A 114,796-nucleotide genomic window follows, 5' to 3' on the forward strand; every position below is an offset into this window, starting at 1 on the left:
CACCCCGGCCCCCTCTCCCCACATCGACAGACTTCTTCCGCTCTGCCAGTCTGCTGAATGTGAAATGGACTCTTTTCATTTGCATCTTTCACATGACCAGTGAGGTTGAAATTCATTTCATATTTTTGGCCATTTAGGTTTCCTCTTTTGTGATATCTTTAACCCATTTTTTAAAATTGGACTGTTTGTCTTTCTCTTGTTTGTCCACAACTTTCAACCTACTTCTGCCAGGTCCCAAAGCAATTCAGATTACAGCGTTTCTCTGCTCTAGACTTCCAATGGCTCTTCTAGAACACACACCACTTGTCACCTTGCTCAGTGGCCCTGGATGGCTGGTGAGCTGAAAATTAAGTTCAGCTCATTACACTCAGCTCCAAACTCCCTTTCCACTGCTTCCCTCCACTCACCTGCACTCCGGCCCAGTGCACGCAACTCGCTCCATCCCAGGCTCCTGCATGTACCATCTCCTTCGCCTGGAAGGCTCACCTCCCTAGTTCCACATTCTACCTAAATGCCACCTTTTCCATGATATTTATTCTCTCTTCTCAATTCAAAGTCAGAGTTGCCTCTAAACACCGGTGGTGACACTATACCTTTCCAGTGGCATTTATAATTTCCTGTTTTGTTAGTGTTTTAACAACACCTCACTTTACACACCACTTTTTGATTGCAAAAGTACCTGCTCCTTCATGCTATTTTAATCTTCATTCATAATCCGATTTTAACTGCATCTATGCAACAGCCGTGTGAGGTGGAGTAATATTATTACCTCCTTTGAACATATGAGAACCGTGGCCTAAAGGGGGACTAGTTCACCACCCAAGATCCCAACTGGCTCCAAGGCAGAGCTGGATTTGAAGGCAGGACTCCTCCAATTCCATGTCCAGTTCATTGCACCACACCTGCCATATTTATATATATGTGTTGTCGCTGCTTGTACAGATAACTGATGCCTCTGTGAGACTGTGGGCCCCACAGCTTCCAGTTCTAATCCCATCCTGGGGGGCACTCAATAAATATATAACGTTTTGCTAAAGTACAACAGTCACTTACTGCATACGCACTGGATGCCCAGGGCTTTGTATACATTAATTCTAACCTTCCCAACAACTCTATTTAGATGAGGAAACTGAGGCTGAGGAGTTGAAGTGATATACTCAGGTTCCACGGCCAGTAATCAGTGGAGCTGGCCTGTGAGACCCAGAAGTAAGTGCTTCCTTCCACAATCTCTGTCCTGCGCATCCTAAAGGCAGACCCGGCCAGCTAGAGAGATCATACCCCAAGGCCGGGAGGCAGGGGGCCCAGGGTGGGCAACTTGACAGTGATCAGGGAAAGCTGCGGTGGGGTGGGGGAGTGCTGTCCACTGGCCACTCCCATGGTGTGCACACTTCCTGCCTTGCGGGGGTGTTTGCAGAGTGTGATAGTAGCAGGTGAGAGGAGGGCTGAGGGATACGGAGGGGGGTAAAGAGTGAGGTGTTGTTGACAAGTCTTCTCACCGCCCCCACACACGAGTGAGTCCAGATGGGGACATGTCGGCTCTTTCTCCCCCGGGCAAGGGCCCTGTATGACTGGAGACATGCTCATTGCTATTATCTGCTATTTCCTTAACATCGATCTGCTATTCCTATGGCTGTGTGTGTTGTCGCTCACTGTGTGCCATTCATTTACCCGCTGCTTGTGCACGCGGTAGTATTTGCAGCTATGTCTTTGTGCTGTGTTTCCGTGCACCGTGTGCAATGTGTTGTTGGTGTACTTTGTTACTGTGCCTGTTTGTCTGTCTTACATGTAAATTCTGTTGCGTGTCTATGCTGTGTGCACTGTGCGTCTCTCCTTGTTTGTATGTCTCCCTTCTGTAGTGGTCTGTTGTGTGGTGTGACCTTGTGTGGGTGCAGCGCGCGCTGAGTACGTTCCTGTGTTAAGCTCTGTGTGTCGCTGTGCTGACCGCGCTGCCAGCGCAGGGCGCTGTGAGTTTGTTGTGTGAATCCCTGGGGGGACTCCGAGTCCCGCCTGCCCCGCGAGGCTGCACCTCCCCGCGGTGTCGCTGCAGCTGCAGCCCGCGCGCAGCGCGCAGGGCGCTTTCCTGGACAAGTGTGTGCCTGCTCCGCGCCGCTGCTGTGCGTGCCCGCGCCGTGCCCGCGCCCCGCGCTGCGGCCGTGTCGCGGCGCCCCCTCTGCGTCCGTGCACTCGCGCCGCGTGTCTGCGCCCGGCGCGCGGTGGCGGCGGAGGATGCGCGCCCGCGGCGGGCGGGAGCGGCCCGGGGGCGGGCGCGCGGGCGCGCGGGCGGGGGCGCTGCGGGGCCCCGCGGCCCGGGGCTCCAATGGCGAGGCCGGCGCGGCCCCTGCTAATTACATAAGCGGGACGTCAATAATTCGCGGGAAAACGCGAAAAAGATGGCGCCCCGCGCCCGGGGGGCCCCTTCCTGAGCGCCCCGGCCCCTCCTCCTCCTCCTCCTCCCCCCTCCTCCCCGCGGCGCCCCCGCCCCGCCCCGCCCCCGCCGAGACCCCGACCCTGGCCCCACGAGCGGACACTCAGCCGGGCAGCCGCGGCCCGCGCGCAGCCGTCTCCGCCGCCGATGCACCTAGTGGCCAGACTCCAAGTGGGACCGGCGGACACGCAGGCTCGCGGTAAGTCGAGCGCCGCAGGCTGCCTGCCGGGCCGGGGACTCCCAGCCGCACTCCCCACTCCCTGCACTCATCTCTCCGCCGCTTCCCAGAACTTCGGCTGCGCGGACGCCTCGGGGCGGGGGCGGGGCGGCTGGGCGTCCTGGGGAAGCCGGGCGCCTGGGGCCGGAGGGGCTGACCGGCGTCTGCAGCGGGACCCCTGCGCGGGTACCTGAGCCTTTGCGGGGAGTGGGTGACAGGTCCCCATGCCCTTGCCCCAAGTCTGTACTTTTCCTGCTCGGGGGAGGAGTGGGTGTGGTGGAGACCGGCGGGGGCGTTTGGGATTTTGCTCACGTCCGAAGTCAGGCTGCGGCAAAATGGGGAAGGGGAAGCTTGGCGTCGGAGCGACTGAAGAGAGGGTCGCTGACCCGAAGGGGGCACCCCTGCAGGCCTTTTTTCCTCTCCTCAACACCCTTTTTAAAAGTCAACGGCCGCCCTGGGAGAGGCCCCGGCGCATGAATCATCCTCGCTTCCTGCCCCCGCCTGGCCCCGCGCTCCGGGTGCCGCGGATTTGAACTGGACGCCGATGGGAACCCGCAAAGAGGCATTTCTTTGCAGATGGGTTTGAATTGGCCAATCACAGCCCACGGGGGCCCGCTCCGGGGGGATGGAGACGCGGGTGGGGGGGCCGCCCCCGACCCCCTCCCCCGCGCCCAGCCTGGGGGGCGCGGCGGCCGGGCGGCTCCCAGCGGCGCGGCGGGGAGGAAGTGTCAGTTTGTGAACCTGCGCGGCCCGGGCCGGGAGCCCGGCGGGGGGGGGGGGGGGGCTCGCGGAGTTGGGGAGTCAGGTGGCGGAGAAGGCAGGGATTCGGACCACAAACCTTGCTCGGTGCCTGCACGCTCTGCCCTGGAGAAAAGAGAGGGGTGGGGACATGGGGCGCAGACCGGGTGGCCTCGCCGCGGTCTGGAGAGCCGACCCCAGCAGTGCCCTGCCTGCCTGGGGCCCTGACATGCACACACACGCCGTTAGCGCCCTGTGCTCGCTGGCGTACTGCTGTAGACAGCCAGCATTCTCGCAGGAGCACACACACGCTCATTCAAACGGAAAACACACGGGACTCTCCCTGTCTACGGATAATCATAACACCAGGTGCCCAGCCCCATGGCAGAGAGGGAGGGCACCAGAGGAGCGGGTGCTGGGAACAGAGGGAGGCAGTGTTTGGCTTAGTGGAGAGTGTGTGGAGGGGCGTGGAGCCAGGTGAGCCCAGAAAGGGGAAGACAGACCTTGGGGAGGGCTTTGAATGCCCTTGTAGGCTTTGGGAGCTGCAGAAGGTTCCGGAAGAGAATAAGATGGGCATTGACCCTGTGGAAGAGTCTAGGGGGGAGGCAGGAAAGCAGGGAGTGGCCTATCTAGTCCTGGGCGTTGGTGGTATGTTCCCCACCCCAGGTGCCCAGTGTAGGTCAGCACAAGGCTCAGGAAACTGTTACTGAGTGACTCAATGGCCCAGGTAGGTGAGGTCCTAACTCACACCAGGACAGCGGGATGTCAGAAGTCACTGTGTGTAAAGTTGGTGGTTGTGGCAACTCATTGGCTGGAGAGGTCTAAGATGCTTGGGGGTGCTGGGGACCTCAGTAGTACCATTGACCGAAAGAGAGAAAACATTTTAATGCGTCTGGTTCAGGATAAAGCATAAACGCATTCTGTTAACAATTTCTTGTGGGCATTACTGTTTTGCCTTTAAATAAAGACTGTTTCATAAAGAAAAAAAAAAAGCATTGTATAGGCTGGTGAGAGACAGTCATGGAGAGGGTGGCATGGGGGTGACAACTACTCAGAGCAAATTTGCATCTGAGTAAAAGCATAAGTAAGTTTAAATGTCCCAGCATTGGTTTCTATTAAATCATCCCATAATTGAGAACAGAAAGGGAGGTTACAGAAGATACAACAGATGGCCAAATCTGTACCAGTTCACAAGCCACCCAGGCATTTTCCTTTCTGGTAAGTTTTCTCTGCCAGCTCTCAGGGTAGGAGTGGAGAGTGTAAGACTTCCCGCAGCTGCCCTGGAGAAGGCCCTCCACTCAGAGAGCATGCAGTATGTTTCCTTAAGGCAGCAATTTTCAACCCGTGTGCTGCAAGAACTTTTAAAACATGCAATACTTGACTATTTAGTCAAGAGCACTGACCTCTTTTCCCTTAGATTGTCAAATAAAAAAATGACAACAGGGGAAGGGGGAGGGGGAGGAGGGTATGGGGGGATGAATGGTGATGGAAGGAGGCTTAACTTGGGGTGGTGAACACACAATACAGTGTACAGATGTTGTGTTGTGGAATTGTGCACCTGAAGCCTGTATAATTTTGTTAACCAGTGTCACCCCAATAAATTTAATAAAAGAGAAAAAACGATGACAACAGCCAACGCAACAATAGCCTTCTGGTGTGAATGCCCTGTCTTGAACCATATTTTATATCATATAATAGAGTTACATCTTATTGATCACGACGCATAATAAGGTTGCGTCTGATTGGTTAGTTCTTGGTACCAGAAATCCTTATACAGTATATAAATATAGGCACCTGATTTTTTTTTTTTAATTCTCATCCGAGGATATGTTTCTGTTGATTTTCGAGAGAGAGGAAGGGAGAGAGAGAGGGAGAAACATTGATGTGAGAAAGGAACATCCCATTGGTTGCCTCCCTTAAGCACCCCGATCAGGAGTCAAACGCACAGCCGGGTATGTGCCCTGACCAGAAATCGAACCCAGACCTTTTGGTGTAGGGGACAATGCTCCAACCAACTGAGCCACACTGGCCAGGGCTAGGCACCTGATTTTTTAAAAAGTAACTTTGGAACAAAAAGGGTAGGTAATTACTATTATTATTATTATTTGTAAACCAATCAAAATTATACCTAATTTTTTGTCAGATCAGCAAAAAATATATTTTTGGTATGCCACAGAATGTTAGTAATTAGTGCCATGAGATGAAAAAGGCTGAAAATCTGGCTTAAGAAATAAAGTCTCAGGTTCCTAAGCCGGTGAGTGTGGTTCAGGCCCCTGGCCTGGAAGACTTTGCTCTGTGGTTGGCTGAGAGCTGCTTCTCTGCAGAAGGCAGTGTGTTCTCAGTGGGAAAGAGCAGGACTTAGGTTTAGCTCACCTGGTTGTGAGCCATGGCTCTGTCTTCAACCCCCTAGCCACTTCCCCTTGTCATACCTCAGTTTTCCTACCTGTAAAATGGAAAGAATAATGTCCCCCTTGCAGGGTTGTCATGAAGATCCAGTGAGATAATGAAAGTGTCTGGCACATACCACAGATTACATAAATGGTGGTCCCCTTCCTTCATCTGTTGCTGAAGCAGGGAGTAAAAAGCCTGTTCTCTTTCTCTTCCAGTAAGAGTGGAAACGGATGGAGAATCGAGCTCTGAACCCAGGGACTCGGGACTCCTATGGTGCCACCAGCCACCTCCCCAACAAGGGGACCCTGGCAAAAGCCAAGAACAACTTCAAAGACCTGATGTCCAAGCTGACGGAGGGCCAGTATGTGCTCTGCCGGTGGACAGATGGACTGTATTACCTTGGGAAGATCAAGAGGGTAACCCTTTTCTCCCTGGCCCCTGTTCCCAGGCCCAGCATCCCTCTGCTCTTCCTATGGCCTAGGCCTCAGAGTGGTGATGGAGGACGGGGGGTTACTGGGAAATTCCCATCTTGTCCCTCATGCTCAAAAGCTGAACATGGATGGAGTTTTTTCAGGTGCCATCCTTAGAGCTAACATCACCCAACGAGTTCTTTAGAGAAGTGCTCTGTGAGCCTACGAAACAAAATGGAATCGGGTTGGAGAGGATCACAGACGACCATCTGGCTTGTTCTGTCCTCAGCATTCCCACCAGTTGTCCCTCGGTCCCTGACTGTACAACTCCAGTGGCTGGGTGTGCACTGCCTCCAGGAGCTGCCATCTACCTTCCCCTCTGGCCCACCTCTACTTTCTGGAGCACAAGGAGGGGGTCACATCATCCCTGTGCCCTGCGGGGACACAAATGGGAGAGGATGACCATGTTCCGAGGCTCCTCCTCAGCTACTTTCTCACATTTCCCCTCCCTCTCTGTGCCCCAGGTCAGCATTTCAAAGCAGAGCTGCCTTGTGACTTTTGAAGATAATTCCAAATACTGGGTTCTGTGGAAGGACATACAGCATGGTGAGTATTCCTAAGGTTTCAGGTACCCCTGCACCACCCCACCCCCCATCCTCTCTCTTCCTCCACCTTTATTTATTTTCCTTCTCTCCTGTCTCTTACTCCTGGCATCTGACCTTGTCCATGAGCCCCTGAGCCCCACCTGAGATGCTGATCAGATTACCAGTTGTGTGTTTACATGGAAAGGCCCTTATGACATTTGTCATCCCCTTGTGTAGCCAGCCATTCCTCATGGGGGAGGCCAGCAGATGGAGAAAGTGGCTCGGGAGGTGCTGGGAGAAGGCGGGTCCCAGACCTGTGTCGGCCTCCTTGCTGCACTTCGTCTCCTGCTGCACAAAGCTCTGAGTCTCTCTGGATTTGGAACAGGGAGGGGCCCAGGCAATCAGAATTGCCACCTCTAGATGATCAGTGTCCCCTATCAACATGTGAAGAAAACTAGTGGAGGTAGCTCTAACCATGGGGGAAAGACCAAGAAAGCAGATGGGCCAGGCAGGGTGAAGATAGACATGCGCAGTGGAGCTGGACCAGCTTTCATGGTTGAAAGGGAGTTGGGTTGGGTACCATCCCTGCCCTCGGAGAGTTGACAGTCTTACAGAGATAGATGGCAAATCAGTGGCATTCTTGCCACCATTCTCCCTTCCCATGTACATGACAGACATCATTAATCAGTCACAACACTTGTATACTTTCAATATGGAGCTCCCAACAGACTTTTTGCCATTTATGCTCTAACAGGAGAATAGATGGGAGGGGGTAGGTTTTAGGGTCAGATATTCCTTGACAGAGGTCTAGCTCTGCCACTTACTAACTGCATATCCTTGGGCAAGGGACATAACCTCTCTGATCCTCAGTCTCTTCATCTGAAAAAAGGGGATGGTAAAAGTACTGGCCTCACAGAGTGGTTAAATGAGATAATCCACATAAAATGCTTAGCCCAGAATTATGGGGGTGGGCAGTTTCTAAAGACCTTGTTACCATAAGAGAGAATTTCAAGGAGCCTGCCAAGTAGGGGCCACAGAACCCAGCCAATTAGTAGAGCTTCTAACTTGCCTTTTTCTCCAAAATGTTATGGCTTATGCAGACTGATTCTTCTCCAAGCCCCTCTCACCTCATTTTATTATATAAAGATCCAAAGCAATAAGGACCTCCTCTGCTGGGTTACCCTCTTACTGAAAACACAGGGAGCCAGCTGGTGAGGAAAGACAGTTCACTTCAGCAGACCTTCAGTAGGAGGCCCACTGTGTGCCAGGCACCGTGGCGGTACCGCCCCACTCAGCTGGGCAGTCACTTGGCTCCCAGCCAGATACCTGCCCCTCACCAGCAGGATGGCAGCCCCTCTGGCTTCTCCCAAGGTGAGAGCACGAGGCTGAACACATCATAGTTATTGACCCATCACCTGATTAAGTCAGTGAGGACCTAAGGAGACCCACAGTGGGCACCACCTTCCTTGGGGCACATCCAGGAATGAGAGGCAAGAGAGCATTTACTCAACAGCCATGTCTTGAACACGTGTTATGTGCCACACACTGTATGAGCTCGAGGGGACACCTTGATGAACAGGTACCATTTCTGCTCTTACAAAACTTTCAGCCTGCTGGAGGCAATAAGACAGAAACATACGTCGACATGTATTTAATGTATTCACTCAGACCTTTCACACATAAACACGTTTCTCCTTCAAAAGAAACAAAAAAAGGGGGGGTGGAGATGGAGAGGGAACCAATAGTTTAAAAGCAACTAAACAAACTTAAAATTGTTATGACACTTATTTGAGATGATTGGACATGCGAATACTATCTGAAGTTGTTGATATAAAGGAATTATTTTCAATTTTTAGGTGCAATAAAGATGCTGAAGTTCTCAATTTTTTTAAAAGAGCATTTTAATCTTTCAGAGATACATACTGGACTTTATGGAAATGATTGGGTATCTGGGACTTGATGCAAGAAAATAGCGGGAAGTGGGTGGGAATATTGTCAAAACAAGATTGGCCATGAGTTCATAATTGTTAATGAGAACACAGTTAAATTATAGCATTCTATTGTTATCCCATAATAGAAATTTAAAAAATTACTTAACATAAAAAACTGCTTACTAAATCAAGTGAAATCAGGCAGGAGGAGGCAGCATGCTATGGTCAAAAGAACAAAGGATTCGATGTCAAACAGCTGGTTTCAATCCTATCTCTGTTGCTTACTAGCAGAGCAAAGGACTTAACGTCTCTGAGCCTCAATTTCCCCATCTTTAGAATTAGGTAATGACAGAAGGCACCTCAGAGTCGTTGGGGAGAGTCAGTGAGTTAGCATCTGGGGCCCAGTGCAAGGCCCAGCACACACAGGCTCAGCACCTGGATTATGATTTTAAAATTTCTAATTCAGGCCAGCCAGACCCCAGTGGGCCTCTCTTTCTTTCAGCTGGTGTTCCAGGGGAGGAGCCCAAGTGTAACATCTGCCTGGGGAAGACATCAGGGCCACTGAATGAGATCCTCATCTGTGGCAAGTGTGGCCTGGGTGAGTGTGATGGGCAGGCACCGTGAAGGCCCTGACCTGTGGTCCTACTCCGCGCACACACTGGCCCCTGACAGGCAGGGCCTCAGCTGGCTTCCTGTTTCTCTTGGAGCTCCAGAGTGACAGGGGCCAGTCTCTTGGGAGAGAGGTCCCAGGGAGGTGACCCTTGGGGAGAGCTGGGGCTTCTGAAAGGTGAGACAGTTATGAAATTTGGAGCCCCCCTGGTTGGAGAGGATAGGTGGGAGAGCTGGGACAGAGGCTGAAGTCAGACCTTGGTGCTGCCCAGCACTGTGGCCCAGGCTGTCTTTTGGTTGCCTGCTTGGACACCCACTTGGCTTGCCTTGGTGAGAGCATGGCCAGCCAGTCCTCTGGCAGCTGGCAGGCACACAGCTCCTAGGCCTTGCTGTAGCCCTCTCCAGCCCAGCTGCCTTTGGGCTGACTGGCCTTGGGCCATGGCTGTTACCCTATGGGCACCCACCACCCTCCTCTGCCTAGGTTACCACCAGCAGTGCCACATTCCCATAGCAGGCAGTGCCGACCGGCCCCTGCTCACACCTTGGTTCTGCCGACGCTGCATCTTCGCGCTGGCTGTGCGGGTGAGCCTCCCCCCCACTCCCCCCATCCTCCCATCCTTCAAGCCCGTCTCTCCCTTCTCCAGTCGCAAAGCCCAGCGACTCTCTGGGCTCAGGCCTGACTCCGGGTCACAGAGCCAAGGCTTTGGAGGCAGACCGCGCCTCCTGCCACTTACCAGCCATATGTCCTTGGCCAGGTTCTTTACCCTTTCTGAGCCTCGGTTTCCTCACCTGTAAAATGGGTATGGGTTTGGTGTCAGTAGGAGGCCCCAAATAAATGGAGCCTTACTATTAAAAGAGAAAACCATGTATGTGCCCACACTGACTAGTTATTGTTACCTTTATTGTGCTTATTACTATTAATGGAGATCCTCTGGGAAAGAGAGGATGGATTTGGGATTGCTGAGAAAAAGCTCCTTCTGTGTGGCTGTATTGGAATCTCTGCGGGTCCCCCTAGTGGGCATTTCCCTTGTGGCCCAACCCGGACCCCTCATCTCCCGCAGAAAGGCGGCGCGGTGAAGAAGGGCGCCATCGCCAGGACGCTGCAGGCGGTGAAGATGGTGCTGTCCTACCAGCCCGAGGAGCTGGAGTGGGACTCTCCCCACCGCACCAACCAGCAGCAGTGCTACTGCTACTGCGGCGGGCCCGGAGAGTGAGCCGCGGGGCGGGGCGGGGCGGGGCGGGGCGGGGCGGGGCGGGGCGGGGCGGGGCGGGGCGGGGCGGGGCGGGGCGGGGCGGGGCCTCCCCGGAGGGGAGGGGCGGGGCCCCTCGGGCGGCGGGGGCGGGGCGGGCCGGGCCGGACCTGGGCGAACCTGGGGCGTCAGGCGGCCGGGGCGGGGGCGGGGCGCCCAGGGAAGAGCCCTAATTTGAAGGATGCGGCCGGAGCGCGGGCTCCACGTGGCGGCGCGGGCTCTCGGGCCGCGGGGCGCCGAAGGTGGAGGGGCTGCGCCGGGGCGCCGTGGGAGAGTGTTAAGCACTGGTTACGGGCCTGGACACCAGCGTCCAGATCGTCGCAGCCCCTTCCAGCTGTGCAGACCCCTCGCCTCAGTTCTCTTAAGAGTTTCCCGTTACTCGGTGGGGTGAGCAGAGCCCGAGTTAGATAATTCACCTGGAGGCTTTCCCAGGGCCTGGCACTTGTTAAGCACCTAAACGTGAGCTGTTACTGGGGCTGAACACAAAGAACTTAAGACCTTTCCGTTGCCAGAGCCCATGAAACAGGCTGCTGGGGAGATATTAGGATCCATTTCCTTGAAGGTGCGCAGGGAGGGTGCCGGGTCCTAAGCTGGGGATGCTGTGGAGGGGCTTCTTGCCCTGGCTATAGGGCAAGGGTCCTTCCTGACTCTTTCTTGCGGCCGGGCCTCCATGTAGCCATGGCGACTGTGCCAGACCACCAAGTAAGAGATGGGATCTCTGCCCTCAGGAAATTCAGCCTCCAGGACGCCTTGAAGTCGTTATCTTAGCCCCAAGCTCTGTTGACATGAACTAGGGGTCTGGAGGCGGAGCTTTTAAAAGGCCTGCGTCCCTCAAGTGGGATTAATAACCTTGGCCCCATTGACTTCCCCGGGTGTTGGGAGGCCTATGGGATAACATATAGAGAAATGCTCTTCTTATAGAGACCTTTACAGCATTAAGGCGGTGGTTTTCAATGCTTACTGAGCAGAGTTTCCCAGGGTGATTGTTAAAAATGCGTCTCCCTGGGGCTCCCCCAAAGGTTGAGTAGGTCTGGAGTCAACTAAGCAATCTGCAGTTTAACCTAGACCCCAGGTGATTCTGATGCCAGTGGTCCATGGACCACACCTGAGGAACTGTGAACAAAGCATTGACTGTTACTAAGGAACTACCTTTTTGCTGTTAGTCTATATTCAGCAAGTAGTTGCTGAGTGGCCATGATAGGGTAGATACAGTACCAGGCGAGAAAAACCGTTGGTTACAGGAGCCATTATTCTCCTGGGCAAACTTTTCCTGTTGCTGGTGTTTGGGAAGAAGTGTGTGGGGCGCTGTCCACAACGAGGACTCCAGTGTGGCATGTGGAAGAGTGCTTTGAAGTCAGGGAGGCCAGGATTTGTGTCACCATCCCCCTCTTGCTTCCTGAGTGACCTTGAGCAAGCCATTTAACCTCTGACTCATCTGTAAAATGGGGATAGTGGTCCATCCCGAGAACAAATGAGACGGCATATGCCCTGTGTACAGGACCTCCCCTGTCACAGCCTAAGTGCTCAGTAACTCCGTTCTCTTCCCTTACCCCAGTGGAACGCAAGTTTATGTTGGGAAAGGTTACTGAGGCTCATGTCTGGCTGGGAGGGTGAACCCAGGTGACACTGGCTCCCCTTTCTCTCCAGATGGTACCTGAGGATGCTGCAATGTTACCAGTGCAGGCAGTGGTTCCATGAGGCCTGCACCCAGTGCCTCAATGAGCCCATGATGTTTGGAGACCGGTAGGTGCTAATCTGGTCTGGCTCAGCCTTGGGTGTGAGGTGGGGGGACAGGGCAGAGCAGTAGCAACTCCTTCAGACTGCCTGCCAGACTCTAATGAAGTGGGGGTCTATGGGGGAAGTAGAGGAACATTCTGGACCACATCCCCAGTTGCCATTGACTTGTGGGGGATTTTAGGCAAAGCCCTACCTTCCATGAGCCCCAGTCTCTTTAAGTGTCTTGGGAAGGGGGAGTGACACAGGCCCTGCCCCATCCCTGCCCAGGATTGTTGTAGGAGCCACTGGGTAACTGCATGACTTGAGCCAGCTTCTAACCAATGGGGCTAAGCTAATGGGAGGCTTATGTGCGTCAAACCAGATGTGTGCCGTGGTGAGTGTGTGTGTGTGTGCGTGTGTGTGGGGGGGAAAGAGCTTGACCACTGCAGCCCAGCCTAGCTCAACCCACTCTCTCTGAACTCAGTCACACCCCAGGGCAATGACACTGGGAAAAGGGGTTGAGGTAGGGGTTAGAAGGGGCAGGGGAGTATTTCTTGGTCTCTGTCCTGTCCTGCCCTGTCCTTTTCCTGGCCCCCATGCCCCCAGCCGTGGGAATGAGAACAAGCTGATTATGGGAAGGCAGGTGGGAGGTGAGGGGTGAGGGGTAGATTAGGGTTTGGATTAGCCCCACCCACCACAAGCCCCCTCTCCACCCACCCACAGGTTCTACCTATTCTTCTGCTCTGTGTGTAACCAGGGCCCAGAATACATTGAGAGGCTACCCCTTCGATGGTGAGAGGATGGGGCTTGGCCCCGGCACCCCCTGCCCCCTCCCAGCTCCTCCCCTCCCCGCTTCCTCCAGGAACAATTCCATTTCCAACCACCAGGTCCCAGCCTTGCCCCTGCCCTTCAGCCCTGACCCTGGCTGCTGCCTCACCCCACCCCCACCTCCTTGCCCCCTTGCCCAGGGTGGATGTGGTTCACCTGGCCCTCTACAACCTGGGGGTGCAGAGTAAGAAGAAGTACTTTGACTTTGAGGAGATTCTCGCCTTTGTCAACCACCACTGGGAGCTCCTGCAGCTTGGCAAGGTATGCAGGGCCATGGGACAGCAGAATGGCAGCAGCCCATACCACAGTGGGGTTACCACGGTCCAGAGAGGTTTTCCCAGGGTCACACAGTGTGGGCTAGGTTCCAGTTTTCTGAGCACTCACTCTTAAGCTTCTGGCTGAGATAAAGACCCAGAACCTTTGAGCTGCTGTATCCCTGAGTCCACACTTCTGAGCCTATGCCTTGCATGGGGCTTCCTGACCTAGATTTTGACAGAGGGCAGGTTAGGACCTCACAGACTCAGCTGCAGGGAGCAAGGGATCAAGTCTGGCTGGAGCAGAGCTTTAGACATGTTTGACCCACTCCAGATTGCCTGGCTAGGATGGAAAGTGAAGTGGGCCTGCCCCCTGCTGGTCACACTTTGAGTAGCAGAAGTGGGCACCAGGGGCCTGGGAGCCTGGGATCCATGGAGTGAAGTAACAAACCGGATCTTCTGGATGTCAGAGGTGGAGAGTGACTTGCTCAGGGCGTTTGGAGCTGAGCCAAAACTGGAGCAGGGGCCTCCCCAGCCACTTCCTCAGTTGAAACCATGTCCCCTTTTCCCCTTGACACCCTTAGAATCCTCTCCCACATGCAGTGAAGTGTCTTCTCTCCTGACCGCCCCAAATCCTTTGATGAGACTGGGATTAAAAAAAAAAGTAACCCTTATGCTTTGCAAAAGTTTTACATATAACATTTTCATTTACAGGGTTTGATAATTTATAAAGACATATGTATTATAAAGCCCTAAAAATTAGGTAGAGCTGGTATATATTTTTAAAACAACCTTTTCCCCCCTGATTTACAAAAATATCATACATGTTCCTGGTAGAACAATTTTAAAGTACCAGAAAGCATAAGGAAGTGTGCTTGTTAAAAAAGCCATCCATGTTCCCACATCACACAACCCAGAAACAGCTGCTCTGAAGGCATTTTCTTCCATCTTCTCTGTATATTTTTTATTTTTATGTGATTTAGATTATACAGTATTTTAAATAATCCTTTTCAGTTTCATTATAAGTACTTTTTCATATCATGAAAGAGAGTTTTCATAAACATTTTAAAGGCTGCAGTGATTTCCACCATAGTTTATTTGTTTCCTTCCTATCAGGCAGAAAGTTTCTTTCCCATCAGCCCAGCATTGGCAACAGTGCTACCAAAGCTGTACAAAGCTTTTGTACATAAAGCTTTGTCTGTATTTCATATTCTGTCCGTATGTTAGATTCCATGGAGCAGCATCACTGGGGCAAGGGCATGGACATCTTTTAAAGTTCTTGACACATTTAGAACAGGAGTTACTCTCCCTGGTTAGAGATGGGGGCTGAGCTCAGGTGAAAAGACTTGTCTGAGCTCAAGCAGTAGGTCACTGGTTCTCCCCTGGAGGACTCAGGAGACTGAGGGGAGGGAGGTGTTGGGCGGAGGCCGCCTCAGACGCCATATGCCAGGGTCTGACTGTCCTGCTCTCCCTTAGCTCACCAGCACCCCCGTGACTGACCGAGGACCGCATCTCCTCAACGCGCTGAACAGTTACAAAAGCCGGTGCGTGCTGGGAAGGGAGTGCCGTGGGACCCCCTCCAGGTGGGATTTCAATCTAAAGGTTCTTCCTGCCTCGTAGCCTTTGCTCAAACTGTGCTCCCTCCTGGGTCTCCTGCCCCTTCTCTTTGACTGGATAAATCCTACCTGTCCTTCAAGATCCAGGGAGCACCCAACCTCCTTTGTGACACTTCCCCTGACCCCTCCAGCAGCCTGACACATTCTTGTCTGGGGGCTGCACCCCTGTCCTCAGAGGGCCCCTCTTACCCTCGCCATCTAGATCTGGGCCAGGCACCAAGGGAATGATTCACCTTCTCTCACGTGGGCCCGTAGCTTCCCATCCAGACTTCTCTTTGAGTTCTTCACCGAACAGGCAGCTGACACGTCCCTCGCTGCCACCACAGGGAATGCCCAGGCTCCGCAGCACAGCATTTATGGCCCTTTATGAGACCCTTCTGCCACTGTCCCTTTGCCTTATTTATTCTGGAAGTCAGCCATTCTGAACCATTTGTTTCCCCACTCATGCTTTTGCTCACACACTTCCCTTGCATTCATTTGTTCCATCAACTATTTATGGAACTGCTGCTCTGTGTCAGCCTGTGTAGGCGGAGGACACAGTGGTCCCTGCTTCCATGCAACGTATCCAGACATCGCTAGGCAGACTTACCCACTCTCTCCCACCTTCTCATGGTTTGGGGCCCAGACACAGCCCTACTCTCGAGTCCATGAGGCTCCTGTCCTTCTGGGGACAGTCTCCTGAGGGTAGGGCTGTGCCCTCTGCAGCCTCATGGCAGCCCAGCTGGTGCTGGGAGGATGAGGGCAGTGCCTGGCGGTGCTTTCGGGCTCCTTGGGGAGAGCAGAGAACAGAATGGCGTTCCACTGGGAGCTAGAGGAGGCCTTCCTGTGGGAGGTGGCCTTGGGGCTGGTTGAGGCAGAGAAGAAAAGGGAGAGCAGCAGCAAGAGCCACGCACATGCAGCGGAGGACAGGGAGGAACCACCAGCCACATCCTCAGCCACCGCCTGGGACTCCTGACCCCACAGGCTTTGGGGACTCGGCTCCTCAGGCCTCTCTGAATTTTAGCTCTGGGTCCAGGGAGGCGCAGAGAGTAGTTTTAACGCTTGACTCTCCTCCCCAGGAGGATGGCCCGACAGACTCCAGAGCTCTCTCCTTCCCTGCCCACCCCCAGGTTCCTCTGTGGCAAGGAGATCAAGAAGAAGAAGTGCATCTTCCGCCTGCGCATCCGAGTCCCGCCCAACCCGCCAGGGAAGCTGCTGCCGGACAAGGGCCTTGTGCCCGCCGAGAACTGCGCCGCCTCTGAGCTGCGTAAGAGAGGAAAGAGCAAGCCTGGGTCAGTGCCCCCGACCCAGGGGCTAGGGCTGCAGCCGAACTCCGGATCTCTGCTCCCAGCCCCTGCCCCAGCCCGCAGCCCCAGCCCCCAGGCCATGTGATGGGCCCAGAGAGGATGCCAGCATCCAAGCAAGCAGGGAGGGCCTCCACCCAGCTAGTCCCACTGGAGGCCCCTGAGAGGCCAGTTAGTGGCTGAGCCAGGGCTGACCCCGCATGGTGACCCCTTCCGCCACAGCCTATTATTGCTTCGCTTGGGGGAAAGGCCAGATCGTGGGACCCAGTCTTACCCGATGAGGGCTTAGAGAAGTCAGAGTGTCAGGGGTCCCTGGTTTTCCTGGTGGAGCTGAGCCCCTGCCTCCTGGACGTGGGGGGCAGAGCATCCAGATGCGTGTGCCCGAAAGGGGCACCTTCTCTCTTCTCTGCCCATCATACCCCCTCATCCCCTCCCGTACCTGCTGCCCCAGAGGCCTCTCCTTCGTCCCCAAGTCTCCTTGTGAAGGAGCGCCCGTCCCACCCCCATGGCTGTGGCCCCTGCCCTGCCACTCCTCCCTCTGGGCCACCTCCTGCGCCTTCAGGCTCTGATGGGGTCACCCTCTCCCTTTTCTGTCTCCGCAGTTTGTTGCCTCATGAATTCCAGCAGCAGAAAAGGCGAGTTTATAGAAGAAAAAGATCAAAGTTTTTGCTGGAAGATGCTATTCCCAGTGTTAGTTCCTTGTTTTCTTACTCTCCACTTTCACATGCAGGGTCAGCACATATTAGGGGTTCCTGTGCAGAAAGTGAGCCCCCCAGGCCCAGGGGACTGTCCCACGTCCCATAAAGGAGAAGCCAGCTCCTATCACAGCTAAACGAGGAAGAGCCAGGCTCTGCAAGACCAGTCCTTTATCTCCCCAAGTTCTCCCCAGAACCTGAAGGGAGGGCAAGGGTAGGTAATATCCTTGGTCCCTCTGTCCAGGTGGGGAAACAGAGCCACAGAGGGGCGATGACTTTCCTGAGGTCACACCTCAGGCAGTGGCAGAGCCCAGCCTGCCCCGGGGCTCCAGGGCTCGCCCTCCCCCTTCACCTGCCCTCCTTTGGGCAGCAGTATTAGCAGTGCCTCCCACCCCCCCGGCTCTTCACAGTTTACAAGGCACTTTCATAACCATCATTCTACTCTGCTGTCTTGCTGACACCTCTCAGAGTGGAGCGTGCCAGGGGTCGCTGTCCACTTTTGCAGCTGAGACCCAGACATGGGAAGGTTGTGCAGTCGGCTAGAGACAGAGCCAGGACTAGAGCTGGGTGACCTGGCTCCCTGGTCAGGCAGGGCTGGGAATAAGAGGAAGCGAGGAGTCTTACCCTGGGTGGGGGCCCACCCTCAGAAGCCCGCTGCGCCAGCAGGCAGCCTGTAGGCCTCAGCCAGGAGATGACCTGAGGCTCACTGGCCTGCCCTCCCCTGCTCCTTCCTGTGTGTCCACAGAGCGACTTTACCTCGGCCTGGAGCACCAACCACCACCTGGCCAGCATATTTGACTTCACATTGGATGAAATTCAGAGTTTAAAAAGGTAACAGTGAGGGACCCAGCAGCGAGGTCTGCTCTGGAGACTGGGACGGCGCCAGTGGGGAGCCCACCTCCACTCCCCTGGCAGTGAGGGCAGGCTGATGGCACACTCACCCTCTCCTCCCTCTCAGTGCCAGCTCGGGCCAGACCTTCTTCTCAGACGTGGACTCCACAGACGCCGCCAGCACCTCTGGCTCCGCATCCACCAGCCTCTCCTATGACTCCAGGTAAGCTTGCTGGCAGCCTGGACTCATGTTCTGCATCCCCCCTCTCCCCAGCCCTCCACCTCCCACTTCTGTGACACGGGGCCCATTCTGTGCATCTGAGCATCTGAGTCTTGGGCTAAGGGACCTGGCCTTCTGCAGCAGGGAGTCTGGGTCTGAGACTCTCTGGTCTCAGTATGGACTTTCAGGTGGCTCCTCTTTGCTGCAGAAGACTGTGTGGCATTTCTCTTTGGGCAGTTCCAGCCCAGGGTAATTTGACCAGAGGTTCTTTTTCTGGGCTTCCTGGCGTCTGCATGCCAGGATGTTGCATGTCTGTCCCTCTGACTATAGGGTCCCGGCCCTAGTTCTGTCTCCCAGGTCTCTAAGGAAAAGAGCCATGGATTCATGGAACCCTGGTGGAGAGGAGAATGGCATCCTGCAGTGTGGGGTCTCGGAGAGGGACAGCGACCCTGGAGGCCACGCTGAGGGGCCAGCTCGCTTGGCAATAGCCAGTCCTCAGCGCCGTAGGGAGGGTGGTGCTTCTGAGCCCTGGGCTCCTTTAGCTCTATTTTGGAGTACTGGAGGCCCCAGCAAAAAAAAGAATTATGTGTCTTGGGAGTTTTTCTCTGACTAGGTGTCCTTCTCTGCTGTTGCCTCTGTATTTTCATTTATTTCTTGTTTTTTTTCCACTAGCTCTTTGGCTCTTTCTGTTTCAAGTATCTGAATGTGCACCTCTTCTTGTGGGCCCACTTCTCTACCACACCTGCCTCTTTCTGCCCACATGTGTGTGCACGTGTGCACGTCTGTCTTTCTCCAGTCCGGACTCTGGGGTATGGGGTACTCCAATCCATAACCGCCATCCCACCCCCTTTGACTCGTCTGACTACATACACACGAGCCCAGACGAGGCACAAGGCAGTGTGAGCAGGGCCTCTGCGTGGCATGACTTCAAGTGGCACAGAGGATGGTGCCCCTGGCCGTGTGCAGGGCTGAGGTCCTAAATACAGAGCTGGACGTGCCGAGGTCTGAATCCTGGCTCTGTCACTGCCCAGCCTGTGGCTTCTCCCCAGGCGCCTGTTTCCTTCCTCATGGGGCGGATCCACGCCTGGCCCAGCCCAGGGCCTGGTGCCCAGGAGAGTCTCAGGGGGAGGGGCTCGGGAGGGTTTTCCCCTCATTCCCCTTTCTCTCCCCCTCCTGACGCAGACGGACAGTGGGCAGCCGAAAGAGGAAGCTGGCGGCCACAGCATACACACCGCTGCGGGCAAAGCGTCGCGCAGCTGAGCTGGGTGGACGCTGCCCCTCAGACAGCAGTGCCGAGGGGGCTTCGGGCCCCGAGCGGGCGGACGAAGGCATCGACAGCCACACGTTTGAGAGCATCAGTGAAGATGACTCATCCCTGTCCCACCTCAAGTCATCCATCACTAACTACTTTGGCGCGGCTGGGCGGTTGGCCTGTGGGGAGAAGTACCAGGTGCTGGCTCGGAGGGTCACACCCGAGGGCAAGGTTCAGTACCTGGTGGAGTGGGAAGGGACCACCCCTTATTGACTAGCCCACAGGGGATGCCAGGAGCCCTGGAAAGCAAAGAAGAGACGCCAGAAGCCATAGGCTCCCCAGTTCTCTTCAGGGTGGGGTGGGGGAGGGAAGCAAGACAGAGCTGTTAAGTGCCTGGCGCAGGGCCCTTTCTGCCGGCCTTCCAGGCCAAGGTCTGCGCCTATCTGCTGTGCCTCAGGCCCATCACCCCCTTGCCTGTGCCTCTAAGGTCCCAGTGTCTCCACACACTCCACACTCCTTCAAACTGCTCACCTGTTCCTTTGAATGTGTGTCCCCCTGGCTCTGGGACCCTTTCTCCTGAAGGCTGAATCTGTCTTTGTCCCCAATTTTGTGTCACTTACCTCTCTCATCCCTTTTGGGCGTGTGTGTTTAGACACCTGACATGCGCATGCTGTCCCTCCACTTGCTGTCCCTCCCACCTGACTCATGGGGCAGCCAGTCCTCAAAGGGACCACATATAAGAACAGGAACCTCTGAAAAAGGTGGGCGACGGGAGTTTTTCTCTCCCACTTTCCTGCCCCCACACCCCCCAGCCTTGGAAAAGTTGGTGAGGGTAGAAGGCCTCTGAAAGCCTGTGTGGCACAGACCCCGGGACTCTCAGGACCTGAGGAGTGAAGAGGCTGGGTCTCTGCCTCAGCCGGTCCCAGCACCACAGCCCTATCAAGGCTCAGAGTGAAGGCTGGGGTGTTAGTTTCTGAGGTCCCAGCTTTCCTTCCCTTGGCCATACCCCTTCTTGGTTATTATGGAGCTAGGCCTGGCCTTGCTGGAATAGAGGTGGCTTTGAAAACCTGAGGGACAGGCAGAGGAAGTGGGAGGAAAGGAAGGCATGCCATGCTAAACCTCAGGCTGTTTCCTGTACCTCCCACCCCCAGACCACATACATGCAACCAAATACAGTCACTCACACAAGCTTCCATCCACGTGCTTTCACCCTCCAGACACAGACATTTGGCTCTGGCCTTGAGGTGTGTACACACACACACACACACACACACACAGTCACACTCCCTCCAGTGACAGCCTGGCTCCTGCCCTTGGCTTCCTCTTGGCCCTCTTGCAGGGACCATGTGCTACAACTAAATGTGAAAGTCCAGCGCCTGCCCCTTTTTCAGCCCGTGACCAGCCCTGACCCCATTGGGAAGCACAGGGGACTTACCCCTGGCTCCTCGGTCTTATCCCTTGTCCCACCCTGAACTGACAATCACTTTTTGGGACAGGCTGGCAAGTTTCATAGGGCCTCTGTCATTCAGTTCTTATAAAAGGGAAGCCCTTGTCAGTGGGAGTATAAATAGAATTCTTAGAACCAACATTAAAACTCGTACCCATCTGGAGGGAAACCAAAAATGGGAGAGGACCCCTCATTTTTGCTGCTTCCAGAGATACTAGAAACTGATTCACTTGATTGAAAAACAGAAAAAAGTGCCTTGACTCCGGATGGGGGGTGTACCAGATGGGAACCCGCCCTGCCAATTGCTGCTGGGGCCTCCTGCTTGGCTGGGCTTTGCAGGCTGCCAGCTGCTAGGCGAAGGTGGATGAATGGTGAGGGGATGGTTTTTTCCATTCTAGGCTGATCCCTCCCTACCAGTGAGCCTTCAGGGGGTCCCTGGGATAGTTCAGATGCCCCTTGCCTTAAGCCTCAACTCCTACAGTGCCTTTCCAGTGGGACCTCATTTCCTGTGCACAGCCCTCCCACTTCCCTTTGCTTCCTTGGCGTGGACCACACAGGGATGAAATAGGGATGGGCCCACGTCTCCCTCTTCTCGGCCCCACAGCTGCTGCCACTAAAGCCCCCACCGGGGCCAGGTGGAAGGGGAGCTGAGAAGGCAGCTCCCCCAGCCCAGCAAGGGTATGGGACCTGGGATATAATCTGTGGCGTCCTGCCTGGCTTCAGAGAGCACAGCAACCTTCTGAGCCTGCTCTCCAGGTTTCTGAGAAAACATAGGACGAGCAAGGCCTGTCACATGCATCTGCACCTTCTCTACTTGGGCTCCAGAGGGACTCTGGGCTTGAAGAGCCCACTTGGGAAGTCAGCATAAGGCCTGGCAAAGTCACCCTGACTCTGCACCCCAGCCTTTCATTCGTACCAGATCGTAGCTGCATTACTGCCAACTGACCTTATAATCTTGTGCACCTTCTAAAAGATTTATGGTTTTGAATTGCTGCTTTTAATAACATGTTATATTAAAGTTTTAATTAATGTGTCTGACTTACAATTTAAAAGCTCCCTTTGAAAAGTTACCCCTAGTGAACTATCAGCAGTTGGGTAGCAGGAGGAATTGGCTCTGGTTTCGGGCCTTGGTTCCCTGGAGACTGAGGAATGGCGGGACCTCACCCCTCCCTGGCCACCCTGCCACTCCTACCACTGCCTACGAATGCTCTCAGCAGTACCCTCACCCTTACCACCAAGAGGATGTGGAACCTTTTTTCTACTGTGAGTACCTGACCCATGGGGGCAAAAGACATTAGCTGAGGGCCACAGAGAAGTCATAAAGGGTGGGAAATGAACTTAGAAATTGACCCTGTTGAAATATGTAAGTACAGGCATTATCGAACAACCCTAGAAAGGAAGGGAGTTCTTGGCATGCCTCTGCTGGTTCTGACCCGTACCGCTTTGGTTTGAGTCCCTTCGTCCAGTTTTCTCATCCTTCACGTGGCAGAGCTAATCCCTGCTGGGTCCAGCTCCCTGGTGTTCAGAGGGAACCCTTCACATAGAAATGTGATGGATTATTACTTTAAATAAGCTCTACATTTGGGGCAGTGTGGAGACAGAAAAAAGTCAGCTATAGGGAGGTGAAAGCCAAGGATCTAACTGAATTCTGTAATTTCAAGGTAAAGCGTAGCCTGTCAATTCCTGTAAATGTTCACGTCTGCCCTTAAAAATCATCATTGACCATGGCTCCCACTTTTATCTACTATCCCTTCAGTTTCAACCTTTTAACTGCCCTTGGAACAAAACCACAGTTGGAACTGGGGCAGTGTAGGGGATGCCAGGGATTGTTCTTTGGGTTGAAATCTATGGACTGGAAAGGTGAATGGCATAAGGTGTCCAGAGACCTGGGTTCAGTTCAAGTACTACAGTGAGCAACTAGACAGACCCTCCCAGGGACAGACCCTCCCCAGGCTGGAGAGGACTTGGTTCTCTGTGGTCTGGGTTAGTGTTTACAATCTACAACAAATGTTAACCTTTGAATTTAGAAGCAAGAAATTAGAATTCTCAGAAATTCTCTAAATCATTAAGTTATTCTTAAAATACTTCATTCTTTATACTCTTTCCTTATTATAACTATCTGGTAAAATTTTGTTTAGCAAATAGGGATATTAAGCTTGGCTGTATTTACAAAGAACTGGAGCCTAGAGGGAATATTTCACACCATAAAATGCCAGAGAATATTATTGGACAGTATTCAAATAACGTAACATTCAAATATCCTAGCAAGGTTAATAGTATAAGAATCACATCTCAAAAAATGCCAAATTGAAAATTTATTTTGCTTTCAAAGCTTACAACTTGGAACATGGGTCACAGGATCTATGTAAAGTATTCTGTATATAAACTTATTTTATTTGCAAGAATAACTCCTGGTTTGCAGCAGACAGGGCTACAGTCAACACTTATGACACAACAATCACAAGCACAACTGATTAGACAGTAACCATTTGTCCTACACACTCCTGTCCTGGTTCTCCTAACCTTCAACTCTGCATGCTGGTGTTTCTTGCTCTTGTTTTTTATTTGATGACGATGGATTCCTTCAAACCAGTAATGTCTCTATTCTTTTAAGCTTTAGTATTCACGGATAATTTTAATACTTTTTCTCATTTCCTCAACTGATTTTTCTGGGGATTCCAGATTCAAAAACCATACATGTCCTGAGAAATGTTGGGAAGGCATTCCCACATGGAAACACTAGCTTAGGCCCTGGCCTCAGCTCCCAGAGCATCACTGGGGAGGACAGTGTGGCATAGGCCAAACCATGGGAGTTGGAGTCATGCAGACCCTAAAAATCACTGAACTCCTCTAACTCTGTCCTATTGTGAGGATACTATCACCAACCTCCGGATCTGTGAGAAGTAAACAATGCAATCAATATGTTTCTAAGTGTCAGACTAACTTAGCACGTAGATAGATGGTTGAAGAGCCAAGAACTCCTTCTTTAGAGTAGGCTATGGCAGCCTCTCTGGGTCTTTGGTCCACAAAAGGATATTATCCAACCTCTTTGAAAGAGGCAGTAAAGAGGATCAAGTTTAGAACCTGATTTGGGTTCAGAGCTTAGCTGCCACTTACTTTAAGTGTCTTAGGTGCTCTGATCTCTGGTTTCATCCACAAAATGAGGACATTGAATTATAAGGGTAAAATAATGTTAAGAACCTAGGACAGTGCCTGGCAGAGAGAGCTGGTGCTTTGCCCCTCTCCCCTTCCATTTCCTGTAATAGTCGCTGAGGTGAAAGGCCACCAAGAACCGGTTTTCAATGCACAGTCAGCACAGAAAATGACCCCACAAAGGCCACACATAGAAAACTCTCCTTTGGAATTAGTTCCACTTTAAGAAAGTTCAAGGAAAAAAGTTGGATTTTGCCCATTCCATAAGTTAGAAAGTAACTGGAATGTAGAAAAAGCTTCAGTTATTCAAATCCTTGAGACACCAACTTGGGAACTATTTGCCACATCCTGTGCAAGAGATCAAAAGGATTCAGGCATGCCCCTGACCTCGAGCAGCTCACAGTCTAGAAGTACAAGGCTGGCTGATGCACAAGTGTAACAGCGGCACCGGGACAGGAGAGAGTCTGTCTGACCGGGGAGCCAGGTTTGCAAAGGAGCCGTCCTGTTTCGCAAGCATTCATGCAGGAGGGCACTCCAGGCAGAGGGTATGCCCTGAACACAGGAATGACACCACACAGCTCGCTGAGCCATCCACTTGCAGGAGGAGAGGAGAGGGAGGTGAGGATGGAAAACTGAGTTAGGGCAAGGTTAGGAAGGGCCTTGAGAGCCAGACCAAGAGACTGGACTTTATACTGAAAGCTATATGGGCAGAACATTTGGGGTCCCCGTACATTTTCAGTAGAGTTGGCGTATCAGAAACATCTGTTGTAAAAGGGACATGATCATTCTCTGTGTTCTCCTCCTGAGTTGGCCTGCCACAATCCCCACTGGCTATCAAAAAAGCATTCTCTGGACCTCTGAAAAGGCCTTAGCCTGAAGTCCCTACAAGGTCCTCACAGAAGGGCCCTTGAAGATCCTGCCCATTTATATTTGGAGGAACTAAGGTTTAAGAAGACTAGCAAGTGTCAGAACTAGAGGACTCCCAATTTCAATGCTCAAGTAAAAAGGTTAGCAAGGTGGGCTCAGAACCTATGTCTCTATTAAGCAAGGCACCGGAACCTTCTGACATCCGTCATATTCAGGCTACGAAAGTGAAGACCTATTCCTACCCATGAGCTGTGTCTAAGTGCTAATATTTCCCCAGTCCTAGACCCACTCCTGAAGCCCATCCCCAGGCCCACCCTTAGCTAAGAGAAACAATCCTGCTTGTGTCCGAAATGGCACCATTCACAATCCATCCTTTTGAATAAAAAAATGTGCCAGTTCCTCTAGAAGGTGACCTTCATCCCACACACTTCTAGGTAAACAGGTCATCGGGTCTATTTCTCCTCCTGAGAACCAGGAGAGTAATTCGACCCTAGACACTCGAGGTAGGCCCAGTGACTGCTGGAGATGACAAACCTCACCCTCTCTGCCACCTCCCCTTGACCCTTACACACAACCGTCCTCACCCTCCCACCCCCTGGCCACCTTTAAGCATGAAGCACTCAGAGACAAGTTCCACTGGGTTCTTGCTTGGCCTGACTGGCCCAGCCCCCTCTGTGAGCCTCAGGAGCTTCAGACCTTCAGCCTCCACAAGTTAACTTAGCTCCTCTGTGCTGACAAAAACAGGGAATCCAGAGATGCTGGGAGGCAGGAAGAGGCCTCTTTCCCCAGAGTGCAGCTGATGAAGGCTAGAGGCAGCCAGCAGGATCCACAGAAAGCCGCCCCACTCAGCCCTCTTCCATGCCCTCCTCCAGCCACTTTAAATAGTGCACATCTCCTTGGTCCATGGGAAGACTGAAGATCTCTGGGATTTCAAAAGGATGCACCGACCTTTGGAAAGAGAGCGGAGTCCTGTGAGTGACTCCTTGAGCGTCCTCGAGTGTCTAAGATTAGAATCAGCCCGTGCAACCAAACCCAACAGGCTACCCTCACCAGAGGCCCTCTGCAATGTGCTGCAGCCCCCCTGCCCAGCTCCATAACCCACCCCCCCGGAGCCTATGTTTCCCACCTGCTACGAGGGGTGAGTTGGGCCAGATGGCTTTACAGTCTCACAGACATGGGTTCAAATTCTAAGCCTGCCCCTTACTAGCTATGTAACTGTGGACGAATCACCTAATTTCTCTAAAGACCCTACAAAAGAGGGAATGAAAATAGCACCTACATGACAGGATGGCAGAGGGTTAAATGAGACAAGTCCATCAGCACTCACCGGGTGCGCTGACTGGTACTGTGTGCATTCTGCATGTCAGCCACTGTCTTCATTACTATCCCACACTCATCACTGTGCCTTCCCTAAGCACCCCCACCACAATGCCTCTGTATTCTCTCCTCCACCTAGAAAGTTCCTGTTCCTGTTCATCAATCAAAAGCCTCTCTATCTATCCCTCAAGGCCAGACTTGGGGGGAGAGGGGAACGAATATGGCTACTTTCCTTAAAAATGCATTATTTACAACATTAATAGCTAATGGTTTTATTATTTTAATTTTTAAAAATTTCTCAGTTTTAATTTCTAACAGTAAACTTTGATATAACCCACATAAAAAACGCTCTTTTAGGTCCTCTATAATTTTTAAAAGTGTAAAAGGGATCCTGAGACCACAATTTTGAGAACTGCTGGTTTAAACTAACTTATCCGAGCGTCTCATTTTATATATGGAGAATCTGAGGGACAGGCACATGTCCAGGGTCATAGGGAAGGTCTGTGACTAGGTTTGCTGCTTTTCAAGCTCATTCACTTAGTCCCTAGAACGTTCCTGGCTGAGAAGAGACGTCAGCATTACCTGACATAGCTGGACAGCATGTGGACCTTGGAAGTCTTTGTCTTTATTAACTGTAAAAGAAAAAACAACAACGCTGTTTTAGGGCCTCAGCCCAGCTCTGCAGCTGCTCATTCATCTGGCTGTTTAGGAGACAGCATCCCCTCCAGGTCACCAGGCCCTGTCACTAGCTCACAAGTGAACCTAAGACATCTATGTGGGGCAAGACCCTCAATCAGCTGATCTTTGCTAATTTTTCAGTGGAACCTGGGAAAAAGGCCTTGGTTTCACTCTTCCCCCATCAAGGCTCACCCCTGCCCCATCCTCACTCACCAACAGGATCTCAGTGGCTTCTTCTATTAGTCCATTCCAAAAGTACCTGGAGAAGAGAGCAATACCAAAGTATGGTACTCACAAAACAAGCCCAGTGAAATGTCAAACCTGGCCCAGTTAGGTGACTTACTGAGGTGGAAACTTTAAAAATTTTCAAAACCCACATAAAAAAGCCTAGAACTGGCCAAGACACTACAGGATATGTAGTCCAACCATGCTAATGCATGCTTCTAGCATCTGCCTAAACATTCCTGGAGGTGACAGGCTCACCATCTCTTGAAGAAGTCCATCTACCTTAAAGGTCTGCACATGAGGTGGTTTTCCTTATGGTGCCAACATCTGCCACACAGTTGTTTTCCCCAAGTTCCATATGGAGAACCATCTCAGGAGAGCCCTGCAGAAACGCCTATGTTTTCTCTCCTCCAAACTGGGCACCTCCGCTCCTTCAACACTCATTCTATACTCATGGCTTCCAGGCCCCTCCCCATCCTTTGGAATGGCCCATGAAAGGATAAATAAGCAGCACAGGAAGCTTCAGGGAAGAAGGGAGCCTTACAAGGTATGGAAACAGGTCCAAAAATTAAAAGTCAGTGATTATGTTCAGAAAAGGGTATGAGAACAGCATCGTGTGAAGGGAAGGGAAAGAAATTTGGCCTGAGAATATCTACACTGACCAGGGAAGTCTAAGATGTCCTAGGCCGCTGGCCCTGTCTCACGGAGCTGTGGCAAAAGGATCAGTTATAGGCCATACGAAGGGAATGCTAGGCTGAGATTCTATTCCAGGTCCCAAGATTGCTTCCCAGGCTGGCTTTATGTGAATCACACCTAGACAACTTTAAAAACCCAGAGACCCAAGCTGCACCATCGGGGAGACTGACTGAGTAGACCTAGGTCAGGACTCTGAAGCACAGCCAAATTCGGGAGCCATAGCAACAGATGACGTGAGCCACTGACATTGTTGGCAAGTGTGGGGAGCCTTAACTGCATAACATTTTTCTGTTTGACCTTCAGAGTAGGTATTTTTCCTTCCCCACCTACCCTCCCCCCAGCCCACCCCATTCTCTCATTCTCTCTCTCTTTCCAGGAGGGAAGGAGGTGAGAAGCAGGCTGATCAGAGTAATTAAGGCACAAGACAAATCCTGCACAACTTGTAGTGTGATGCTACGCTATTCTGATGAGAGAAATGGGGCAGACCAGGCTTAACTAAAATAAAGGTGTCAATGAAATGAAAGACAGACAAGGCACCTAAACAGCCCGCCACACATGCCAAGCTCTGTTTTCCAAAGAATCTAAAAGCAATGGAAATTATTTTTTCTGATATCCCTAGTTGGCTTACTCAGGGATAGAATGCCCAGTCTGGCATCTTTAATAACAGCAAACTAATTGATTTAAACAAAGAATATACAAACAAGACTCACTGCTCCTAAACTGTAGGGTTTTTCCTCCTTTCTCTATACACAGCACATTTCTGCTTTTGTTCATGGATGACATAAGCTAATTGGTTGATTTCCTTTGAATACAAATCAACAGTGAAGTGTTGATTAATTAAACGCCTCACAATTCCCCATTAAGTCAGTACCCCTTCCACCAGCTAGGACCTGACCCTCCACTGGCCACAGCGAAACTCACAGTGAGGATGCCTTGGGCAGGATGTTCACAGAGGCAGCCAGCTTCTTATCCAGGATAGCCCTAGAGCAAAGAAGTGACAGTCACAGGGGCAAGTGTCCAGGACTTTAAGAGAAGGAACAGGGGACAGGTGTTCTTGGGAACTAGATAACCATTTAGAGCGCCCCTCCTCTGGGCAGCTTTAAGGACAGGCCCAGTCTGCCCAAGGAATGGGAATTAACTCTGGACAGAGAACAAAAAGACCTGGGTCCTATTCCTGGCCCTGCGGTAGGATGGCTGGGTGACCTTATGCAAGTCCTTTCTTCCAGAAGCAAGTATTCAAGCACATATCCAGATGGGCACGTCCTCCTCACTCAGCCTGACTCTCCTGCTGTACAGTGAGAAAAGGTTCAACCAGTAGCTTCCAACACGTCTGCCACCAAGAACTCCTTTCACTGCGCCACCTCTGCTTTTATCCCACAGACACGTATCGGCTGCCATTCGCTGCTTCTGATCGGTAGACACCCATGTGACCATACAACTCCAAGTAAAAGCAAAAAGAGCATCATAATTTGTGTTTGTCTTTGGCAAATATAGGCTCTTTTCACTTTTGTAAAGGTTTCTATCATAGCCCTAAGCACACAATCATCACCTTTGCAGATCTCTAGGTTTTTGGGGTTTTTTTGACAGACCACAGGTTGGAATTCCTGGTCTGATAATCTCAGATTCTGGTGCAGCTCCCTGGTGAACACAAAAAAAGGGGCTTGAACTAGTACAGGTGTCATAGAAACAGGAGCACCACCAAGTCACCAAGTCACTGATGCAAAGAAGTGTCCCCAAACATCCAAACCTCAGGCCCTCAGAATCAGACAGGTGCTGACAAACCTTTCTCAGGTCTCAGGCAGCCGAGGGAGCCGCTCTCTGTTCTCTGAAGTGCTTGGACTTTGCCAAAAAGACCTCATTTGAGCCCTGCTCACTGATCCCTCCTTCCTCCAGCTGCTGCCAAGAGAACCGACCTATTTTCTCTTCCCTTGAGTTCCAGGCTAAACACTGCTCTCTATTTTAAGGCTCCACTTTAATGTGGCGTTACCAGCACCTCATTCCCTTGCAAAGTTCCAGAAGCTAAGTAATCCCTGACTGTAAGGAGAGGCACATGACACAAATGTGTTAAGCAACTGCTGCAAGTCTCGCTCGCTCAATCATTTGCTGAGAAATTACATTTTATTGGTTCTGAAGGTGGCATGCAAACACAGGAAGTGAGTTAAACCTCTAGGGAAAAAAATCCACTGCCTCTTAGCCACATCACTAAAGACTCCACTTCAGACCTGCAGTTCAATTTCTTGCGCCGAACACACTACTTAGCCATGTCAGAACACAGTAAGGACGATGCTTTATGTACCAGCAACTATGAGGAAGCCCCAAAGAATAAAAGGCAGCCCTGAGACAGGCCAGGGAGAACAAAGGGGACTGGCCCACAAAGATATGGGTAACAGTCTGTATCTGGGGGCAAAGGGACCCAGAGCAGGCAGGAACCTGGAGGCAACCATCAGTGTGAATTGCTGGACTGCCACTGCAACAGCAGGTGGATGTCCCAAATCTCTACGGCCCAGGCAGCAACAGTGGGGTGTTTGTCTCCAGGAAGGAGCAGTAAGTGTAGGCACTTTAGGAAAAAAGGCAAAACAATGTCCTAGTAGCCGGTGACAGCCAAGGATAAAAGGCAGAATTCATGCCCAGAAGACCAGTTACTGGGGCACCCCAGTCTGCAGAATGACCCCCCAAACCACACACTAAAAACAGTGCTGCTATACCAATTCCTTAGTAGTTCCTACCCCTCTCCACCAGCATAGCTAAAAAGATGAGAGAGGTCACAATTAAGAATCACAAAGTATCTGAGGAAAGTCAATGCCAAAAGAGACAAAAATTCAAGAGACAAAAGAATTTATGTAAGAGGACCGGTTAGCAGAATATTCAAAACCAATAAAATAAGTATAGTTATGTATTCTTAAAAGTTGTTGAGAGATTTTAAAAGTTCTCACCCCCAAAAAAGGTAACTGGTGTGAAGAGATGGATGTGTTAACTAACCTTATTTTGCTATATATACATGTATATCAAATCATTTGTACACCTTGAACTTACACAATGTTGTATGTCAATCCTATTGCAATGAAACTGGAAAAAATTTTAAAATAAATATAATTAATATATACACAAAGATAAAGCAAGGTTATTGCACCCATAAAATAAAACCAGATCATAAGATCAGACATTTATGAAACATGAGCAGCTGGTTATAAAAGAACAATTAGAAATCCTGAAAAGGAAAACTATAATCGTTTAAACATGAAACTCAATAGAAGGGCTAAGTAGCAAAATAGATGCAAATGAAACACAAATAAGAGAGAAGGAAGGGCTCAGAAATTCTCCCACATGCAGAATAAAGGAACAGAAAAATATAAAAGTTCAGTCATTGAGAACAAATTCAACATCTAATAAGAGTTCTAAGAAAAAGACAAAGAGAGAATAGTTCATAAATTAATAGCGGAACATTAAGATAAACAAAAAACCGTAAGAATTATCAGAGAGAAAAAGTATTTCCTACAAAGGAATGAGACCCTGATAAACACCGGGCTTCTCATCAACAACTGTGGATGCAAGAAGATAATGGAGGCTGCTCTCCAAGCTGATATTGATCCATTCACCTGAACTAGCCTTTCAACCAGTTAGAATCCAGGCTTTGGAACTATTTTCCTCCCAACACCAAACCTCACAGATGTCAGCTGAAGTTGTTCCTTCACAGGACCCAGAGTGGCTGATCCAGAGGTCCAGAGAAAAGACAGCTCAGTCCACACCCTGGGTATACCAGAAGCATCAGGAGGGATTCCAATGCCCGGCTGCTAAGTACTATGGTTGTATCTCTGGAGTAATTACAGGTTCTTTTAGATAAGAGCTGTTTTCCAAAAGTAATGTTAACAAGGGAAAAATACCCATTCTGGTTGGAGGAACGATAGATGGAATCAAATGCAAGGTTAACCTGTGACTAACAATTTGGAGGCTGTGTGCTCCCAGAGACCAGATTCAATATTTGAAAACACTATAACCTAGTCTATCATCAACTTCGAGAATGCTGAGTTGTGGAGCAAAACGAAAGGGAGCAACGAGCCAAATCATTACCCTCCAGTCCCACTAACCCTCTTCAAAGCTGCATCTATAAAGAGAAATGGAAGGAGGGATTCAGATACCACAAACATTTATTGAGCACCTACTACATTCAAGTTACTGGGGTAAGGATTGTACATATGTCATATCATTTAATCCTCAGAATCCTGTGAGGTAGGTGACATTATCCTATTTTAAAACTAATGCTTAGAGAAGGAAAGTGACTTGCGCAAGTTAACACAGTAAGTTGTAGAGCCAAGATTCAAACTCTGCTCTGCTTACAAATCTGTGTTCTTTCTACCATACCAAAGCTGCTTCTAGAAATTTTATAAATATTTGGAATGGTCATCTCCTCCTCCTTACTTGTCATAGTGAACTACTCTGGGACTAAGCAAAGAGACTATCTCCAGAAAGAAAGACAGATGGGCCAGGAATTAGGAGACTTAGATTCTCAACAGGTATGATTCCACCGTTCTCTGAACACCCTGGGTAAGCCATACATCCCCCTGGGTCTCGTACTCCTTATAAGCCTCCACATGCACTCAACATTTTCAGGCCCAGCAGAAGGACCCGTTGGATCATTCAGCTGTGTAGGTCATCATTGGATGGACAGGGTTGTCAAAAGCAAGAGAAGGGCCCAAAAGTGGCCTCTCTGGAGCATCCTGGTAGCTCTGTGAGTCTCCTGGGGCAGCCCCTAAACCCCCTTACCATACCTGGCAATATCTCTGGCAATTTGCTCGTTGGGACAGTTGACAAAGACGATGGAGTAAGTGCCGGAGACATAACTGCCAGTGATGGCTGAATGGAGCTGCAGGCTAAGGGTCCTGAGCATGGGGTATGTCAGGAGAGAAGCTGTCAGGATCTAAATGGTGGGAAAAAGCACAAGTCAGCAGTGACATGACAATTCACTATTTGCCAGCTCAAGCAATATATATAATAATATAATAAATATAATATAAAATTTAATATAACAATATAATAAATAACATAAAATAAATATAATAATATTATAACTCTGTGGAGATTATAATGAATGATAAATTCTTCCATCTACTGATGTTTGAGGAGTTACTTCTACCTCTACTCATTTGTATATGTGCCAGGCACCAGGTAGGCTAGTGGAAAAGGTGGCCTAATTCTAAAACAATACAACCTATGCTACTAAACTGAGAGCTGAAGGGAGGGGCATGAGGAAGGCTCTACCTGAGAGAGCAAAAAAAGGCTTCGAAGAGAAGGTACCATCTAAATTAGATCTAAAATCATAGGATTACAAGAGGAGAGGGAGAAACGCTAAGCAAGTGGTAATATGTACAAACTCAAGAGGTATTTAGGAATAGATGAGATATACAGTCTACATGGGTCTTAGTCTGTGGGTATGAGCTCAAGAGGAAATAAAACTGGCTAGAACTATAAAGAAAAGGGTCCAGCTTAGGGGTTTGGAGTTTGTACTCAAGCGACAGGGTACTTTGGGAGGTTTTTAAGTAGCAGAGTTACTAATGTAGTGAAGCTGAGTAGGGTGCCGGGAAGCAGGATGCAGAATGACCAGAGACAGCTTACTTAGAAGGCCATTACAGTGACCCAGGGAAACCTTGAAGATCCTGGACTAAGGTGACAGCAGGGACAACACTGAGAGGAAAAGGCATTCAAAATAATATTTTTTTTCTTATTATTTTAATGATAAACAATTAAAATAGGAAGAAATGAAAAGAACTGGATAACATCTTCCACTCCAGGTTCTCTGCTTGGGGGATATAATGGAGTCACTAACAGGGACAGATGCAGCTTGCAAGGAATCCCACTGTGACTTAAGCCAGGCTGAACAAGAGCATGTTTCTCCTGCCTCCCAGCCCAGGGCTCCTTCCTTGCTCAAATAAACCTCTGTGCTCCCACTCCTTTTATGCTATCGCCTAAGTCCTGGCTCCTACTTCTTGGCAGGGCCTGAACAGCATTTTTATGTCTTCAGCTTCAGTTTGACTAGAGGCCTGTCTGGGCTGGGTTTCTCATTCCCTCCCACTACCTCCACCAAACCACCAATTCAACATACTAGTCTACTAGTGAACTAAACCAGTGACCATGCAAGAAAAAAAAAAGTTCTTTCGATAAAGCTTTTAGTGTGTGTGAGTATGTGCACACGGTAGAATTTAAATCCTAGCGCAGGACTGCTAAAGGCCAGTGGCCTTCGACAAGTTACCGCCTCTCCTTCTATCAACCTTATCTAGAAATTGGAGATTATGACACTTGTGCTGCCTACCTCAGAGTTGTCATGGGTTCAAACAAGATAGGAAAGATAATTTGTAATCACAAATTCAATAAAGGGACTGTGCTTTGCTCATCACTGTATCCTCAGCACAGTTCATGGCACACAGCAGGTTCTCAGTAAATACTTGCAGACTAGTGAATTAATACACCAGCAAGATGCTGTTAAGACTAAGCAGTCGTGTGAAGGAGCTAAGTCTTATTAGCAGAGAACTGGACATACTAGAATACTGTAAGGGGTCAACTACATGACTCTAAGGTGGCTTCCAGCACAGACTCTAAACAAAAGGAGCAATGGCCTGTCCCCCAACCAAAAAGGCCATTCCAAGGGAAGATCTGGGGCATTCCAGCCAGCAGGTTATCAGTGCAACAAAGCTAATAAGATTGAATATAAACTCACCTAAAATGTATTGAAACTCCTATGTGAACTCAGTCAAAATACTAAGCTCTTATATCTCTTGATGTTTGAGGAGTTAATTTCACCTCCATTCATGTGTATATATGGGCTGGGAACAGTGGACAGGGTAGTGGAAAAGGTAGCCTAATTCTAAAGCAATGTGACCTGTGCTACTGAAACTGAGAGCTGTGCTCTCAAGCATTATCTAAGATAACCCTTAATTTAATAGATAACTGAGGCAGAACATACAGAAACAGAACCAAGACTTGCACCCAAGACTCCTCCCTCCCATTCAGGCTCTTTGAACTGCAATGATCAGGGCTAGGAATTGATATAGTGGGACCAATTCAGTTTCACTTAATCCAGTGGTTCTTAAGGCAATTTTCTCCTCCCAGGGGACATCTGGCAATGTCTGGAGACATTTTTTATTGTCATGACTGGAGAAGAGATGCTATTGGCATCTATTGAGCAGAGGCCAGGATTGCTGCTAAATATCCTTCTGTTTTACCACTGATCACACTGAGATACAGATAGTTGTTTACATGTCTCCTCCATTGGGCATGTGCTCTTCAGTCTCATTTATTTCTGTATTCCCAGCACTTTACAACTCTGACAGGGAGTATGGGCTTGAGGAATGTTTGTGGACCATATCAACAAAGTATCAGAAGCATGAAAGGTCAACTTGGAACCAAGGATGTACTACAATATATTAGAAAGCGACAGTATATGAATGCAAATTGATGGAAAATACACATATCACAATATTTCCTAATAGAGACATTATAAGGGAAAAAGGATTTATTATAATTTTTTTTGGTTAATCCTCACTGGAGGGTATATATATATTTTAATATGTCTTTATTGATTTCAAAGAGAGGAAGGGGGAGGGAGAGAGAGAAACATCAATGATGAGTCATTGATCAGCTGCCTCCTGCACGCCCCCTACTGGGGATCGAGCCCGAAACCCGGGCATGTGCCCTGACCAGGAATCGAACCGTGATCTCCTGGATCCTAGGCTGATGCTCAACCCCTGAGCCATGCCGGCCGGGCAACCAGAGGATATTCTTTCCATTGATTTTTAGGGAGAGTGGAAGAGAGGGAGGGAGAGAGAAAAAAACACCAATGTGAGACACACATTGATTGGTTGCCTCCTGCATGTGCCCCAACTGGGGCTGGGGATTGAACCTGCAACCCAGGTACATGCCCTTGACCAGGAATTGAACATGACACTCTTTGGTGCGCAAGCTGACGTTCTAACCACTGAGCCACACCAGCCAGGCAGGGCAGGATTTATTATAAATTTTAAGTCTTTCAACATTTTCCTATTTGTCTTTTACTATATACCTTTTCTATTTACACATCCTTTTAAAATATTTTATGTATCCTTTCAAGTTATTTTGTATTTTATTCTGCCTTTTTTCTTTTTTGTCCTGGAGTATTTTCATAGCAAATATGTTTGACTTTACGGTCTGTGTTAAGGCAGAATGGGCCTCAAAAACCACCTAGTGGTTCTAAATTTATAATCCACCTAGTTTATAATCCACCTAAATTTATAATCCATCTAGTTTTAAGGAATCCATGAATATTCTGAATGAATGCAACATTGTTTATCTATACATTTTCCTTGTGTACAAATCCAGAACTTTCACACACACACACACACACACACACACACAAATCGAGAAAATCTACAGATCCAAAAAGAGTAAGAGCCACTGATATGTGCCAATTGTTATAGATGAGGAAATAAGGGCCAGAAAGAGGAAGAAATCACCCAAAAGTGATCATCAGAGCTAGGCTAACCCCCGGGCTTCTGACTCTCTCCACTTCCCCCTCAACCACCTCCACCACTAGAGATAACCTGTAAATAGTCACTTCCAACCTTAACATTTTAAGATATCTCTGAGACAAGAAAACAAAGACTCATAAAAACAATATGGTAAATGCAACAGAAAGAAAATCTATCATGTGACCTGTAGACAAAAACTCACCACCTGACACCCCTTCACTTTCCTGCCAGTGAAACAGCCCCGTCACCCGTCCTCACAGAGTGAAGGGGTGCTAGGACGCTTCGGGACCATACCCCAGCCTCCAGGACACCGAGCGGTGCCTCCGGGGACTTGACTGGCCATCCCCTACCTGCCTGCCCCCGCTCCAAATCCCAAGAGCAGGACGGGGAAGCGGGTCTGCCCTCAGTTCCCAGGCTGGAGGTTTAAGGCTGAGGGGTTGGTAACACCGTAGCGTGGGCACTCACCAGGAGGCATATAAGGACAGAGGGCCGAGGGCAGCCTGGCAGAGGGCACCGTGAGCCCGGCCTGTCCATGGCGTCGCCGGCGGTCCAGCGGCCCCGCCGCAGCGCGGGCGGCCTCGGGCGGAGTTGCCGGCAGGGGGCGGGGCCGGAGCCGGTGGCCTCGGCGGCCCTCCCCGCGCCCCCGCCCACCTGCTGCCTCCCCGCCGCCCGCCCCAGACCCGCCGCCCGCGCGAGGCCGTGCAGGGGGCCGTGACGAGGCATTTTCTCTGGGCAACCCTTTCCCTGGAAGCATACAACCCAAGCACTACACGCTGACCTATAACCCTTACAAAAATAAAAATGCTAAGTTTCCCTTCTCATCCCAACAACAAAAACATCTTAAAATCCCCAGAGATGTTCAGCTAAAAAGACGTTTCTTTGCATACAAGACCTTCAGAATGCAAAGCACACAGAGACTGAGACGCATACACGAAAGTGTTCCACTTTATACAGGCCCATCTCGCCAACGAAAACAAATGAGACTCTGCTGCTTTCCTGACCCCGTATCAGCCCCTCCCCCGGGGCTCCCTTCTAATCCCCCTGGGTTTAGAACACTCTCACTCCCACCTGCTCTCCCTACGAACTCTCTTTCCAGGCCAGCTGCTCTGTGCAGCCTTTCCCAGAGTTAATCCCACAGTCCTCCGTTCCCCTGGGGCACTTGGTGCACACGTCTGTTGCAACATTTAACATCAACTATGGGGAGCTGCAAACAGCAAGCTAATGACTGTTGCCCTTCAGGAATGCAGAGTCCACTGTTGTCAGGGGTTCCAATTTTTTAATTCAGTCTTTTAATGTGAAATGTCCTACCTTTTCAATAATGTCATTTCTGGGAGAAGGGATTGAGTGCACAAGGGCACAAGTAAACTTTTTATCTTAATTGTGGTGGCAGTTACACAAGTGTTAAAAAATTCAACAAACTACACACTTTAATTGGTGAATTGTATTGTATGTAACTAGTACCTTAAACAAAAAGGGGTTGGGGGTGCACTGGGAACCAATTCAGAACTGTTTAAACGGAACAGGTTAAACAGAACACATTCGTTAGCCAAATCTAGCCTATAGGCTACCAGTTCCTAGCCTCTGTGTTTATTTTAAATTACCTGTTCACCTGTCTTGTCTCATTCCTGGAACTATAACTTCTCAAAGGCATGATGCACTTCCTAGCAGTGTCTGACAAAGTAGTTAACAAATGAATTGTAGCCCTAGTCTTATCATTTACATCATTAGCTGTGCAGACTCAGGCAAGTTACCTAATCTCTGAGCTTTTGAGGGGGTGGTGGTTGGTAAAGGACCAGCTGATAGACCTTTATAGGTCTAAAGTGAGGATTAACAGAGCAGATTAATGTAAAAGTGCCTTGTAAAATATAAGACCATGTCAGCATTTCAAGAGCAAGTACTCTCATGGCAGCTACAAAGGTTAACTCAGAAAATCTCCCTTTGTGATTGAAGAACTTAGTATGTGGCGAAAAGTTACAGTAAATGAGGCCAAGTGGTCCTAAGAAAACCTTTATATATAAAGCCCACTAAAATAAATCAAAGACTGTGATCTTTTATACCTATTACCTTACTAAAAAGGGCCACTGGTTGACCACTTACCTTAGATCCTGAGATGATGTCCCCAAGTTTAGCACAGAATCCCACACAGTTTATGCTTAATAAATGTTTAACAGCTAAATGATATGGATGTGTGGCTGGTAATTATAAGGAAAGTCATGATGAAGGTGATGTTGGGGCAACAGGGGAAGGATGGCAAGAAATGAACTTCTGCCCTGGCCAGTGTGGCTCCATGGTTAGAGCTTCAGCCCTCACACCAAAGCATTTCGGGCTCAATTCCCAGTCAAGGGCACGTACCTGGGTTTTGGGTTCCCTCCCTGTCCCCAGCTGGGGCATGTGGGGGAATGTGGAGGCAACCAATGGGTCTTTCTCACATTGGTGTTTCCCTTTCTCTTTCCCATCCCCCTCCCTTCCATTCTCTCTGAAAAGCAATGGAAAAAACATCCCCTGGTGAGGATTAACAAAAAAGAAAGAAAAACAAGAAAAACAAGAAATGAACTGCTATTTGGAAGAACCCATCTCTGGATTCTCTTCTTCCTTTGACTCAGCACTTCTACTCTTTCCAAATTCAATTCCCAGGTTAGATTCCCAAAGCCCAATCCTGCAATTCTGGTTTTGGCAGATTCTTCAGATACAGTAAGATTCTTAGTGCCACTGCTTGAGAGCCCAGGGTCTTCCTCTGAAGGGTCCTTCTAATAGGATTAGGACTCTGCTCAGACTAAAAGTCAGACTCAGACTCCCCTTCAGACTCATTCAGTAACCATCTCCTTCATCCACACTACCTCTTTATTATGTCTTCCTTCTCTTCAGCTTTATTTTGAAGGTTCTTTTGCACCTCTTTATAGGTATACAACAATCTATCAAAATCTTTTTTAAAGGTCAAATTTCAATTTGGGAAAGATCCACATTAATTGCAGCATCATAGGTACCAGCCAGAGTGCAAGACAGCATTCATTTTCCTTAGGTTCATCTTTACCTCTGATTTGGGGGACTTGTCTTCTTCCTCACCTACAGACTCTTGTTATTGCCAAAACTTGAAACTTGAGTACCTCACTGATTTCATTTTCAGCTATATTGATGAATTTAAAGCCCATCCATTTTGCAGACTCTGATTTTTCCCCCCAATGTCTTCTAGGGAAATGTGCATAATCATTCACATTAGGACCTGACCAGACCATTGGGGGGGAGGCTCCACCAGGCTTTAGTAAGAGTGGCTGGTTTTATATCATCCATCACCTTTTCTCATTACCAAGGTGTCTGCAGTGTTGTTCTTATTGCCATGTTTCTTTCAAAAGCAAGGGTGTTTTTTCCCAATACAATCAGCAAAGTCGTCAAACGTATGCTTGGTGTAATATCTCCTGAATGATTCAATTATTCCATGATCCAAGGGCTGAAGACAGCTTGTGCCTTCCAGAGGGAGAAACACAGTATCACATTAGGATGAGCAAAGAATGAGTCTGGGTGATTGGGACCTCTGTCCAAAATTAGCAACACTCTGAATTCAAGATTTTTTTCTGTTAAGTAATTCCAGGCTTTGATGGATAAAACAATTATGAAACCAATCCAAAAAGAGGGCAGCAGCAGTTAGTTAATGATAGCCTGCAATGTGATTGCCAGGAAACAGAGTTTCTGTTCGTGTGTGTGTTTTTAATCTTTCTCCAAAAGACAAGTGGGATTAGGCTCTTTATAAAGCAGCAATAGTTTTATCTTTTTGTCACCTGAGGTATTGGCACAAAAATAAGGAAAATCCTGTTTTTAGCTTCCTCTAAGATTTCTGGATGGTCTTTTCCCATAAAAGTCCATTAAGGGTGCACTTCCAAAACAAAGTTCATGCCCTTGGCATGGAAGACCTGTGGAGGCACATAGCTTCTAGTTCTAATCAATTTCTGGAGCTGCATGGAGTACTTCTGTGCTGACCGAGCACTCAGTGGTTCTTCCTGCAACCCCCCCTCCCTCGAATTTCGCAAACTGTAGCGATTTTTAAACTTCCCAAGCCATCCCTTGTCTGCATGAAATTTATCTGGGTTGCCCTTCCCAGTGGTTTCCACCAGATGCTTGTAATGCGTTTGGAATGGTTGCAGAAGGCCTTTAGCGTCAGCCCCTCCCCCCCCCCCCCAAAAAATGGTCTGGTCAAGTCCTCGACCCAAAAGGTTAACTCAGTCTTCATCTTCTTAATGTTTACTGTTTACATCCCGGGAATGCACAGGACCTTAGAAGAGAGGACGTTAACTCCATGACAGCCTTCTTGTTTTTCTTAATGGTGCACAGGGTTGATTCACTGACGCCCTAAAAGAGCCCCACGTCGGTGTTATTCACGCCTTCTTTCAGCCTCTCGAGATTTTTCATCATGTCTTCCAGAGGCATGGCCCTCTGCCTCCTCTTGATACATGTCTGACCCGGGATGTGGGTGCCCATCTCCTCCGCTCCGCCGGGGGCAGCCTCGGCCGCTGTCCCGGAGGCCGCTCCCAAGACCGCTTAACCTTCGGTTGGTGCTCATTCTCCCTGCTCCGCTTGCCAGGCATTGGGCCAGCCTTCCCGCTCCGTGGGAAATACGCTGGCCGCCGGAAACGTACGCTTGCGTGACCCATTGAGCGGCGCCCAAGATGACGCCAGACCGCGACCCTACAACCACGAAGGACCTAAGGGACTGACGTCTCGCGAGGCTTGGCAGTCCCCGAACAAGCGTTCTCGCCAGCTCCGTCCCGTTAGCGCTGAGGCCGGACGGTTCGCAGTCAGGGCCGAAATCCAGCGGACAGAGTCAGCGTCCCTGAGATCTCGCGAGACTCGGAGAAGCACGCCGGGAAGCCGGAGGGCGGCCGGGCTCCTGCTGGAAAAGGCATGATGGCCGCCCAGGCTCTCGCGCTGCTGAGGGATGTGTCCCGGCTGGAAGCGCCCCTGGAAGAGCTGCGCGCGCTTCAGTCGGTGCTGCAGGCAGTGCCACTCAGCGAGCTCCGCGAGCACGCGGCGGAGCTGCGCCTTGGCCCACTTTTCTCCCTGCTCAATGAGAACCATCGGTGAGAGGACCGCGCAGGTCGAGCGGGATGGAGGGGGCGGAGAGACACCGCAAGTATGGAGACGGGGCGGGAAGGATGAAGGGAGAGCTTTACCCATTCGCAAATGAAGGTTAAGAAAGAAAACAGCTGAAATTTCAGGGAGGGAAGGACCCTAAGCTGAGAGGCAAGAGGCGTGGTTCAAGTCCAGCCTCTGAGCTGCGCCCTTGACCATCTCCTGGCCTCACTGTCTTCATCTTTGAAATAGGAATTGAGGGGGGACTCCACAATCATGTGTACAAGTGCTTGACTTTTTTTCTCCTCTAAAGAAGGGGTCCTATCCTTGGCAACTTGGCAAGATCCACCAACATTATTTTAATTTATTTTTAAAAATTTATTGTTGAAAGGATTACAGATATCCCTTTTTTTTCTCCATTGATCCCCTCCACCCAGCGTCCACCCCCTCCCCTCCCCAGGCCTTCTCCACACTATTGTCCCTGTCCATGGGTTATGCATATATGCATATAAGTTCTTTGATTAATCTCTTCCCCCACCTTCCTTCTGAAATTCCTCAGTCTGTTCCATGCGTCTATGTCTCTGGATCTATTTTGTTCATAAGTTTATTTTGTTCATTAGATTCCACATCCAAGTGAGGTCATGTGATTGTTTTTCTCTCCCTGGCTTATTTCACTTAGCATAGTATTCTCCAGGTCCTTCTATACTGTCCCAGAGGGCACGAGGTCCTTCTTCTTTACAGCTGTGTAGTAGTCCATGGTGTAAATGTGCCACAGCTTTTTTTATCCACTCATCTACTGATGGGCACGTGGGCTGTTTCCAGATCTTAGCTATTGTAAACTGTGCTGCTATGAACATAGGGGTGCATAAATTCTTTCTGATTGGTGTTTCCGGTTTCTTAGGATATAGTTTTAGAAATGGGATCACTGGGTCAAATGGCAGTTCCATATTTAGTTTTTGAGGAAACACCATACTGCTTTCCATAGTGGCTGCACCAGTCTGCATTCCCACCAGCAGTGTACTAGGGCTGCCTTTTCTCCACACCCTCACCAGCACTTTGTCATTTGATGATTGTTGATGGTGCCATTCTGACAGGTGTGAAGTGATACCTCATTGTGGTTTTAATTTGCCTCTCTCTGATGATTAGTGATGTTGAGCATTTTTTCATGTCTCTTAGCCATCTGTATGTCCTCTTTGGAGAAGTTTCCATTTAGGTCCTTTGCCCATTTTTTAATTGGGTTGTTTGTCTTCCTTGTGTTAAGTTGTATGAGTTCCTTATATATTTTGAAAATTAACCCCTTATCAGATGTATCATTGGCAAATATGTTCTCCCATACAGTGGGCTCTCTTTTCATTTTGTTGATGGTTTCCTTTGCTGCACAGAAGCTTTGTATTTTGATGCAGTCCCATTTGTTTATTACCTCCTTTGCCTCCTTTGCCCTAGATGTATCGGCAAACAGATTGCTACGAGAGATGTCTGAGATTTTGCTTCCCGTGTTTTCTTCAAGGATATTTATGATTTCACAACTTACATTTAAGTCTTTTATCCATTTTGAGTTTATCCTTGCGTATGCTGTGAGTTGGTGGTCTAGCTTTATTTTTTTGCATGTATCCATCCAGTTTTCCCAACACTATTTATTGAAGAGACTGTTTTTACTCCATTGTATGCTCTTACCTCCTTTGTCAAATAGTAATTGAGCGTAAAGGCTTGGTTGATTTCTGGGTTCTCTATTCTGTTCCATTGATCTATATGCCTGCTCTTGTGCCTGTACCAGGCTATTTTGATTACAGTGGCTTTGTAGTATAACTTGAAGATCCACCAACATTTTAGATTCACTTACCATTTGATCCAGTAATTCCTGTTATAGGAATTTAACATGCAGGTATACTTGCTCACAAAATGTATATACAGGGGTATTCTAACAGAAAAAGACATCAAAAAAACTAGAAACAATCTAAATATTCATTAAAAAGGAATTCTAAATAAATTTTGACACATTACCGTGTAACACTATGCAGCTATTAGAAAAGGTGAGCTAGATCTATATATATGGACATGGAAAAGTCTCTTATATGTGTTGAATGATGAATTATAGGAGTTTGTGATTCCACTATGAGTAATTTTGAAAAAGGATTATAATCTCCAGGCTGGTATAAATTGGGAATATCTGAAAGGTACAGCAGAAACTATTAATATGGAAATAGGACTTAGAAGGATAGGATGGCAACTTTCTCATTTCATGCACATCTGTAGTGTGTGACTACAAAACACTTTGTATTTCATAATTTAGAATTTATAAATATTTGTGATTCATAAATTTTCTTCTTGGAAATATTGTATGATCCCACTTATATGAGGTACCTAGAGTAGTGAGATTCACAGAGAGAAAGTAGAATGGTGGTTGGCAGGGGCTGAGGGAAAGGGAAAATGGAGAGTTAGTGTTTAATGGATACAGAGTTTCAGTTTTAATGGAAGGTGAAAAAATTCTGGAAATGGATACTGGTGATTATTGCACAGCATTGTGAATGTACTTAATGCCCAGAACTGTGCATTTAAAAATGGTTAAAATGGGAAATTTTATGGTATGTGCAATTGCAGTTTTTTTGTTTACTGATTTTGAGAGAGAGGGGGACGGGGAGAGATAGAGAGAAACATCAATTTGTTGTTCCACTTATTTATGCATTCCTTGGTTGATTCTTGTTTGTGACCTGACCAGACATCCAACCCTCAACCTTACTGTATCTGGACGATGCTCTAACCAACTGAGCTACCTGGTCAGAGTCGCAATTATTTTTTAAAAGGAAAAGAAACCCATTAGCAGTCCCTCCCCATTTCCTCTCTTATCCTCTCCCCCAGCTTCTGGCGGCCAGTGATCTGCTTTCTGTTGGATTTATCTATTCTGGACATTTCACGTAAATAGAATCATCATCCTTTTGTGTCTGGCTTCTTTCACTTAGCATAATATTTTCAAGGATCATGTAGTATGCATAAGTACTTCATTCCTTTTTAGGGTTGAATAATACTCCATTGTGTGGATGTACCACATTTATGCATTTAGTTGATGGGCATTTGGGCTGTTTCCACTGCTATGAACATGCATGTACAAATTTTTGTGTGAACATATGTTTTCAGTTATCTTAGGGATATGTTGATTTTTAAGGTTTTTGCTATTTATTGCTTAATCACTTTTTAGCAAAATCATGCTAATTTAATAGTATGCTCCCTATTAGCAGTGTATGAGTGCTCAGTTGCTTTTACTGCCTATTAAGAGACAAGGAAGTTATTCGTGAAACACCTTCTGCATCTGCATCTGGTAGTCATTCAAATTCCGATTAATTTACTTTAATAGCTCTTGAACCTTTTCCCTCTTCTCCATCCCTACTGCTACTTACTTCTTTCACTCTTTCATCACCTCACCATAAACTGTCTTCTAACTGAAAATTCTTTCTCTAGCACTGACACAGAGTGATTTCTGTAAGTCAGATCTCATCGTGTTACTTCTGCTTTAAAACCACTTCTTGCCCTGGCAGGTATGGCTAAGTGGTAGAGCCCCATAATGGTAGAGCCACATAATAGGTATTTAGTAAATGTTTATTAAACATTTAATGTTAAAGTAGAAGCTGGTGTTTTGAAGAGGAGACTGTGTGGAGATCCTCATTGAGCCAGGTGTCAGATACTAGATTCCTTTCTTCCTGACAGGACATGAACTAATGAGATCTATCTATGGTGTCTCTGTTAGGGAACAGACTACTTTGTGTGTATCCATTCTGGAGAGATTGCTCCAAGCTCTGGAACCAGTTCATGTGGCCCGGAACCTCAGGGTTGAACTGCAGAGAGGACTGACTCATCCCAATGATCCTGTAAAAATCCTCACTCTATCCCAGGTATGAAATTTTGCTATCCCGTAATAAGGGAACCAGAATTTAGTGACCACCTGCTCTGGGCTAGGCTCTGTGCAGGGCGATGAAGAAAACATGATTTTTCTCTGTCCCTAGGGAGTGTCTAGCCTATTCTAGTGTATGTAGCTAACTATGACCAAGGGGGTACAAGCTAAAGTAAGTTCTAAGTATCATTGGCATCATTCATTCATCACATACTGAGTTACTTTTACATGCCAGGCACTGTACCATATGCTGGTAGAGCTACCAAGATAGATAAAGCTTATTTCTTTCCTTAAAGGAGCCCCTAGTCTAGAGAAAAAGATTCCCATGTTAAGTCTTATAGTGGCATGAACAAAGTTCTATTGTAAAGGTCACTAAACCAACAAACTAAAACAGTAACTCTTAATCACCCTGATAATCAAAACATGCTACTATTTAGGTGCAGAACTGCTGCTGAGAACATTAGGAGGTGAGCTTTTAGTTTATGCAGTAGGTATTCAACTATGTTTTTCCTTTTCTCCTCTCAAGGGTTTATTCAACAAATTGGGTAAAGTATTGATTTATCATTTATATGCCAGATACTGTAGTATGTGCTTTACCTATTTAGTCTTCATTATTATCCTGCACTTAAATATTGTATTCCCATTTTACAGACAAGAAATTAGGCTCAGAGAAGTTATTTAATTAGCCCAGGGTTTGAGTGCAACTAAAAATGGATAGAACTAGGATTTGTATTGCTTTCACTCACTGAGGTGTCTAAACTCTTTACCCACTTTTCCTTTCAAAGGTGTGACTATGCCATATGTTTGTTTGGCTTTAATGAATTTGGGTCATTTAGAATTTTAATGACTTGTTTTATAGTTTTAATCAATAACTCTTAAAATAACTGCACACTAAGGTAATTTGACCATCATGTGTTTACCTGTTACCCTACCTTAGAAGAGTATTACTGATTTTTTTTTCTTTCAGGTTGGAAGAATTGTTGAAAATTCTGAAGCTGTTACTGAAATTCTAAATAATCCTGAATTATTAAAACAAATCATTTATTGTATTGGTGGAGAGAGTCTATCTGTAGCTAAAGCGGTGAGTCAGCTAAAACTATCAGCTTAAACATGCAGAGTTAGTAGTGTCCTGAAAGACAAAGAAAGGCTTTCTGGATTGAGAGGTAAAAGTTTAGAAGGGATGATTTGTGTAATTGAATTTGCAGTTTCATATAGATGGTATCCAATAAGTGGTGTCAAATAAGTACTAGTAAGCTCCTTCTATTTTCTAGAATGCACATACCTAAATTATCCATCATAGGGTTTACATGGGGTTACTTCCTAAGAAGCAAAACTTACACCATTATTTTCTATTGAGAATACTATGTATTTTTCCAATTATAAATAGTAATAGCTAAAACGGTGAATGCTTATTGGACAAGGTGCATTCCATACATTAATTTTCACATCAATCTTATGAAGTAGATATTAATTAATATTTTGTATTTTTATGACTTGAGATTTTTTTCCTTATAAGGCCATTAAATCTCTGTCAAGAATATCACTGACCCAAGCTGGACTGGAGGCTTTATTTGAAAACAATCTGCTGGATGATTTGAAAACTGTAATGAAAACAAATGACATCGTTCGATACAGGGTCTATGAGGTAAGATGAAAAGTACACTTTCTGATGCCTACAATTCAGAATGTAGTAAGGGCTACCTTGGAATACAAAAGGGCTCACTTAACATGTATTTATTGCGTATATAGTCTTGTGTCGAGCCCTATACAAGGTACTGAGGATATAGGGATGAACTCCCCACCTAGTGTGTGAGGCAATCATATAAAAATACATATACTGCTTTATTAAGTACTATAGTAGAGGTGATACCATTGAAACTAAATTTTGAAAAACAGCTGTAGTAGTAAGAAGGAATGGTTCCCATTTGCACCAGCTTCGCACTGAGCACTGTGCTAAATCCTCACAACTATTGCCTGGTTGTCACAGTAAACCCTATACATCATTATCCTCGCTGTTGATGGAGTAATTGACCCAAGGCCATGCAGTTAATATGCTGCATATCTAAAACAAATCCTCTGCAGTCTTATTCCCCGTTGAGAACACTTTCTTGTTTTGTGTGCCTTGGTACCGAGCTATCCTGATTTTTCTTCTGCCTCTCCAGCTGTTTCTTCTAAGTCTCCTGGCTCATTATCCTCTGTTGAGCTATTAATTGTTGGGGTTTGTGAAGGCAGAGTCCCAAGCCTCTTCTCCCTGTAATCTGTATTCATTTTTAGGCAATTTTATTCATACTGTGATTTCACTTTCCACTTAGGATTATGATGACTCTCAAATGTAAACCTCCAACCCAAACCTCTCTTTTGAGCTCAGGCCTTCATGTCCAACTGCTTACTCACTCTGTCCCCCTTGGACATATTCTAGGCCCCTGACATTCATGTTGAATTCAAACTCCTGATCTTTTCCATCCACCTCATGCCCTCAATAAAAAACAGCAACAAACTGGCCCTGTCTCATAGTCCATGTGATTGGGTATTAGACCTTGAGCTTCTTCTCTATGAGGCCTTGTTCTCCCAGCCACATATCTATTCAGTCATCATGTGTCAGTTTTTCTTAAACCCAAGCATTTCTTTGCCTTGAAATAGCATAGCCACCAGCACCCTAGTCTAAGCTACCAGTATCTCTCACCTGGACTACTGTATTTGCATCCAAACTGGTCTCTTACCCATCTTTGTCACCACTAGTCTATCTTTACATGCAGTCAAAATGATCTTTTAAAAATCCAAATCTGGCCCTGGCTGGTGTGGCTCAGTTGGTTGTAATATGGGCCCGTACACCAAAAGGTTGCGGATTCAATTCCTGGTCAGGGCACATAACAAGGTTGCAGATTTGATCCCCCGTTGGGGTGAGTATAGGAGTCAACCAATCGATGTTTCTCTTTCTCTAAGATCAATAAACATATCCTCAGGTGAGGATTTAAAAATAAATTCAAATCTAGTTCTGTCATTTCTCTGCTTGAAATCCTTCAGTATCCTCTGTCTCCTAGTAAGCCCTCAGAACTTACTTGACAAATGATTGAGTGACTGACAGAATGCATGCATGCATGTATGAATTTTATAGTCTGTTCATTGATGCTGTAAGGCTTTTGTACCTTGATGATGATTTCTTTTGTTAAAAAAGTACAGATACACCCAGATATAATGGAGTGTTCTGTGCCAGAATAATTTTTTTTTTTTCCCAGTCCTCGCTTAAAGATACGTTTTACTGATTTGAGAGAGAGAGAAAGCATTGATTGGTTGCCTCCCCTACGTGCCCCAACCAGGGATTGAACCTGCAATCTAGATATGTGCCCTGACTGGGAACAGAACCCACAACCTTTTTGGTGTACGAGATGATGTTTCAATCAACTGAGCTACCCGGCTGGGGCCCAAAGTAATTTCTTAGGTGTTCAATGAAATTTTCCTAGTTGTTAAGACAAATAATAGATTTTTTTAAAATCCATATACAGTACCTAGTCCTGCCTTTAACACAAAATGAGATTTAACAAGTTTGGAGCTGTTCTGACCTTTGGCTTTTCTGTCTTGTCTTTCAGCTAATTGTGGAGATCTCTTCTGTGTCACCAGAATCTCTAAACTACTGTACCACCAGTGGTTTGGTAACCCAGCTCCTCAGAGAGCTGACTGGGGAGGATGTGCTGGTCAGGTATGTTGGCTGAGTGAGTTTTTTTTCCTTTTTATTGATTTCGGAGAGAGGAAGGGAGAGGGAGAGAAAGAGAGAAACATCAATGATGAGAGTCATTGATCGGCTGCTGCTTTCTGCATGCCCCCTGCTAGGGATCATGCCCACAACCAGGCATGTGCCCTGACCAGTAATTGAGCCACGAGCTCCTAGATGCTAGGTCGATGCTCAACTGCTGAGCCACGCCAGCTGGGCAAGAGTTCTTAGAATGAAATCTCCTCCTTTGGAGGGCCAGGAAATAAGCTTGGGATTTCCCTAGTGTTGTCCAGGTTGCAATCTAATGACAAATGTATGTTCTGAAGAAGGGGCCTTTAGAAAATTGCTCAAGTGATATGGTGACAATATACTGGAACTTAGCAAAGTCCCATATGACAATACAGCTACTTTTGAATGATTGTGTTCCCTGTCCTTAGGCATATGTGTCTACTTTTAAAAATTTGCAATCACATGATAACTGCCATTTTGCATTCCTTAGTGTGCTACCATATACATTTTTTTGGCGTTGTTAAATAATAGCACTATGGCATGATAGGAAAACATGGACTTTTGAAAATGAGTGAGACTTGGGCTTGCATCTCTACTTATTAGCTGTTTGACCTTGGAAAATTGTAACCATTTTGCACCTCAAGTTTCCTCATCGAAATGGAACAATGACAAATCTATAAAGAAGATAATATGAGGTTTAAGCTCATTTACTATAGAGACCAATACAATGGCTGGCATAGGTCCTCAAATGTTAATTTCAAACCTTTCATTCCCAGCCCTCTACTCCCTAAGTCCCCTTTAATGTTTGTCAGATGCTTCCTTGTTGATATTTCACAATTTACTAATGCATCCTCACTGTTGAACATTTGGTGTGCCTCAAGTATTTTGCTGTTATAATAGCAATATAGTTATCTTTGTGTGCACGGGATTTTGATTTTCTTCCCTTAAATGATTTTCTGGTTGTCCTATGTTCTTTAAATGTGACTGAAATTGTTAAATTCATATGCATAGATCAGTCACCAGTTACACTGTTTCAAAATATTTCTAATAAGGAAATTCATTTTGTTAATTTTTTTAGCTATGTTTCAGATTTTGTGACATAAGATAAAACCCCTGCAAATAGTCACTTAAAATACTATGAAAATACTTTTTTAGTTAATTGGGAAAATTTGATCATGGTTGGGTATTAGAATTACTATTAATTTTTGAATAGGTGGTAAAGGCATTATAATTGTGTGAGAAAATATTCATGTTTACTAAAGCATGCAGGGGTAAATGATAAGATGACTAGAACTTGCTTTAAAATAATTCAGCAAAAAATAGAGAAAAAAGAGATGAAATAAGTAAAGCAAAGTCTTGATAACTATACAGTCAGGGTTATGGGTACCCAGGGCCTTACTGTTCTGTTCTCTTTACTTTTGTATATATTTGAGATTTCATGATAAGACAAAAGTTATTTTAAAAATCTCTTGGGAAGTAGGTATGTTATAGTAGAAACAATAAGTGGGCCGTTAGTCAGAATGTTAAGATTTAAATCTAAACTCTGCCTTGTAATAAAAATGTGATTGTGGACAAGTCACTGCAGTTTTCTTATCATGTACCCTCATCTGAAAAGGAGAGCCAGGATTATTGACCTTGCAGATTTCATGGGAAGAGTTAAACCTACATGAAAACAATTCATAAACCATGCTAATCATATGCAAAATCTTGGCATTTCAGAGCCACCTGTATAGAAATGGTGACATCACTGGCATATACTCATCATGGACGACAGTACCTTGCTCAAGAAGGAGTAATTGATCAGATATCTAATATAATTGTTGGGGCAGATTCAGACCCTTTCTCTAGCTTCTATTTGCCAGGTAAGAAATATTGATGCCTGTGAAAACAATGGTGCATGTTTTGTTTCTGAGTTATCTCTACCAGAGAAGGCCAGGGTTAATCTTTAGAGCTTGTTCCCTTGAGATGATACCCAGCCCATATCACCTTAATGAGGTAGAATCTATTGCTCTGGGAGCCGTGCACTGTTGATTCTGATTTTCTGCAAATACTGTTGTTTGGAGCATTAGGATAGTTTCCTTTGCATCTCAGCCAAAAGAAACATAAATAAAAATACTAGTAATGATATTTATAGTATATTCACAGATTTATCAAATCTCTGAGTTGTGATCTTTAGCTAATATAGGAACTACTCCAGCCATTCTGTTGAAGGATATGGTTGATTAGTTTTTCTTGAGCACTTCCAGAAAGTGGAGATTTATTCCTTCATTCGGTAGCATAGATTATTTCATTGAAGAAAATATGTTTTAAAATTTCTTTCTAATAATGACTTCCAGACTTACCTTCTTGTGCTTCGTATCCATTGGTCCTTGTTCTTTGTTTTCCCTTTTGCATGTAACGATGCTTCAGTATTAGAACCTAGCTCCATTAACACCCTGGGGACCACACATTTCAGGCCCTTCAGTATTTCCTTATGGTCTGTCTAATTTCCAGGCAATTCAGTACCATAACCTTTCTTCTTCTGGCCTGTAGTTTATTACTTTCTCTGTGAAAACATAGGACCTGCAACTTATGCTGTCTTCTTCGCCCTATTAAAATATATTTTTTGTAAATATCTCTAGGGTTTGTGAAGTTTTTTGGAAACCTGGCTATCATGGATAGTCCTCAACAGATCTGCGAGCGTTACCCTGTTTTTGTGGAAAAAGTCTTTGAAATGACAGAAAGTCAGGACCCCACCATGATTGGCGTAGCAGTGGATACGATTGGAATCCTGGGATCCAATGTTGAAGGAAAACAGGTCTTACAGAAGACAGGTTGATATGACTTGTTTTGGCTATCTTTAGAGATATCTTAATTTTTGATAAGGATTTGATATATAAGTTTAGTGGCTGGTACATTAGTTGCATTGTAGAAACTACTTTTATATATGGCAATCTTTTAATTACTATGACCTTGGACTCATCCCTAAAAAGTCTCATAATTATTAGTGATTTTTTTTTTAACTTGCCTGGACCAAACACTCCCCTCTACATCTTCCTTAAATAGTATTTGTGGTACAAAGCCCATGGGCTGGAGTCAGAAAGATCTAGGTTCATGTCCCAGTTGTAACACTGACTTAGCTTTTTGAATTTTATTTACTCACTTCACTACCATAAGCCTCATTTTCCTCACTTTTAGAAAAGGGTATAACAACTAGTTCTCAGGGTTGTGAATATTTACTGAAAAGACACATTTTTATATTTGTAATGTCAAGGAAGAAAAAACAAAAATTTGTTACAAGATGTTAAGAGTGATACTTCTGTGGAACATCCATGAGTATTTTGAAAGCACTATGAATTGGCCACAAAAAAATAATATGTAGCACTGTTAAAACCCTTGTGAAGTATATGTTCAAAATTAATATACTGTTGTGTATCACAACTAGTATCATTGTTATATGTACTTTTCTAAGTGATTTCAGAGAGAAAAAGGGAGAGGAAGAGATAGAAACATCAATGATGAGAGTAATTGACGGGCTGCCTCCTGCACGCCCCCCGCTGGGGATCGAGCCTGGGCATGTACTCTGACCAAGTATCGAACTGGGATCTCCTGGATCACAGGTCGATGCTCAGCCACTGAGCCACATCAGCTGGGCTGGGAAGTTATTTAATAAGTACAACTTTCAGTTTGAAATGATGAAGAAGTTCTGGAGATGGATGATGGTGATGGTTGCACAACAATGTGAATTGTACTTTTTTTAAAACAAGTTTTTATTGATTTCAGAGAGAGGAAGGGAGAGAGGGGGAGAGAGAGAAACATCAATGATGAGAGAGAGTTGATCGGCTGCCTCCTGCATGCCCCTAGCAGGGATCAAGCCTGCAACCCGGGCATGTGCCCTGACCAGGTATCAAATGGTGATCTCCTGGTCTTGGGTCGATGCTCAACCACTTAGCCATGCCGGCTGGGCCATTGTGAATGTACTTAATGCCATGGAGCTGTATGCTTAAAAATAGTTAAATGGTAAATTTTATGTTATTTGTATATTATGACAATAAAAACTATCTCTTCCTTCAAAGGAACTCGATTTGAACGATTACTCATGAAAATAGGATATCAAGCAAAGAATGCCTCAACAGAGCTCAAAATTAGATGTTTGGATGCAGTTTCATCTCTTCTTTATTTACCCGTAAGTAGAGTGGGAAATTAATGAAGGTTAGTGGGATATATTTGCGAGAATAAATTTGTATGAGTCAACATAATACTGGTTAACTTAATATAAATGTTGACCCAATAAATGCCATCTTTCTTATTCTTAGTAAAAGAGGATGACCCTCATTATATGACTGGTGACATTTTTCAAGTTAAAGTGGAATCAGAGTATTGGAACCGGAGCAGATCCTAGAGATTACTTAATTAACCTCATCTTAAAAAACTGGGACAGTCTGGGCTGGGTTTAGGGGAAAGTGCTCCAGACTTGGCAGAGATCACATAGCAAGTTAATGACAGAGTGCCTTCAGAAGCCAGGTTTCCTGGCTTCCAAGTATCTTGAGATTTTTCTTTTCTCTCCTGTAGCCTGAGCAGCAGACTGATGACCTCCTGAGGATGACAGAATCCTGGTTTTCTTCTTTATCTCGGGACCCACTGGAGCTCTTCCGTGGCATCAGTAATCAGCCCTTTCCTGAACTACACTGTGCTGCCTTGAAAGTGTTCACGGTAGGTGTCCTCTTCTTTTCCACAGGTCCTTCTGGGATTCTGCCTGTTAAACACTTGAGTACTTACAAGAGCCAGGCCTTCTGCCACATTCCAGGGATACGCCACGTGCGTTGTAGTTTCTGGCCTCTGCTGTTACTATAGACTAATGAGGGAGACAGATGTGTATACAGATTGTTTCAGTAAACGGTTTTAGATGCTGTGGCAGAGCACAAAGTGCTGTGGAATCACAGAGTTAATTCCAGATTCCTTATCTACCATCAAGCAAGCCTTTATTGACCTAGGCTGGTCTTCCTGAACCTTATTTCCGGCCATTCCCCCTTCTGGCATAATGCTCTAGTGATACCAAACTGCTTGCTTCGTGTCTCTGGGCCTTTGTATGCCCTCTGCTTTCAACACTCTTCCCTGACTTTGCTTGTTAACATTTTATTGATACTTCAAGGATAGCTCAGGTATCTCTTCAGTAAGCTTTGCTCAAACGCACAAAGTTAAGAAATGTTGACTCTCATACTTTGCATTTATTCATTCATTTTGCAAATATTGGTGGAGTTTAAGTGCTAGGAACACAATAGTGAACAAAATATAGAAAGACCTTTCTTTCATATAGCCCACTATCTGTTGAGGGACCCAGACAGTAAATATAATTGTATAGATAATTATATAACTATATAATTATTAGAGTTGTGGTAAGGATGATACTTCTTGAGTTCTGTTAATTACATTATATTGAAAGTGTTTATTGATCTGTTAAACAGTTTGTTGAAAATAGGAACCATATCTGACTTATCTTTGTAGCCCTGTACTTACCATGGTAGGTGGACTCACGAAAAGAGAGTAATGACTTTAGTAATCTTAATAATGGGATCTCAAGCGCATGTTTTCCCTACCCAGGCAAAGAACAAGGAGAGTGGAGGTAACAAGGGAGGTAAGACTTCCTGCAGGATGTGACACATGATCAGGGTCTTGAAAGATACAGTATTCCTGTCAGCTTCAAGAACATTGTCTTTAGACTGTTTCACCCTTGCCAAAAGTCACTGTGGTGGTCATTTTTGCTCCTGTTTTAGTATTCTCATTATTACATTATTTTCCCCCCCACTCTTCCACCTTTTGCTCTATTTAGTTGGCCACAGTTGTGAAAGTAATTTTTTATTTACTTGTTGGGACAGCTGTATTTATTTCAGCCCCCCCTTCGTCCTCAACTATTGCTAACTAAGCTCATGTTTCTCAAATTGCAAGATCTTGTTGAAGTGTAGATTCTGATTCAGTGGTTCTGGGATGGAGCCTGAGAATTTCAAACAAGCTGGTACTTCTGCTGCTGGTCTGCAGAACACATTTGGAGAGGAAGGAACTATGCTATTAACTTGATGTTCTTTGTTCTTCATTAAAATGTAGTAGTGAGGTTTTTTAAAACATTGTAAAAGGTTTTTTATTATTTTAAAATGATTGAGAAATAGACTTTTTTTTTTTGAAATATGTTTTTATTGATTTCAGAGAGAGGAAGGGACAGGGGGAGAGAGAAACATCAGTGATGAGAAACATCATCCATCAGCTGCCTCCTGCACGCCCCCTACTGGGGATCGAACCCAAAACCCGAGCATGTGCCTTGCCCGGGAATCGAACTGTGACCTTGTTCATGGGTCAGCGCTCAACTACTGAGCCACGGTGGCGGGACTACAAGTAAACATTTTAAAAATCACATAAAGTCATACATGTTTGGTATATTTCCTATTAGTATTTGTGTTAATATTGCTTGCTTGCTTGGTGAAATATTTCAAACATAGTTATACCTTGCTACCTCTGTCCAACCCCATTCCCTTTCCTGCTTCTCTGGATGTAATCACTGTCAAAGAATTCAGGGTTTACAAGCTCACTAATCATTTTATACTTTTACTATACATATACACATATATTTATATATACATACAAATTACAGTATTTTACATATTGTTAAACTTTGTAAATGGTATGCTGTTCCTATCATTCTGCAATTTGCTTTTTCTCCTCAGTGTTTTGTTATTAAGATTTATCTATTTTAAAGAGGCAGTTAGAAAGTCATTAGTATTTCACTGTATAGCCATGAATATATATAATTCTACTGTAAATGAAGATTTAGATAGTATCTACTGCAGATGGTGCTACAATGAACATTCTGGAGAATACCATCTTGCCCTGGCTGGGTAGCTCAATTGGTTGGAACATCATTTCATACACCAATAGGTTGTGGGTTGGATTCCTAGTCAGGGCACATACCTAAGTTGCAGGTTCAATCCCTGTTCGGGGCGCATACGAGAGGCAATTGATCAGTGTTTCTCTCTCCTTTCTCTCTCTAAAATCAATAAACATACCCTCTGTGAGGATTTAAAAAAGAAAGGAAAAGAAAATACCATCTTATGCACATGTGTGAGAGTTTCTTTCAGGTAGTCTTTTCTTCTCTAGTTTTGTTTTTATTTTCCCACTATTGTAATTATGCCATGTATATAATTTGTATCTATTTTTTTATATAACAGATTTATCTATTTTTTATAAAAATTCTTAATATTTAATTAAATTTTTTTATTGCTGTATACCGTAATTTACTTACCCATACCCTAACTATTAGAAATTTATTTTGTAACTGTCACACTGTGATGAATATTTCTGTATACAAATATTTTTTTTAATATTTAGATTATTTTCTTAAATCAGATTCCCAGGAGGAAATTTACTTGAGCAAAAGGTTAACATTTTTAAGGTTCATGTTGCCAAATTTCTTTCTAAGGATTGTGCCATCCCACTAACAAACTTAACTTCTTAAGGCTCAAAGGAATTATGTTCTCTCTGCCTTCCATTTCAGGCCATTGCAAACCAACCCTGGGCTCAGAAACTTATGTTTAACAGTCCAGGTTTTATAGAGTATGTGATGGACCGGTCCGTGGAGCATGACAAAGCTTCAAAGGATGCCAAATATGAACTGGTGAAAGCACTGGCCAATTCCAAGACAGTTGCAGAAATCTTTGGGAACCCAAATTATTTAAGGCTCAGAACTTACCTGAGTGAAGGTCCATACTATGTGAAACCTGTTTCCACAACAGCAGTGGAAGGAGCTGAATGATTTCTTCTAGAGTCTAGATCATTTTTGGACCAAAACTTCTATGGCATTTCACTCCCTCTATATTTTACAAAACAGAGACATCTATCCCCCCAGAATTATCAGAGTGCCAAACCTAATTTTATCACCAACATTTGATGTGTTTCTACACTGCCATACAATGTGAAACCAAGAGAGCAGGCAAACTTGGTCATAATTGATACATGTTTTTCATATTCGACTGCCATACTGATTGCAAGAAGATGGAAGTTTTGTTCTCCCAGAAAATTTTCGTGGACTGACACTCTTATTTTAAAATCTGCTTCAACCCTGGCTGGGTGGCTGGCTCAGTTGGTTGGAGCGTCATCCCGTACACCAAAAGGTTGCAGGTTTGATTCCATTCTGGGTGCGTGCGGGAGGCAACTGATCAATGTTTCTCTCTCTCTCCCTTCTCTCTAAAAATCAGTAAACATCCTACAAGGAGGATTTAAAGTAAGTTAAATAAATAAAGTAAAATCTGCTTCAACTGAAATAGAACCAAATTGTTTCTTTTCACCACCTCTTTATTTATTTTTCTGGTCTTTTTCCCCTTGTGATTCCACTTACAAAGTCTTGGATATATAAATATTCTTTGAAAAGCAAGTAATATAGGATCTTAAAATTATGTTTTCTTTACGAAGAATAAATACTTTTGAATAAGGTCTCTTCATTTTTTTGTTTTGTTACTATATTTCCTTTGAAAAATAAATATTTTTAAAATGTTTCTAGTATTCCTTGATGCTTTTTTGCTATTTATCAATGAATTTTACTCTGTTGTGGTTTTTGGGGAGGAGGACTGATAACATGCTAACTCAGAAAGTTCCCCAGACTCTCTTTATTTATTGGCGGGTCATTATTGTTGAGGGTTTTGCTTTTAAATTTTCAAATCCATCAAGTTGATATTGAGTTGATCAGAGAGAGAGAAACAAACTCCTAATAATCAGAGTCAGAACAGAGGGAATGCTTTTATAAACCAGTATGCCATCTCATTGATTAGCAAAGGATGCACTTTCTTTTCATTGTCAAAAATTGTTCCAGTCTGTTTTCCAGTGTCCTGCTCTCTAACGGGCAAAGCACTCTGTGCACCAATCACCAGTCGGGAAGTTTCTGCCTGAGGTTGTCAGAGTATGACAGTTCAGAATTAGAGAGAAGTTTCTTTTAAGCCATGGTGACATTGATAAGCCATCCCTACTCTGAAACAAAACGGCTCTCAAATGACTGGAATCCTCTTGTCTCCAGATTGAGCATCTCTTTTCTGCCATCTCTGGTATCCCTGAGTCTCCTTTTTCCATGTTTCCATAACTAATTAGGCTTCAGCCAGCTTTTCCTGTCCTGGAAGAAACATTCTCTTTAAGATGACTTCTGCTTAATCTCATTCATGATGTTGATTTTTATTTATTTAACATCAGAGTTCAGAAGATTGCCTCTCCTATGTATGGCTACATACTCACTCTGATTTTGTGCCTATAATTTTTCTTAAAGGATTAAATAAAAATTGCAAATTATTGTTTTACATTTCATAAATACTTATTTACTGCTTATGTACTTGGCATTAGGGAAGGTGTTAGACATCGTCCTAAGTGCTAAGTTTATCTCATTAATTTTTACATCTGTTTCACAGATGAAGCAGACTCAAAGAAGTAGCTTATTCCAAGATCACACAGGTAGCAAGTGGCTAATGGTGGAAAAAAATAAGTCAATAGAAAATTAGTATATAGTAAATACACTAAAAGAGGAAAACAGAAAACATCTACTCTAGACTTGAGGAAAGGTTTCCCAGAGAACGAAACATCTGAATCTTGAAGACCCAGTAGGAGAAAATCAAGTGAAGAACAGAGGAGCAGCATAGCAAGCAGAGGTACAGATATGAAAACAAGAGAACACATTTGAGGAACTACAAGGAATTCGATATGACCAAAGCCTAGGGGGAAATTGCAAAATTCTTTACTATGATTACTAACAGCAGTTACCATTTCTTAGCATTTACTTTATGTTAGGCACTCAATGTGCATCGTCTCATTTTATCTTCTCAACAGCCTTACAAGTTAAGTATCATTTTACAGACAAAGACTAAGCCTGATAAATTTAAAGTCCCTTATACAGGTTGCACAGCCCAGAGTTATGAGTATCGACCTAGGATCCACTAGATCGCAGTTCGATTCCCAGTCAGCTCACATGCCCAAGGTGCAGGCTGGATCCCCAGTAAGGGGCGTGTAGGAGGCAGCTGATCAGTGACTCATCACTGATGTTTCTATTTCCCTCTCTCCCTTCCTTTCTCTGAAATCAACAAAGACATATTTTAAAAATTTAAAAAAGCTTTTCGTGTATTAATTCATGTTGCTATCCTCCCACTTTTAGGAGTTAGGTACTGTTACTGCCCTGTTTACACCTGAGACAAAGAGTTGAAGACTTGCACAAGGTCACACAGCAAATAAGTGGAGCTGATATTTGGAACTAAGCTGTTTAACTCAGAACTCGTGCTCTTAAATGCTGCTTCTTCCTCTTACTGAGTACTTAACTATGGGCCAAATCTAATGCTAAACACTTGCCATATCTCACTTAGTCCATAATCCCTACAAGGCTGATTTCGTACACAAACAGGCCCAGTAAGGTTTAGTAACATATTCAAAAATTTAACCAACAAGTCTTATGGAGAGGTTTTCAAAGTATATTCCTGTGGGGACACCTAAAATCCCAAGAACCCAGGATGTAAACTACTGATTTTGTGCCCAGTTATTGTACAAGAGAAATCAGGAAGTGTGTATTATGAGTTGAATTGCATCCTTCAAAAAGATACATGGAAATTCTAACCCCTGGTACCTGTGAATGTGACTTTATTTCAAGATAGTTAAGTCATTGATTTGCTTGATTGCTGATGTAATCAAGTTAAGATGAGGTTATTAGGGTAGGCCCTAATCCAGTTAGTGGTATCCTTAGGAGAGGGAAATTTGGGCACAGACACAGCACAGAAGAAATATTATATGACGTGACAGACGCACAGAAGGGCATGTGAAGGTGGAGGCAGAGATGAAAGGAATGAGTCCGTAAGCTGAGGATTGCTGGCAACCACCAAAATGCTAGAAGAGACAAGAAAGGATTCTCCACTAAGGCTTGAGAGAGCATGTCCCTGCTGACACTTTGATTTCAGACTTCTAGTCCCCAGAACTTCAAGCAAGTACGTTTCTGTTGTTTCATGTCACCTTGTTTGCGGTATTTTGTTATGGCATCCCTAGGAAACTGGTATAGAGTATATATACATAACAAGAAATGTGAATGTGTTGCATCCCATCTGTAAAGCACTGTGTAATTAGTAATTGAAAATCGTTCCACAAAAAGAGACCTAAGTCTTTACACTAGTGAGGTTTAAGTTAATATACACTAGGCAGCTAAAACTTTAAATTAAATGTAATCCACCACTCAGATTACTAATGTAATGGAAAATGTTTCCTGTTTGCAGACGAGATGAACATTTGTTAAACAAATTCCTTATTTCTTCTTTTCTTTAATTCTGAGCATTCTCAAAAATTAGTTACCACTGCTATCACTGAGTCATGACAGTTCCATAGAATGTGATTTTTTTTTTTTTTTAATTCACTAGTTGTAAAGAGAAACAAGGCTTTTGATTGTAATTAAATTTAATGTTCTAACTTTTCTGGACAAGAGGGTTTATTTTGAAAAGAATCATGCTATACCAACTTAAATTCTTTAAAACGAGATTTCAATATGATGTATATCTGGGCACTAAAAACACTGCAACTTTCTGAGTACAATTAAAACTGCATGAAACACAAAGAAGGAGGATGCTTTCTGTAGCAAGGTAGGAGGTAATTTAAAAAGAACAAACCTATAAGAAAAACAAATGCTAATCACCAAAATACATGACATTGTTTTTTATGGTACCAATATGAAAACGTTTAAAGCTGTCAAGGTATGTCAGAAGCTTGCAGGAAATGAGTCCAGAGTAAGTCTCAAACAGTGTACATTCTTTCCCATCATTAATTTCCTTCCATGCCAAGGGCATTTCAGCATCTGTAGTTTCTAAAGATGTAAAGATGAACTTATAGCAACATCTGTTGTATCTGATATGTCTTCTCCCAGAAAACCTTGAACTGTGGATGGGTATAAGGCCCATAGACTTGGCACAAATTCCTACAAACACATCAGCAGGTGCCATAACGGGTACTTCTTTGAAAACTACATACATCATCCGAGCCACATCTTGGGACATAATAAAGGCCTCACCACTGCAGTAATCTGGGTAGTACTTTTCTGGGTACTCGCTAAGAGGGACAAATTCTTGGCTAGTAGGGTCTCTGTTGGGCATATCCTGATGGATAACTCTTCCTACATAGATATCTTCAAGGTGTTCTTTCAGATTAAGAAGATAATCTACCAAGCTTGGTAGGTTGACAAACATCTCTTCATCAACCTTGAGAATGAACAAGGCATTAGGGCAGAAAGTCACAGCCCACTGTGTCATTGTGATGATCTTCAGGGTTTGGTTCTCAGCACTGTCCAAAAAGATTCCTTCGATTATATCATTATTCTTATGGGACTCTTTGTCTATTTCTTGCTGGGTAGTTGCTAAAATAGGCATTCCCAAAGCAAACAGTGTGAGAATGGGGTGCCCTTGGACACTGGTCACATTACCCCAGGTTTTCCTGATGAGGTCCCGTCTTGTTTGATTTCCTGGGCTACTGAAGATAAGAGAGAGCAAAAATATGTTCTTCCCTTTACATGCCTCCGACTGGCTCAAGATATAATATTTGGAAAGATTACTTCTTAGGGGCTCCATGTTCAATTTTCTTGCCTTATCCTTAATTTCAAGAACTTTCATATCTACATAAGGCAAAGCATGCAGAAAGTATTCTTCCACAAAATCAGCCCCAAAAAACAAGACATGAAATAGGATAACATTAAACAGAATGAAACACCACTGGTGAGTCCGAAGTCTGCAGAATGTCACCTAAATAAGAAAAAGAACACATGTTCATTCAACCTTCATCTCCATTTCTGTTTTTTCCCCCATCGCACACTATATGTACCTCTGATTCCACTTAGCGATACACTATTCTAAGTGTTTATTATTTATTTTTGTTAATTTGTCTCCAGCTAGACCGTGGCCTTCTGGACAGCAGGCATGACGCCTCTCTCTTCTCCAGTGCTGCCGAGTTCACTGTTTGGCACAAAGTAGAAACTGAATAAAATGTTGGTTAGTTGTTCTCTTGCCAGTTTGGATGAAAGCCTGCTTACTATATACAAGGCCCTGTGTTAAACACTGGGGAAGCAAAGAAGAATCCCGAATAGACGTGGATATAAAATAACAAGTGGCATCATTGTGCTAAAAGCCTGTAGGAAAATACATGGTGTTCTTTCTGGAATGGAAGCCCTTGGGTCAGTTTCTTCTCTAATTACAAAGGTCAAGGGCTATTTTTCAATGACGTCATTGCTTTTGTTGGCCACTGCACAATGGCTACCAATCAAACATTTACATTCTTCCAGTATGACTTTTCCACTTAATCTAATACTGAATTCTGACATTGTCTGTTTGGACAATGCCCCTTAATCCATCTGGCATGTCTTTCAATATGGGCAGATTCCTGCTATCTGGTCAGCACCCCATTCAGGGATCTAGGACAGGCTCGTGCCAAGCTTCCGCCACTTCATCAGAGGAGATGGCAACTTTCCATCTAGGAGAGCATAGGCAGGATTGTAATATATTAGAGCCAGGGAACATTAAAGGAATTAAACCTCTGTTCATTGGAGCTTCCATCAACAAAGCCTCCCGTTATAATAGTTACCTCTTTTTGAACACTTGTCATGGACCAGGCACTGTGCTAAGCACTTTACATGCCTTAATCATCTAGCCATGGTAGTATCTCTTTCAGGTAGGTTTTCTTCAAAATTAAGCTGAGCATCCAGCTACTTAGTAATTTGCCCAAGATCATTCAATGCGTAAGGGGGTGGGATAGGGCCATGATTTGAACTCACATATGCCAAATTCCAAAGCTTACTCTTAACCACTACAGAATCCTGACTCCCATCTTTTACTTTTCCGTGTCTGTTAAATAGGAAAAAACAACCAAACAAACTCCTGAAATTATAATCTGAACTCCTTTCCATTTTCTCCATGATTATTTGTACATAGAAGAAACTCCAGTCACTTCAAAGTCTATTGTAATAGATAGCAAATGCTTCAAAATTATAAGAAACTTACCTGCATGTTGTCTGTGAGCAATTTCAGGGCTTTGGAAATGACTGAGTCCAGATGCCAAATTGTGTCCAAATGTATCTCAGGATCACACCAGTCAAACAGCAATTGAAGTAAAGTACTTTGTGCCTCAGACTTCAAGGGTAAGGTTTCTGGCCAATCAACCTGAGCTTTTGTCCCAGAATACCTGCTGGCCGTATAGGAAAGCCAGTGCTGATCATGTTACAGCTAGAGTGGATCCAGAACAAAGAGTTAAAAAAAAAAAAAAAGCAAACCTCTTCAAATGCTTCCCATCTTCTGTACATCTTGAAAGTGACCCCTTGTCTTTATGCCAGGTCCTAGTGAAGTATGCATGGGAGTTGAACGAACAGTTCACCCACATCACCTCTCCACAGCATCATAACACAAGGAGAAATGTCATGTAGTGTGAGTTGAGTGCATCTCAAGAAACTCAACAGTTTAAGTAGTTCCTGCCCCCATACACGCATGTGCTAGAAATGTATGAAACATCAAGGAATACATGTCATACGAGTGGGTGCAATTTTTCTCCCCAAAGAAACAAATGGTGAACTTTGGTGTATGTTTCATTGGGAAGGATTCTGAATTCCTAATGTAGGCTATGCAAGAACTTTATTAAATCAATTATATGTCACCTTGGGGATTCCAGGTACCTCTCCCAAGTAATCATCTCAAAATGGAAAACAACATGTCTATTTTAGCCTGAATTGAAGAGACTGAACATTTGATGTTTACCATTAGCTACTTTCCTAGAGCATATATGTGTAGGAATTATCCCAGACATCGTTTCTACCAGCAAGTTTATTTTCAGGAAAGAACAACATCCAGTATATTTTCGTGTTTCACAGAAAGCAGTTGTACTGAGCATTCTGTTCTTAGGCCAGGCTGTATTCCTCTTTTTTCTTGATTACCTTAGTACTGTCTTCCCTTTCATAGAGGTTGTCTGATATGTGTACCCATGTCTTCCTAAATTTTCTTATAATGTTGTCAACAGTGACTCTGTCTCTTAGAAGCCTGCAAAGACATCCTGTTGCCTACTAAATCAAATTTGCTCTCTTGAGACCTGACTTTCAGGACACCATACTTGGCTTCACCTCACACGGTCAATTTTTTATTTCCCATGTTTCAAGTACCCTAGATGGACTCAGGCTGTTTGGAGCTTTGGCTGTGCTCTACCACTAACTGGATATGTGATGGTCTTACTGTTTTATGTGTTATGCCTATATCATTGGACCAAGCTGTTTAATATAGTAGCCATAAGCCACATGTGGCTATTTAAATTTCAATTAGTCATTTTTTATTGCTTTGGAGAGAGGGAGATTTGTTGTTCCACTTGTTTATGCATTCATGGGTTGGTTCTTGTATGTGGCCTGACCAGAGATGGAACCTGTAACTATGGAATATTGGGACAACTCTCTAATCAACTGAGCTACCTGGCCAGGGCCTAAATTTCAATTAATTAAAATTAAATAAGATTAAAATTTTATTTCCTTAGTCAGATTAGGTAATTTTTAAAAAATATATCTTTTATTGATTTCAGAGAGAGGAAGGGAGAAGAAGAGAGAGCTAGAAACATCAATGATGAGAGAATCGTCATTGATCGGCTGCCTCCTGCACGCCCCCAACTCAGGATCCAGCTCCCAACCCAGGCATGTGCCTTGACCTGGAATCAAACCTCCATCTCCTGGATCCTAGGTCGATGCTCAACCATTGAACCATACCCCACTGGGCAGATTAGGTCATTTGTAAGTGTTTGATAGCCACAAGAGGTTACTGGCTGTCCTATTAGATATCACAGATAGGGAATATCATTGCCGAAAGTCCTATTGGACACTGCTGGTATAAGATGCATGTAAGTGTGTGTGTGTGTGTGTGTGTGTGTGTGCATGAGTTTTATGAGCCCTTATGGAGAGGCAAGGGTAACTTACAGTCTGAAGGGGGCCTGTGTTGAAAAGTCCTTTTGTCCTGGGTTTCTCCATCTCTAAAAATGGAGCTGGTAATAGTAACTACAACGTAGGGTTGTGGTGGGAACTGAGGCTATAACATGTAAAGTGGCTAGAAGAGGACCTGGCACATAGGAAACATGTGGTTTAATTCCTGACTCTAAAGATTATGTTTCATCTCCTTAGTCCTTAGAACGATCAGGTGAGGAGGGTACTTTAATTGCTATGCAGACAAGGAAAATAAAGCCAGAGAGGTTAAGTAACCAGGCCATGGGCACAGAGTGTAAGAGTGGGGGTTCAAATCTAATCATCTAATTCTCTTCTTTCCCTCACCAACCCCCTTACACTGGCTTAGTTTTTTTTTTCTTAGCGCTTGTTAAAATTTGCATCATGCCTTATTTACCTGTGTATCTCTTCCACTAGGAGATAAGCCCCCCCAGAAGGTCAGGGATTTTTGTGCTTTTTGTTCACTAACCCCATCCCCTTGAACAGTGTTTGGGACATAACAGGTGCTAAACTGTTTGACTTTGGACTCGTCTCTTAACTTCTCCTCTCTTTCCTCCATAAAGTGAGGATAGCAGAAAAAGTGCCGCAGAGTTAGAGCAAGATCAGACTGGGTAAGGAACATAAATGCGCTGGACACATTCCGGCATACAGCCTGGAGGTAAGCTCAGGTCCACGCTGCACAGCTGTCGAGAGGGCCGTACTGCGCATGCGCCGCAGCCTTCTTTTCCCTCGTCCTCCCCTCCGCCCCCCCGCCCGCCTGCTTACCCCCTCGAGGCGGGGGCCGGAAGTGCAGCCGGTCCCCCTGCGCGCCGCGGGCGGAGGGACGCACGGAGATGACGCAGGCAGTACCGGAAGCCGCTGCCCTGCGAGATTGCGGACCGTGAGCGGCGGCCGCTGGTCCAGGTCTGTTCTGAATGCGAGGCGGGGCCGGGTCGGGCTGGGGGTTCTCAGGTGCCGGCGCCGTTGTTGACCCGCCGCACCTCCGGCCGTTTATCTTTATTTCCCTGCAGACGCCATGGCTGCGGAGCGGACCCGGCCGCTGCGAGGATCTGGCGGCCCGAGCGCGCCTAGTCGGTGTGAAGCCCGCGCGAGGTCCCGGGCCCCGGGGCGCTCGCTCAGGTCAGTGCCGCGTGGAACACGGCTCCGGGAGCCGGGGACCTGGGAGCGACGAACGGGTTGAAAGGATCTGGAGTTGATGTTAGAGATGGGAAAATTGAACCTTGGAGTTACTGCCTCAGTTTCCTTAGCTGCGAAATGAGTTAACAGTGATGTCCCAGGGCTGCCCTGAGTTTGAGAGATGAAGTGTGGAGAGGTGGTGTATGAAGTACAAGCGCTGTGCTAATGTGAGAGACTGCGCCGTAGTTGTGGGTATGCCATGGAAACAGGTGTGTATGTGGGGTGCCGCTTGAAATAAAGGTAACGATGTTAATGCTAAATAATAATGGTTACTGGCATTCCTTGTGTGTCAGGTACGGTGCTAAACGCTTTCCATACACAATCCTATATATAAAAAAAAACCCACAGCCCTTGTAGGCAATGCTGTTCATGGTTACAAGTGGTTACAACTCAGTTTTACAAGTGAAGAAACTGTTGTTTTTGAGATGGGTGAAGTTGATTTGCTCAGGGTCACCCGGCAGCAAGTGAGAGTTGCAGAGCCCTTACTTTATTCTCTTTGTATTGTTTCAAGGCTTTTAGAAATTTTTAAACTAAAGACGGCTTTTAAATAGATAGTATATTCACATGGTTTTAAATTCAAAAAGGGGCCCCTTACCCCAATTCCTCGGCTCTTCAGTTTTCTATGGAGGCAACCGGTGTTACCAGGTTCTTGAATATTGAAAAGATATTCTGTGTATATGAAAGCCTCTGCAGTGTTTAACTGCTGATTATGCCTGATAAGAGAGGAAGAGGAAGCCGCCTCACTCAAAACAAATGTCTTGCTTTTGTTCCTGACCGGGCCAGGTTCTGGTGGAGGAGAGGAAAATGCATTTACTGCATTTTACCCAGAATGTCATCTCTAATATGACCTAGAGGTAGAGGTTTAGTTTTGTTTTGGGCGGGTGGGAACTGGGCACAGTGTTGGGCCTGCTGCTTCCTGTGGGGTCCTAGGAAAGTCAGTGTACTTCTTGGGCCATAAGTTTCCCCGTTTATTAGTTAAGGGCAGTAGTACAGATACCTTCCACAGGGTTGTGAAAATCAAATGAGGTATTAATGTCTGTGAGTACACGTGGTGAAGGATAGCTTCCATTTTACAGATGACAAAATTGAAGCTTAGAGTTAGTTAAACATCCCCATGATCACATAGGAAGTGGCAGAATCAGAGTAAAAGATTTGACTGACGAGAGCATTTCATTCACCTCATTCTTTCTTTGTATCCAGTTGTCTTTGACTGTTCCCAGTAACGGGAGGCTCTCCACTCTGGAGGCAGCTGTTCCATGATTAAAAAGCTCTGATGATTTAAAAGCTCCTCCTCATTTTGACTTGAAATCCCACTTCCTGAAGTTTTTCCCCTTGGGGCCTCATGCTGTCAGTACATAATCTGTATTCCTAGAGGCTCTCTAAAAGAGTTCAGTGTAGACCTGTGGCCTTAAGAAAGTTACCTCTAAAGTTAGTTGAGTTTTTAGAAAAGTAAAAACTGATGGGGTTTTGTTTTTGTTTTCGTGATGCAGACACTGTTTAATAATAAATAGAATGCCAATCAGTGTACAAGTATAGGGGATACCAAACGAAAACATGTTGTCTAGGGAAACATGACAGAATGGTGTTTTATAATCATGTGTTCTGCTGAGTTAATGGGTCTGCTTTATTAAAGATGCCTTTTTCACGACAATCAGAGATGAAGAACTGGAAAACAGCCACCCTTAAGGGGTTCCGTAGCTTAAAGGGCAATCTCTAATATAAGAGTTGGAAAAAAATTATTAGGAGTTAGGAGAATATATAAATTTCAGAAATGGCTGTTTTTTTTTCTTACCGTGCTCACTGGAAAGCTTGTTTCATAATCTTCTGTGGTGTCATGGGCACATGGCGTGCTGTAGGATGTCTCTTAGTTATTTGTGAATGATGGAAACCTGATAATGTTTTCATGGATATTACAAATTTGTCTAACAATTCAGCTTACATAAATGTAAGCATTTTTATGATGGATGTGTGGCATATTTTGTGTGTGTGTGAAGGTGTAGACATGTAGGTGTTAGAGGAAACCCTATTCCCCTTTTTTGCTGTAAAATACAATTCTTGGGCACACGTTTTGGTGTATGTTTTTTTTTTTTAATTCTCACCCAAGTGAGTGGAAGGGAGGGATGGAGGGGGAAGGAGAGAGAGAAACATTGATGTGAAAGAGAGACATCAATTGGTTGCCTACCACACTAGCTCCAACATGGGGCTGCGGATTGAACCTGCACCAAAGTACTTGCCCTTGACCAGGAATCGAACCCATGAACCTTTTGGTGTGTGGGCTGAAGCTCTGATCGCTGAGCCACACCATCCAGGGCTGGTGTATGTTTTTAACTGGCCGGTATTATCAGCTGTTGTGACCTTGTGTGAATGTTCACAGAAAACCATTGTTTTTGTCTTGTTGTGGATGATATTTTTAAAGTAAATATTTTTTTAGAAATGTTACAGATAGAAGATTGTTAGGATTGAGAAGAGGCTTGCTATCTTGTGTTAAGTTGATAAAACTTTTGGTGAACTGATTATTTTTTGATAGCCAAGTAAATCCTTAAATTAATAAATCCTATGTAGCCCAAACCCTGAGACTTCACAGTTCTAAAAAAACAAAACTAGATGATATAATTAGAAAAGTTTGGTTGCTTCTACTGCTTTTTGCCCAATGACATTCTTCCAAATTTGATATTGGGGAAATTAATAAAAATGGTTTTACTCACCTTACATTAACAAAGTTGGAAGATACGGCTTTTTGTGTAAACCTGATCTAGGTGACATATATAGAAAGGAATTTATTTTCCTCTTCCACATTAATTTGGACATACATTTTAAAAGTTTGACAGTCTGGTGGGAAATTGATCAGATTAGAAGGAAAGTTCTTTTCTTTTTTTTAATCATGGAAATGTTTAAACATAAAAATAAAGAGAGTAATAAACCTTCATCACCCAGCGCTAACATCTGACAACGTACGGACAATCTTGGGAAAGATGGTTTTTATTGATTTGCTTTATTTTTGTTCTCTTTTCATTAGTTTAGTCCTCATTGTTAAGAGTGATTCGACACCTTGACACACACTAATGCTGGATACTTGTAAATTTTTTTGTTCCATTTAGCCCTGGAGTAATTTGTCATTATCCTACAGGGGTAGGTGGTATAATCAGACTGGCACAGTGCCCTGAGATCTTATCACCAGGTTGTGATGCTCCTGGTTGTAGCTGACTTCGAAGAGAGGCAGCTTGGTGTGGTCAGAAAATTCCTGATCTTGAGAGCACTGCAGCCAGTCTGTGCTGCTGCTCTTTTGGCTCTGTTGACTATAGGCAAATCACTTACCGTCTCTGACCTGTAACTTCCTTATCTGCAAAGTAGAGATGATGATACCTGGTGTTTGGTGTTTTGTAAGCATCAGGAATACTAATTTGACTTATTGTTCAGGCTTCTAGGACCCACATGACTCAGGGGCACATGGTTAAGAATTGTCACCAGCTCATCTGAGGCTTATAAAAAAAGACTACTACATAAGTCAAATAAGGCCTTTGGTAATTCATGTTCTAACAGGCAGTGCCATAAAGGAAGTGGAAGAACCAGAACACCTGAACCACATAACTTATTAAATCTGCTTATTTTTCTCTCCCAAACCTTTATTCCTGAACATCTATTGCAAAAGCCAGTAATCAGTTCTATGATTTTGGTAACAAGTCAGGTCTTGCCTACCTAGCATGATAACTAATGTCTCAGGTTACTGCTCTAGACTTGCTTTCTGGTTGTCACATCATAGTGCTTATTTTTGTGATTTTAATGCCTAAATAGAATATGTTAAGGAAACTGTATTATGATGGTTTTGATGAAGGAGGGGTATATTTTGTAGAATACATTGTTTCATAATGAATGAATGCTTTGTAAATCTTTGTGAAAATGCATGTAGCATGTGCTAGACGTCAAAAGGAGCAAGTCACACACAGCAACATAAGCTTCATTGACTTATGTTTCAGAGATCATGATTTGTTAAAGAATGTTTTCTCAAATGTATTTTCTTTTGTGTGCATGGAAAAATATCAGATACAGTGTATTAACTGTAAATTTGTTATGTAGTAACTAAGCATAAAGTTGTAATGCCAGATTTTTTACACTAATTTTTAATACTTCATTTGTTAGCAGTATTGCTTGGACGGTCTTTTTGAGCAGAACTAATACAATATTTTGATGTGCCACAGGTAAATTTTTCCATAACCTTATGGAGAGAAAGGACTTTGAGACATGGCTTGATAACATTTCTGTTACATTTCTTTCTCTGACGGACTTGCAGAAAAATGAAACTCTGGATCACCTGATTAGTCTGAGTGGGGCAGTCCAGCTCAGGCATCTCTCCAATAACCTGGAGACTCTCCTCAAGCGGGACTTCCTCAAACTCCTACCCTTGGAGCTCAGTTTTTATTTGTTAAAATGGCTCGATCCTCAGACTTTACTCACATGCTGCCTCGTCTCTAAACAGTGGAATAAGGTGATAAGTGCCTGTACAGAGGTGTGGCAGACTGCATGTAAAAATTTGGGCTGGCAGATAGATGATTCTGTTCAGGACGCTTTGCACTGGAAGAAGGTTTATTTGAAGGCTATTTTGAGAATGAAGCAACTGGAGGACCATGAAGCCTTTGAAACCTCATCATTAATTGGGCACAGTGCCAGAGTGTATGCACTTTACTACAAAGATGGACTTCTCTGTACAGGTAAGAGACCGTGGAACTGTTCTTTTTTTTTTTCTTTCCTATCAGCAATGATTTTGGGGGGGAAACCAGTGGAAAAATTGAGACTAGTCCAAGCAAGTAGATCATCTTGGAGGAATTACACAATCTCTCTGTGTTTGTTTCCTTCTTGTCTATATTGTATGGAAAGGGAGGTATTTCTTTCTTGCTCTAAATTCCTGTGGTGCTAAGAAGAGTTAGAAGTTAAGAGTTTGGGCATGGGAACATAGACAGTTGATATTTTAAAACTAGGCAATTAAGTAACTTTATATAACAAATATAATCATTAAAATTTAGAATTATGTATATCTTCCAGTTATAATGGGTATGTATTTCTACGTATGATTATAATTGGTGCTCACATTTTAGGCAATACATTTTGACAGACATTGTAAATAATTCTTAGGCAGTATTTCAGAAGGCTCTCAGCAGTTCTTATCAATGATCCCAAAGCCTATTCTCTTTCATTGTATATAATATATAGGGATACTCTGTGTTCTTTCTTCATCCAAGATAATTTCTAATAAACATTTGAGTACTACTAAACTATGTAGTTGCCTTTTTTAATAGTATATATTGTTCTTTTGTGTAAATATATCATTATTTAGCCATTCCCATATGTACTAATAAGTGCATATTCAGGTTATTTATTTTTATGAATATTTTTGTTTGCATTGTATTTTTTTCCTTGAATTATTTATTTGGGGCAGAAGCCTCAGAGTAGAATCACCAGATCCAGAAATATGAATGATTTTATAGCTCTTTTTAGTGTCTTTTCCAGGTAGATTGTATTGATACCATGCCTACAGCAAAGTCGTAAAGCTGCTTCTCTCTCAGAGTCCTACCAGACTCAATTTCAGTATTTTTAATAGTTAAGAGACATATTATTTCTCATGATTGTTTTAAAATTTTATTTCTTATTCATTGAGGTTATACATTTTTTCATGTGGTGGTATGTTATCTAAAATACTAGACACTCTGTTTTATAACATGAACATTAAATTTAAGGCACTTCCTGGTTTTGTTTGTCATACTAAAGTTACTCCATGCTTACATTATTTTTCTGTAAACCTGATTATTGGCACATCATCTGTTCTTCTCTACTTTGATATACTTTCCTAGTTGTGGTGATGGCTTTTTCATGTCCTTTTTGCCTTATAATCAATGTCAGGTATTTTAAAATATTTTTAAAAGATTGAGATGTATTAACTTTGAGCTTGGCACTCATTTACACTTACGTAAATACTGGCAGTTGACTCATTTTCAGAACCACCTCTAGCTTCAAAAGAAAAAAGTATCAAACTTTACTTTTGAAATATAATAAAACCTCAGTTACTTAGAGCAGAAATCCCCATTTAGGGACATGTTCACTCAATTATTTAACTACCCAGAAAGTTAAAATAGCTACAATAACTGCATTTTAAGGTTATTCTCTAGGTGGGTCTCTATGTCCTGTTATTTTTATTCTGATTAAATTATTCAGGTTTTCATATTGAAAGTCATGCTATGTCTGTTGAAAGTGATCCAAAGCATTAGTTTAATTTTTCTAATATAGCGTCCCTGGGACTGTTACTAGTGAGAGAAGTATTTGTTACAGAATTACATAGGCATACCTTGTTTTATTGAGTTTCACTTTATTGTACTTTGCAGATATTGCCCCCCCCCCTTTTTTTTTTAAACAAATTGAAGGTAAGACCCTCTGCCAGCAAAAAGATTATGACTCGCTGAAGGCTCACATGATGGTTAGCATATTTTAGCAATAAAGTATTTTTTAAGTAAGGTATGTACATTTTTTTTTTTAGATACAATGCTGTTGCACACTTAATAGACTACAGTATAGTGTAAACATAACTTTTATACGCATTGGGAAACCAAAAAATTTGTGTGACTCTCTTTATTGCGGTGGTCTGGAACCGAACCTGCAATATCTCTGAGGTATAAGTGTTTGTGTCATCTTGTCACTTAAGAGCTTGTCTTTTTCACTGTTGTTGAATTGAGAAATTCTGAATTTGGAAGCAAGTTGATAGTGGCTCTCAGATTAGCCCTTCGAACAGCAATAAAATAGTATTGCCAAAAAGATTGATGGCTAATGCTAAAATGAACATGGTATAGATTCAATGAGGTAGTTATTCTGCTAATTTCTGAACTGGTAAGAAGGGAACCTGTTGTACTTTGTGCTGTTCAGTAGTTATTTATTTATAAAATGCCCTCTGTGTGAAAGACAATGTGAAGGCATACATAGATAAATTGGAGCAGAGAACATACACACCGATACACACCGGGATCAGGAAGGTAACCTGTTTCGTAAAAGTCTCCATGTAGGCTGTGGCTAATCAGAGAACACCTGCCCTTCTAGAGAGGGTGGCTGCTGCTCCACTATACTGAATTATTGCCATGTGGGATTCAGGCTCAGAGTTGTCAGATCTGACTTGTATGAGAAGCCCCACATCTAGATTTTTATGAAACACCCTGATTTTTAAAGCTCTTATTTTTAAGTATTATTCATATTTGATAAATATTGTGGTTGGGTCATATTCAACCTGCAGGCTGCCATATTGTGGTGTCTGGCTTGTAGTCAAATAAGAAAAACAAAAGCTATAAAAGGGGTATGATCAAATGATAGAGTTGAAATGTGTAAGAAGAAAATTCATGTAGTTGTTCAGAAGGAGTGATTTCTCCCACTTGAGAAAATTGAGCAGTGTGTTTATGTTGAGTCTTGAAGAATGGGTAGACTTTAGACAGATGAGATTCAAAGTAGACGCTTCCCAATAGGAAGATCAGTATTAGCGAACACATGACAGGGCTGAGCTTGGAGCACGTAGGAAGAAAATAAAGAATTAATTTTAGCTAGACTCTTAGGATGTAAGTAGGGACTCTAAGTGACACTTAGAATATAATGAAATTGACTTTGGCTGTGTTGTAAAAGCCTCGCATGCTGGGAACATGAGTTTGGACAGTTTTCTATAATCAGAAAGAAAAAAAACTATGAAAAAAAATTTTAAATGATTTTTTTAAAAATATGTTTTTATTGATTTTAGAGAGGACGGGAGAGGGGGCGAGAAAAAGAAACGTCAATATGAGAAACATTGGTTGCCTCCTGCATGCACCCTGGCCGGGTTCAAACCCACAACCCAGGCATGTGCCCATACCATGAATCAAACTGGCAACCATTTGGTGCATGGAATGATGCTCAGCCAACTGAGCCACACCAGCCAGGGCTATGAAAGATTTTTGAGCAGAAAAAGGGCCAGGATCAGAGTTTTCTGCTTCAAGTAGACCAGTGTTTCTTATTTCTGTCAGACCCAGGTTCTCTTTTTATAACATATTTTACAATATTCTCATCTTAAAGTAGTAAAATTCATAGAAGTAATTTGTCTACATATACACATATTTTAAAAAAACATAATGCCTAAACTCTGTTTCAGAGGAAGAATAAGAAGATTGCAATTTAAAATAATACACATCAAACGTAGTGCTCAACCATAGCTATGCTAGAAAATAGGAATGTAATCAGATGTTTGCACCTGTATGTATTGACTATGAACGTGATAATTATAAGTGCAGTATATTGTATTTATGTCACAACCATCAGTGGTGTGATTTCTCAGATGGTGAAAAACTCTTAGCATAAGTTCCCAACAAAGCAAAGTATATTTTTCCTCAATTGACCTGGTAGTTACACTCTTGGAAAATTCAGAATAAACTGCAAATAATGCTTTGTAAAATAGGCTCTAGGCTTAGATAACTAAGGATAAACTTTATACTTAGGGATATCTGGCCAAACTTTAAGAATGTCATGCAGACTACAAGATAATTGTTTTTGTGCACTGTCCCAGTTATTGCAGTATGTCTAGCATTCCTGGCCTCTGCCCTGTAGATGCCAATAATAGCCCCCCTACCACCTAAATCATTATGACAATTGAGGCCACCCCCAAGAATTTCTAAAATGTTCTCGTAGGAGATGCTACTACTTCTATTGACTCTCTAATGTAGAGAAAACTAGAGGTTCCAAATTAAAGCAGTTTCGATGATGGTAAATGGGCCTAGATTTAGGACAGTAAGGGTAGAGAGATTTTTAAAAGGAGCAGTTGAATGAAAGAGCAGCCACTGAAATTTAATTGATAGGATTTGGCAACAAATTGGATATGTGGGAAGGAAAGGGGAGATTTAAAAAATAGCTGAGGTTTCTAGGTTTGTGTATATCTGGGAAGATAGCAGTACTAGTAACAAGAATGGAAAAGGGCCCTGGCTGGTGTGGCTCAGTGGTAGTGTTGGCCTGTGGACCAAATGGTCCTGGGTTCGATTCCCGGTCAAGGGCAGCTGCCTGGGTTGCAGGTCCATTCCTGGCCCTGGTTGGGGCATGTGTGTGAGGCAGCCAATTGTATCTCACATGGATGTTTCTCTCCCTCTCCCCCTGGCCCCTTCCACACTCTAAAAATCAACGGAAAAAATACCTACGGGTGAGGATTAAGAGAGAGAGAAAAAAAAAAAAAAAGGAAAATGAAGGAATAAACTTGAGAGGGTAGATGTAGTTCAGTTTGGGATGAACTTGATTCAGTTGGGTGTGTAAATGGAATCCCACAAGTATCCGGAAATGCAGTATCAGAGCTTTGGAGAGTGCTCAGAGCTAAAGAGAAAGATTTAGGAGTTAGTCACATCACAGCTTTGGCTATAACAGTGAAAGTTTAAAAGGAGATGAAGAGAGGAAGAAGAGTAGAGCCTAGGGTGGGTCCTTGAAGAGTGTACACAGAGAAGGAGGAGAGGTAAAGAATTAAGAGAGTTTTGGAAATTGCCTGTCTTAAAGAGGGCATCGCTAAATGTTTATTCAGTTGGTCTGCAGCCTCAGAGGCGGCTGAGAGCTGAGATCTGATTCTACAAGTTAAATATTTAAACTTAGCTTGATACTGTAGTTTACTTCATTTGTGTTCAGCTCATTTTTCTACTTACATTGTTACATAACTATCTCTGTAATATTTTTTATATCAAAGTATTGTTTTCATCCTATTTTCTGAGTTGAGAGGACTTTTTTTTTCCTTTCATCTAATGAAACATAGTCTCTATTTACTTAGTCCCTTTTTGTTTCTAGGCTGCATCTTTGATGACCTCTTTGAAAACATGTTGGGTTAGTCAGTGTAACAAATGGGAATCCATGGGGAAGGTTGACATAGAGCCAAAAAGGAGCAGAGAATAATGGCTCCTAAAGGCTTAGCAATTAAGAGGAGACTTGTAGCCCTGGCCCGTGTTTTTCAGTGGTTAGAGTGTCTGCCCCCCTGCACCAGGGATCTTAGTCTGATTCCAGGTCAAGGGCATGTACCTGGGCTGCAGGTTCGGTCCCCAACCCAGGAGGCAACCAGTTGATGAGTCTCTCTCACATGGATGTTTCTCTCTCTACCTCCCTCTCCCCCTGCCTCCCTCCCTTCCAGTCTCTAAAAATCAATGGAAAAAATATCCTCGGGTGAGGATTTTAAAGAGTTAAAAAAAAAAAAGGGTACAGTTGTACCACTGGAGCCTTTCTGCCTCCAGTTTTGCCCACTTCAAACCATTTTCTGTGTTGCAGCCATAATGATCTTTCAGAAATGCAAATAAGGTCACAGTTAGATATCCTGACCCAGTTCTCTAGCTAGACCTTGCCACTATTCTCAGTCATACTGAACTGCTTTTATAGTCGGTGTCCATGTTTTAGACAGTGCATTTTGACAAGCATTGTAAATAATTCCTAGGAAGTTTTCAGAATGGTTCCAAGTAGTTCTTTATGAATTGACCCCAGTCTCTAGTCGCATATATATGTATGTAATATATAGAGATATTTAATAGGTACTTTAATAGGTGTATACCAGGGGTTGGCAAACTATAAGCTGCAGGGCCATACCCAGCAGAGTAGAGTAATTCCAAAAGAGTCTATATGGCTCAAAAAGCCTAAAACATTTACTCTCTGGTCTTTTACTGAAAAAGTTTTACTGACCTTTGGCTTATACTATTCCTTTGGTGGGGTAACCTTTTCATACTTTAGATTCCAACTAGTTAAAACTTGAAAGTTTTTTTAAGTCATGAAATCCTTTCTTCAAACAATCCTTTGCCAATGCCCAGCTTAAAAACAAGTAAGAATATAGTTGAGGAGCCAAACATGCCATCCCCTGAGGTATATTTGTGGAACACCTAGATGTTGAGGAGCACAGTTTAAACTCCGTGAAGCTTTATCTGAGGCATTTTCTCCTTTTATCTCCTCTTTATATTTGCCAGGGGTTTTGTACTGCCCACCACTTACTATACTAAACTATTGCTTGTTTAGCCTTTTTGTCTTCCCAAGTAGACTAAATGCCATGAGAGCAGGAACCAGCCCTGCCTGACATAGAAGTTCTGTAAATACAGATTGAATGAATGTGGCCCTAGTTGAACATTGGGAATAAATCAGAACCAAGGTCAGATGGATCCTAAAATGATTTCTTTTTCTGCCTTAGCTCCCTAGGAATATAGTCACAAAATGCCCAAACTTAGATTATTTAGACCTGCGCTCTCCAGTAATACAGTAGCCACTAGCCACTTAGGCTTTGAGCACTTGATATGTGGCTAGTCCAAACTGAGATGTGAAATGTGAAACACTCATTATTGGACTTCAACAGCTTAACATATAAAATACTTTATTAATAAGTTTTATATTGATTACATGTTGAAATGATAATTTGATATTGTTAAACTATATTAAATTTTTATTTTTTACTTTTTCAAGTAAATAGAAAAATTTAAATTACTAATGTGACTTGCATTATATTTCAATTGAACAGCATTATTCTAGAACATTGGTTATCAAAATGTTGCTTATGCATTAGAATCACTTGGCAAGCTTTTAAGATTATTGGACCCCACCTCAGATATTCTAATTTAGAATACCTGAGCGTAGCTGTGTCCTTGTCATAGTAATGATATTTGTGTCTTCAAAATGTCCTTCAGTTCTTACTACTTTTCTGTTCTAAAGGTAAACTGTGAGATATAAATTAATCATTAGGATTTTAAAGGTAGTTAAAGCAAAGTCCTGAATTGTCACCATGATCAGTATAATATTTTCATCAGAGGCAGAAATGAAACCTACTTTTTTCTACAGAATCTTAAGATGCTTTATACACTCATTGTTGAGTTGTTGTGAATGTCTGGGAATAATTTATCCTTGGTTATCATAGAGGTTCCTTTACACATTTCAAGATGGCCCAAGAAATTAGCAGTTAACCTTTTCAGAAGTTAACCCATGATCTGAGGCTCCTCTTTGACTAGCCCTAGGGGAGAATATGTTCCAGTAACAGCTTTACTATTCAGCATTATTTGTTCAGGGTTGTTGGGTAATGGACAAACGTGCAAGTGTATACATGCAATCATAGGTAATACCCATCATTTCAAGCTCAAATCAGAGCTCATAATGGTGAAAGATTTATGACATTTTATAAGTGGAAGCACCAAGGGATGCTTTAGTCTAACCCTTCTCTCTTATCTGGAAAGTGAAGGGAAAAGGGCTAACCCAGAAAGCTTACATTCAGCCCTCATGCTGTTGACACCATTTTGATGACTCTGAGCAAGTCGAGTTACCCTCTCTCTGCTTTGGTTTTCTCTGCTATAAAGTGGGAGTGCTGCCCGGCCGGGCGTGGCTCAGTGGTTGAGCGTCGACCTAGGATCCAGGTGATCCGGGTTTGATTCCCGGTCAGGGCACATGCCTGGGTTGAGGGCTGTAGCTGATCAATGACTCTCATCATTGATGTTTCTATCTCTCTATCCCTCTCCTTTCCTCTCTCTGAAATCAATAAAGATACATTAAAAAAAAAAAAAGTGGGAGTGCTGGAGGAGGTGACCACTGAGGTTATTCTTTAAAAATACCGTGGTTTGCCCTGGTCTGTGTGGCTCAGTTGGTTGAGCATTGTCCCATGCACCGAGAGGTCGAGGATTCGATTCCTGGTCAGGGCACATGTCCAGATTGTAGGCTTAATCCCCAGTATGGGGTATGCAGGAGGCAGCCAGTCGATATTTCTCTCTCATCAATGTTTCTTTCTCTCCCTCTCCCTTCTTCTCTCTCTCTCAAATCAATAAAAACAGTAAAAAAAAAAAAAAAAAAGAATACCATGGTTTGGGGATTGATTTTCCTTCTTCAGTGTTTGTTTTCTTACTAATCTCTCTTTTTCTCTTGAAGGGTCAGATGACTTGTCTGCAAAACTATGGGATGTGAGCACAGGGCAATGTGTTTATGGCATCCAGACCCATACTTGTGCAGCGGTGAAGTTTGATGAACAGAAGCTTGTCACAGGCTCCTTTGACAACACTGTGGCCTGCTGGGAATGGAGTTCCGGAGCCAGGACCCAGCACTTTCGGGGGCACACAGGGGCGGGTGGGTTGCCCTTTTCCAAGGGTTTCTACAGTTACTTTAACCTCATTTCTTAAAGCCAGGAGTCAAGAATGTGATCCCTTTTTTGTTTTGTTTTTAAATTTAACTTGGCTTTCTCCAACCTTTCTTTCTCAGTCATGACTGTTAATCCCTTTATTCAAGTTATTCTTATTTGGTATCTTTCCTTGGCTCATTTAAAGCTCTCTTCTGTATACTCTTATGCTGGGAGGGGGTTCTTTTCTCCTATTTCATTTATATCCTGTTGAACAGTCAGTCCCCTTTGCTTTTATTAGATTCCTTACCTCCAAGTTGAATAAGTCCTACACTTGTGAGTTCAGTCTACTTTATTTGTAGAAAAAGGGCTAAAGTCCTTTGGAGTAATAGTTGTACCCAGTTTGTGTGATCCACACATATTACATTGAATTGGAGCTTGGTTGACAATAACAAGCCACTGTCTGGAGATAAGATGAAAGAAACAGATACCTGAATATTTCCTAGTAATTGTACAGCAGCCTTAGTTAGCAAAAGCTGGTCATTTGATTATAGCCTGGAGACCTGAGCTGCTCTCTCTGTGCATTGTACTTTGGAATTTTGTGCAGAAATCATGTTGAGCTGTTTTCCAGCCTCTTGTGCAGCAGCTCCCTTTCTCCTTTCCCCCACATGCACATTGCATTCACCCCTGAAAGTCACAGACTGTGCTCTTAAGCATTACATTTTATGAGCAGCCTTCCTGGACTCTCTAACAAGTTGAGTCTCTTTGCTCTAAGTTTCCCAATAACCTGTATTTTTGTCATGAACGTTCATTATACAAGTAAGTATGATAATCTTCATTTCCCTACCGGGTGGTAAGCTCCAAAAAGACAGGGATCCTGCCTGTCTTCTTCACCCATAGGTCCCAAGTTCCTTGCACCATACCTGGTACTCAGTAATTCTTTGAAGTAAACCAAAAGCAATTTTTTCCCCATTTTGTCATCCTATACATTTTTCCTTAGTCTGCTATCTTCTACCACTTGTTTATTGTAGAAATTAGTAATTGAAGATATATGATTTACTGTGGGAGTTCTATATTAAACTGAGTGTGCTATTCCACAGTGTCAAGATATATTGACTACCAAGTGATTTTATACCTGATCAACTTTGAGAGCCCTACTCTAAAAAATTTCCTCCTTGCTGTTCCCTGGACATTGCTGTGGCTTTTCCTAACTCCATGCCTTTGCTGTTCCCTCTACCTGCAATACTCTCTTTTTTTTCTTGATAAACTCTACTCATCCTTCAGGGCTCATCTCCAATATTGCCTCTTCCCTGAAATCCTCCCTGATACCCCTGGGCAGAGTTAGTCATTCTCCTTGGTGTTCCCCTAGCAAGAGGTAAATATTTTTTTGTTTTTTTGAACTCTCTCCTCCACTGCTCACGCAGACTGAGTTCCTTAAGGAAAAGACAGATGTTTTTATCTCTGGGTCTCCATTGTTCCTGTAGAGTAGTGGTGGGCAACCTTTTTTTCTGCCAAGGGCGATTTGGATATTTGTAATGTCATTTGGGGGCTGTACAAGATTATCACCTTAAAAATTAGCCTGCTCTATTTGGTCAAACAGTTAATTCCTAATGTGATGGCTGGAACTGCTTCTCTTTGGTGAGACCTTAGCAGGGCCAGACCAAATGATACGGCCCACTAGACGGACGTTCCCCACCTCTGCTTTAGAGTTTGGCAGACATTGAAAATAAATATTTGAGTGCTTGTTATATATTCAGTAACTGTTTTTGGTGCTGGAGGTATAGCTGTGAAGAAATAGACAGTTTTGAGAGAATGGCTTAGTCTGACCTTTGAGGTCCTTGTTTGTGTTTTGTTTTTTCTCTTTACACTGGCTTTTCTTGAGTATGGGTATTGTTTTGCAGCTTATATTCTTGATGTTTTGTGTCACTGCAATAAGTAATGTAAATATGACTAGGGCTACCTGTGTTCTGTTTTCCTTGCATAAGCTAGATAAGTTTTATGTAGTATCAGGCAGATAGTCCTGGGAAGAAATGCCATTATCTCCACACTGGTTTTGCCTCTCACTTTGAAGCTAATATAGGCATAAAGAGTCGTATTAGTCCAGGGACTTTTCAGTCCTATAATAATAAACAGTAATTGCCGGGCAGGGCATGGCTCAGTGGTTGAGCATCAACCCAGGATCCAGGAGATTGCGGTTCGATTTCCAATCAGAGCACATGCCCACGTTGCAGGCTCCATCCCCAGTAGGGGGCATGCAGGAGGCAGCTGATCAGTGATGACTCTCTCATTGATGTTTTGATTCTCTCTTTCCCTCTCCCTTTGTCTCTCTGAAATCAATAAAGATATATTTTAAAATAATAATAATAATAAACAATAATAAGAACTTTGAAATTTTTTTTTTTTTTTTTTTTTTTTACCATAAAGCTGCTGATTGCGTAGTACTATTCTTATAGCTCTGGTTGAGAAATTATAAAATTGGGGAGCTAGGGAAAATAAAGGCTATTGAGCTCTATTATGAAAGACTCAGACAGGCATGTTTTAACTTTGTGTCTGTTGTGTATATTAGTGTTTAGTGTCGACTACAATGATGAACTGGATATCTTGGTGAGTGGCTCTGCAGACTTCACTGTGAAAGTATGGGCTCTATCTGCTGGGACATGCCTGAACACTCTCACCGGGCACACGGAATGGGTTACCAAGGTAGGAAGACTTATAAAAGAAATCTCTTTAATGTCAGGCTTTGTGGACTTAGGGTAGAGGATGATACATGCTGCCTTAGTGGTGGGTGAGCCATAAGATGGAATAGATGCAACCACAAAGCATGGTGGTGCACAGCAGTGACCAGCACATAAAAGACTTGCTGTAAATATGAGTGACTTACGGGCATGGAAAGTTGCCCACAATATAGTAGGTGGGTACAGGGAGCAAATAAAACAGGACGCATACAAAAAAACTATGTAGAGTATGATACCAGTTTCTGAATGTGTTTATGCACCAAAATGTTGACGATGATTATTGTGGAACTGTGGGTGTTTTTTTCCCTTTAGGATAAGTGTATTTATTTTTTAATCAGAAAAGCAGCTTTCATTTTGAAAAAGAAAATTGCAGGAAGTAGGACAAATAAACGTGGATAGGGTCTTTAAAAGAATATTATGGTGTTTTGTAGTTTTCAGTAAAAAATTTCTGTGAAGTTGAAATGCAGTATTAATAATGGAAATGCGACGCAGAAACATTTAAACTTACCATGCCATTCTATGAGGGGCTGAGGGTGCAGGAGTGAGCCACACAGACCCAGGCCTGGCACAAATGTTAGTCTGGTAGGAGAAGTAGTTATTAAACGTAACTTCACATATAAATACACACAGATTGTGTTAAATACTATGAAGGAAAAGTGCAGTGTTCTATGAGAAGGTCTAGGAAGGTATCTGATTTAATTCAGGGAAAGCTTTTTAAGAAGGGACAAAATGTGAAGAATAAATTGGAGGTAGCTGTGTAAAGAGTAGTGGAGTGTTTCAGAGGGTTCAGCATGGCACAGGCCCTGGGGCGGGAAAGAACCGAGAACATTTGATAACCTAGAAGGCCAGAGGAACTGTGCTGTTCTTGGAGGAGGTGTGAGACAGTGGCCATCCTGTATGCCTTACTTGGACATATTAAGGATTTTGGATATCATAAGTGTAATAGGAAGTAATGGTGAGTTCTATGCAAGGGTCTGGAGTGATTCATGTTTTAAGAAGATAACTGTTCCCTGGCTGGGTTACTCAGTCCGTTAGAGCATTGTCCTGATACACCAAGGTTGCCGGTTCTATCCCCGGTCAGGGCACATACAGGAAGAAAGTAACTGATGAGTAAAAAATGGGTTCGAGGGGGGCAGGAATGGGAATAGGTGGCCACTTAGTGTTTTGCACTATTCTAAGAAAAAGATACCCATGGCTTAGACTTGGGTGGCAATAAAGAAAGAGAAAGCCACACATGAAGGGTATGTCTTTAAGAAAAGCCAGCTGAACTTACTGACTCATGGGGAACAAAGAAGAAAGGGTCAGAGATGACTAGTGGGTTTTAGATTGGGTGGTGGTTGTGTCTTTCTGAAATAGGTGAAGCTAAATGAGAGCAGTTTGAGAGAAGGTTGGTAATACCACTGAACTGTAAAAACAGTTAAGATAGTAGATTTTATGTTATGCGTATTTTGCCACAATAAACAAATTGGGGAAAATATTTCTGTATTGGGTACTTCGAGTATTTAAATAGAGAAGTTATTTAGGGCAATTAGGTGTTGTGTTAAAGACAGTGGACTTGGGGCCAGGACACTGACTGTGATGTCTTAGGTAAGTTCCTCTTCCCTTCGTGGCCCGAGTTTCATCATCTGCTAAATGTTCCTGTGAATATTAAATGAGACGGTGGGACAGTACCAGCAGGGTGCCTGGCACTTGGCAGGTCTGTCAGTTTCAGCTGAATGTGCAACCCAGGCTTCTGAATGAGTAAGCCTGGCCTCCCAGTTCACTTTGTGCTGATTTATTCCCAAAATAACTAGAACCTAGTATTTATAGATTACCTCAAGTGCTAATGGAATGTTGGCTTTTATTACATTATTTTATTGTTATTTACATTGTTTTACTTCATTTTCATTGTAGTTACAAGGGTTAATAATTGCATCATCCCCTATTTTAAAGATGATGAAAATGAGAGAGAGGTTAGATGGTCTTGTCCAACATTATAGTTTGTTTATGGCAGGTTCTGGTCCTAAGTCCAGTCCCTTTTCCTTTATAATGCACCTGCTTATGAAGACAGATGATTTGTATCTACTTCTGTGCCTCTGGGCTTTTTTTGCCCTATTCTTCACATTTTCTATAAAGTAACATTTTACAATTTTAAAAATCAGTCCTAATGTTTGCTTCCAGACTAAAGCCAAGATTAAATGCTGCCAACATTAGACACTTTTAGATCCTGCTGATAATCTAGAGACTCTGGTTATAGTAAAACTCTTGGTAGAGGTTAACTTGGTCAGAGAGTTATAACTCAGCTATTCTAGCATATGATATCATTTCAAGCTCTTTTTCAGTTTTTAATTTTTTTAAAAAAGCAATATAGGAGTAGCATTAAAAGGAAAAAAATGCTCAAAGTCACTAATCAGAGAGATGCAAATTAAAATGACAATGAGATATCACCTCACACCTGTCAGAATGACTACCATCAACAAATCAAATGACAAGTGCTGGCGAGGGTGTGGAGAAAAAGGAGCCCTAGTATATTGTTGGTGGGAATGCAGACTGGTGCAGCCACTATGGACAACAGTATGGAGATTCCTCAAAAAATTAAAAATGGAACTGCCATTTGACCCAGTGATCCCACTTATAGGACTATATCCTAAGAAACCCAAAACACCAATTAGAAAGAACTTATGCACCCCTATGTTCATAGCAGCACAATTTACAATAGTTAAGATCTGGAAACAGCCCAAGTGCCCATCAGTAGATGACTGGATAAAAAAGCTGTGGTACATTTGCACCATGGAATACTACACAGCTGTAAAAACAGAAGGATCTCTTACCCTTTGGGACAGTGTGGATGGACCTGGAAAGGATTATGCTAAGTGAAATAAGCCAGTCAGAGAAAGACAACTACCACATGATCTCAGTCATATGTGGAATCTAATGAACAAAATAAACTGATGAACAAGATAGATACAGAGACATAGAACCATGGAGCAGTTGGATGAATTTCAGAGGGAAGGTAGGGAGTGGCAGGGGGGGAGTAATCAAGAACTTAGATGCATATATACATGACCTATGGACACAGACAATAGTGTGGAGAAGACCTGGCGGGGGGTGCTTGCTGGGTGGAGGGGAATCAATGTGGGGGAAAAGGGGGAACATCTGTAATACTTTCAACAATAATAATAATGGATCTTTCTATAACATCAATATTTATATTTCTAGGTGGTTTTGCAGAAGTGCAAAGTCAAGTCTCTCTTGCACAGCCCTGGAGACTATATCCTCTTAAGTGCAGACAAATATGAAATCAAGGTAAGGTTTTTTTCTTTATTATTTTGCCTCATCAAAGGAAAACTTGCAAATATAAGAACATTAAAATTAAAATGAAAATGAAAATTTCAAGGTAGGCAGGAATGTCTTATTCCAAGACATCTTAAACACATTGGAAAGAGAATTATTCATTATCTATATGTTCTAGGCAGTTTCTAACCCTGATTTTTAAATGAAGAAAAGAAAATCCACAGAAAATAATCTTCAACACATCCTGTTTTCTTAAGACGTGTCTTCTATCCTCCTCAATTCTTAAGTCCAAACTATGAAAACATTGCAGAAAATTGAAAAAATTGCAAAAAGTTAACAGAGTACTCTTACATACGTTTTTAGTGTAACTTTTAAATTGTTCCATGTGGTAGGCATTATCTTCATTGTGAGAACTGAGGTTCAGAGAGGTTAAGTATTTTATCCAAGATAGCACAGCACATACATGCAGAATCAGAGTTTGAACTCATGCCTCTCAACTGTAAAACCTGTGGTCTTTCCAGTTTACTTCACTTTATATCTGACTTCAGCAAATGAAACCACGTTAAGGACAAGCTTTTCTATGGTGATGTGATCTGTCATCTTTCCTTTTTCTTTTATCTGTAGATTTGGCCAATTGGCAGAGAAATCAACTGCAAGTGTTTAAAGACATTGTCTGTCTCTGAGGATAGAAGTATCTGCCTGCAGCCAAGACTTCATTTTGATGGCAAATACATCGTCTGTAGTTCAGCACTGGGCCTCTACCAATGGGACTTTGCCAGTTATGATATTCTCAGGTAGTGTTTCCTTGGACCTTTACTTTTGACAGTTTGTTGCAGTTTATTTTTTGTTGCAGTTCAGAAGTTAAAATAAGACTAAATAGAGTAAACCAGTCAGTAACTTGCTTTTGGGAAATCTTTACATCAGTTATAAACGGTTATGTGCTGAAAACCTCACACATAAAAATGTTTTAGAGGAATAATTAGAAAGGGTTATATGCTAGAACCTAGATGATCTAAGATCTAACAATCCCTCCCTTTACTCTGAATCACTACCCCCTTCAGAAATTAATATGCTTTTCTGGAAAATGAGGGTCTTGGATGGAAAGATCTTTCACATCTCCTCTAATTCTACTATTTTAATTTCTACTTCCTAGTTAGTTGAAATTCTTTATTGAAGGATTGAGTGGCCTTCTGTTGACTAGTAGAAACACAGGTATTTAGAAAAAAATAGACTTGCAGGGTTTCTTTCTAGAGAAATAAATAATAAAAGATCCATGGACAAATAATTTTGATTCTCTGCGTACCACAGACCCCTCTTGGAGATTAGCAGTATCTGTTAGCACGTTGGAGGCTGATGGAAGCCAGTGCCATTTGGTGATTAGGAGAACTTATTTTGGTGATAGATAAACCTTGGTTTAAGACCTAGTGCCATCTCTTATGAGCTATGTGATATTATGTAAGTTTCTTAACCTCTCTGCCTCAATTTTTCACCTGTAAAGATTAAATGAAATGACTGTAATGAGGACCTGTCAGGTATTTATTACTAATAGCTCTGAGAAGCCCTAAATAAAGAAATCTGTTTGAATTTGTTTAACTTATTGTACCTAACACTCATAGTGCATAAAGCTTTTTTTTTTTTTTTTTTGAGGAACACTTATTAACAGCTCACAGAGTTAGTGTTCCATAGCATGGTTCAGGAAATGCTGGCTTGGGGAAATACAAAAAATTGAACATTCTCTTCACTTTTTTTATGCATGACTGTTTGAGGTCAGCTCGTATTGAATCTGACCGTATTAGCCAAGAGGACTTTAGTGGGACCTGCCTCTCTGCTCATAAAGTTATAACCCCATTTATGTCTCCCTGAAGTCAGACCTACATTTCTAATGAATTAGGTTTCCAAGCTTTCTATGCTTTGAGGGAAAAAAAGACCATCCTGGAAAATACTAGTCCAAGCTTGTCATCTTATTGATGTGGAAACTGAAGGTGAGAGAGCATAGGTGCCTTCTCCAACATCACATAGCTCACCCTATTCCAGCAGCCATCATCCATCCATCCACCGTCCATCATCCTTCCTTCCTTCCATCCATCCATCCATCCATCCATCCATCCATCCATCCATCCATCCATCATCCATCCATTTATCCATGGCTGGATCATCCAGCAAGCATGTGTTTAAGAAACCAGCAAGCCAGAGAGAAGGAACTTTTGAAAGAACTTGATACTTTGCAAAGAAAAAAATCCAAGTAGTCACCATGGGGAAATCAGATCTTTTACAGTTTGGTATTATTTATGTTTTGAATTAAAATTCTGAGGGAATGGTGCAAAGGCAAGGTAAGATAGAGGTATCATATAGTCTTTTTAATGCTTAGAGTCTCTAAAGGTTTTAATTTGATCCTTTCTCATGTGTACTTCTTACTCAGAATATATAGTATAGAGAGTCCAGAGTCCTGGTGAAAGTTCTTTTAGGTTTGGTATTTGGATCCACAAGCCTACAAGATTGTTGCTGCTAGGAAGTCCTAGGTTCAGATTTTTATTTGAAAGGGGATTATTTTATCTCTTGCTCTTTATCCACAAACACAAGTAAATCAGCCTCTTTGAAATCTTAGTCCAAATCCTGTGGCCTCTTTGCTAAGACCAGGTAGGGCTACTTACTCTTTTGAAGCTAATTGAAAAGAAGCAAAGCACAAATGGCAGCATATTGCTCAATTCATCTAAGATGCGGTCACTTGAGCTAGGTTATATCAGTATGGCAAGCAGGGTTATTTAGGTGCAGGGGCCTAGACTGCACCACAGCGATGTCCTTTTACAATCCTAAAGTCATCAAAAGGGGCTGCTGTGAGCCTGTCAAGACCTGTATTCTATCCTGCAACATACTTGTGATTCAGTCTTTGGAGTCAGTTCACCTTTACCAGGCTAAAGTCCTATCCCCTACCCACCCAGATTTCTAAGTTTCTGATGATTTCTTTCCTTGCATTGATGATGTAGGACTTACTAGACTTTCTTGCTGTTTTTCCCAGGTTCTTTCGGGTCTCTTTTGTAGGAATTTTTATTTGTCTCTGTTTGTTGCACCATTGCTCTGTTCATTAGCAGATATTTATCGAGTACTTACTTGTGTGTTAGACATTGTAATTTACCCTGGGAACCAGCAGAAATACTTACCAAACTGGTGGAAATTACTAGCCAGTAGAAGGGAAGACCGACATTAAATAGCTAACACATACAGATGTTTTAATGGTTGGGATAAGAGCAACATAGTATTGGGTATTTTGAGATCCCACCTAGTTTGAGGAGTAAGGGGAAGCTTCCTTGAGGAAGAGGTTTGGGCTAAGCTCTGAAGGATGAGCATTTGCATTAACTAAGTCCTAGGGACATTGCGGTGAGGAGCACTGTAGACTGAGAGACCAGTCTATTCAGAGGCCCTGAGACTGAAGGGGCCTCATGCATTTGAGGAACTGAAAGAAGGCCAATGTGGGTTTATAAATTTAAATGAGATGGTAGTAGGATTAGATTTTAGTGTGAGGTTAGCTGATTGAAAGGGGCCAAGAATAAATATGGGAGACCAATTATAAATTTGTGGCAATAGGGCAGGCAAAAAATGATGTCTTAGCTCAGAGTTGTGGCAATTTAGATAGTAGTGAATAAATTAAAGGAAAATTTAGGAGATGAAATCAGTAGATTTTGGTGCTTGAATTTATGGTTTGAGTAAGGAGGAGAGTTGTATGGTTGCCATGTTTCCTAGCTTGAGCAACTGGGTGAATGAGCAACCAAAGAAATAGAGAAGAGAAGCAGGTTTGGCTAGTAGTTCAGTTTTGGGCAGGTTGGGTGTGAGAAATGTCTTCATTACGAAATCCTTCCCTTCCTAATGTCAGACTGAAGCCTGCTTCTGGTAACTCTCCTGTGGACCCTAGTTCTCTCTTTAGAGCTTCTAATGTCTGACCTCTCTCACATCCTTCACTATTTAAATGTGATGACCATATATACTTTCCCTGTTCCTGCCAGTTCTTTCTCCCCCTCAGCTGATCTCCTTCAGCTGTTTCTAACTTTTCCTGGTTACCACACCCTGCCATCTGCTTGACCTCTTGGACATAACCCTAGTTGATAGTGTCCTTGTTAAAACATAGGCTAACCTGGCTTCTCATGGGACCACACTTATTGTCACAGAGCAGACTTTGTAGATCACTCATCTTGTAGTTCTTTTCCTAGGGCCTCCAAAGAGGACATCAACTTTTCTTGTCCTTCTTTTACCTCGTTAAGTGTGCAGACAACAGAGACTTAAGTTTTTTGTCATTTGTGCAGCTGTTTACCTAGATCTCTCACATTTCGTATCTTTGTCATTGATGTTTTGGGAGGTGTAAACCTGAGAAGGATAAGGTTGTCCTTCTGTCTCCCCCAGTTTTCTCTAGCAAATTCTTATGAATCTATTATTAATAAATGTTTCTGGATTATTTGGGAAATTTTTAATATTTCTAGTTTCTACTGTTTTGGAGAGGAACCTATGTGTTTGCTACCTGCTGAGAGTAGCCCCTAGGATTTGATGAATAAATCTTTCACCTAGTAGTAAGAGTTGAGTTTTACATTCTAGTTCTGATAATTGACTAGTTGTGAATCTTTCAACAAAGTATTTACCTTGGCTGGACTTTAGTCTACATCTTGAAAATGAGAATGTTAAATGAGATAACCTGTAAGATCCCTTCCAGCTTGGATGGGCGTTTTGTGCTTTTGTAACTGTTCATCAAATACCACTTTTCTCCTTACATACCTGTGTTATCAGATTCTTATGAACTCTTCCCTCTCCCACCCCGTTTTACAGTAGGCTGAACTTTTTGTCCTTATATTTTCCTTTTTATAGAAAACATTCATTTGACTTCCTAAATTTGCTTGAATATTTTATTGCTTTTAAATGTCTCCAGAAAAGATTACAGCAGCGTAAACAAAAGCAGAGTTGCCTCCTGGTTCATGTTACTTATTCTCATCCTTGTAGAGTCATCAAGACTCCCGAGATAGCAAACTTGGCCTTGCTTGGTTTTGGAGATGTCTTTGCCCTGCTGTTTGACAACCGCTACCTATATATCATGGACTTGCGGACAGAGAACCTGATTAGCCGCTGGCCCCTGCCAGAGTACAGGAAATCAAAGAGAGGCTCAAGCTTCCTGGCAGGCGAAGCTTCCTGGCTCAATGGACTGGATGGGCACAATGACACGGGGTTGGTCTTTGCCACCAGCATGCCTGACCACAGTATTCACCTGGTGTTGTGGAAGGAACACGGCTGACGCCATGAGCTACCACCGCTGACTGACTTTGGGTGCCGGGGCTGCGGGTTTTGAGTGCAACCTCTATGGCAGCCGACTGCATGAACCAAAGTTCTCACTTTATGGTATCATCACGCAGTGCACAATCATTTATCTATGTTTGCCAGGGGGCCAGGGCTCTGGGTGGGGGAGGGCTCATTTTACTGACATACAAATGCAGCATGCTAACGGGGTACACCATTGACTTCATTTGTACTTAGTTATGTTGGTCAGTATAAGAGGATGCATTTTGGGCTCATCTTTCTTGAATATTGGTTTTAAGTAAAGAAATTTAAATGGTTCATTAATCTGCTAATTGGTTGCCTATAAAAACACATTCAGTCTCTTATTAAAGGTTTTTACCATTGCCCTTTTTTCTTTTGAAGTTGAAGCAAAGGTGCTATGATGTTTTACAGCAACTTTCTCACATGGGGCTTAGCTTTTATAACAACCAGTGTTACAAAGACCACCAAGTCCTATGACATTCAAAATCTCTCCACCAAATACCAGTTCTAAAGAAAATCTGTCTTCCAGTACAAATCCAGTTCTATAAATTGATTGTAATGCATCCTAAGCCCTAGTTCTTGGCAGAGTCAAAGTTGGCCATGACTGAGATGTGAAGGAGTTCTGTTGCCTTTGTTTTCATCTGGAGCAAGACTGGTCCTCAGTCTCCCTCTGCCTAGGTGACTGCACAGAGGTGATGTGGTGTAGTGGAAAATTGAAGACTGGCTCTGTTACCTAGGAACCCTGGACCCCCAAGCATATCACTGCCCTGGGCCCAGTTTTCACTGTCTGAATAGCTAGTTGTTAAGCTAAGTGATTTGTAAGATTCTTTCTGGTCCTGCATCTACTGAGTTGTGCAAAAGTTGATATTTTCGTTTTGTCTGATTCCCGATTCATTGTTTCTTTGAAGTTGGAGATAATATATAAATGAAATCACTGATACAACGTTGTCATCTCTAAGGAAATCAAATGTGTGAAAAGGATGACTAAAAGGAGAATGTAGAAAATACAATGTATTCCACTTAGAAGATGTAAATAATTGGTGGCAGAAATGCTGATAGTTGTGGTTCTGTAGAGGGGCAATGTTCTAAATTAGAAAGATACCTGACCCTGACTTTTCTTCTTCCTTTGCCTCTAACTTGATGTGTGGCCTCAGGCAGGTTAACTTTCTGTCCCTGGGCCCTCATTTTTTTAAATCTTTACAATGAAGGAATTGCCTTAGATTAGGGTTCACAAACACCTGCCCAGGGGAGTTATGTAGATAACATAAATGAGTGAAGCATGCTGGGTAGCACTGTGCTGAACCGCGGAAAGCTTATCGAACGGGGCAGTTACTCAGCTCAGGTGTTAGGCAGAAACGAGCCCAGTGTTGGCAGGTCTTCTAATTTTTCAGGCGGAAGTAGAAATCTAGAATTTTATTGGAAATTTCCTGATTTTAAAAACGTTGACAACTAATTGAAGATAATTTAAAAGGCAGTGGGCTAAACAAACCGTGTCTACGGGCTGCCAGTTGGTGTCCTCCACCCTCTCATTCTTGTGAAGTTAAATAGTGTGATTCAGCAGTGGAAATGTTTTAACATAATTGTCTGGCCATTTGACTGTCGCATTGTGTTACAGGGGAGTGAGGGAGGCATATTTCATTCACAGACAGGAAAGTAGTTTAAAGATGAGCATAAGAACTGGGACCTCCTTGAGAGCCTCGGCCCCAGGAATAAGAATACTCATTCTCCGCTGACTGTAATATAAGACATATCCATGTCAAGTGGGGAAAGGGGTTCCCAGTGGGCTGGGAATGACGCAGACTCCAGGGGGACACAGCTTGCCCAGAACCCGCGTTAGCAAGAGCCTGACAATGGACGGCCGACACAGTGAAGTTTAGAGAATTGATGGTTGGTTTCAAGGACAGGTTGATGTCCATGTTGACACTCTGAAGGGATTAGGTAAAAGTAGTAACTTCCTCCATCACCCAGTCCATCTCTTACTGAATTCTGAGTGTGAGCTCGGTTTGGCCCTCCAAGAAATGGAACCTGAATTGCAGCTAGAATCTGTTTTGCAAGAGCCTCAGGAGACTGGGCAATGATGAGGGTAAATGACTTATTCCATCTATTGCTGGCTAAACAAATAACAGATTACTGATTTCATGACCATCCCTATTCCCACCTCACTTTGAGATATATTCAGTAGCTTCAAAGAGCAAGTGATTCATCATAATAGCTATTTGTGGCAAAAGATTTCTTTTTGGAAATGACAAACCTGAAACTTGTATGTTGTGTCCCCCTTCCGTGTTCAGTGTGAATATTGAAGTTATCAGGGTGGTGTTTAGTGCGGCCGATGTTGACAGCAGTCCTTGAGGCAGGGATTGAAGTCCTAACTTCGAGTGCTCCTCACAGCGGCCTTCAGTGCACCAGAGCATTTTATTTAATTGCTTTATAGATGCTATATTTAGTCATACTACTGCCAGCTTTTGTGAAAATGGAATACTAACACATCCTTTAAAAAGAGAAAGTGGGGAGTCAGCGAAAGAAGTGGCCAAGGGGTAAAGAGCTGTAGTTGCTTAGGCCTCCTTTCACTGAGTTGGGGGCTGCCTCTCATATGCACTCACGTCTGCTTCCTGGGCTCTGAGGGGTGGGAATTGCCTTTGCCCCTTCTTCTGTGAATATTCTCATTTTTGAAAAATTCCAAAGTCATGAGCAGATGGACTCTATCCACCTCTATGCACATTGGATATCTTGAATGACACTGATTCTGGTCAAGTGAAGGGCTTCTCTTGGGTTCATACAGGTACCGTAACAACCCAGGATCCAGGGTGTAGGCGTCCAGGACAGCTGAGTGAGTGGGAGGGTTTTAGCAGACTTTGTTCCCATTGCAAAAGAAGGTAGTTTCCTTGGGTCCTATTGTTTGAAGGAGCCATTGTTATCCAAACTGGTCCTAACCTGACTTTCAGACCCAGCAGAGAAATAGAAGACTTCCTCTAGGGAGGGGCTCAACGTTGAAGAAGCTCTGAAGGAAGGTTCACATATTTGGATAGCTTCTCATGAGTGGAAGGCGGGGGATATTGCTGTGAAACGTTAAGGTTTGCACCTCATTTTTCATAGTCTAAAAATTGTTCTGGCCATTGGAAACGCTTAGTGTAAAGTGTGAATGAGGATTATGTAATTATGCTAGTATTTGCTCTCAGGAGAATGATTACTGTCTGTATTTATAAAATATCTTAGGGAGAAAAGAAATATATTTGGAAACAGTGTTATTTTAGACGTGAAGAAATTGTTTCTGTTAGATTAGACATTTTGCCCAAACAAAAGTAGCTGAGGATAGTGGAGTCCGGCTTTACTTGCTTTGGCCAAACCTAGCCAGCTAGCTCCTTCAAGTTATGATTGTGTGTCCTGGCTTCCTGGGAGCCCAGAGGTGTGTCTTCCCTCCATCACTTTTAGCTTTCTGTGCCTCCTTCTCTGGGCTTCTTGCAGACCTAGGTGTCTGATTCACTTGCCTTTCTCTGTGGGGAAGTGTGCAGAATCTCATTGCTGCTCCAGAATGCATCTCTGGGCAGGGCATACTCACCTTTGCCTTTAGGGACACGGAGCTGTCAGGATAGGGGAGAAGCCCTTTTAGGCCTGTCCCCTTGACACAACCTTTGTATCTGATTTTAATGGTGTTTGCCAGGATATTTAAGACAACCAAGACACTGTTGAGAACTCATTCCCCAGATGGAGTGTCTGATGAAAGGAACGCGTTAGCATTCCTGACAGAAATACCCACTTTGGCAGGGTCTCTGGCCAGACTAACCTCTGTTCCCATGCCTACTCCAGGAAAGTGAGTTTTTTTCAGAATAAGTCCTCAAATGGATGACTGGATAGTCTTGTGCCACTCCCATCAGCCTAATCAGACTGAAGGATCATGCTCCCTGCAAAAAGGTGTTTTGCTGTCAGGTTGTTGCAATGTGTTTCCAGTCTTCTGTAGGTGGTTTCCTTGCTTAAAGTTATTGCTACAGTCCTGACCAGTGTAAACCCACTTAATTATTAGTAGCTGAAAGAATCAGCTACTTCTGCTCTTTGGGAATGTGCTCAAATAAAAATGTTTTTTGCATATTTTAACCAGGCAAATCATTAATTCAGTTGCTACAAACTCAACAGTTTTTTGGAGTCCCTGTACTCACACTGTGAACAGATATATTTCACTAATCTAGATGTAGTACTCTTGATGAGAAGGCTCAGGTTTAAAAAGGCTGGCCTTGCTAATCCAACATCTATAGCCACTTGGTCGAATTCATCAACTCATGTTTCACTAATTTGATGTGTGTTGTGATCTAGGGGGAATGAGGTGACATTTATATTTGAACTGTCTGTGGGTCGGGAGAGTAGGGATTGCTTAAACAACTAGGGGAGTGATTGTGGTACAAGGTGTCTCTATAAGATGAGACATTATTTTCATGGATCTTAGAACTTTCTTTTACCCATGAGTGATCGTGCTAACTATAAATCATTTATATCTATACATTAAAACAGGTTCCTCAATTAGGCAACATTCAGTAGCCAAGCCCAAGTTATTGTTTGTACTTGAAAGTAATAAAACTGCATTTCCTTGAAAATATGTTCTGTAGTTAAGACTATTTTCTTGTTTCCCTCCTCCCCCCAACCAATTCAGAGGGGACTTTTGAAAAGTGAGTGTGTTTTTAGAGATGGAAGTGCCCCTCAGGTGATTGGAAGTGGCTCCGTCCCTTTACTGTTTCTGCGTGTACTAGAATGAAAGCCCAACAATGTAACGGTTTTTGAATGAGATCCAAGAGGGGAAACAATACATTTAAAAGTAAAATGCAAGGAAGAATTTTGGCAACTCTGAAGTGTTGATTCAAATGGGGGGGAGTACCATGGAATCTTCTTCCTCTCTTTTGCCCTCCCCTGCTTGGCACATGCCTGAGTTGGTTCTTCTTAATTTAAATTTGTAGGACTCCTTGTCATCAGACATGGTCCTGTTATTATTATTCTTTTCTGATAAGAAAGCTGAGGCTTGGGAAAGTGGCTAATTGCTGAGAGGAGTAGTGAGTGGTGAGGTTGAGGCTGGGGCTGTGAGTTTTAGCCTTCACAGACCTGGGTTTTTCCCACCTTGTTTCTCTGCCCATCTTTCTTGTCATTTCAAGTCTTTAGTCCAAACCTGGACAGCTGCCTTCCTCATTCACCACTTGCGAGCACCTGTTCAACCATCTTATACTCTACCTCCTGGGCGTCTCCCCAGCCACTCCTATGAGCGCATGGTTCCTCTTCTAACAGCCTTACTGACTCCCTGTTACCAATAGGGGGTGTCCAGGTTTATTAACTTTATATAATCGAGCCTCAGCTCATCTCTTCAGACATTTCTTACTCTTTCTTTCCTGCCTTTGCACTCATCCTCCTGGGAAAGCCCTCCAAGTGCCTTTCCACCTGCCCTGAGGCCAGCCTTTAGGACCCCGTTGACCTCCCACTACCTTTTAAGCCTCTGCTGACTACCATGGCACACTGACTCAACTTTTTCATCTAGGGTAGTTGTGCAATTTATTTGGCAATTCATGCGTAGAACCTTTTGAAGTTGGCAAACCATTAACTTTCACCCTTGATTCATATATTTTTCAGTTTGGGTGAATATCTTGTCTCCCCAGCAACACTGTAAGATTGAGTTCTGACATGATGCTCAATACGTTTTTGATGATATATTTGAATAAATTTCATGGATTATCCTAGGGGCTATGTGTTATGAAGGAAAAATAACAATATCAGCGTTGAAGCAAAATGAAAAGACCAATTACACACACCTCTCCCTCTCTTAGGCTCCCCTGTTCTGCCCTTTCCTCTAAACATCTACATTGTTCTAAGTACATTGGGCAGAATGTTTGATGATCACTCTGTGATTAGACATGAGTAGTCCTTGCCAGTGGAACCTCCCTGTGCTTTATTTGCATTTTAATCACATGTTCTGTTCTCTTTGTGGTTAAAATAATGATCACATCAATTTACGGAGAAAATGACCCAGAGTTCCTTTATCATGATGATTTTTAATATTCACTTCTAATCCTTATGCATGTGTGCATAGATTTATGTGATTGAAAGTCCTTGTTCTGTATCGTGCTGTCAGAAATGTGCTTCAAGTCTTTGCAATTACCATAGTACTTTGTAATACTCCTTTATTACCTGTAATTTGCTACACCATTCCTAATTTAGTGGGTAATTAGGTAGTTTCCAGTTTTGCTTTTTAGATAATGCTACAGAGAAGTTCTTTGTCAGATTTCCTTAGGACATGTTCCCAGTAAATGACTTACTGGTAAAAACAAAGGAAATTTTTTTCTTAACGTATTTTTGTTACAGATATGGAAGAGCACATAAAACACACACATACACAGTTTACTGAATAGTTAAAAAATTAACACCCACTGCCCAACTTAAGAAAGAACATTCTGGCTCCCCAGAAACCTCCTCTGTGTCCAGGAAGAAACACGTCATTGCTTTTGCTTCATATTTATCATGTGGCTTTTCAAATGGATTAAAGGGATTTATGTCGTCACCTTGCTGGTTGGCGTGTGCATGTTTCAACACAACATTATCAATTTTATGTGGTTATTGTAAACATGTTTGCCAATTTCATAGGTATAAAGAAGGTATCTCAAGGTTGCTTTAATTTACATGTCTTTAATATGCGAAGACATATTTGTATATGTGCTCATTTATATTTCTTTTGAATTCTGTCTTCATCTTTTACCCATTTTTATTACATTTTCAAATAATATGGGAAACATTCAGATGAGAGTCACAAATACAATTCACTACTCTAGGCATCACTAATTTAGAAATAATTCAACACAAGGCATGCCTTGAATTTTCTTTCATTACATAAAAAGGATTGGTGTCAAGCAAACCTATCAACAATCCCTATTTATGTCCCAGTAATTAATGTGATATGTTGCAAATTATGCATTGCCTGTTAAAGTAGTCCTAAGTAAGACCCAGCACTTCAGAAGAGAGCCAGTCAACAGCACTGGGCATATATAGAACTGTATCTTTAATTTAAACTTTTCCTAATGAAGATGTACCACAGGTGATCAATAATATTTAAAGTAAAATTTGGGCGATCATGAATTAAAAGGATTTTCCCCCAAAATTAACTGTTGAAATTTAAAATGAGGGATTCATCTAGAAGGCAACCAAATGATACTTCAAGGACATAGTCATCCTAGTGTTTTATTTTTACTCATTAATGCAGAGTCAGGGAGGGGGGTGTCAAGTGTGTTTATATGTCAGGCCTCTGTGAGTTCAGAGAGATTTTCCATCTGTGAGAGTTTCACAGGAGAGCAAACTTTCCTGAGTTTGATAGTTCAGCAGATTTAGCATGTAAGGCCACTCTGGAGCGAGTTGATCATTCGGGCATTAAGGGCACAAAGCTGGAACTCTAAATGAGAGGGAATCCGAAAAACAAAAACAGGTAGAAAGGCTGTGTGCCAGTCTAAGCTGACACAAGTAAGCGTTAGAAGAAACAGCTAAGCGTTATTTTCTTCATTTCTCTTTTTCTCCCCCACAAGACTATGTTTTGAGAACAGGAATTGTATCTTTTTCTCTATACACATATCATCTAGAACTGGCACAAAGTAAACACAGAAGGAGGGGCCGGATGGATGTGTGGGTGAATGGGCCATGAATTAGTCTACATTGATTCCTATAATCCAGTGTTCTCCAAGTGTGATTTCCTTCCAGCACATTGGCATCACCTGGGAACTTGGTAAGAATGCAGAATGTTGGGCCCCACTCCAGACCTAAGGAATTAGAAACTCAGGCTGGAGTCTGGCAGGTGCTTGTGATGCCCACTAAAGGTGAGGACCACTGCAGTTATCTAACCCGTCCTGCCACCTAGTGGAACTTTGGGGAATAGCATCTGGCCGTGAGTTGGGCTGAATTCTGTTGCTGTTCGCTACATAAGGCCTTTTCTTACAGCCACTCTGGATGTGTTCGAAAACTGGAGTTGCCCTCTACTTTATTCTCAGTTGCTATAGGGCATGTCGTGGCAAGACATCAGCAGTCAGTCTGCATAAACTCATCCTTATTTTAGAAATGTCTTTAATTTTGTACTAAAATTGCTCTTCTTATACAATGGAATATTATGTAGCTATTAAATATTGCTATAAAGACCAATACATGAGCAAATGCAGAAGCAAGTGGAAGACAGGTTTAAAAATGGCACACAGCATGTTTCAAATTAAGTGGTTTAAATATGCCCAGGAACAAAATGAAATACACCAAAAGGGTAATAGTGGTTCTCTCTTTGGGGATGAGATTATAGATACATATTTTCTCTATATTTTTTGTATTTTCTAAGTTTCTACAATGAGCATAAGTTATTTTTAAGAATATATACATATATTTTAAGTTATGTAACACAGCAACAGACATCATTTAGCTGAAATTCCTTATTTCAGGAAATATTAGGTCCCTCCTCTGTACCAGGCATTGTCCTAGGGCCTGAGCTATAGAGATGAATTGTGTATGGTTCTTGCTTCTGGGAGCTCACGGTTCCCAGGGGTAGTACACACACAAAAACCCAAGAAGGAAGCACAGGGAAAGGAGAAATTCTCCTTATGAGTGACAACTAAGGTTTTCCAGAGAAAGGAGCACTCCATAAAGTTCCCAAGCTAAGAGGATTGTGTTACTACTTGTGGGGGTCTTTATAGTCAACATAGGAACATATGAGACACAACCAGAATTTGAAGACAAATCATTAAACAACAAAATGCAACACAAAAGTAGTAGGTTGTTGGTGGTAGCAGCGTAGTTTTTCAATCTCTGAAGTCCCACCTACAACATCAACTAAACAGCAGAACCAAAATACCAGACAGTACTGATTACAAAAGCAGGTGACAAGGTGACCCAGTGCACCCCAAAATAAAGCAAATGGAACAAACAAAAAACTTCCACAGGAACAGCATTCGTGTAAGAAGGAAAGGACAAAGAAGAACACCACAGGCAGCAGGTGATGAACCTGAGAACAGAGAGCCCAGGAGAGGCAAGGTGATTACCAAGAGTTGGGCAGCCAACTTGAAAATGGCAACTGAAGCTGTGAGGGTTTCTGTCTTCTCCAACAGTGGGTGAGTGCAAGGGCCTATGGTGAGAACACGTGAAAGGGCTGGAGCGGGGCAGCCCTTACACGCTCATGAGACTGACCTGCTGTCTTCCAGGACAGGGACCCACGCTAGGGAGGACTCCTGGGACTGAAATAAAAATTGAACAGGATACAGATGAGAGAGAAAGAGGAAGGGAGGGAGGGAGAGAGAAAAAGAGACTGTATTACTACTCATGGGGGTCTTTATAGTCAATATAGGAACATGTAAGACACTACCAGAGTTTGAAGACAAGGAAAGAAAGAGATGGACCAGATCCACAAAGGATAAGAACAGAGGCAGGAAGCCCCAGAAAGCAAGCTGCCTTATTTGTAAATGCCACACAAAAACAGCAGAAGGGGGAGCTCTGTAAAGGTTGAAAATCCTTCCTGAATGTAGCCTCATTCCAAAAAGTCAGGAAAAATAATTTCACATTAAACAATAGAAGAGTATCAAGGCCAAATTCCATACAAAGTTATTACTTGTTTACTGTCTGTCTTCCCCCCACACAAGGCTGGGGCTTCTCTTGTCTTGTTCAGTAAGGTGCAGATCCCCAACACCCACCTGGGATAATATACTTGGTACTGGGTGAGCCCTCAGTAAGTAATTGTTAAATAGATGAATCCCCCCTCCCAAGCATTGTTGCTTCTGTCAGTGTAATATTCTGTTCTGAAACATGGTGGCTTGAAACAACAATTTATTTTCTCACAATTCAGTGGGTAACTGGGTTGGCTGGGCTCCCCTGGGCTCATCACTCAAGCAACTGTAGTCGCCGGTAGCTGGTCTGGTGATGCATGGTCTTAGATGGCCCTCACTCACACGTCGGGGACCTGAGCTGGGGGAGCTGGGCTTCTCCACATGGCCTTTTAACCTGGGTTTCTTGATGACAGAGATCTTCCAAGAGGGCAGAGGCAGAAGCAGCGAGGCTTTGAGGTCTAGGCTCCAGAATTCCACAAGTCTCTTTCACCATGTTCTCTTGGTAAAGCGAGTCAGGAGGCCAACACAGAATCAAGGCGTGGGGAAATAGACTGCACCTCTTGATGAGAGAACCTGCAAAATATTATAACCTTGTGTTTTCATCTACCACATTGCTCCAAAGCAGCTTTCCTCGTTTGTAAACAGCAGAATTATAGAAATTATCCACCATTGCCTAACCCAAGGCCTGGCACCCGGCGGGCCCTCGCTGTTGGTCCACTGTCAGCGCTGATTCCACCCACTCCCTTCAACAATGCCGTACAGCTTCTCTAGACACATTGGCTTATACTGCCCCCTAGTGGAATGCGAGGATTGATACTTGTGGCCTGGGGCCTGGGATAGTTCCTTTCTTGGAAGATTGAACTGTAGGATTCCAGGTAACAAATTAGGGCAGTGGTTCCTAAACTTTAGCATATATGTGAAGTATATGGGAATCTTATTAAGAACAGAAGATTCCTGGGCCCCATCCCAGTAAGTTCAGTAAGTCTGGATGGCCCAAATTTATTGAGTCTAGGTCTTTATTTAGGCTTTGTGATGAGTGGGTATTGAGTCTGGGAAGTTGCTACGCAGGAAACAGGACCCCTGGCTGAAGGGCAGAGAGACATGCACTGGAAAACAGCTCTGCCACTTAATGTCTTTGTAACCCTAGGAGATTCACTTAAGCTCTCTAGTTCTCAGTTCTCTCCTTTGTAAAATGAAATTAAGGATAGCTATCTCATAGGGTTGTTGTGAGATTAGAAATAGTGCCTAGTTGCAATGCATAACAGTTAGACCCTAACTCAATTAAGTGGTGGTTAATACTATTGGTGTAATACAACAGACAAAAAGGTTTGTGAAAATCTATAGTATATAATAGATATTCAGCACCATTAGCAGGATTAAAATACCGCAAGCACCAAAACAACAAGAATTGTGTGTTCACCATTGATTACCAGGATCTAGTATGCCAAAAATGTCATATAGCATGTGCTCAACAAATGGATTTTTAATGAATGAATGAAGTTCTCATATCCTATCTCTGCCAGGATGAATGTTTGTTTTCCCATTGTGCATTTCCTTTTCAGCACTGGTTGTATCAGAAGTTTGGTGTGTGTGTGTGTGTGTGTGTGTGTGTGTGTGTGTGTGTGTGTGTGTGTGAAGTTATATTAAGTCCTCTAGGGACTACCAGGCACATTTTGTTTTGCATACACCTCAACACTGACCAAGTTGTCAGGGTTCAAGTTGTTTTTAGAAACCTTTCTAGCGTGGCACAGTGAAAAGAGTATCAGCCCTGGAGACAGAAGATTGGGGTTCAAGTCCCAGTTCTGACCAGTAGTTCTCACCAGTAGTGTCACTTCAGGCAGCTCACTCACCCTCTCTGAGCCTCACTTTCCCATTTGGAGTATGAGGGAGTTGTTGCCAAGGATCTATCCTGCCCTAATGTGTTGGGATTCCACAAGTCTAATTCAAAGTTTTAAATAATCCCTTTATTATAAAAGTATTATATGTTCACTGCAAAAATTTGAAAAATAATAAAAATAATAAAAAAGGAAATAAAAGTCACGGCTAATCCCACTCACCTAGAAGAACCACTGTTAACATCTTAGTAAATATTCAAGTCCTTTTTATATCTGACTAATTTTAAGCAAAAAATTGAAATCAGAACATATATACTATTTTGCAGTGTACTTTTTTCATTAATATATTATCAGAATTTTTATATAAGTGTTCTTCCAAAGCATGATTCTCACGGCTGTGTAGTTGTCTATCCTATGAATGGATGAGTTACAATTCACTTAAACAATTCCCTCTTGGTGGATGTTTAGGTTGGTTCCATTTTTTAGCATTACAGATAAGGCTTTGATGGCTAGCCTTTTATGCAAAGCTGTACCCACATCTCTGAATCCCCTCCTTGGGTTAAATTTATAAAGCTTTTGAGATCTATCACCAAACTGCCCTCCAGAAAGGTGATACAAATGGACACCTTCATTAGTAACATTTGAAAGTGGCCATTTCTCCACTAGCTCCTGTTGTCTATTGTGGTTAAAAAAAAAATCTTTGTCAGTATCATAGATGAAAAATAGTACACCATTGTTTTAATCTAAACTAATTTTCAGCCTGGCTGGTGTGGCTCAGCAGATTGAGTGTTGTCCCATGTACCAAGAGATCACCGGTTAATCCTGGTCAAGGCACTTGCCCGGGGTTGTGGTCTCGATCCCCAGTAGGGGGTGTGCAGAAGGCAGCCGATTAATGTTTGTATCTCTCTCCCTCTCCCTTCCTCTCTCTAAAAAAATCAATAAAAACGTTTTAAAATATTTAAAAATAAAGTAATTTTTATTATATATTTTTTTTCTGGTAGAACATAAAATTGCATATACACTATTTTTACAACTTTGCAAAACTACATGTACATATCAAGTGGGGGAGCATACAGAAATGTCAGTAGTTGTATAAAGGGATTGAGATATAATTCTATTGTTATACATTTTCTTAAATTAACAAACAATTGTTACAGCCGATGGCTGCTTATTCCCCCAGTTCCCTCCTCTCCTTCTTCCTCGGCCAAGTGGAGACTACGTTTCCTAGCCTCCCTTGCAGCTAGATGTGGCCATGTGGGTAGGTTGGCTGAATAGGATGTAAAAGGAAGTGATGTGCACGCTTTCTGGGTCACCTCTGACTCAGGCTCTTTATGTTAGATGTTAGTTCTTGCCTCTTCCCCAGCACTAGCAGCCCAGCTTTAATTAAGCAAATGAGGACACCCCAGGGGATGGCAAAGCAGCAGGGAGCCTGGTTCCTCTTCATAGCAGTCACTTCACCAATCCAGCATGGCTGTTCGTTTTTTAAGAGAGAAATTAATTGATGATGATGATATTTTGGGTCTATCTATCTTATTGATTAGAGAGAGAGAGGAATGGAGGGAGGAAGAGCGGGGAGAGAGAGAGAGAAACATTAATCTTGTTGTTCTACTTACTTATGCATCCATTGGTTGTTTTTTGTATGTGCCCTGACTGGGGATTGAACCCACAACCTAGGTGTATTAGGACGATGCTCTAACCGACTGAGCTACCCAGCCAGGGCCTAGGCCACTATATTTTTAGAATTTTTGTTTGTTTTTTGGGTGTTTTTTTTTGAGATAGCAGGTTAGCTGTGACCCAACAACTACAACCTCAGATTTCATCCTAAAATTAGGGACACTTTGGAGACCATTTCACAGCTCATGGAGCTGATTAGGCTCTGGCAGCACTGCACTTGGGAGTCACTATGCTCTTTACAGGAAAGCATAGAATATTGGTCTTTTATATTCCTTCATATAAACTTTGATTTAACAAAAATGATATATTTAGCATACTTTAAGTTTAGGATATTTAGAAATAATACCTATAATCTAAATTATTATTTATTATGACTTATAGTTTGTTATATTTATTATATAATATATAATATAGTAAATATTGCATATTATAGTTTGTTATAATAAATAATCAATATAATCTAAGTGTATTGATAGAACTCAACACGAGGATTATGATTACAGGCATACAGCCAACGTCTCCATTAGGGCTAACCTGCCCCATTAATATTTAAAGGTTGCAGGTTCATCATTGGTTTTGCTGCACTGTGCATTCTGAATCTCAATGGTTGTAGTAGAACAACAGAAAGCACACAGTGTAAAAAAGTTTCTCGTGACTGGTTCAGTTGAATGCATTCACAGTTACTCTGTTGAGTGTATTTGTATTCCCTACTCTGGGAATACAGTATCAGGCAGCACTTGAAGTCAGCCTTCATCCACAATGCTGAATGCTGGCAAGAGACTTGAGCAAGGCACACAGGAAGTGCAGAGAGTACCCATCCCAACAGGTCACCCATTACCTTCATGAATGATTGGTTCCATGGCCCTATGACTTCAGTCTGTGATTCTCATCACAGTTATATAGTGCAGCCGTGACCCACCCTCTGATCACCTAAGGTGTTGCAGTGGGACTGCTGCTCCTCCTTGTCGCTTGGGAGGAGAGCCCTCCCTCCTCCTCTGAGGGAGTCCTCTCATGGCACCCTCAGTAGTGCAGGCTGGCTGTGATCCCTGGCCCGCTCCTTAGAGGAAGCCCAGCTGCTGTTGATCACGGTGATGTGGCAGAGAGGGACACTCGAGGACAGCGGGTCTGGGTGTGCTTTCTAGCTCCATGTCTTACTATTGTGAGAACCAGCATGGGTGAGTGATGCAAATTTACATTTTCTTGTATTTTTTTTTCATATAAGACTATCATTAGCAATTCACTTGATGCTACATTACCTTCATAATTATTATTTTTACTGACTGTACATTATTTCATCAAATAATAGAATTTATCTAAATAGTTCCTTATTGTGGACTCTTTCAGTAGTTCTAATTTTGTGTTGTAAAAATTGCTGTAATTAATACCTTTGTCAATATAACTTTTTGCATTGGTTGGATAATTTCCTCAGGAAATGGGGCAAATTTTGACTACCTCTTATGGGAGACTAGAAGGATATTGTGGCAACATTTTTTTGCATTAGCATTTTGCATTAGCAAAAAATGGGAAAGAGCAGAAATATCCTTCAGTAGGAAGTGCTTAAATAAACTGTGCTCCAGCCAATCGATGGAATACAGCGCAACCATTTAAAAAAATGAGGATTATTCATAACAGCCCCGAAGTAGAAACAGCCCAAATGTCCATCAACTAATGAGTAGATAAACAAAATATGGTATAATGTCCATACAATGGCGTGTCATTCAGTCATAAAAAGAAATGAAGTTCTGCCCAGCCGGGCGTGGCTCAGCAGTTGAGCGTCGACCTGGGATCCAGGCGATTTGGGTTCGATTCCCGGTCAGGGCACATGCCCGGGGTGCGGGCTCGATCAATGACTCTCTCATCATTGATGTTTCTATCTCTCTCTCTCCCTCTCATTTCCTTTCTCTGAAATCAATAAAAAGATATATTAAAAAAAAAAATTTAAAAAGAAAGAAATGAAGTTCTGATCCATGCTACAACATGGATGAGCCTTGAAAACCTTATGCTAAGTGAGAGAAGTCAAACACAGAGAGCCTCATATATTATGACTCCATTTATATGAAATGTCTAGAATAGACAAATCCACAGAGACAGAAAATCAGATAAGTAGTACTGGGCGTCGGTGGCAGGGAGGGATGGGAAATGATTGATAATGGATACAGGGTTTCTTTTTGGGGTGATAACATTGCTCTGGCACTAATAGTAGTGAATATACCAAAAAACCACCGGACGGTGCACTTTACGGTATGTGAATAAAAAAGAAGGAGGAATCTATATTGACATGATTTGTCATTCATTGAAAAAAGCGAAGTGCAGAGCAATATCTAAAATAGACCGTTTTGGTGAAAGTCTTTTTTTTCTCTTGGCGGCGGTTGAGATTGTGAGGCTTCCCCAGGAGTACCCTGGACCTGCGCTCACTCTGCCCTTTCTCTGGACAGCAGAGCGCGCCTGCCATGTGCGGGCACTGGCATCCCGTACAGTGACTTCTGTGTAATGTATCGTGATTCCCGTTGTTTCAGATGCAAAACTGAGAGGTAAGGGAGACAAGTGGCTTGCCAAGATTATTTGGCCAGGAAAGTGGCTCCACCAGGAGCCAAAACCAAGCCTGCCTGCTCCAGGGAAGATGCGTCAGAGGCCTGGGCACGTGGAGGCTCGTCCTCAGCTTCACTTGTTTCCTGTGGACTGGCTGGCTAGGGCCATGGAGGCAGCTTCACCTCAGTGAACATAGCTTACAAGAATGCTGGTTTATGATTTACACTGAGAGGTCCTTTATTGTCCTTTATTTGAGGACACTAGAACAGGGATTTCAGAGAGTCATCTAACTAAGGGCTAGTTAGTCCCTGATGGTTTGATGGGAATATTTCAGAAGTTTCTACCTGGTCAATTTATGCTGCTTGAACATCCCATGCTCCTTCACAAAGCTGCTCTTGCTGTTGTTTCTAACCAGAAAACTCTTTCTGCCTACCAGCCACCCAACAAACCCCTACGTACCTGTCAAAACCCAGCTCATATGTTCCTTCTGTTGTTTTCTCCTTAACAACACCATTTCTAGATGGCCCTACTAGCACCTTTTAATAATTGTAGTAATATTAATCTAGTAGTTATCATTTAGTGAGCACCCACTATGTGCGAGGCAATTTTAAGTATTGACATATTCATTCCTTTTAATTGTCATGGGAATTATGCAATAAAAGTATAATTATTTACATTTCTTACAGATGAAGAAACTACCTAGCGAGGTTAGGAAATTTGCCCAAAGTCTCACAACCAGGATGTGAAGCAACAGATCTTTCTCACTCCAAAGTCCAGACTTTTCCCTTGCACCACATCCCCTCTCCTGTACCAATCACCTTGAGTTGCAGCTGCTGCCAGTCATTGTCTTCACCATTGCCTGTGAGGCCTGGAAGGCAGGTTATGGCCCTGATTTCAGACTGTGACCCACTGCCCAGTAGAGGCTCTGCTCCCAAGGGCCTCATTCTAAAAGTTTAACAGGAGTGGACTGTTCCATTTGCAGGGCCCAGCCTGGAAAGTAAAAGCAATATGCTTGTCCTCTCCCTGCTGATGGGACAGGCCGGCTATCTCTCCTAGAAGGGTGATAAAAGGGCAGGTCATGCCTCCTTGAGGACTTGCAGATGTTTCCTGAGGCCATGAGAGCATTTCTGCTTCTTGCCAGTTGATGTGAGCTGCTGGGAAAGCCGGCTTCATGGCCCTGCTCTTGTGAATGTCAACAAGCAACTCTAGCCAGCCCTCTGGAAATTACCCTGAAATATGAAGGCTGGAAGAGGCCCACAGAGGATGGAGGCCCTATCGCCAGCTTTTTGGATTCTTGCTGAAGCCCAGCAGGACCTGGTGATTGAGACATGCAGCTTTGCAGTCAGTTTTAGCTTTGAAAACCATCTACTAAGTCTGTGACCTTGGGGCAAGTTTCTCCATCTTTCTAAACCTGAATTACTTCATTTTTACCAGGGAGTAATTACCTCCTTTTCAGAGTTCTGGATAAAAAAGATATAATGCATGTAAAACCCTGCCCACCAAGCCTAGCACGGTGCCTGCATGCAACAGTGACACCAATGAAGATAATAACAATAATTGTTAAACTATTCCTAGTAGATTTTTGTTGTTTGCAGCTAAGAATCCTGACACTCAGTTAGTGCTATGAGTTGGGGGGAGCAGAGCAGTTTTCTAGAAGGACAGGCCACTTGGGCCAGATGGATAGTTTTCCCTGGTCTAGGACAAATACTGTCTGAGAAAGTGACCCCTTGCACTGCTTCTCTGCCCTTGACCCTGGGGCACACCATCCTTTGGGTGTGCTCATGTGCGGTTCTCCTCTGGGTCCCAAACTCCTGGAGCAGCCTTGAGGAAGGAGAGGCCTGGTCAACATACAATGCTCACTCTTCTGAATCCCGGGTACCACACAATCATATCTCCATCACAACTGCTTAAAACAGGATTGAGGAATTCGCAATTATTAAAACTATGTGCTATTTTTTGAAGAAACTGAATTATTTGATATTGAACACCCATGGACACAGACAATAGTGTGGTAAAGGCCTGGGGCAGGGGATGGGTGCGGGGTAGAAGGGGTCAATGGGGAGAAAAAGGGGATGTCTGTAATTCTTTCAACAATAAAGATAAATTTTTTAAAATGTTAGCATTTTCACAAATATTATTTTATTTGTATTATCTGAGCACACAAGAAAGAAGATGGGCTTTATCAAAATCTTATTTAAATCTTTCTTAAGCTCTTCCAGTTTTCCTGTAGTGAGCCTCCAGGGAAGAAGCAGAGAGACTTGTGCAGTTTTGGTTTTTAATATTTTACTGGACATTCTTTCATATAGACTTTTCCATGTCTTACAAGATTTACATTTGTCTTTTAAAAAGTTTTAAATTTATTTATTGATTTCAGAGAGAAAGAGAAATAGCTATTTGTTGTTCCACTTATTTATACATTCATTGGTTGATTCTTCTATGTGCCCTGACTGGGGATCAAACCCATAGCCTTGGCATATTGGGATGACACTCCAACCAACTGAGCTACCCAGCCAGGGCCTATATTTGTCATTTTTAAGCTTGTCATAGTATTCCTTCAAGTGAATGGGACAGGGTTTGTTGTTCCACCTGTCATTTGGCACCTGGGTAGTTCCAATTTTTTGCTTTTATATGTGTATGTGTGTTACTATCTACCTTTGCAAGCTTTTACAACAATCTTTAGACATATTCCCTTGGAACAAATTCCTAGAAGCAGACTGAGGATAGGAATAGAGTTTCTTATTGCTTTTTAAGGTTAGATCATCCTCAAGAAAGATAAAACCAACTCACAGAGAGTGCACACGTGTTCTTTCCTGGTCTGAAATGGGAAAGAAATACAGAAGCAGTGCCAATGAGATGACAAGACAATTTGCTGAGCCAGGCAGAATTTTCCGGAAGGGGCTGGGCTTTTCTGTGAGAACATCCTCAACTACTATTCCAGTGCTCTGTCAGCTGATTCAGGGCCACCCCACCCCCACCTCAAACACCTCTGCAGGAACTGGACCTTGGCAGTTGGTATAGAGTTGGGTGCTCTCTAGAATCTCCCACAAATTCTCAAGAGTCAAGTGCCTATGGTGGGTGGGAATAAATGTTTTACCTGAACCAGGTAAGATAGCCTGATGGAGGGAGCCCTGCACCAACCCTGGATTTAGAAGACCTGGCTTCAGGCAGGGCCCTGCCATTAACCTGATGACTCACCAGGCCCTCCCTTGCCACCCTCATGGGGATGGCACATTACTGAAATTTCACAATCCTAGGTGCATTCCTTTGACCTGGGACACTGACTGGATACAATACAGGACACCTAGGACAGGACACAGTGCATTCAGACCCAGGGTGAACTGTTTTATCATGATGACTCTGAGAACAGGTTGTTTTGGGCAGGAGGTGGAGGGCCCCTGTGAAGACTCTGAAAGCAGGGAGGGAGCCCCAAGGAGGAGGTGTAGCTCAGTCTAGCTTTTCACACCAACTCTTAACACCTAGGTTTCCTTCTCCAGCTGCCTCTGAGTGGGGCTCTCCCGGGGGTGCTGAGTGCCTGAGGGAGCCCCTGATGAGCCTTCTTGAGGCTGTTTGGCCTGGACAGAAACCTGGGATGGATGTTTCCTGTCAGCTTTGAGAACTGGCCACGAATTCCAGTGGACTTGCCCGGTGACCCCACCCCAGCCACATTGTTTGCCAGCCCACATCACACAGTGCCGCTGGGACTCCTGCTGTGCTGTGGCTCTCTTGTCCTAGAAGTGGGATCGTCACCATCATTCAGTCTTTAGCCAAGCCCAGTGCAGTGGGCTGCTGCTCAGACCGCGGCCTCCTCGCCTCCTCACAGATTTTATCTCCTTCCCCTATTCCCCCCATTCACTATCTTCCACCCATCTGGCTTTTCTCTTTCTCAAACACACTAAACTTGCTCCTGTCTAAGAGCCTCCCTTGGGTCCCTCTCCTTGGATCTTCCCATGCTTCCCCCGGTCCTCATTCAGGCCTCAGCTCGATGGGCACCTTTTCCCAAGAGGTCATTCTGCCCCTGAGTCAGTTTCTCTCCCATTATCAGACTGTGTTTTCTTCTTAACACTGTCATTTCCAAAAATGATCTAATTTACTTATTTACCCAGATATTGCCTGACTTCTTAACTAGAACCTAAGTTCCATGAGGGCAGCGACAAAGGCTGTTCTGTGCTCTGTTCAGAGCTGAGAATGATGCCAGCACCTACAGGGGATCCATCTAGGAATCCCAGGCAGAGCGGTCTCGCTTGTCTTCTTTGGTTCTCACGTTTTGCTCCTCAGTGGGATGTGCATACCAGCTTGGGAGCAGAGGGAGCCCTGGCAGGGCTGCATGCAGATTGGGGTTCAACCGCCCAATTCAGCAGTTTCACCTGTGCTGTAACCTGGACCACCTCCTACCCAGTGGCATAAGCTCAGAGAGACAGATGCTACTTTGACATGAAAAGAACTTTTGAACAGAGCTGACAGGAGACAGAGGGTAGTGCTGCTGCTTACCTGTGCCAGCTCCACACCTCGTCCATCCCTCTGCCTCCAAGGGGCCTGCCCACCAACCTGCCAGCTCACTGAGCTCACTGGCTCCTGGGATTATTTTCCAGCACAGATGCTGGAGAGCTAGATCAGATGATCTTTGTGGGCCATTTCATTTCCGATTTCAGGGGTTTGGCCGAGAGCTGTTTATTTCCAATATGCGGCCTGTGGACTGCAACGCCTCCAGGGAGGAGAGGGAGACAAATTGGGTTAAGATGCTAATGACATGCCAGAGTTAAAGCTCGGTGACCCACAGCACCAGTACACCGGTTAGTGGCCACATCTGGCTCACCTGCTGTTTGCTTTGAACTGAAAGCTGGTGGTCTGAATCAGGAATGCAGCACCTGGGAGAAATACGAGCTCCACGCCTGCTTCTGCTGCCGAGCTGCTGTGTGAGCTTGACTAACTTCTTTCCTTCTCTGAGTCATGTTTTTTTCCTGGAAAAACAAGAATGTTTGGATTAGACCTACATGCTGTTTTCAGGCCCTCTCTTCTAACCTTAACATTCTAGGATTCACCAGTGAACCTCAGATGTGAAAATCCTAGTGCTCGTGCCCAAGCTCCAGTTCCTCAGCAGGCCATCCTTCTTAGTTGGCACCCTGGCGAGGAACCAAGACCTCCATCAGCAGCCCAAGTCTTCTAGAGTGTGTTTATTCACAGCTCTGGCTGGGCAGGTGACATCAGTATGTGATCTGTCAGTGGACAGAGCCCGAGCTGTCCATCATGACAGAGATGAACTGAATCTAGTCCAGAGTCACCTGGAGGTGGTCCCACCAGTGCCCCCCCGACTGGTCTGCTCCTCCAGAAGGCAGGAGAGGGACTTCGTGTCTCTGTCTTTGACTATGTAGGCATGCTGTGGGCAGCAAGCATCTTGCCAAGACCTCCCTGGATGTGGCAGCCCTGGGTAGGCCTCCCTGTGGCCCTGAACCTGGAGCAGGAAGGGAGTGCAATGAAAAGGAGCCTTTCCATGATGGCCTGTGATAATTTCATGGTGATCTATAGTTTCACACTGCTTTCCTGAAACTCATGACCAAGGCAATGACCACATAGGAAGAACTGGGAAGCCAACGCTGAGTTCCTGGGGCCACTCTCTGTCCTGAGCCAGCTCGCTATTTCACCCTGTAGGGCTCCTGTAGGAATGAGAGGCTCAGAAAGCCCAATAGTTGAATAAACATTTCCCAAGGGTCATCTCTGTGCTAACTCCAGGTTGGGAATCAGGAATCATTAACTTTTTAATGTTCTGTGTGAGATTATATATATATATATATATATATATATATATATATATATATATACACACACAATCACAGAGTATAGATTCTCAGAAAGATAGGCTTTTCATGAAACATAAATCACCACTGAAAGGACTGATACACTGGCTTTAAGGTAATATAATTCTCATGTTTAAAAAATAAGTAAGTAAAAACCAAAATTTAAAAAAATGAATCAGATATGGTCTCTGTTCTCAGAGAGTTTGGATAAATCTTTTCACCCTTCTGAGCCCTAGTTCTGCAAAATGGAGTTAATGTTCCTTATCTAGGGTTGTTAGATATAGCAAATAAAAGTACAGGATACTTAGTTAAATTTGAATTTCAGATATACAGTGTATAATATTTTAAGTATAAGTATGTCCCATGGAATATTTGGGGTGCACTTATACTTAAAAATTCTTCATTGTTTATCTGAAATTCAAATTTAACTGGCATCTTGTATTTTATCTGTCAGCCCAAACCCTGTCCAAACTAGTTCAGGGATTTTATGAGGTGCAACAGGAATAATATGTGAATTAATAATGTATGAAAGTGCTTTCCAGTTTGTAAAGTTCTGTGTCAGCAATGGGTTTGGATTGCATGGCTTTGAGGGAAAAGGTTCTCTTGCAGGCCTAGGAGTCTGTTCTCACTGTGGCGATCCCAAGACACAAGGAGAAAGATTCAATGCTGCATCCCAGGTGAAAACTTTTTATTCTTGGGCAGTGGATCCCAAACCAATGGCACAAGATGGAACAGTGCATGTGAGAAAACCGGAGGGTTTTGGTTCGCAGAAAACTCAAAACAGGACCCACTAGGATGTGCACGGCACCTGCATCTTCTGACTGCATCGTGTCTAGAGGGCTGTCTGTGCTGCTCAGAGTCCCCCTGGAGAATTGAAAGGGACAGGAATGGGCTGGATTTAAGGGGCCTATAGACCAGTGTTCTGGCAGGGATAGGATGGGTGAGAGGTATTTGACCTAGAGATCTGTGGATTCAGGAGACATAAGCCATAGGCTTCCCACACAGCATGGGTCTTGCTTCTGGAAGGTGCCACTCTCATCCAAGGTGGCATTTTGCTTTGGTAAAGGGCCCCAAGCAGATATTCCATTTTTGTCTGGTCGAGAAGCAGAGCACCAATACCAGCAGCAATTGTTCAAAATGTGAAGGCTGGACAAGCCCTTAGAATCCCCACTCCTCCCTCCTTCCATCTTCCAGAGGGCGAAGACCAGGCTGGGGAAATGACTCGCCCAAAACCATGTAATAGGTCAGGGCAGAGCCAGGATGGAACCCACACCTGCTGCTTCCCAGCTCACGGTCAGACTCACTTCAGCCCATCCTCTCCAGGGGTGCCTTCTGTTTGAGCAGGCCCCCCAGTAGCCACTGTCCTCCAAGGCCAAAAATCCAGAGACACTGCTGAGAAACCTCTGTTTCCCACAGAGGGGAAGGTGGTTATTTAATGACAGTGATGATAATCTGCTTGGGGGCGGTACTTTATAGTTGGCAAAATACTTTCATGTCATTTATCTCACCTTCATCAACTTTTACCTTCCTACACCCTATATTTTCTGACCCTTGTCTACACCCCTTAAGCTGCAGTACTCTCCCACGGAGAGGCAGTTTTTGTGGTGGTTAGAGCTGGGCCTCTGGAGCCAAACCTCATGAGACTGAAGCCTGGTGTGAGATTGTGTGGCCTTTGGTAAATTATCTGACAGAGGTTAACTGTGCCTCAGAGTTCCCACGTGAGGATTAAATGAGTTAATATGTGCTTATAACAATACCTAGCACATCGTTAGGACTTCACAAATATCGGCTACTACCACGACTTATTATTGCTGTAATTTCAGAACTCTGTTCTATGGCCCAAGGCCCTTTTCCTTCTTCCTGTCCCTCCGTCAAGACTCAGCTCAGATTCCCCTCCCCTAGGAAGACTTCTGTGACCCTTTTCCCTCAACACAGTTAGATGTTCTCTAGCATTGACTGCACTTATTTAAATGTAGAAATTTGCCCATTTTCTGGTTTCTCTCCATGACTGAGCTTTGAATTTCATCCTCATGTTTATCTGTGACATATATGTGCTTAATTGATGCTTGTTGAGTGAATAAGTGATCACATTGATTCCCCAATCTAGGAATCGTTCTTGATTTCTTTCCTTCCCTCACCCCCACACCCAACCCAACAGCAAGTCTTGACAATTCTATATGTAAAATAGATCCCCAATCTGCCTCTAGGCCAGTCTAGGCCACCATCTTCTCACACCTGAACAATTGGGCCTCATTGGTTTCCACACTCCTCCCCTGTGGCCCTATGATCCACTTTCATCCCCTCCTTAAAACCTTCCCTTGACTTCTCATTGCTCTTAGAAGAGAATCCAGCTTACTTAAATGGCTCTGGAGCTCTGCATAACCAGCTCCTACCTTATCTCACACCACTCTCTCCTTCATTGATCTGTGTCCTCTGCTTTGGCCTCCCTTCCAGTTCCTTCCCCACCTCATAGCCCTGCACTGGCTGTTCCTTCTGGTCTTTGCAGAGCCAGCATCTTCTTCTGATTTCAAGTTTGATGTCCCACATCCTCAAGGAGGCTTTCCCTGATCACCCTAAGGGAATGTCTCCCAGTTATTCTGAGCCACAACACCCTTTTTATCTCCTTTGTAACATTTATCATAATCTGTAAATACCTTGCTTGTTTACCCATTTACTTGTGAATCGATTATCCCACTCAACATATTGTAAGTACAAGTTCAGGATACAATTTTTTTTTGGTAGAGGGGTCTTGTTCACCAGGGTATCTCCAGATCAGTGCTTAATACAATTCTGATGAATGAAGGACTCCTCCTAGCACAGAATGAGTAGACCAAACATATATGCTCACTTTACAGGTGATAAAACTGAAGTATAGACGGGTCGATTGCTGCCCTAGGTCACATAGGCTGGAAGTAGGGCGCCACTAGATCAGGGACTTTTCCCACAAGACCATTTCACCCTGAAGAGAGACAGACTCCTGGTTGGGAGCCCGGCTTGGAGATTCATAGACTGATTCTCTAACAATGGGAGCAGATGACAGACATCCCAAGGTTCTTGTCTCTAAACAA

General features: G+C 43.8%; 5 protein-coding genes across 6 annotated transcripts; 3 read left to right on the forward strand and 2 right to left on the reverse strand.

Moving 5' to 3' along the window:
- The first annotated feature begins 2,521 nt into the window (after positions 1 to 2,521).
- PHF19 (PHD finger protein 19) lies at positions 2,522 to 21,728 on the forward strand. 2 transcript variants are annotated; one of them, XM_087822850.1, is made up of 15 exons: positions 2,522 to 2,624; positions 5,991 to 6,187; positions 6,706 to 6,787; positions 9,199 to 9,294; positions 9,787 to 9,887; positions 10,367 to 10,515; positions 12,203 to 12,298; positions 12,995 to 13,063; positions 13,240 to 13,360; positions 14,830 to 14,897; positions 16,079 to 16,240; positions 16,855 to 16,942; positions 17,693 to 17,778; positions 17,906 to 18,001; positions 19,181 to 21,728. In XM_087822850.1, the coding sequence occupies exons 1-15, from the start codon at positions 2,573 to 2,575 to the stop codon at positions 19,521 to 19,523; spliced, it is 1,806 nt and encodes a 601-aa protein (XP_087678976.1). In that variant the 5' UTR covers positions 2,522 to 2,572; the 3' UTR covers positions 19,524 to 21,728. The 2 variants fall into 2 exon arrangements, with proteins under 2 accessions (XP_087678976.1, XP_087678975.1); XM_087822849.1 differs by having other exon boundaries at positions 2,555 to 2,624; positions 5,987 to 6,187.
- A 1,261-nt stretch (positions 21,729 to 22,989) lies between these two features.
- Positions 22,990 to 38,558, reverse strand: LOC107537678 (protein CutA homolog). The gene is given in 7 exon segments (XM_087822851.1): positions 22,990 to 25,665; positions 26,617 to 26,666; positions 26,926 to 26,971; positions 28,555 to 28,614; positions 32,400 to 32,548; positions 38,226 to 38,303; positions 38,305 to 38,558. Coding segments are annotated over 7 exon segments (525 nt in total). The 5' UTR covers positions 38,344 to 38,558; the 3' UTR covers positions 22,990 to 25,562.
- Positions 38,559 to 40,862: 2,304 nt separating this feature from the next.
- On the forward strand, positions 40,863 to 57,316 carry PSMD5 (proteasome 26S subunit, non-ATPase 5). The gene is made up of 10 exons (XM_016213760.2): positions 40,863 to 41,197; positions 44,929 to 45,073; positions 46,040 to 46,153; positions 46,589 to 46,717; positions 48,660 to 48,769; positions 50,510 to 50,652; positions 51,412 to 51,603; positions 52,846 to 52,955; positions 53,342 to 53,482; positions 56,313 to 57,316. Exons 1-10 carry the CDS (start codon positions 41,022 to 41,024, stop codon positions 56,568 to 56,570), a joined length of 1,518 nt encoding a protein of 505 aa, XP_016069246.1. The 5' UTR covers positions 40,863 to 41,021; the 3' UTR covers positions 56,571 to 57,316.
- Positions 57,317 to 60,447: 3,131 nt separating this feature from the next.
- B3GALT9 (beta-1,3-galactosyltransferase 9) lies at positions 60,448 to 62,808 on the reverse strand. Its single transcript, XM_016213665.2, has 2 exons — positions 62,803 to 62,808; positions 60,448 to 61,551 (listed from the first exon to the last, which is right to left on the reverse strand). The coding sequence occupies exons 1-2, from the start codon at positions 62,806 to 62,808 to the stop codon at positions 60,448 to 60,450; spliced, it is 1,110 nt and encodes a 369-aa protein (XP_016069151.2).
- A 2,778-nt stretch (positions 62,809 to 65,586) lies between these two features.
- Positions 65,587 to 94,899, forward strand: FBXW2 (F-box and WD repeat domain containing 2). The gene is made up of 8 exons (XM_016213716.2): positions 65,587 to 65,666; positions 65,774 to 65,882; positions 70,136 to 70,645; positions 78,831 to 79,025; positions 81,581 to 81,714; positions 84,948 to 85,034; positions 85,647 to 85,816; positions 90,003 to 94,899. Exons 3-8 carry the CDS (start codon positions 70,156 to 70,158, stop codon positions 90,289 to 90,291), a joined length of 1,365 nt encoding a protein of 454 aa, XP_016069202.1. The 5' UTR covers positions 65,587 to 65,666; positions 65,774 to 65,882; positions 70,136 to 70,155; the 3' UTR covers positions 90,292 to 94,899.
- The last annotated feature ends 19,897 nt before the right edge of the window (positions 94,900 to 114,796 follow it).

The sequence above is a fragment of the Miniopterus natalensis genome, chromosome 12 (assembly GCF_054644295.1).
Source record: "Miniopterus natalensis isolate mMinNat1 chromosome 12, mMinNat1.hap1, whole genome shotgun sequence".
Lineage (NCBI taxonomy): Eukaryota > Metazoa > Chordata > Mammalia > Chiroptera > Miniopteridae > Miniopterus > Miniopterus natalensis.

Excerpts from the sequence above, each read along its gene's own strand:
- FBXW2 (XM_016213716.2), top strand. The coding sequence starts at position 70,156 with ATGGAGAGAAAGGACTTTGAGACATGGCTTGATAACATTTCTGTTACA. Across the intron at positions 70,646-78,830 it reads AGATGGACTTCTCTGTACAG|GGTCAGATGACTTGTCTGCA; the intron begins GTAAGAGACCGT and ends TTTCTCTTGAAG. Across the intron at positions 81,715-84,947 it reads ACACGGAATGGGTTACCAAG|GTGGTTTTGCAGAAGTGCAA; the intron begins GTAGGAAGACTT and ends TTATATTTCTAG.
- PSMD5 (XM_016213760.2), top strand. The coding sequence starts at position 41,022 with ATGATGGCCGCCCAGGCTCTCGCGCTGCTGAGGGATGTGTCCCGGCTG. Across the intron at positions 46,154-46,588 it reads GTCTATCTGTAGCTAAAGCG|GCCATTAAATCTCTGTCAAG; the intron begins GTGAGTCAGCTA and ends TTTCCTTATAAG. Across the intron at positions 46,718-48,659 it reads TTCGATACAGGGTCTATGAG|CTAATTGTGGAGATCTCTTC; the intron begins GTAAGATGAAAA and ends CTTGTCTTTCAG.
- PHF19 (XM_087822850.1), top strand. The coding sequence starts at position 2,573 with ATGCACCTAGTGGCCAGACTCCAAGTGGGACCGGCGGACACGCAGGCT. Across the intron at positions 2,625-5,990 it reads GGCGGACACGCAGGCTCGCG|AGTGGAAACGGATGGAGAAT; the intron begins GTAAGTCGAGCG and ends TCTTCCAGTAAG. Across the intron at positions 16,943-17,692 it reads TGGAAGATGCTATTCCCAGT|AGCGACTTTACCTCGGCCTG; the intron begins GTTAGTTCCTTG and ends GTGTGTCCACAG.